The sequence below is a fragment of the Tachyglossus aculeatus genome, chromosome 10 (assembly GCF_015852505.1).
Source record: "Tachyglossus aculeatus isolate mTacAcu1 chromosome 10, mTacAcu1.pri, whole genome shotgun sequence".
NCBI classification, from domain to species: domain Eukaryota; kingdom Metazoa; phylum Chordata; class Mammalia; order Monotremata; family Tachyglossidae; genus Tachyglossus; species Tachyglossus aculeatus.
In genome coordinates, this window is record NC_052075.1 from 48,069,045 (window position 1) to 48,213,223 (window position 144,179).

A 144,179-nucleotide genomic window follows, 5' to 3' on the forward strand; every position below is an offset into this window, starting at 1 on the left:
AATAAATGCCATTATTATTATCGGGCTGGGACAAGACCTCGTGAAAGATCTTAGAGCTTGGCATCCCCACCCCATTCCATGTCCTCTGTGCCAATATCTGGATTGTAAAATGGCAAAAGTGACAGGCATTTGGAACTCTTGGTCACAATGGAGTCTGCATGGGTAGAAAGCAACATATTAGAGCAAGGACTGATAGTCAGAAGGGCCTGGATTCTAATCCCATCTCTGCTGTGTGACCTTGAGCAAGTCACATCACTTCTCCGTGCCTCAGGGACCTCCTCTGTAGAATGGGGATTGAGATCGTGAGCCCCATGTGGGACACAGACTTTGTCCAACCTGATTAGCTTGTATCTACCCCAGCACTCAGGACAGTGTCTGGCACATAGCAAGTGCTTAACAGATAATCATTAACAAAATAGCAGTCTGGAGAGTTATTTCTCTATGAGCTGAAGTTCTGGCACTAGTGATTGACAGGCAGTGCCCGGGGGTATGATGACTACATTCTCCCTCTCACCCCACTGCCGGCCTGTCTGCCTTGAGTGTCCGCATCCCCACTCCAGTGGAGTGATGAGGCAGGTTGAGGGAGAACAAAATAATAGTGGTATTTGTAAAGCGCTCACTGTGTGTCAAGCACTGTACTAAATTTTGGGTAAGATACAGGACAACCCAATTCCACACGGGGCTCACAGTCTTAATAGGAGGGAGAACAGGTAGGGAATCCCCATTTTTGCAGATAAGAGAACTGAGGCCGAGAGAAGCGAAATGACTTGCCCAAGGTCACATGGCAGGCAGGCAGCAGAACGGAGATTAGAAGCCAGGTCCTCTGACTCCAGGCCTGGGCTCTGTCCATTAGGCCATGCTGCTTCTCAGTAATAATAATGATAGCATTTATTAAGCACCTACTTTGTGCAAAGCACCGTTCTAAGTGCTGAAGTGGTTACAAGGTGATCAGGTTGTCCCACGGGGGGCTTACAGTCTTAATCCCCATTTTACAGATGAGGGAACTGAGGCCCAGAGAAGTAAAGTGACTTGCCCAAAGTCACATAGCTGACAAGTGGCAGAGCCGAGATTTGAACCCATGACCTCTGACTCCAAAGTCCGTTCTCCTTCCACTGAGCCATGCAGCAATAATAATAATGATACCAACTGTGGTATTTGTTAAGCATTTACTATGTGCCAAGCCCTGTACTAAGGGCTGGGATAGATACAAGACAAACAGATCGGTCATATTCCATGTGGCGCTCGTAGCCGAAGGAGGAAAAGAGAACAGTTAAATGCCCATTTTGCAGACGTTAAATGACTTGACCAAAGTCATACAGCGAGCATGCGCTTCCCACCCACCATCTCCATCTGTCAATGATAGAATTCCTTGGGTTCCTCGGGTAGGTTTGGAGACAGGACTAGAAGTGGCTGTCTGCCTGCTGTGGACAGGGAAAGTGTTTGTTCATTGTTATAGTGTACTCTCCCAAGCACTGAGTACAGAGCTCAGCACACAGGTGCTCAATAAATACCACTGACAGAGTGGGCCATTCTCCCTTTAGGGTGATGCTTAATGAGAGGCTGCCTCTGGGCAGTTCCAGACAATCAGTCAATTGTATTTATTGAGCACTTACTTTGTTCAGAGCACTGTACTGAGCATTTGGGAGAATACAATATAAAAGAGTTGGTAGTCATGTCCCCTGCCCACAAGGAGCTTACAGTCTAGAGGCAACAAAATGTCCTTGGTCTAGGGCAGGCAAGATCGTGGTATTCTGTCACCACCCCTCCTCCTGCCAGCTTCCAAAGCTTCATGGATCAACCATCTGCAGGCTTCAGTTGAGTCAGGAGTGAAGGTAACGCATGGAGGCACAAAGGATACTCAACAGCCACTTCGTGGCTTAAGGTGCTGCTTAATGATTCCCATCATCAGTGTGAGCCTGCACCTCTAAAACAGACTGCCAGTTGATAATAAAATACTAAAAGAAAATAAGGAAAGGAAATGGGTGTGAATAGTTGATTAGACTTTGGTGTGGCCTGGCAGAAATATCATGGGTTTGGGGGACTGGAGATCTGGATTCTCACCCTGGCTCTGCCACTGGCATACTGTGGGATAATGTGTGTTGTTATTAGTAGCAGGCATATAGGTCAGCTTGGGGGTATGTTTGGGGGTCTGAGAGTGAGCATCAAAGTGACTCCTTTGATTCAGCAAGATGGCTTGAGGGAAGACAATCTGTCAATCAGCGGTATTTATTGAGCACTTACTATTCAATCGTATTTATTGAGCACTTACTAGGTGCAGAGCATTGTACTATGTGCTTGGAAGAGTACAATACAGCAGAATTACCAGATACGTTCCTTGCCCATAATGAGTTTACAGTCTAGAATAGTGAGCCTGCAATCTAGTTTATAGTCAATGATATATATTGAGCATTTATTGTGTTCCGAGTACTGTGCTAAGCACTTGGGAGAATGCAATATAACAGAGTTGGTAGGCATGATCCGTGCCTTCAAGAAGCTTACAATCTAATGGAGATGCTAAAAGAATTCCTCCCCGACTGCAGAGAGTGTGTCAGGCCGGGAAAACGGGCATAGCTGAAACTCTTCTTCCTCCTTCTCCCAACATTTCCATTGAGAAACAGGGGAGTGGGTAGAGAGAATGGGGAGGAAGCTTCGCTTAAGTAAGCGTGCACCCCAGTAATAATGATGATATTTGTTTAGCACTTACTCCACGCCATAAGGACAGTTCTAAGTGCTAGGGCAGATACAGTATAGGCAGATTGGACACAAACCCTATCCTACCAAGGGCTCACAGTCTAAATCCCCAATTTACAGCTGTGGAAATGGAGGCAGGGAGAAGTGGAGTGACTTACCCAAGGTCACCCAGTAAGTAAGTGGCAGAGATGAATTAGAACCCAGGCCCTCTGATTCCCAGGTTTGTGCTCTTTCCACTCAACTTCGCCCCCTCATTCTTATCACTGATTTATCTCTGTGGCAGCTTTTTAACATATTGCAGGGGCTTCTTCTTTTTTTTTCAATTCCCCATTTGAACGATGGCTCCATATTTTAAATATTTTAGACTCGGCAGCAGTTAAATGTTTTCAGATGGTTTGTATAACACCACTGCTGCTGGGAGAAGAGCAGTGTGAAGCAGCTGGGGATCCAAACCCTAAAAACAAAAAAAAAGAGGAAAGCCTGCTCAGCTGGGCGACCGTTAAAAGCCTCCCTGGGAATCCGCCTGAAGTTTGAGGGGAAGAAAATCCTCCCAGATTTCTTAGAGGAGAAATATTCATCGCGATGGTGGCAAATTGCAAACACAAATCATCATCTCCGGGCAGGATTGCAGTGAAAGCGAAAGAACCGTATGTCAGGGAGGAAGATTTGTAGGAGCCCACAGACGAGAAGACCAAAACAAACTCACGGTGTTCGTCTATTGTTCAGGGTGTGAAAGAGCTTCATTTCTACCTCAGGATCCCTGCAAGGCAGGCAAGAGGACCTGCCCTTCTAGATTGTAAGCTCCTCATGGGCGGGGAACGTATCTACCAACTCTGTTATATTGCACTTTTCCCAAATGCTTAGTACAGGGCCCACCATAAGCCCTCAATAAATACGATTAGATGGATTGATAGAACAGAGTTGATATTTAGAGTCATAGGCCAAGTCCCATCGAATAGACATTCAGAAGCACGGACAACATGAATCAATCAGTAGTACCTATTGAGGGCCTATCGTATGAGAGCACTGCACTAAGCCCTGGGAGAATATAGTAGAGTTAGTGTGCACCATCCCTGCCCTCAAGGAGCTAGCAGTCTAGGAGACAACTCTTTGGAGTGACACACTGCCGTGTGTTTGAAGTCTTAAAATTCCAGAACACACTGCTTGGGGTGGGCAAGTGGGCCAAAATGGCAGCCCTTCTCTTCCCAACTGTGGCCTTCCATCATGCCCAAGGGTCTCCGCTTTCTGTCACGGGTATTCCGAGCCTCTCAGCGAAAGGGAAAACCAGCGTGCACTGGCAGCCATGCCTAGTGGGAAAGATCTTGAACCGAGCACGTGGCCCTCTTAATCTGCCTCGGTGAGAGAGAGAGAGAGAGAGAGTGCTGATTTGTGCATCTAATTACTGGAGTCTAATTAACGCTACACTGAAATCAACGTGCACAATCAAATATTCACCACGCTCCCAGGGATGAGGCCTGCTGTTAGCTGTGACCTTGCTTCCTTTGCTGGGGTCACAGCTTCCTGTGGGGAGCCCTAGGAGCCTTGTGGAGGGGCATGCCTTTGTTGTGGATGTGGGGGGCTGGATGGTGGGACAATGAAGGGTGGAGGGAATGGGAGAGAGGAAAAAGCACATTCATGCCTCGATGACAAGCCTTGGTGAGAATAGCTTTGACAGGCCAACTGCCCAAAAGGCTAAGTCATATGTCAATCAATTGTATTTATTGAGTGTTCACTGTGCGCAGAGCACTGTACTAAGCACTTGGGAGAGTTCAACGTATATCAAATGTACAATATAGATCAAAGTCATCGCTATTTTACAGATAAGGAAACTGAGACCCAGAGTGGCAAGCGACTCACCCAAGGCCACACAGCAGGCCGTAACTCAGGCTCCCAATTCCATGCTCTTTCCACACCACCTTGGCTGTCCCCACTCTCCCAAGACCGGTTCGCATTTTACCCTTCCAAGTACTTCATATAGGGCTCTTCCTTTACCTCCTAGAAGTTCATCTTTGTTCTCAGGCACAAGCATTTTATACCATGAGGGAACTTGGAGTGAAAGCAGGTGGTGAGAGGGGAAGGGAGAGTGAGAATGGGGCAGATTGGAAAGGAGTCAACCTTGGCTGAAGGGAGGGAGGGGAGAAGGAAGCGGGCACCTAACAATAATAATATTAATGATAGTGGATATTAATAGTGGTGTTTAAGCACTTACTAGGTGTCAGGCACTGTACTAAGCGCTGGGGGGGGATACAAGTAAATCGCGATGGACACAGTTCCTGTTCCACACAGGGCTCACAGTCTTTATCCTCATTTTACAAATGAGAGAATTGAGGCACAGATAAGTGAAGCGACTTGCCCAAGGTCACACAGCAGACAAACAGCGGAGCTGGAATTAGAACCCATGTCCTTCTGACTCCCAAGCTCACGCTGTATCCATTAGGCCATGCTGCTTCTCATAGACCATTCTGTTCTGTCTTCTTCCTGCACTGAGTTGACTGGATTTTCCCTGGGCAGCTCTACAATGGAAGAACTCTGTCCTTACAGTGGCCTTCCCTGAAGCAGATGAGTTAGTCGGACAACGGAAGAACAGGCCCACGGACATCTAAATGCACAAGGTTTCAGTGGAGGGTGAGAGGACAGAGCTTCTGACCACCAGTTGAATTTCCATTGATATAACAGATAACTGATTTAGAAGGCACACTGCAAACCAGCTAACACTTAGCTGGATCAATCAATCAATTAATGGTATTTATTGAGCACCTACTGTGTACTAAGCACTTGGAAGAGTACACTACAACAGAGTTAGATTGGATCCCTGCCCTCAAGGGGCTTACTGTCTAATGGGGGAGACAGACATTAAAATAAATTGCAGATTGGGGAAACTGCAGAATATGATAATAAAGATGGTGGTATTAAGCACTTGCCATGTGTCAAGCACTGTTCTAAGCACTGGGGTGGGAAGCAGCGTGGCTCAGTGGAAAGAGCATGGGCTTTGGAGTCAGAGATCATGGGTTCGAATCCTGGCTCCGCCAATTGTCAGCTGTGTGACTTTGGGCAAGTCACTTCTCTTTGCCTCAGTTCCCTCTTCTGTAAAATGGGGATTAAGACTGTGAACTCCCCGTGGGACAACCTTATCACCTTGTAACCTCCCCATCGCTTAGAACAGTGCTTTGCACATAGTAAGCGCTTAATAAATGCCATTATTATTATTATTATTATAGATACAAGGTAATCAGGTTGTCCCACATGGGGCTCACAGTCTTAATCCCCATTTTACAGATGAGGTAACTGAGGCATAGAGAAGTTAAGTGACTTGCCCAAAGTCACACACCTGATAAGTGGGTTCTAACCCACGACCTCTGACTCTCAAGCCCGTGCTATGGACTTATGTGCTGTGGGGTTGGGTACCCTAATAAGGATCCGGGTGTACCTGCCTTGTTCCAAAAGGAGGTACTCCTGTCTCTGGGTTATTCACTGTCTATTTTCAATAATAATTAATTACAGCATTTATTAAGCTCTTGCTCTAGGCCAGGAACTGCGTTAAGTGGTGAGGTAGAAACAATGTCAGTGTTATTTAGAGTGTAGGGCACTGAGTTAAGCACTTGGGATCCTCCAAGAAGCTTACTAAACATGATCCCTGGCCTCAAGGAGCCTAGCATCTAGAGGCACAGCAGACATGAAAAGAAATGAAAAGTAGGAGGAAGCAATAGAGAATAAAGATATAAACATATGAACAACAGAACCAGATGGATGCAATGAAAGTTGGAAATAGTTATAGAAGGGGGTGATCCTTAAAAGTGGGGAGAGGCTGACTTGATAGTCCCTCAACACAAAGGAAAACAGGGTTTCCCTACATTTCCACCTAGTAAACTGTCACCGAACACATTCGGTTGTCTCCTCTGCCCAAATATTTCAGTAGGAACAGATTGCAAGACTATCACAAGGTGAGAAGCAGTGTGGCTCAGTGGAAAGAGCCCGGGCTTGGGAGTCAGAGGTCATGGGTTCTTATTACTCTATTTATTTATTTATTTTACTTGTACATATCTATTCTATTTATTTTATTTTGTTAATATGTTTGGTTTTGTTCTCTGTCTCCCTTCTAGACTGTGAGCCCACTGTTGGGTAGGGACTGTCTCTATATGTTGCCAACTTGTACTTCCCAAGCGCTTAGTACAGTGCTCTGCACACAGCAAGCGCTCAATAAATACGATTGATTGATCCCGGCTCCACCACTTGTCAACTGTGTGACTTTGGGCAAGTCACTTCTCTGTGCCTGTTACCTCATCTGTAAAATGTGGATTAAGGCTGTGAGCCCCTCGAGGGGACAACCTGATCACCTTGTATCCTCCCCAGCGCTTAGAACAGTGCTTTGCACATAAGAGCTTAACAGATGCCATCATTATCATCATCATTACTATTATTACTATCACAAGGTTAGAATAGAAATCCCCACAAGTCAACTTACACTTTCGAGGAAGGCGGTGCCTGTGTTTGCTTTAAAAAAAATCCCAGCATCGATCCAGCCACAAAATGTCTGCATTCAGATTATTTTTCATTAGAAGCGCACGTTCCCCCAAAGCTCAATAAATACTTACCGGTCTAATGACTGTTAATTAAAGAGGAATGTACTCTCTGCAAGGAGAATTCACTAGCGTAAAAAAAAATGTATCTCCCTCTTTAATGCGTTTATCCTTATGCCAAGGAAACAAGTAGCCCATGATTTTTTCAGCCCAATCGCCCGTTTGAAAAGTAAACTGCATTTACTGCAATAATAGTTTTCCAGCAGGAGCGTAAGGAATCAGACGTCCGCAATCAACTAAGAACCGGGTCCTACCCGATGTTTTATTTCAGGGCTCGCGTGTTGGAAGCGTTGCCAAATTGGAGCTACAGGGAAGGTTACGGGGAGGGGCCCGTCTTGGGGGGATTGTCAGCGTTTAGAACAGTGCTTGGCACTTAGGAAGCGCTTGACAAATAGTATTATTATTATTCTGAGGTGAAAATGGTAGGTGAAGGCTTCTGATGGTGCGGAGTAAAAGGGGAGGATGGGGAGGAGGAGGAGGAGGAGGAGGAGCGGTCCTCCTGTTATTCAGGGATGACACCAAATCAGCAAGCAGGAAGGCTCTTACTGGCGTAGAGCCTTCAACGGCCACAAATCCTAGCATATTGAGAGAAAATTGGAAATGTTCTCTCCCAAAATCGCCTTCCCCGTTGTCGCTGATTAAGCGCGCGTGCATACACACATTTACACACACACACACACACACACACAAGCACACGAGTCACCGAGTGCACATCGCGTATACACACCCCCGCAGACACCCAGAGAGACGCACAGACACACACCCAGACACCCACATACACACCTTTACACATACACACAGTCACCCAGTGCACATCGCGCATACACACTCCCACATATACGGAGACACACACGCACCCAGACACACACACACCCACAGACACCCAGAGAGACGCACAGACATACCCAGACACACCCACCCACATACACACCTTTACACATACACATAGTCACCCAGTGCACATCGCGCATACACACTCCCACATATACGGGGACACACACGCACCCAGACACACACACGCCCACAGACACCCAGAGAGACTCTCAGACACACACCAGACACACACATACACACAGTCACCCAGTGCACATCGCGCATACACACTCCCACAGACACCCAGAGAGACGCACAGACACACACCCAGACACACACATAGACAGTCACCCAGTGCACATCGCGCATACACACTCCCACATATACGGAGACACACACGCACCCAGATACACACACCCCCACTGACACCCAGAGAGACGCACAGACACCCCACACACCCAGACACAAACACACACCCACACACACCCAGAGAGATGCATAGACAAACACACACACACATTTACACATACACAGCAGCGTGTATGCAGCGTGGCTCAGTGGAAAGAGCCCGGGCTTTGGAGTCAGAGGTCATGGGTTCTAATCCCGGCTCTGCCAATTGTCAACTGTGTGACTCTGGGCAAGTCACTTCACTTCTCTGGGCCTCAGTTACCACATCTGTAAAATGGGGATGAAGACTGTGAGCCCCCCGTGGGACAACCTGATCACGTTGTAACTTCCCCAGCGCTTAGAATAGTGCCTTGCACATAGTAAGCGCTTAATAAATGTCACCATTATTATTATTACACCTAGTCACTCAGTGCACATCATACATACACACTCCCACAAATGAGGAAACACACACCCCCACGGACATCCAGAGAGACGCACACAGACACACATGGAGTCCAGTGGCCCCGGGAAGGCCTGAGGGTGGGCGGTGGGCTGCATCCCTGTCCGGCGGACCCCCGGGTCACAGCAGGCCCGAAACCCACAATCCAGGGGTGGACGTCACCCTGCCCTTGGGGTCTCCTCCTGGGGGGATCCGGGGGGGACGGCTTAGCAAGGAGATTGGAGAGTCACCTGAGGAAAGAAGTCTCGTGTGTGTGTGTGTGTGTGTGTGTGTGTCTGTGTTTGTGTAAGAGAGAGTGTATGTGTTTAAGACAGAGGGAGAGAGTGTGCGTGTGTATCTGTATAAGGGAGAGGGAGGAAGTGTGTGTGTTATGTGTGTGTAATAATAATGATGGCATTTATTAAGCGCTTACTCTGTGCCAAGCACTGTTCTAAGCGCTGGGGAGGTTACAAGGTGATCAGGTTGTCCCACGGGGGGGCTCACAGTCTTCATCCCCATTTTACAGATGGGGGAACTGAGGCCCAGAGAAGTGAAGTGACTTGCCCAAAGTCACGCAGCTGACAATTGGCAGAGCCGGGACTTGAACCCCTGGCCTCTGACTCCAAAGCCCGGGCTCTTTCCACTGAACCACGCTGGGAGACTGTGAGAGAGAGGGAGAGGGTGTGCGTGTGTATATGTGTACAAGAGAGAGAGTGAGTGTGCGTGTGTGTATGTGTGCATGAAGACGATGATGAGAGAGAGTGTGTGTTTGAGAAGGAGGATGTGTAAGAGAGGGAGAGAGGGAGGGAGGGAGAGAGTGTGCGTGTGTATGTGTGTATGAGAGGGAGAGGGTGTAAGAGATGGAGAGAGTGTGCGTGTGTATATGTGTATGAGAGGGTGTGCGTGTGTATATGTTTATGAGAGAGAGTGTGTGTGTTAGAGGGAGAATGTGTAAGAGAGAGGGAGGGAGGGAGAGAGTGTGCGTGTGTATGTGTGTATGAGAGAGGAAGTGTGAGTGCGTATGTGTGTGTAAGAGAGAGGGAGAGAGAGTGAGAGAGGGAGAGAGAGCGAAAGAGAGAGGGAGTGAGTGTGCGTGTGTATATGTTTATGAGGGAGTGTGTATGTGTATATGTGTATGAGAGAGAATGAAAGTGTGCGTGTGTGTATGTGTGCATGATGATGATGAGAGAGTGTGTGTTTGAGAGAGAGAATGTGTAAGAGAGGGAGAGAGGGAGGGAGGGAGAGAGTGTGCGTGTGTATGAGAGAGAGGGAGTGTGTGTGTATGTATGTAAGAGAGAGGGAGAGAGAGTGTAAGAGAGAGGGAGAGAGTGTGCCTGTGTATATGTGTATGAGAGAGAGGGAGTGTGTATGTGTGTGTGTGTAAGAGAGGGAGAGAGAGTGTAAGTGGGAGAGAGTGTGCGTGTGTATATTTGTGTACGAGTGTGTGTGTGTGTGTGTGTGTGTGTGTGTGAGAGAGAGAGAGAGAGAGAGAGAGAGAGAGGGAGTGTGCTTGTGTATGTGTATAAGGGAGAGAGAGCGGGAGCACAAACCTGTCCGAGGACCAGACAACCTCCAGCCGCCGGCAGCCCCCTCCTCCCCCGTCCTCCCTCCTCCCCCTCCTCTGGCTCTCCCTCCCCTCCCCTCCCTTCTCCCTCCCCCGGGGTGAGGGGTGTCAGGGCCCCCACTCAGCTCCTCTTCTCCTTTTCCTCTCGGAAGATGACGGGCGGCAGGGAGCCGGGGGCTGGCTCGGCCCCCTGAGAGCCCCCCGAGCCGCCCCCCGAGCCGCCCCCCGCCCGGACCCTCCGCTGCCACCTGGATGGGAGGTAGGAGGCCGCTGGGTGGGCTGGGTGGGCCGGGGGCACCGAGGGGGGCTTCGGGGGGCGAGGACACTCCGGGCTCGGGAGGAGGGCCACCCCCGCACCGGGCCACGGGGGGCACCGGGGGGACCCCCGAGGGGCCGGGGGCCGCCGGGGCTCGGCGCGGGGCTCAACGCGGGGCGGCACGTCTCTGGAGACTGCGGTGGTTGGGCCGGGGGCCCGACCGGGGGGGGGGAAGGGGGGCCAAGGGAGCGGGGCCCCCCCTGAGGACCGGCGGACCCCGACGCCCCGCGCCCCCCGCCCCCCGCCGGAGCCAACCGCTACGGCCGCCCAGGGACCCCCCCTCCCCAACCCGACCCCTTGACCCGGCCAGCCTCTCCCCTCCTCTCTTCTCCTCTCTCCTCTCTTCCTCTCTCTTCTCCTCCTCTCTCCTCCTCTCTCCTCTTCTTCTCTCTCTTCTCTCCTCTCCTGTCTTCTCCCCTCTCCTCTCCCCGTCCCCGCCCCTCCTCTCTCCTCTCTTCTCTCCTCTCCTCTCATATCTTCTCCCCTCTCCTCTCTTCCTCTTTCCTGTCCTCTCTTCTCCCCTCTTCTCCCCTCTCTTCTCCTCTCTTCTCCCCTCTCTTCTCTCTTCCTCTCTCTTCTCTCTTCTCTCCTCTCCTTCTCTCCTCTCTCTTCTCCTCCTCTCTTCCTCTCTCCTCTCCTCCTCTCCCCTCCCCTCTCCTTCTCTCCCCTCTCCTCTCCTCCTCTCCCCTCTCCTCTCCTTCTCTCCCCTCTCCTCTCCTCTTCTCTCTTCTCCTCTCTCCCTCTCTCCTCTCTGTCTTCTCCCCTCTCCTCCTCTCTCTTCTCCCTTCTCCTCCTCTCTTCCTCTCTTCTCTCCTCCTCTCCCCTCTCCTCTCCTTCTCTCCCCTCTCCTCTCCTTCTCTCCCCTCTCCCCCCCTCCCCTCTCCTCTCTCCTCTTCTCTTTTCCTCTCTCCTCTCCTCTCTCCTCTGCTCCTCCCCTCCCGTCCCCTCCCCTGGGGCCGGGGGGCAGGGAGTTGGCGCGGGGTGCCCTCGCCCCCTGGCCGGGGTGCCCTCGCCCCCAGGGGCTACCGGGCCCCTAGCCAGTCCGCTCTCTGCCTCCTACCCGTTTCCCCAAACTCAGAACTGCCCCTCGTTGGATCCCTTGTGGCACCTGCTGTACCTTGGTCACACACACACACACACACGCGCACCTAGTAGTCCCCCCACCTTCTGGGCATGTCCCCGTTGGCAGGCGCGCCAGTTGCGGGGTGTGGGGAGACGAGGCACCCCCACCCCCCACCTCCGGGAGCGGCCAGGGTCCCCTTGGACCCTCTTTCATAGTAATAATAACAATGGTATTGGTTAAGCGCTTACTATGTGCCAAGCACTGTTCTAAGTGCTGGGGTAGATCCAAGGTAAGCAGGTTGTCCCACGTGGGACCCACAGTCTTCATCCCCGTTTTACAGATGAGGGAACGGAGGCCCAGAGAAGTGAAGCGACTTGTTCAAGGTCACACAGCAGACAAGTGGCGGAGGCGGGATTAGAACTCAGGTCCTCTGACTTCCAAGCCTGGGCTCCACCCACTGAGCCACGCTGGCCCGGGTCTCCCTGGGTTGGGCCGCTGGACTGGGGGTCCTGCCTTGCCGTGTAATAATAATAATAATGATGGCATTTGTTAAGCGCTTACTATGTGCAAAGCACTGTTCTGAGCGGTGGGGGGGGATACAAGGTGGTCAGGTTGTCCCACGTGGGGCTCACAGTCTTAGTCCCCATTTTACAGATGAGGTAACTGAGGCTCAGAGAAGTTAAGTGACTTGCCCAAGGTCACACAGCCGACATGTGGTGGAGCTGGGGTATGAACCCATGACCTCTGACTCCAAAGCCCGGGCTCTCTTTCCATTGAGCCACGCTGCTTCTCCGTGTGTGTGTGTGTGTGTGTGTGTGTGTGTGTGTGTGTGTGTGTGTCGGGGGGCTCTTTGCTTCTCCCAGGGGCGCCCCCAGACACTTTCCCCATCGGCACCCGCCCTCCAGGCCCGTATAGAGCGAGGGCTGCTTCTAGACTGTGAGCCCGCTGTTGGGTAGGGACCGTCTCTATATGTTGCCAACTTGGACTTCCCAAGCGCTTAGTACAGTGCTCTGCACCCAGTAAGCGCTCAATAAATACGAGTAAATGAATGAATGATATAGCACGAGAGACCCCCAGCACCTCTCCCACTCCCCACCATCCCGAACCCAGGCCAGGGGGGAGCAGGGCCGAACCTGTGCGAACCCCCAATGTCACACGGAGGAGTTTCGTGTGTCCCTGTCCCTGTCCGTGGTCTGCCAGGGCCTGGGAGAGAGAGAGAGAGAGAGAGAGAGAGAGAGAGAGAGAGTGTGTGTGTGTGTGTGTGTGTGTCTGTCTACGGCCACTTGTGTGTGCAAGACAGACAGACCTAACGGGAGAGAGAAACACTTTGTGCATATTTATTACTCTATTTATTTATTTATTTATCTTGTACATATCTATTCTATTTATTTTATTTTGTTAGTATGTTTGGTTTTGTTCTCTGTCTCCCCCTTCTAGACTGTGAGCCCACTGTTGGGTAGGGATCGTCTCTATATGTTGCCAGCTTGTACTTCTCAAGCGCTTAGTACAGTGCTCTGCACACAGTAAGCGCTCAATAAATACGATTGATTGATTGATTGATTACACACAGAGACAGAGACAGAGAGAGCCGCAAGTCGTGTCCCGGGCTTAATCAGGACGCTGGGGGAGATTCTGGGGAGGGGAGGGGGCTGTGTCCAAAGAGATGCCCACCATGGCCCGAACCTCCCCAAAATCGGGCCGGGCAGGGTGGGGAGGGTCTCAGTCGCCTCGGGTGGGGTGGCGATGTGGGGTCCACAGGATCAGCGTGGTTTAGTGGAAGGATCACAGGCTTGGGAGTCAGAGGTCATGGGTTCTACTCCCGCTCTGCTACTTGTCTGCTGTGTGACCTTGGGCAAGTCACTTAACTTCTCTGTGCTTCAGTTACCTCATCTGTAAAATGGGGATTAAGACTGAGCCCCACGTGGGACAATCGGATGACCTTGTATCTACCCCAGCGCTTAGAACAGTGCTTGGCACATTGTAAGCGCTTAACAAATACCACGGCGTCCGAGCCCGGGGCTGAGCGGGCGGTGTGGAGAAGAACCAACTGGTCACCTCCTCCTGACTGCTCGCTCAGGGGGACTTGGCATCCACTTAGGGTGCTCCAGGGACCCGGAGGGGAGTTGGGGACAGGGAGAGAGAGATAGATGGACAGACAGAGGGAGAGAGAGGGAGAAGCAGAGGGAAAGGAGGAAAGAAACAGGGAGGCAGAGAAAGGGAAAGAGGAGGGGGGTCAGAGAGGCAGAGGGGGAGAGACAGGGGCAGGGGTAGAGAGGGGAGAGGCAGGGAGAGACAGAGAGGGGCAGAGGCAGAGGAAGAGGGGGAAAGAAACAGGGAGAGAGACCGAGACAGGATAGAGGAGGTGAGTCAGAGAGGCACAGAGAGGGGGAGAGGCAGAGAGACACTGAGGGGGGAGAGATGGGGAGAGAGACAGATGGGGAGAGACAGAGTGAAAGAGAAAGAAGAGGAAGAGACAGGGAGAAAGAAGGGGGAAGAGATAGAGGGAGAGAGAAGGGGGAAGAGACAGAAGGAGAGAGAAGGGGTAGAGACAGAGGGAGAGAGAGAGAGACTGAGACTGTCTCTCATCTTCTTGGCCCTCTCTATTCTTTCTCGCCCTACCTGATAGGCGGCCTTTGGTTGGAGCCCGGCACGGTCTTTGTTTCCCCAGTTGCTTCACTTTTCTCACTTGACCTAGCTTGGGTCGAGTTTTGTCTTTGTTTTCCCTTGGCAGCTCCAGGGGACCCTTTCTCCTTCAGCCCCCTCATCCCCCATGTCCCTTTCCCCCTCGGGGTCCTGGTCTCATCAGGGCCCCAGACAAGATCCCAGGCAGGGTCCCAGGAGTCCCAGCGCCTGCTCCCAGGGCTGTGATGGAGAAGTCTCTGCTCACCGCACTGTGTTGTCGCTCGCTCTCCAACGGTGCAGCCAGGGCCTGCACCCCAGCTCCCTCCGGGGGAAACCCTTCTCCTAGGAGAGCCCAAGGTCCAGAACTGGATTTGCGATGTTGGGGGTTCCCTCCCTCCACCCTCTGCCTCCAGGTTGTGACCCTGAACTCGGAGCCCTGAGACTTGAGAGCTGAGCTCTCAACTTGGAACCTTGAACCCTTAACTCCAAGTCCTGACTCCTGAGTCTTGAGCCCTGACTTCTGAGCCCTCTGTGCGTGTTTAGGTGTGTGTTTGTGTGTGTGACATCTGCAGAGAAAAAATCCACGAGGCTTGCCCTCCCTCCACTCATTTCCTTGATTTGCACTCTTTTTCTCCTCTAGTCTCCGCACCTCTCCTTCCTATCCCTCTCACTCTCCTTCCCTGTCTTCCTTCTTCCTCCTCCTTTACTCACTCCCCCTCCTTTCCTTCTCTCCCTCTCTCTCCCCCTTTCGCCATTTCATCCCCTCTTTTCCTCTCCATCATCCTCCTCCTTTTCCTTCCCCCTTTCCTTCCCTCTCTTCCTTTATTTCCTCATCCTGTCCCTTCTCTCCTTCCTCCTTTCTCCTCTCCCTTCTCCTTCTTCCTCTTCCTATTCCTATGCTCTCTCTCTCTCTTTCCTCTCTTTCCCTCCTCTTTCCCTTTCCTCTTCCCCTCTTCCTTTGCCTTCACTCCCTCCCTCCTTGCTTTCCTCCCCATTTTGAAAGTTTTGAGCCACATCATCATCTTCATTGCTTCTGTTTCCATGGCGATATGGCCCCCCAAACAGGGGGAACCCTTTGCATTAAGCAGTTCCTTATTGAGCACCGAAACACCCCCCCACCCCCACCCCACTGACAGCCCTTTAAGGGGGCTCGGTGGCTTGCTTGTTTCCTAACCTGGTCTCACAGAGTTTGTCACCCTCTGGTGACAAACTCAGGGATGGGGACTCCCTCCCCAAAGACAGTAAACAATTCAAAGTTCCATTTGAAAGCCAAGCGAACATGGTGAGTAGGATACTAAAGGTGGGAAATGGAATTGAGGACCTAACTTCTCTTGGTTACACAGAATCTGAGGACTGGAAGGACTTTGAAAGGTCATTGAATAAGTAATAATCCTCTAGACCGTAAGCTTGTTGTGCGTGGGGACTGTGTCTAACCAACTCTGCAAAGGTTTAGTACGGTGCTCTGCACACAGTAATTGATTATTACATGTGATTGGTTGATAATAATGGTATTTGTTAGCACTTATATGTGCCATGCTTGAGGTTCATAAAATACAGTCAGATCAGACACAATCCCTGTCCCACAAGGAGAAGGGGAGAATAAATATTTAATCCTCATTTCCCAAATGAGGAAACTGAAGCTCAGAGAACTGAAGTGACTCATCCAAGGTCACAAAACAGGCAAGTGGAGGAACCAAGATTAGAACTCAGGGCTTCTGATTCCCAGACCCAGGCCCCTTTCCACTAGACCAAACAGCATCTCGTTCCCCTGTCTTCAGGCAGGGCCACACTGTCTCTCTCCTGGAAGCCTGCCACAATTGAATAGTTTTTGGGGGTTTTTTGTTTTTTTTTCTGTGGGTGACAGAGAGTTTTAATGTGCTTGGAAGAAAACTGCTCTTTCTTCTCCCCACCCGCAAGAGAGGGAGTTCCCTTCAAACCTAGAAGAATAATTCTCCTGAAGACATATTACTGCACTGTTCTTAATGGAAATCCTGCATTTTGTTTTGGTTACAACTGTTTAACATGTTTTTAGCATCTGCTAAAAGGGAAAAGTCATAGTTCTTGCAATCAATCAGCAAGTACCCTACCATCACTTCATCTGTCTCTGCTGGTTTAATCTTTATCGTCACTGTGTTAAGCACCAGGTTGGGGGAATAATAATAATAATAATAATAATAATAATAATAATAATAATAATAATGATGGCATTTGTTAAGTGCTTTGTGCCAAACACTGTTCTAAGTATTGGGGTAATAATAATAATAATTTTGGTATTTGTTAAGCGCTTACTATGTGCCATGCACTGTTCTAAGCACTGGGGGAGATACAAGGTGATCAGGATGTCCCACGTAGGGCTCACAGTCTTAATCCCCATTTTCCGGATGAGGGAACTGAGGCACAGAAAAGTTAAGTGACTTGCCCGAAGTCACACAGCTGACCAGCGGCAGAGCCGGGATTAGAACCCATGACCTCTGACTCCCAAGCCCGCGCTCTTTCCACTGAGCCATGCTGCTTCTCATTCAATCAATGATTGAGTAGCAATCAATCAGTGGTATTTATTGGGCATTTACTGTGTGCAGGGCACTGTAGTAAGTGCCTGGAAAAGTACAACACAACAAAATCAGTAGTTATGATCCCTGCCCACAAAGACCTTACAGTCTAGAGAGGGAGATAGACATTAAAATAAACTATGGATCTGTCCACAAGTGCTGTGGGGCTGAGGGTGGGGTGAATAGCAAGTGCTTTAAGAGTAATAATAATAATAATAATGGCATTTTACCAAGTGCTTACTATGTGCAAAGCAGTGTTCTAAGCTCTGGGGACGTTACAAGGTGATCAGGTTGTCCCACGGGGGCTCACAGTCTTAATCCCCATTTTACAGATGAGGTAACTGAGGCCCAGAGAAGTTAAGTGACTTGCCCAAAGTCACCCAGCTGACAAGTGGTGGAGCTGGGATTGGAACCCATGACCTCTGACTCCAAAGCCTGTGCTCTTTCCACTGAGTCACATTACTTCTCAGGTACAAGATCTATAAATCCAAATGCAAGGGTGGTGCAGAACGTAGTTGGAATGCGGGAAATGAGGGCTTAGTTGGGGAAGGCTTCTTGGAGGAGATGTGATTTGAACAAGGCTTCGAAGGCAGGGAGAATGATCATCTGTAGGATATGAAGTGGGATGGAGTTCCATGACAGAGGAAAGACGTGGATAAGGTGTCGGTGGTGAGATAGGTGAAATTACTAGTTTTCCATTCCTTCTCCCCTCCCTTCCCCGCCCACTTCCCTGGCTTTTTCCACCCTACTAGTCTCCAGGCACAGAAATTGGGCTCTCGTATCACTCTTACAGTCCTTAATCCCATGGAGGGGATTCCTCTAATCAAGCCGTGGGTCCTATCTTCTAAGCCCTCTTTTAAGGAAAAAGGCCCATGTAAACTCCTTGTGCGTACTGGGAAGTAGTAGGAATGTCAGATCTATTTCTTTGGAGGAGGGAGTCAGAGAACCTGGCTTCTAATCCCAGTTTTGCCATGTGACCTTGAGCAAGTCAGTTAACCTCCTCATCTGTTAAATGGGAATTTAATACCTTCTCTCCTTCCCCCATAAGCTTGTTTTGTGCAGGGATCATATCTACCAACTCTGCTGTATTTTACCTGCCAAAGCACTTGTTACTACGCTCTCTACACACGGCAACCACTCAGTAAATACCACCAATTGATTGGACTGTGATCCTCATTTATTTATGTATTTATATTAATGTCCATCTCCCTGCTAGACTGTAAGTTCACTGTGCGCAGAGGATTTGTCTGCTTATTGTTCTGTTATACACAGGGCTTGGCAGTGAAGCAGCGTGGCTCAGTGGAAACATCATGGGCTTGGGAGTCAGGGGTCATGGGTTCTAATCCTGGCTCCCCAACATGTCTGCTGTGTGACCTTGGGCAAGTCACTTAACTTCTCTGAGCCTCAGTTACCTCATCTGTAAAATGGTGATGAAGACTGTGAGCCCAACGTGGGACAACGTGATCACCTTGTATCCCCCCTAGCACTTAGAACAGTGCTTTGCACATAGTATGTGCTTAACAAATGCCATCATTATTATTATTATAAAATCTGACTGACTCACTGGCAAGGACTGTTCCATATCCATTTATGTTGTATTTTCCCCAGCACTTTACTTCAGTGCTTGGTAGATAGTAAATTCTTAACAAATACCCCTATTATTCAAGTTACGATTCTTAGGGTTGGGAGGTGTGTTGTATTATATTACCTTCTTTTCATCGTTTGACTCTGAGTAGAGGGAGAGTTGGCAGGGTTGGAGACAAGAGCTCGCTAAATGTTTGTGGAAGGCTTTGTTCTTCAAGTGGCCAGGATGGCAGTTTAAAATGTTTGTCCTTCAACCTCAAAGTGATCCCCCAAAGTCCTGTATAATGGGTAAGCCTTAAAAGAGATCTCTCCAAATCTCCCTTCCTCCCGCCCCCACTGTCCACCACTTGATCGCAGCAGAATGGCCGAGCAGGTAAAACACGGGCCTGGGAATCAGAGGGACCTGGGTTCTAATCCCAACTCCACCACTCGTCTGCTATGCGATGTTGGACAATTCACTTCGCTTCTCAGTTACCTCATCTGTAAAATGGGGCTCGAGTCTGCGAGCCCCACATGGGGGACAAGGACTGTATCCAACTAGATTTGTTTGTATCCACCCCAGCGCTTAGTACAGTGCCTGGCTCAGAGAAAGCACTTAACAAACATTATTATTATTATTATTATTATTATTATTATTATTATTAACAGCATCACTGAAGCCTCAGTCAGAAAGCATTAAAACGTTTGAAACCATCCCCTGAAATATTTACAGCAAGTCCAAATTCTCAGCTTCTAGGTTCCAAATTCAGGTAAATACTAGGTCTTTCTCACTTCCCTATGAAATCAGTCAGGGACGAGAGTTGGTGGTTTTAAGGCTCTTTCCCGGGTGCTTCAAGGCCTTGCAGCTGGTTTGGCTCAGAGAATGGATAGAGACATTCCCTCTATATCTAGAGCTGGCCTGCAAAGTACATTTCCTCTGGATGCTGAACTCCCTGTCCTGAGAGCCTTAAACCTCCCTGTTGATGCTGCATATCTGTCCAGCAGCCAGCCTCCTGTCATTCATTCATTTAATCGTATTTATTGAGCACCTACTGTGAGCAGAGCACAGTACTGAGTCCTTGGGAGCGTACAATATAACAATCAGCAGACACATTCCCTGGAGGCAACGAGCTTACAGTCTAGAAGGGAAGACAGGCATTAATATAAATAAATTACAGATAGGTATGTAAGTGCTGTGGGCCTGGGATGAGGGGATGAATAAAGAGAGAAAGTCACGGTGACTCAGAAGGGAAAGGGAGAAGACGAAAGGTGGGCTTAGTCAGGGAAGGCCTCTTGGAGGAGATGTGCCTTCAGTTAGGCTTTGAAGGGCGGGAATAATTGTCCATCAATCACCTTTACTGTCCTCAAACACAGGAGGGGTGAGGGTGGGGTCGTCTTATATTGTCTTCCAAACCCTTAATAAGGAGAAAGTCATCATTCTTGCAATCAGTCAGCAAGTACCTTACTGTCACTTCATCTGTCTCTGTTGGTTTAATCTTTATCGTCACTGTGATAAGCACCCGGTTGGGGGAATAATAGTAATAATAATGATGGCATTTGTTAAGTGCTTACTATGTGCCAAGCACTGTTCTAAGCGCTGGGGTAAGTACAAGGTAATCAAGGGGTGGGGCAAAAATGGGTGATTTACTTCTGTCGTATCATCCAAGTGCTTGGTACAGTGAATCACATTCAATAGGCGCTCAACAGATATCTGTCAATCACTGCCTGTGAATCACCTTTACTGTCCTCTGTCACAGGGAGGAGTGTCTTACACTGTTTTCTAAACCTTTAATAAGCAGAAGCAGCGTGGCTCAGTGGAAAGAGCACGGGCTTGGGAGTCAGAGGTCATGGGTTCTAATCCCGGCTCCACCACATGTCTGTTTTGTGACCTTGGGCAAGTCACTTCACTTCTCTGAGCCTCAGTTACCTCATCTGTAAAACGGGAATGAAGATTGCGAGCCCCAGATGGGACAACCTGATCACTTTGTATCCCCCAAGCACTTAGAACAGTGCTTCACACATAGGAAGTGCTTAACAAATGCCATCATTATTATTATAAGCTCCCTGTGGGGCAAACATGGGTGATTGGCTTCTGTCGTATTGCCCAAGTGTTTAGTACAGTGCATTGCATTCAATAGGCACTCAGTAGACACCGTTACAATTACCTTCTAAACTCCCACTTCTGCCCACTTCTTTCCACTATAGGAGATGCCCAGCTGCAGTTCGTTACACCTGGAAGCTGTGCAGGCAGAAAATATCAACAGCTCCAGCAGAGTTTGGGGAAATTCTCGGATGACCAGTCCCTAGTGTCGTCAGACAGTCTCTGCTCAATCTGCAGCTCATAGTCTAAAAGGGAGGGAGGACAGGTATTTGATCCTCATTTTACAGATGGGGAAGCTGAGGTCTACAGCAAAGTTAAGTGACTTGCCCAAGGCTTTTTTATGGTACTTGTTAAGCAGTAACTGTGAGATAGGCATTATACTAAGTGCTGGGAAAGAACCAAGCTGATCAAGTTGGACACAGTCCATAATCCATGTGGGGCTCACACTCTTAATCCCATTTTACAGATGAAGCCTAGAGAAGTGAAGCAACTTGCCCAAGGTCACACAGCAATTGAAGTGGCTTCATTTGTCTTATGGCCTGACATTCCTACCTGGTTTCCTGTTGCTGTTCCTGTTCTATTCCTCCTCACCAACCCTCTTAGCATCAATTGGTGTCATGAGGATACATACTGAATTCCTCATTTTGGGAGCCAGGTGATGTTTAGCAGAGTCAACCTTCAGAGTGAAGATGATTCTACCCATAATTTTTTTTACATCTACCTCCCCTGCTAGATTGCAAGGTCCTTGAGGGTAGGAATCCAGTCTACCTATTCTACTGTACTTTTCCAAGTGCTTAGTCTGTAGTCTAAAAGGACTCAGTTAAATACCACTGATTGATTGGTGTTGCCTGTCGTGGAAGATTTCCTGGGGCCCTTGGAAGAATGAGGAAGCTGAAGCCCAGAGAGGGTAAGCAACTGGGCCAAAGGCACCCAGTCAATCAGTGATTAAAAATCCATGACTTTTTAGAAACAGGATTCTAAACACTTGCATCTTGGGGAAAATAGCTGATGCTGCAAATAACAAGTGCCTGTCCTGAGGCAGGAGGAGATGCAAATTTGCCAGGGAGAAGAGAGATGAAGGTTGGTCTTGGGAGTCAACTACGCTGAGGTAGTAGTTGAGGCCACATATGCATGGAAAGTCTCTCCCGTGGTTTATTTTTACAAACTCACTGCAGGAAACTCCAGGCAAAGAGATCTAACTTCAGGGAAAATCTAGTGCTCTGTAGCTCTTCCCAGAATGGATGTTTCTTCTTCTTCTTTTTTCTCTCTTTCTCTTTCTCTCTCTCTCTCTCTCTCTCTCTCTCTGACTGTCCCTTTCACTCTATTTTTGTCTCTGAATGTCTCTGTCTGCCTTTGCTTCTCTCTGCCTGTTTCTCTGCTCTGTCTCGAAGACTGTCTCTGTCTCTTTCTTCAAAGAACCACCTAAACACAGTTTTGAACTGGAGGATGCTGTGAGCCCATTGTTGGGTAGGGACCATCTCTATTTGTTCCCAACTTGTACTTCCCAAGCGCTTAGTACAGTGCTCTGCACACAGTAAGCACTCAATAAATACAATTGAATGAATGAATGAATGAATGAATGCCTATCAGGCTATTTAGATGCCCTTTCCACTTTGACAGTCAGTTGAGCTGACCAGAATCTCAGGTAGACTTAGTGCATGGCGGGAGGAGGCGGGACAGGTGAAGGAGGGGCGGGGAGCCCTTCCCTAGCAGCAGCGTGTTGGTTAACCCTACTCTTCCTGTCTCTGAAAAAAATATATTCGTGATTAAAATTGTCATTCCCAATTCCTTACCCATTACCATTGTGGCCATATTTAGAAGAAATACCTTTCTGGCCCCATGAGGTTGAGGGTTATATTTGATGTCTCTGGAGTGGGTTCATGAAGAAAGAGAGGAGGTCTGTCGGCTTCTTTCTCTTTGATGTGACGCTTCTTCATATGCTATTAAAATACCACATGCCTTTTTTTTGTCCCAAGGATGGGCTGGGCCATGCTAGACTCAGGTTCTCTTGGGTCCCTTTTCTCTTTCTAAATCTCTGATGCTGCTTAATTGCTCCTGCTCGATAGGTAGGTGTCAGGGGATATATGTTCCCACTCTCTTTAGTTCCTTCATTTTAGTAATGATTGAATTTAGATCTCTTGGTTTCTATCTGGCAAGACGGCACTTCTTTACCATATTTATGGATGTCGGCTCTCTTCCAACCTTCTGCCCCCCACCCTGCCCTACTGGAGGGAAGCATTTTCAGAAATGCTGTATGATGTGGCAAAGATAATAACCGTGGTGTTTGTTAAGCACTTGCTTTCCATCAAGCACTGTGGTAGATAGAGAGTAATCGGGGCAGATGCAGTCCCTGTCCAACGTGGGGCTCACAGACTAAAGGGGAGTGGGGAGAACAAGTATTGAATTCCCATCTTGCAGATGAGGAAACTGAGGCCCAGAGAAATGAAATGACTTGCCCAAGGCCACACAACAGGCAAGCGGCAGAGCTGGGATGAAAACCCAAGTCTTCTGACTCATCATCAATGCTATTTACTGAGTGTGTATTATGTGCCGACTGTACTGACCATCTGGGAGAGTACAATACAAAAGACTTCCAGACCTGTGCTCTTTCCACTAGGCCGCATTGCCTTGAGGGAGGGGTAGCATCTTTCCAGCGTGGCTGGGCCCAGGGGTCGACAGTAAGGGGAGAAGTGGATGGTTCACAGGGTTACCAGCGATCAACTGGGAGGGGCTGAAATGGACGGTGGCCCAAGAAGCGGTCAGGAAAATGACTCGCCATCTCCAGACCGATCGCCTGCCAATCAATAGTAGCGACTGAGCAACTAAGGTGTGCAGAGCACTGTACTAGAGTTCAACTGAGTAAGAACACATTACTCTAGTAAAGTACAATTGAGGTACTTGTCCTCAAAGATTAACTAAGAGATACTTCCTGAAACATCACCCCAGGAAGAGGGAGAAAAAAGGGCCGAGCCTTCCAGTTTTTCTTTTCTCCAAAGTCCTGCTACCAACCTCCCTCCCTCCCAACCACTTCTGTCAATCGATGGTATTTCCCGAGCACTTCCTGTGTGTGGAGCACTGTACTAAGCTCTTGGGAGAGTTTGCTGACGTTCCCTACCCACAATGAGCTGCTACAGTGGTGATTTGTGAAACCAAGCGCTAAGTACAGTGCTCTGCACACAGTAAGCGCTCAATAAATATGATTGAATGAGTGAAACCCAGGTTTCCCTGCTTCTCTGCTTCTGAAAGAGACCAAGCCAAGGGGCCCAATGGGGCCACTTTCCCTGCTTTCCTTGCCGTGCTTGAGAGAGTCTGGAATGGGTAAGTTACAATCATCATTCCTATACTCTTATCCCTCAGGCGAATCAGGCTTTTAGTCAGCAGCAGAATGTGTGCATTATAATCATCTTCAGTTGAGATGAAACTCCCCAAGTTCTCTGCAAGATAACCTTCTGAGTTGGGGACCAAGAAGAGACAATCTGAGTTCCTTTAGAGGTTCAGTTATTAGGACACAGGGTTGCTAACTGAATCTGCTCTTCTGGGTGCTTCAATCTCCACCAGCAGCTGGAAATGGCAATTTCAAAAACTCCACTGACAAATGACAAGTTCAGCCACTTAATCGACCTCACCTCAGCTCTGTAATTTCAGAGGTACTCTGTTCCATCCCACCTAGGCAGCTTTTTATAATGAATCATCTGTATTCCTTTAGGGAGGCAGCATGGAGTAGTGGAGTTCATTCCTTCAGTTGTATTTATTGAGCACTTACTGTGTGCAGAGCACCATACTAAGCACTTAGGAGAGTCGTGGATCAGTGGCAAGAGCCTGGGCTTGGGAGTCAGAGGTCATGGGTGCTAATCCTGACTCCCCCACATGTCTGCTGTGTGACCTTGGTTAAGTCACTTAACTTCTTTGCGCCTCAGTTCTCTCATCTGTAAAATGAGGATGAAGACTGTGAGCCCCACATGGGACAACATGATCACCTTGTATCCCCCCCCCAGCGCTTAGAACAGTGTCATCATTATCTTCTATCTGTCATCAGTGGGCAGAGCACTGAACCAGGCCCTGGGGAGAATACGACAGAAGTAAAATCCCAAGGTCCCTGCACTCGAAGAGTTTCCAGTCTAATGGATTCCGTGAATCAGCTGACTTTCTGGTTGTGTTCCTCTTCTCTGAAGAAACTTTTTGGCTCCTGGAGTCCCCAACCCCTTCCCCCTTGGCTCCTTTGAAGGAACATCAGGCTTATCCCCTAGAGGGTGGGTGGTCTCTGGACCCTCCTGTAGGTGTGAGTGGTCTGGATATCCTAGCTGCAGGCTTGGAAGAGAAGGACCAAGGCTTAGCACTTTGCTAAGCACTGGGGCAGATTCAATCAGATCAGATACAGTTCCTGTCCCACAGTGGGTTCGTATTCCTTTAGTGTGACTTGGAAAGTTCCATTTCTCCCAGGAAGTTTTCAGATTTTAGGTGACATTACCTTTGAGAGCCAGAATTGGTGTCTAATCATCACCCTTTTTTTTGCCAAGTGCTTAGTACAGTGGTCTCCTCCACTTTCCTGGGCCCATGGCAAAACCACTTATCCAGTCTGTCTCACAGCCTGACTGCTGGAAATTGGGGATAATCACATTTACTTCCTTACTTCTCAGTCCTGCTTTGAGAGTGCAATCCTTTTTCTTTCCCTCTATGCCACTATGGGAGTTTAAGTTATCGTTATTCATCACTCCTTTCCATCAACCTCACCCAAATTTGCATTCAGACCAGATTCCTTTTTAATTAGGACTCAGACTTAAAAAAAGAGACAGGGAAGGTGGAATCCAAATGACTTTGGTACAGGACTTTACAGCATTTGATTTTAGACTTTTCCGTACTTCACTCATGTTCCTATCTTTATACTCGGTTGCTTCCCCTACATGTAATTTATTTTCCTGTTTGCTTGCTTTGCTGAGTACGGGGACCGTGTCTGCTTACTCTATTCAACTGTATTTATTGAGTACTTACTTTGTGCAGAGCACCTTACTAAATACTTGGGAGAGTACAATATAGCAGGATTAGTAGACATGTTCCCTGCCCACGACGAGCTCAAATAATATTTTTTTTATCAATTAATCAATCAGTGGTATTTATTGAGTGTGCACTGCAGGCCAAGCACTTAACTAAGCTCTTGGGAGCATACGATATGATAGAATTGGGAGACACGACCCCTGATCTTAAGGTATTCATCGAGAGTTTACTATGTGCAGAGAGCACTGTACGATGCACTTGGGAGAGAGCAATAATATAGAGCTGGTAGATTCCTGCTGTCAAGGAGCCTAAGATCTTGCATATTCACCCATGAGCTCAGTACAGTGTTCTGCACTCTGTAGAGTCTCAAAAATTCCCTCTAATTGATCGATTGGCAGCCGACTCTGCTACTTCTCAGCAGCCTTTTGGTTGTGTTTGGGTTAGTAAGAGGATGAGAACAATCTGCCTGTTATGTTGTTTGCTTCAAGTATCTGCTGGGTCTCTTGACTAGAAAGGGACTCATTGCCTTGTTGTCTGCTATTAAGGTTTACTCTGTCCCCTTCAGAGTTGCCTGAATTTCCCTATCCACCATCCCTTTGGCTCACCAGAAAACCTCCGACACAGGAACCAGGGGCTCACCATCCCCCGAACGGTATTTTCAAAGGAAGGTTGAAAAATTCCCGCTCCACCCAATCAAGAATGATTGAAAAGACACAAACAAGTAAATTGCACATTGTATTTACTCTCCGGAGGCTGGTGGAATATAAATTCAGTTGCAGGAGGGAGTGAAACTATACCGATTGGAACTATTTTTTTTTATTTTTAATTTTAATCCAAAGCCACCGCTTGCCCTTTGGCTTGAGCAATTCATGAGATCGTGAGGGACTTCTGTCAGCTAGCTTGCAGCCAAGTTGGCTCTGCCGCTGCCCCTGAGGGGAAATTGGGTTTAAAGCCTCGGAGAAATTAGGGACCTTTTTTGACTCGTCCTCCCTTTCCATGCCATCATCCAGGAGGAGGTAAGGATGTGGACCGCGAATGTATGTGAGATCGACAACCCACCTATCAGCTCCGTCCACGTGGGGTGGGGGGAGACATGGGGTGTTGGGGTGACGTGAGTCTGGGGGCTGTCTGGGGCATCACGCTGTGGGGTTGGGGGATCAGCGGTTCTTGGGCATCAGAAATGTTTGCTGAGAGGTGATAGAATGCTCTCAGGGCACTGTCACTCATCCCGGGAACGCGTTGTTCTCCGGCAGAATGTTGGAAAGGAGCTAGCAAAGTTATTTTGGGAGGCGGAGGGGCGGTGATCGAGAAGTAAAAGAAACAGCCGCTCCTCTCTTACGAGGCCTCTCGACTGGGGAGATGGGAGTGAACTTAGCAGGAGGCCGGAAGACGTTCGCGACGAGGAGGAACAGGGACAGTGGAGGTTTCGAACGCGCTGGCCACCCATTTCCAAGAGCGAGTGGTCAAAATTTGGATTCGCCCTCTGCGCAGCCAAGATGTTGATTTGTGCCCTGGTCCTGGCGGGGGCGGGGGTTGGGATCAATAACCTCACGGGGGTGGAATGTTGGCTCTTGGCTCCCTTTACAGGCAGGGGGTGAGACAGTCCAATGGAAATAGTGAAATCCTTCCAGGACTTTTCAAGAGGATGGGTAATGGAGCCAAAATACAGCCAGGATTTATCTAGCCCGTGGGTTTCAGGGAACTCAAAGCACTTCCCAGTCATTCTTTCCTCCTCCTCATTTCAGCCAGGGAGTTAACAAGGATCCAGGGCCACTTCGGGACCTGAATTCGGTTCTTGGGTTGTGACTTTTTTCCAAAGATGAATTAACTCGATGATTGTCCATCCATACCCCTTTCTCGATAAATGTCATTCTCTTCCCTAGTTCATTTGTGATCTGTTTTGTTTCTGAAATTCATAATTCTAATTCCCTGTTGTGTTCATGCACAGCGAGTGATTGAATTGCAGTCTTCATTGCCCACTCTATATAACTCCGTCCAACCTTTCACAAGGCATTTTTTAGTTTCTGGTCCATTACCTTGATTGCCAATTGTACCCAGAATCTTTTGCATACCAAGCAGTCTGCATTCGAGCCTTCTACTCAGGTTGTCTCTTTGTCTGGTTTCATACTAAACAGCCTGATCTTCAGCTGGTCTGCCCTCAGTTTCTGACAGATATGAGATCAGATATCTTTGGGATTGTTGTGGCAAGGCTGTAAATTTGTTGTAGACAGGGAACATATCTACCTACTCTGTTATATTGCACTCCCCCAAGCCCTTAGTACAGTGCTCTGCAAATAGTCAGTGTTCAATAAATATGATTGACTGATTGATGTCCAGCCTCCCTCCACTGCAACCCTGATGTGTATTTTCATGGCTCAGACACAACACCTGTGTGCAGAGGGACCTGGATGCAAAGGCTTTGAAGGAAGTGGGAAGGATTTAGGGGTCAGTGAAGCAGTGTGGCCTAGTGGAAAAAGCATGGACTTGAGAGTCAGAGGACCTGGGTTCTAATTCTGACTCTGCCACTTGCCTGCTGTGTGATCTTGGTCACGTTACTGAACTTCTCTGAACCTCAATTTCCTTGTCTGTAAAGTAGGGATTAAATAACAGGTCACCTCTTCCTCAGACTGCGAGTCCTATGTGAGACAGTGACTGTGTCCAATCTTCATATACTCTCATCAGCTGCAGTGCTTAGTACAGTGCTTGGCAAATAGTAAGTCTTAACAAATACCACACTTTTTTCTCCAAAAAAGTACTCTAGTTTCAGGACAGACTTCCACAAACTGGTTTGTGTGATGCTTTCTTTTGGCCAGATTGTCCCTGAATGAATTTCTGGTACTTTTTCCTGGGCAAGTCTGTACTTTTTGTTGTATTTTAATGGTATTTGGTAAGCGCTTACTATGTGCCAGGCAGTGTACTAAGCTGTGGAGTAGATAAAAGCTAAACTGGTTGGACACAAACCATGTCCCACATGGGGCTCACAATCTTAATCTTCATTTTACAGATGAGGTAACTGAGGCACAGAGAAATGAAGTGACTTTCCCAAGGTCACACAGCAGACAAATGGCAGAGCTGGAATTAGAAACTAGGTTCTTCTTGCTCCCGTGGGTAGAGACTATCAAGAACAATAAATCAATCAGTGGTTCTGAGCCCCCCTTTTAGACTGTGAGCCCACTGTTGGGTAGGGACTGTCTCTATATGTTGCCAACTTGTACTTCCCAAGCGCTTAGTACAGTGCTCTGCACACAGTAAGCGCTCAATAAATACGATTGATGATGATGATGATAAAGCACTAACTGTGTGTGCAGAACACTGTACTAAGCACTTGGGAGAGTACAATAGTACGAGAAAACAATTCCTGCCCTCAAGGAAGAGATCCCTGACATTTTCGATGGAAAAAAAACCCTTTTATAATATTTGTTAAGCACTTACTATGTACCAGGCACTGTACTAAGCCCTGGGGGAGATACAAGTTAATCAAGTTGGACACAGTCCATGTCCCACAATGGGCTCACGGCATTAATGCCCATTTTAGAGATGAGGGAACTGAGGCATAGAGAAGTGAAATGACTTGCCCAATGTCACACGGTAGACAAATGGCAGAGCTGGGATTAGAACCCAGGTCCTCCTGACTTCCAGTTCTGTAGTCTATCCACTAGGCCATTCTGCTTCTCATCTTTAACATAGATACCTGCTCTTTCTCTTTCTCTCTCCCTCTCTCTCTCTCTCTCTCTCTCTCTCTCTCTGTCTCTCTCTCTCTCTCTTTTTCTCTTAGATGGTAAGTCAGTTGAACCAGTGGGATTAGAACAATCCTGTAGCTACCCCAGGGCTTAACACATAGCATGCACTAAGGATGCCAAAGTGATGATTAAACTCATTTCTTCACCCTCCCCTCCCCACTTTGTCATTCTTTTCAATAATTTTTCTTTGTCTGTAGAGTTTTGCCACCTCTCCTTATCCTGGTTCTGTAAATACTGCCCACATCTCTCGATTCTCTGTAGAAATTAAAAAATAGCTCTCTTCTCAACATGGTAGTTCCTCTTTAGACTGTAAACCCCTTGTAGGTGGAAATTGTGACTGCCAACTCTAGCATACTGAACTCTCCCAAGTCATTAGTATAGTGTACTGCACACAGTCAAGACTCAATAAATACCATCTATTGATTGATGGGTTAATTATGAGAGAAAGAGAAGGCTTGTCAATACATTCATTCAATCGTATTTATTGAGCGCTAATTGTGTGCAGAGCACTGTACTAAGCGCTTGGGAAGTAGAAGTCGGCAGCATATAGAGACAGTCCCTGCCCAACAATGGGCTCACAGTCTAGAAGGGGGAGACAGAAAACAAAACATCAGTCAATTGATGTGGAAGGGAGTGGATTAAGAGGTAATAAGGGCTTAGTCAGGGAAGGCCTCTTGGAGGAGATGTGTCTTCAATAAGGCTTTGAAGGTGGGGAGAGCGATCGTCTGTCTGTTATGAAGAGGGAGGGTGGTCCAGGCCAGAGGCAGGGAATGGGTGAGCGGTCGGCGGTGAAATAGACAAGATCGAGGTACAGTGAGTAGGATGGTATTAGACGACCGAAGTATGTGGGCTGAGTGGTAGTTGGAGCACATATGGAGACGCAGTCTGAGTCAGGCTGAACAGTTTGGCCAAAGTTACACTCAGGGACTAAGAGTTGATCCAGAGGCTTTTGCTGTCTCCTTTTCTTCTTGACGCAGACACTGTTGTGTTCCCTTCAGTCCAGAAGAAGGAACATTCTTCATGCCAAAACTGTCAGGGCCCAGCTAGACTACATCATCTCACCTGATAAGGAGCCTGTGCCTTCTGGGACCCGCAGATGTTAGCCACCGTTGGATCCCAAACTTGAAGGATAGTCTAATCTGAAATGGAAAATTCTGTGATGTTCATGGTGATCATGGTAATTATCACGGATGCCGGCAGTGTAGTGTTTTCTTTTAACAGCCACCTCGGAGAGCAACCGATGGACTCCCATCATCAATCAGTCATGGTACTTATTGAGTGCATCTGTGTGCAGAGCACTGTTCTGAACGCTTGGGAGAGTACAATGCAACAGAGTTGACGGACACGTTCCCAGCACACAAGTAGCTTACAATCTAGAGATCATGACAGAGATGGCCGGTTGGGTCGGCTGGGTAATTTATTTGAATCTAATTATGGTATTTATTAAGAATACTTACTATGTTCCAGGCACTGTACACAGACAGACCTTAATAATGGTATTTATCAAGCGTTTACTATATGTCAAGCACTGTTCTAAGTGCTGGGGTAGATACAAGCTAATCAGGTTGGACACAGTCCTTATCCCACATGGGGCTCCCAATTTGAATCTCCGTTTTTCAGATGAGCGACCTCAGTCCTTTATAAATACTGGTGATCAATAGAAAAATGGTAGAGACCAACTGAAGTAGAGTTGTCTCATTTTGAGGATGACACTGCCAGCAGTGAAACCATGTCCAAGAGCTTCAGGGTCTGAGAGAGAAATCACTTGCACACTTTTACACTTGAACTTTTAACCGATGAAAGCAGCTAGGGACCTTTTCTCATCCTTCGACATTTATGTGAACGTGGCTCAGGCACCAGTGGTTCATAGAAGAGGTTGCCCTACCATCCGCAGGCCGTGCACTTAGTTGTTTTTTGCGGTAGTGGTGATGGTCGACACGGAGACATCCCCACTCGCTCATCCAGTGGTATCCATCGTGCAATGACTGGTAGGAAAATCAGGTGCCGTCTCTGGATTCAGAGTGGAATACCTTTGAGGCCTCAAAAGCAGCGGGCAAGGCTGTTCCTCACCCATTTACTCAGTCAGAGATGGTTGATTTTGTACTTTTTAGCTTAGTAAGCATTGGTGGGGGCCAAGGGAAGCTCTGTCCTCGGTGTCCTTGGAGAATTCAAGTGACTTGGTCAGCAGGGAGAGGGGAAAATGTTTAAGAGGTGGAGAGAAATCCTCAAGGAATAGGGGAAATGTTATCAAAAGGAGTCTACTAAGAGGAAAGCCAGGATCCAAAGGTTGTTTTGAAGAAGAAGACTTGAAAAGAGGCAGAATTTGTGGTGGGAATTGCCTCAAATGGTGTCCGCTAAACAGATAGAAAGGTCAAAGAGGGATGTAGAAGGAAATCAGACTAAGCAAGTTGCCCTGGATAAATCCATGATGGATTTTTTAAAGCCACAATATGTTGGAGAAAAAGTAGATGTGCAGAAAGAGTTACTTCTAGACTATACCCTTGAGAAATGCCCCATTGGATGAAACGTTTGACATTTTGGTGAATATTGCTTCCTTTAATATGTGCAGTTCAATTATCTTGATTGAATTTGAGACCTTTGGATAAAAGGCTTTCTTTATACTTTGTCAAGAAAATGAGGTGTCCCATTACACCGCAGGGAAGTGACAAGTTTTCGTTACTCAAGCCCGATGCGGTTAGAGCTTCAGTTTGTGCTTTTCATTAACAGTTTTATGCAGCCGAATGGATGGAATCCAGGAAAAAGCAGCAGATTTGATCAGAAGGAATATTAGGCTTCAATCATGGAAAATAGCTTCACCCGACTATAAACACGTCTGCATGGACCAGATGAATTTTCAATTCTTAGGTTTTGTGTGTGTGTGTTACTTGTTAAGTACTTACCATGTGTCAGGCACTGTACTGAGCGCTGGGGTAGATACAAAATAACCAGGTTGGACATAGTCCCTGTCCCACATTAGTCTCCCAGTCTAAGTAAGAAGGAGGAGGATTTAATCTCCATTTTACAGATGAGGTAACCGAGGCACAGAGAAGTTAAGTGACTTGCCCAAGAGCACATAGCAGACCAGGTTTTAACGTTTTGAAGTTTATCAAAAATGTGGAGAAGGGTAGGAGGAAACCAAACCTATAATTATTAATCTAAGTCCCTGCTCCAGCTAGAAAGAGAGAGTTGTAGACACCGACCCACTCCTCCGGCACCCCATCACAAGACTACTGCTGTATATCATCATCATCATCATCATCAATCGTATTTATTGAGCGCTTACTGTGTGCAGAGCACTGTCCTAAGCGCTTGGGAAGTACAAGTTGGCAACATATAGAGACAGTCCCTACCCAACAGTGGGCTCACAGTCTAAAAGGGGGGAGACAGAGAACAAACCCAAACATACTAACAAAATAAAATAAATAGAAATATAATATAATAAATATATGTATATATGTTTGTACATATTTATTACTCTATTTATTTATTTATTTATTTTACTTGTACCTATCTATTCTATTTATTTTATTTTGTTAGTATGTTTGGCTTTGATCTCTGTCTCCCCCTTCTAGACTGGGAGCCCACTGTTGGGTAGGGACTGTCTCTATATGTTGCCAGCTTGTACTTCCCAAGTGCTTAGTACAGTGCTCTGCACACAGTAAGCGCTCAATAAATACGATTGATTGATTGATTGATTGCTGCTGCTCACTGAGGGGTATGGTTTCACTGGACAGACGGGGCGGTGATCAGCTGGGAGACAAAACCGTTTCCTGTGTTCATTTGTGAGAATTTTTTTGTTGGGGTTCCATTTTTCTTTGTAAGACTATTTCACAGGCAAGTCACATTCCCCACTAAGGTGCTAAACTTGCTTGTTTATGAATGAGCGAGTGTAAAAAGATAGCAAGAAGGATGTGTGGTACGTGAAACAGACCAAATGCTTCGTACGTGCTCCGCGCACATTAAGCACTCAATAAATACGATTGACTGATTGATGGATAGACTGCATCCATGAGAATCTATAGGAAAATTTCAGTCTTCTGTTGTTTGCTCTCTTGGATTGAAAGGGGAGCCTTAAGCAGTAATAGTTAATAATCGCAGTGGTATTTGTTAAGCACTTACTTTACGTCAAGCACTGTTCTAAGTACAGGAGTAGCTTCAAGTTAATCAGGTTGGACATAAACCCTGAATCACATGGGACTCACAGGGTGAGTAATACCATTAATGAAAATAATTGTAATTGTGCTGTTAAGTGCTTATTTTGTGCCAAGCACTGTACTAAGTGCTGGGGTAGACTTAGGATAATTAGGTCCCACATGGGACTCAAATTCAGAGTAGGAGGGGGAACAGGGATTGAATTCCCATTTTTATTCGTTCATTCACTCATTCAATCGTATTTATTGAGTGCTTACTGTGTGCAGAGCACTGTACTAATCACTTGGGAAGTACAAATCGGCAACATATAGAGATGGTCCCTACCCAACAACGGGCTCAATCTTAATCTTAATCTTAATCCCCATTTTACAGATGAGGTAACTGAGGCCCAGAGACGTGAAGTGACTTGCCCAAAGTCACACAGCTGACAATTGGCAGAGCGGGGATTTGAACCATTGATCTCTGACTCCCAAGCCCGGTCTCTTTCCACTGAGCCACGCTGCATTTTGCAGGCAAGGGAACTGAGGCCCGGAGAAGTCAAGTGACTTGTCCAAGGTCATACAACAGACAAGTGGAGGACCAGGATTGGAACCCAGATCCTACTGACTCCTAGTCCTGTTCTCTTTCCACTGGGCCACTCTGCTTCCTAGGAGTAATGCAAAGTGGGTTGGGGGGAAGGAGGGAAAACTGGATCCAGTCTCCTTTCCTTGGGAGCGAGGGTGGGGTGAGCAACTGCCCCAGATCCCCGCAATGGGAGGTGCTAAATCATCCTTTCTTAGCTCCCCCCAGCAGACTCCCAAAAGCCGACGCTCCATGGGGAGCAACTCTGGAGGACACAGGGAAAGAGGGTGTTGACTTGTCAGCTGTGTGACCTGGGGCAAGCCACTTAACTTCTCTGTGCTTCAGTTATCTCATCTGTAAAATGGGGATGAAGACCGTGAGCCCCACGTGGGACAACCTGATCACCTTGTATCCCCCCAGTGCTTAGAACAGTGCTTTGCACATAGTAAGCACTTAACAAATGCTATTATTATTATTATTATTATTATTATTATTTTATTATTACCTGAAGCAGACACCGGGATGTCAGGGAGAACAGTAGACCTAGTGAAAAGAACACAGGCCTGGGAAGCTGAGGACCTGGGTTCTAATTTCAGCCCCTGCCATTTGCTAGCTGTGTGTCCTTGGGCATGCCATTTCACTTCTCTGTGCTTCAGTTTTCTCATCTGTAAAATGGGGATTCAATGCCTGTTTTCCTTCCTACTTAGATTGTGAACCCCTTGAGGGACAGGGACCATGTCCAACCTGATAATCTTGTATCTACCCCTGCACTTAGTACAGGGGTTGGAACATACTAGTGCTTTATTATTAGAGAAGCAGCGTGGCTCAGTGGAAAAGAGCACGGGCTTTGGAGTCAGAGTTCATGGGTTCAAATCCCGGCTCTGCCAATTGTCAGCTGTGTGACTTTGGGCAAGTCACTTAACTTCTCTGTGCCTCAATTCCCTCATCTGTAAAATGGGGATTAAGATTGTGAGCACCCCGTGGGACAACCCGATCACCTTGTACCCTCCCCAGTGCTTAGAACAGTGCTTTGCAAATAGCAAGCACTTAATAAATGCCATTATTATTATTAACAATATTCATAATTCTTCTAGACTGTGCTTAGAACAGTGCTTTGCAAATAGTAAGTGCTTAATAAATGCCATTATTATTAATAATAATATTCATAATTCTTCTAGACTATGAGCCCATTGTTGGGTAGGGACTGTCTCTATATGTTGCCGACTTGTACTTCTCAAGCGCTTAGTACACTTCCCAAGTGCTTATTATACTTCCCAAGCACTTAGTACAGTGCTCTGCACACAGTAAGCACTCAATAAATACGATTTAATGAATAATTAGATAAGCAGCATGACCTATTGGATAGAGCAAGGGCCTGGGAATTAAAAGTACCTGGGTTCTCATCTTGGCTCCGCCACTTGTCTCCAGTGTGACCTTGGGCAAGTCACTTGACTTCTCTGTGCCTCCGTTAGCTCATCTGTAAAATGGGGATTAAGACTGTGAGCCCCATGAGGGACAGGGACAGGGTCCAACTTGATTTTCTGGTATCTTCCCCCACACTCAGTTCAATGCCTGGCACATAAGTAAGCATTCATTCATTCATTCAATCGTATTTATCGAGCGCTTACTGTGTGCAGAGCACTGTACTAAGCGCTTGGGAAGTACAAGTTGGCAACATGTAGAGACGGTCCCTACGCAACAGTGGGCTCACAGTCTATTAGGGGGAGACAGACACCTAACAAGTACCACTATTATTATTATCATTATCATTATGTTGCCAACTTGTACTTCCCAAGCGCTTAGTACAGTGCTCTGCGCACAGTAAGCGCTCAATAAATACGATTGATTGATTGATTGATTATCACCGTTACAATCGGAGAGTGAGTGGGAGTGAGAGCAAGACCCCGGGACTCTGAGAGGAAGGCTAAATAAGTAGCAGTAACTGTAATCGACACCCAAAATTCCTCACTGAGGCTGAGGCGGGAGTAAGGCCCTGGTAACCATGGTAACGGGAAAGTCCGGGCTACTTGACTGGGATTTTCCTGCCCCCTGGTGGCGGGATTGAAACCGGCCCGCAAAATGGGAAGGGGGAGAGCAACATGATGAGTGGCAGAGATTCATTTGTTTACCCGTTCACCTAGAAATAGAAATATTCCCCCTCAATCATCCCCACCCTTTCCCAATCCATCTCCCTCTCTCCCCCCTCCACCTTTCAGAAAGGAAAATTACTCAGCCGAGACCAAAAAAGGGCAAGTTTGCCATCAATAGCCTCCCAAACTGGAGCTCGCGGCTGGATCATTTTTCTTAATTAAATACGGTTTGTCTTTTAGGCAGCGCTCTGTTTTTTCGAGGGTACCGTAGGTGTAGTTTACAGTATAATGAAAGGGTCTTGGGTTTTGCCATTGTACTGAGCCATTTTAACCGGTTTTAATGGCACCCAGGAAAAGTGCCACAGAGTAGGGGGTTTTGTCTCTCTGAACATTGAGGGGTGGCAGAGGGAGGTCTCACACTTTCACCCCTTGTATCTTCTCTCCTACTACAAGGCAGGGTGATGCAGAAGGGAGTGGGAGATGAGGAATAGTGGGGCTTAGTTTGGGAAGGCCTCTTGGAGGAGATGGGTCTTCAATAAGGCTTTGAATAATAATAATAATAATAATAATGGCATTTGTTAAGCGCTTACTATGTGCAAGGCACTGTTCTAAGCGCTGGGGGGGATACAAGGTGATCAGGTTGTCCCGCGTGGGGCTCACAGTCATCATCCCCATTTTACAGATGAGGGAACTGAGGCTCCGAGAAGTTAAGTGACTTGCCCAAGGTCACACAGCAGGCACCTTGGCGGAGTCGGGATTCGAACCCATGACTTCTATCTCCAAAGCCCAGGCTCTTTCCACTGAGTCATGCTGCTTCTCTGGGAGAGTGGTTGTCTGTAGGATTAGAGGAGGGAGTGCGTTCCGGGCCAGAGACAGGACGTGTGTTAGGCATTGGCAGCTATAATCACATTGTAATCACAGTAATAATCACAGTAATAATAACAATAATTGTGGCATTCTTTGATAATAATAATGATGACATTTATTAAGTGCTTACTATGTGCAAAGCACTGTTCTAAGCGCTGGGGAGGTTACAAGGTGATCAGGTTGTCTCACTGGGGGCTCACATTCTTAATCCCTATTTTACAGATGAGACAACTGAGGCCCAGAGAAGTTAAGTGACTTGACTAAAGTCACACAGCTGACAGTTGGCGGAGCTGGGATTTGAACCCATGACCTTCGACTCCAAAGCCTGTGCTCTTTCCACTGAGCCACGCTGCTTCTCATTTACTTTGATCATTTACTATGTGCCAAGCACTGTCCTGTGTGCTGCGACAGATTCAAAAAATCAGGCTAGACACTGTCCCTGTCCCACATGGGCCTCAGGGTCTGAGTCGGAGGGAGAACAGATATCGAATCCCCATTTTACAGATGAGGGAACTGAGGTACAGACAAGTGAAAGGACTTGCCCAAGTTCACATGATGTGCATCTAGCTTTACTTCCATTTATTCTGATGACACCTGTCCACATGTTTGGTTTTGTTCTCTGTCTCCCCCTTCTAGACTGTGAGCCTGTTGTTGGGTAGGGATCGTCTCTATGTGTTGCCAACTTGTACTTCCCAAGTGCTTAGTACAGTGCTCTGCACACAATAAGCACTCAATAAATACGACTGAATGAATGAATGAATGAAAGCAGGTGGCAGAGCCAGAGGTGCGATCGGTAGATAGCTCCCATGAGCAGAGTGACTCACTAGAAGGATCCAGAAGATGAGAAGCATTGCTTTTGTGGAGGTGAGTTCAAGGAGTGGAAACACTTCATTGGATGATGGTGAGTGGCCCAGTGGACTGAGCCTGTGAGTCAGAAGGACCTGAGTTCTAATCCTGGCTCCGCCACTTCACTGCTGTGTGACCTTGGGCAAGTCACTTGACTTCTCTTGGCCTCAGTCCCTCATCCGTAAAATGGGGATTAAGACTGTGAGCCCTACATGGGACAGAAACTCCTCACCCTGGGCTTCAAGGCTGTCCATCACCTCACCTCCTCCTACCTCACCTCCCTTCTCTCCTTCTACAGCCCACCCCGCACCCTCCACTCCTCCGCCGCTAATCTCCTCACCGTACCTCATTCTCGCCTGTCCCTCCATCGACCCCCGGCCCACGTCCTCCCCCGGTCCTGGAATGCCCTCCCTCTGCCCATCCGCCAAGCTAGCTCTCTTCCTCCCTTCAAGGCCCTACTGAGAGCTCACCTCCTCCAGGAGGCCTTCCCAGACTGAGCCCCTTCCTTCCTCTCCCCCTCGTCCCCCTCTCCATCCCCCCATCTTACCTCCTTCCCTTCCCCACAGCACCTGTATATATGTATATATGTTTGTACATATTTATTACTCTATTTATTTATTTATTTATTTATTTTACTTGTACATATCTATTCTATTTATTTTATTTTGTTAGTATGTTTGGTTTCGTCTCCCCCTTTTAGACTGTGAGCCCACTGTTGGGTAGGGACTGTCTCTATATGTTGCCAATTTGTACTTCCCAAGCGCTTAGTACAGTGCTCTGCACACAGTAAGCGCTCAATAAATACGATTGATGATGATGATGATGAGAGGGACTGTGTCCAACCCGATTATCTTGTATCTACCCCAGGGCTTAGTATAGAGCCTGACAAGTAACAAATACCACAGTTATTATTATTATTATTGTGAAAGAAGGGTAGCCCCTTCCCTCCTCATCTCCCCTTAACTTTGACATTTATTGTTCTACACTTTGCCCTGCCAAGATTCATCACTTCTCCCCCACCCCCTGCGACCCCGCAGCCTGGTTATGGTATTTTGGGAATGGATTTTTGATAAACTCTTGTCTGCAGCCTACTGCTCTAGATCTGGATGGGAGCCTAGGATGGTGATTTGTTCAAAGTAGCACAGTAGATACTGTTGAGGCTTATGAAACCCTGCCGTCTCTTCGTCTCTTCGCCTGCTCTGGGGGCTGGCCAGACTCCCTGAGGGGTTTTATCCAGCAGGGATTTTTAAGTTCTCTTTCAGCCGGGTGACCCTATTGAAAGGAGAGGGGAGACTTTGTGGCTGCTGCAGTCAATTTGTTCCAGGACAGCATCCCATGAGGAAAGATGACCGTTGAGTTCTGAACGGTCCCTGGCCTTTTTTGATGGAAAACATGGAATTGTGGAGGAAAGAGAGAGAGGAAATGGTTCTTTTGGAAAGATGTGGCCAATCACTCAGCGATATTTATTGAGTGCTCACTGTGCAGAGAGCACTGTACTAAGCCCCTGGGAGAGTATATCTATCCCAGAAGCAGCGTGGCTCAGTGGAAAGAGCCCGGGCTTTGGAGTCAGAGGTCATGGGTTCAAATCCCGACTCTGCCACTTGTCAGCTATGTGACTTTGGGCAAGTCACTTCACTTCTCTGGGCCTCAGTTCCCTCATCTGTAAAATGGGGATGAAGACTGTGAGCCCCCCGTGGGACGACCTGATCACCTTGTAACCTCCCCAGTGTTTAGAACAGTGCTTTGCACATAGTAAGCACTTAATAAATGCCATTATTATTATTATTATTATTATTATTATTATTATCCCAGTGCTTAGAACCATGCCAGGCACTTAGTAAGTGCTTAACAAATCACCACAATTATTATTAATTATTATTATTATTATTAATATACAATAGAGTTGGTAGATATGTTCCCTGCCTACAAGAGCTTACAGCCTACAGGTGGAGATGGATGTTAAAGGCAATTACAGATAGGGGAAATAGTAGATAGTAAGATGAGTGTAAGCGGTGAGAAGCAGCATGGCTCAGTGGAAAGAGCCCGGGCTTTGGAGTCAGGGTTCATGGTTTCAACTCCCAGCTCTGCCCATTGTCAGCTGTGTGACTTTGGGCAAGTCACTTCACTTCTCTGGGCCTCAGTTACCTTATCTGTAAAATGGGGATTGAGACTGTGATCCCCCCGTGGGACAACCTGATCACCTTGTAACCACCCCAGTGCTTAGAACAGTGCTTTGCACATAGTAAGCGCTTAATAAATGCCATTATTATTATTATGGGGCTGGGGTGAATTTCAAAGTGATCGTTGATTTCCTCAAAATGAGTTCTAATAGTGCTCGCAGGCATCTGAGTGTTACTGTTTTGCATGCTTATTACCAAAGAGGAAGGGGGCAGCTTTTTTTTCCTATAATTTCCCTTGTTTTGGAACATACTCCAGAACCATTTCCCCAAACCCGACCCCTACTCCCCAGCTCCCTGCAATCCCGGACACGACCTCCAATCCATGACGCCTGATGGTGGGAGCTGAGATAATAAAAATAATAAAAATTCCACCCATAAAGGGAAGTTCTAAATCAAATAGGTACTAAGACTGTCAGAGCCAGCCAATTAATCGATCGATATTTGTATTTTTTTGAGTACTTGCTGTGAACGTCCAGGACAAAGTCATAGTAAAAACAAAGAACCCACTAAGAAATTTAATCCCCATTTCTCCAACCTGTCTTCCCTGGTTAACTCCCAACAGCCAAATGACACCAACTCATCAGCCCCCTCCTTCTAGACTGTAAGCTTCCCCTCTAGACTGTAAACTCATTGTGGGCAGGGAATATGTCTGTTTACTGTTATATTGTTTTCTTCCTGTGAGCCCCACGTGGGACAGCCTGATCACCCTGTATCCTCCCCAGTGCTTAGAACAGTGTTTTGCACATAGTAAGTGCTTAACAAATGCCATCGTTATTATTATTATTATTATTCTAAGCTCTTTGTACAGTCCTCCCCACACAGTAAGTTCTCAATAGTGTTGAGTGAATGAATGGATATATTATGTATATATATATATTATATATATACATATGGGTATTAAGTATATATGTATACATGTTTATTCCCTCCCCCAGCATTCATGTATTTCAGTATTTTTAGTCAATTGTTAAGCTACTTTATTTATTTTTAAATATTTTTGTGCCTGTCTCTCCCATTAGAGTATAAACTGTAATAATAATAATAATTGTGGGGTTTATTAAGTGCTTCCTATGTGTCAATCACTGAACTCTGTGCTCAGGCAGAAAAAGATAATCAGAACGGACACAGTTTGTGCTTCACATAAAACTCACAAGAACGAGAACAGATTACTGAATCCCCATTTTACGGGGATCTGAGGCACAGAGAAGTCAAGTGAGTTGGCCAAGGTCACACAGCAGGGAAATGGCAGTGCCAGGATTAAAATCCGAGTCTTCTGGTTCCCAGGTCTGGGCTCTGTCCACGATTCTTCTGTACTTTCCCAAGAGCTTAGAGTGCCTTGCACTCAGCACTAACGCTACTCCTAATTTTGCATCATAACACATTATTCAAACACCTCTTAACAGGAATTTGGTTGTTTTTAAAGTAGGATTGTAAATCTCACTTATTAGGTGTCTGAACAGCTATACATTCTTACATTTGAAATAGCTAGTTCCAGGAAAATATCTCCAACTTACAGTGAGATCCGCCTGAGGGCTTGAAAACACTTAATGCAAGATGATGTACAGCTTTAGAAACAGATATCACTGATGAATCAGAGCCTGAAACTTTGTCTTAAAGAAAGATATCAGGGTGCTCAATTTATTTACGTGTGGGCACTGGTTGTGGTAATTTTGTTTTCAGCCCTACAAAATATTGAATTTTATTTTATCCTGCTATCCTGCCCTTATTTTCTGAAAATATGAGTTCCTTCTTTCAGACTGCTGACTCTTAGGAGACTGTTCTTAGGTGAAACCTTACAAAATTTATCTTTGTTATTGATGGCTTCTATTTTCAACTTCTTTTTTCCCCTCTTTCTTATGAAGTGGGAATAAAAGAAGGGATATTTTCCTGGGTCAGGGTTCAGGTTGCTGCTGTCTGTAGCTCCATCTCCAACATTAATGCAGCACTTAGTCCATTTTCATATTTATTTGTAATTGCAGTTTGCATAACGTGAAGGCATTAGCACTTCTAAATTTCCGTATGACCGAGCCTTACAAATAGGCGCTAAATTAATTTTACACGGTACATTTTCTTCTTAAAAGTGGAAAAAAAATTAGATTAAGCAGTGATAAGAAAAATAATCATGAAATATATTTCGATTTCTCCTAAATTTCCAGTTTGCTTGTGTCTTCCCCAGAAAAGGAAGGAGGGGAAATGATTTTCTTACGGCTTCAAAATTCCCAATGGTGTAAGCAGTGATAAGAAAAATAATCTTGTGATATATTTCAAATTCTCCTAAATTTCCAGTTGTTGTTTTTTTTCTCCTGAAAAAGAAGGAGGGAAAATGGGTTTTCTTGCGGCTTCAGAATTTCCATCTATCTTTCTTGATAGATGGTCAGGCTAATGATTCGAGTTCAAGTAAAATTCTTGCCTGAGTGGCAAGATCTGTTTCCCTCTCCCTGCCGATTCTTTCATTGCACTTAGTGCCCTGGTGGTCCAGGAATTCCTCCATGCAGCCCTCCAGCCTAGAGTAGTCAATCAGTGATATTTATTGAGCACTTACTATGTGCAGAACCCTGCACTAAGCTGCAAGCTTCGTGGCTTAGTGGAAAGAGCACGGGCTTGGGAGCCAGAGGTTGTGAGTTCTAATCCCGGCTCCACCACTTGTCACCTAGGCAAGTCATTTCATTCCTCATTCAATCATATTTATTGAGCACCTACTGTGTGCAGAGCACTGTACTAAGCACTTGGGAAGTACAAGTTGGCAACATATAGAGACGGTCCCTACCCAACAGTGGGCTCACAGTCTAGAAGTGGGAGATAGACATCAAAACAAAACATATTAACAAAATAAAATAAATAGAATAGTAAATATGTACAAGTAAAATAAATAGAGTAATAAATATGTACAAGCATATATACAGGAGCTGTGGGGAGGGGAAGGAGGTAAGGCGGAGGTTGGGGGGGGACTTCTCTGTGCCTTAATTACCACATTTGAAAAATGAGGATTAAGACTGTGAGCCCCACATGGGACAAACAGATTACCTGTATCTCCCCCAGTGCTTAAAACAGTGCTTGGCACGTAGTAAGTGCTTAACAAATACCATTATTAGTTTTATTTTTAAGCTCTTGGGAGAGTACAACATATCCATCAATCAATGGTATTTACTGAGCGCTTAATGAAAGCAGAGCACTGTATGAAATACTTTGGAGAGTACAGTCAAACAGAGTTGGTAGACACGATCCCGGCTCTCAAGGAGCTTAATGACATAGGAGAGTACAGTCAAATAGAGTTGGTAGACACGATCCCGGCTTTCAAGGAGCTTAATAATTGTGGTATTTGTTTAGCTCTAACTATGTGCAAAGCGCTGTACTAAGAGTTGGGGTTGATACCAGGTAATCAAGTCCCACATGGGGCTCAGAGTCTAAGCAGGAGGGAGAACAGGTATTAAACCTCCTTATTGCAGAAGAGGGAACTGAGGCACACAGAATAGACACTGAAATACGTCAGAGAGAGGAGAAGTAGCAAAGTTTAAGGATATGGACCTCATGTGATTGTGACCTGCCTGGGGATTATTCGTCTTTTGCCATGGGAGATTCCACAGAGCAGTTAAGGCAAACGGAGTTAACTTGTTTACTGTTAGTGATGAGGAAGAAACCAAAAGAACTCAAGTTGTCCAACACCTACAGATGGCTAAGTTGCTGCACAGAGGTTGTGTGGCCTAATGGAAAGCGCATGGGCCTGGGAATCTGAAGGACCTGGGTTCTAATCCTGGCTCTGCTACTTATCTACTATGTGACTTTGGGCAAGTCACTTCCTTCTCTGAGCCTGTTACCTCATCTGTAAAGGATGAAGGCTTTGAGCCCTGTGTGAGACAGGAATAATGTCTACCCTGTCTCTACTCTTGTAGCTGCTCCGGAGCTTGACACATCATATTTACTTAACAAATACCAATTCTGTTATATTTTACTCTCCCAAGTGCTTAGTACAGTACTCTGCACATAGTAAGTGCTCAATAAATATGATTGATTGATCTTATTCTTGGTTAGTCAAGCAGTAGCCCCCTCCAGGAATCATTCCACCCTTGGATGGGCTGAAAAATATGTCTTCCACTCAGTCCTCTGGGAAAGACTCTAGATATAATAATCATAATCATAATAATAATAATAATGGCATTTATTAAACACTTACTATGTGCAAAGCACTGTTCTAAGCCCTGGAGTGGTTAGAAGGAGATCAGGTTGTCCCACATGGGGCTCACAGTCTTAATCCCCATTTTACAGATGAGGTAACTGAGGCCCAGAGAAGTGAAATGACTTGCCAAAGTCACACAGCTGACAATGGGCAGAGGCAGAATTTGAACCCATGACCTCTGACTCCAAAGCCCGGGCTCTTTCCACTGAGCCATGCTGCTGCTCATCAGCATAGATATGGCACTCAATCAATCAATCAATCAATCAATCAATCGTATTTATTGAGCGCTTACTATGTGCAGAGCACTGTACTAAGCGCTTGGGAAGTACAAATTGGCATCACATAGAGACAGTCCCTACCCTACAGTGGGCTCACAGTCTAAAAGGGGGAGACAGAGAACAGAACCAAACATACCAACAAAATAAAATAAGTAGGATAGAAATGTACAAGTAAAATAAATAAATAAATAAATAGAGTAATAAATATGTACAACCATAAATAAATATGTACAACCATAAATAACACTGTACAATCACTGAGTGTTATTTATTGAGCACTTACTGTGCAGAGCACTGTACTAAGCTCTTGGGAAAGTCAATATAACAGAGTAAGCAAGACAGCAGCAAAACCAAGTGGACTCCAGAGCAGAGTTTGTTTTCGTGCATAGATTTCCAGTAAATGCTCCAGAGAACTAATGCAGAAAATTGTCTGATTGAGAAGAACAGAAGTGTTTAGTTTTATTAGTGTCCTATTTCCTTTAGTTTCTCAGGAGGCATCAGGGGCCCTTTTAAATAAATAAAGCCAAATAAACACAAGAGTCTAGAGAGACAATTTTATCTACATGGTTTAGCAGTAGAAAACATTTAAAAAATGGCAGGTGTCTTTTATTACATTTAATTGTAATTCATTAGCACATTAAATCCCTTGGTGTGCTGCAATCTTATCTGTTCTTTTTACTTGGAAGAGAAGCACTGGTTACTCTGTTCATCTGATGAACATCCTGGGGTAATTAGAATAATAATGGTTGTATTTGTTAAGTGCTTAATATGTGCCAAACAATGTACTGAGGACTAGGGGAGAAATAAGGTAACAAGTTCAGACAGAGTCCCTGGCCCACCTGAGGCTCACAGCCTGAGGAGGAGAGAGGATAGTGCTCAGTGCTTAGAACAGTGCTCAGTGCTTAAAACAGTGCTTTGCACATAGTAAGCACTTAATAAATGCCATTCAAAAAATAGGTATTGAATCCCAGTTTTGCAGATCAGGAACCTGAGGCACAGAGAAGTGAAATGACATACCTAAGGTCACACAAAAGGCAGAGTTAGGATTAGAACCTGGGTCGTTTGTTCATTCAATCATTTTTAATGAGAAGTAACTATGTTCAGAGCTCTGTACCAAGTGCTTGAGAGGATACAATATAACAATAAACAGACACCTTCCTTGTCCACAGCGAGCTCCATCTGACTCCCTTTTCTTGGCATAAGAAGTAGAGTAAACTGAAGGGGATTAGAGCCAAGGATGACCTTAGGATGCCCTTGAGAGAGAATTAACTGAGGAGTCAGGGTCTGATGTGGATGCAGCTACCCAGAAGGACTTTTCCCTAGAACACCCTGGCAGAATTAGGGAATCAATCAATCAATCATATTTATTGAGCGCTTACTGTGTGCAGAGCACCTTCTTCCAACAGTGGGCATCCATCTTGATACAGCCCCAACTCATTTTGGAGGAAATGGTTGCGTGCCTGCGCACAGTGTCAGATGCCGGGTGAGGTTTATTTTGTTTTTTGTTTAACACAGTATATGTTAAGCTATGTGTCAGGTTCTAAGCGCAGGGATAGATACAAGCTAAACAGGTTGGAAACACTCCCTGTCCCCCTGTTCTTCATTGGGCTCACAGTCTTAATTCCCATTTTACAAATGAGGTAACTGAGGCACAGAGAAGCGAAGTGACTTGCCCAAGGCCACTCAGCAGACAGGTGGCAGAGCCGGGATTAGAACCCAGGTCCTTCTGATTCCCAAGCCCGTGCTCTCTCCACTGTGTCATGACTAGGAGGTGGGCTGAAGATGGGAGGCTATAAAGGGTGAGTTCCTTAGCATGATAGAATATCTGCACTACAAGTCCCATCATGTTTTAGGACCTGAATTGGGCAGACGCTGAGCAGGCTTCAACCTGAAAATGATAAAATAATAATAATAATAATAATAGTAATAATGATAATAATAACGATAATGATGATAATAATAATAATTGTGGTATATGTTAAGCACTTACTATGTGTCAGGCACTGAGCATGGGCTTTGGAGTCAGAGGTCATGGGTTCAAATCCCAGCTCCACCGCTTGTCAGCTATGTGACTTTGGGCAAATCACTTCACTTCTCTGGGCCTCAGTTACCTCATCTTTAAAATAGGGATTAAGACTGTGAGCCCCACATGGGACAACCTGATCACCTTGTATCCTCCCCAGTGCTTAGAACTGTGCTTTGCACATAGTAAGCGCTTAATAAATACCAAAATTATTATTATTATTATTATTACTAGGTGCTGGGGTGGATACAAGCAAATTGGGTTGGACACAGTCCCTGATCCACATGGGGCTCACAATCTCATGAAGGGCCCTGGGCCAAGTGGGAATTCCAATTTTACTGGGATAGTCCCAGGGTTGGGATAGGACTATTTGTTTTCTAAAATCATCTGGAACAAACTCTAAAAAGCTGGGTCTGTCCTGGTTGAAATGGGGAAGAACTGTCATCACAAGGCAGGCTGAAGCCATTGAATCCATTAGCACTATGCTCTCTCTGGATACCTTTGATAGGAAAGATAAAGTTTATTATTATTATTAATGACAGTAATAATAATTATTTTGGTGTCTGTTAAACCCTTACTAGGTGCCTGGGCACCAAACTAAGTGCTGGGGTAGGTACAACATAATCAGGCTGGACACAGTCCCTGTCCCTCGTGGGGGTCACAATCTTAATCCCCATTTTACAGGTGAAGTAACCGGGACACAGAGAAGTTAAGTGACTTGCCCGAAGTCACACAGCAGGCAAGTAGCAGAGCAGAGATTAGAATTCAGGTCCTTCTGACTCCAAGGGCCATGCTCTATCCACTAGGCTATGCTACTTCTTCTCAGCCAATGGGCCAAAAAATCAAACAAAGGAAACAGGAAGTTGGATGAATCTTGGGTAGAGCTTTCCATGCACTAAACTTCACTTACCAATCAATCAGTTAATCATATTTATTAAGCACTTTCCATGTTTAGAACACTGTACTGAGTGCTTGGGAAAGTACAATGTAATAGAATTGGTAGACGTGATCCCTGCCCACAGAGGGCTTAACATCTAAAGGAGGACACAGAACGTAACTCTCTGGTGTCGTCTGGAAAGAAGATGGAAGACAGGAGCTACATCAGCTAAACCGAGTGTGAGCCGAGGATCGGTCTACCCTTTGGGGGTGAAGAGGAGCCACGGGAGACTTGGAAAGTTCATGGTTCAACCCCATGGATCTCCAGGTGGGTCAAGGTTAGAGATACACCAACCTGGAGGACTCCATGCTGTTGAGCTGATCACGAGCAACAAACACACGAGTCCACACTCTCTTGGGCGGCAACATCTGACATTTAACTCAAACCATCTCTCCGTGAGAAGACACCCTCTGTCTCTGACCATCACTGCCACCAAGATACCTCGGGAAGGCAATGGATTAAGTTAGAGCTAGGGGTGATTTTAGTATTTTGAGTAAGGGGAAGGGTTAGGGAGGGGGAAATGGTAGACCTAGGGTCATTATTACAAAGAATAAACATAAGCACTGCTGTTACCGAATCAAAACAGTGCCGTGTAGCGTTTTCAGTAAGCAAGGATGTGATAATTGCTCTGTCGGGCATCCATGCTCATGATTTTAGACTTGTCATCTAACATTCCTAATTTTCTTCCTAATAACTGAATGTGAATATCATCCATAAATTTGTCCAAAGGCTTCTTGAATGTATTACGATTTTCTGCCTGCACAAATTCCAGTTGTAGAAAATTTCAAATGCTCTCCGCCTGCGGTGGGAAGATATTTTTCTCATGTTCGTTTAGAACCAACCACCCTCAAGTTCCCTTGGGAGGCCTCTGGTCCCGGTGGGGTGAGACTTGGTCTTTGCCAATCGTCAGCTGTGTGACTTTGGGCAAGTCACTTAACTTCTCTGTGCCTCAGTTACCTCATCTGTAAAATGGGGATTAAGACTGTGAGTTCTCGTGGGACAACCTGATCAGCTTGTAACCTCCCCAGCGCTTAGAACAGTGCTTTACACAGAGTAAGCACTTAATAAATGCCATTATTATTATTATTATTATTATTATTTGCCCTGTTCACACCGTTTGTGATTTCAATCATGCCTCTTCTCTGCCTTTGTGCAGGATGAAAAATCCTTGTTTTCTCAACCCCCCAACCCTGGGCCGGACTGGCTCAGAAATTGTTACTGGGAATTTCTGGTATAAATTCCTAGATGGGTGGGAGGTTTAAGGCCTGAAGGAGCCTCTCCTTTCCACCTTCCTGGTCCCAAGCTCCAGGCTATAAGAAGTGGCTTTAACTAGGTTGTTCTCCCACTGGCCTGCATGTTTAAGCCGATTGGATTTTCCCAGTACCCCAGTGGGTCAAACTGGTCCGGAATCCATCCTGCTACAGAAGGGCCTTCTTTCCCTTGTTCATTCCGGTAAGGGTTGGGGATATAGGTGGATGATTGTCTTGGCTACACTTGGGATGTTAATGAATTGCTGTCCATTTGACTGGCTATGTCGATGCTTAATAGCTGTTTGATTTTTGGTGATATGTTGTAGCGTCGAAGAATTATAATAAAAGAATGAGAAAATGATGAAAAGCCAGAACCATAGCCATGTGACATCTATCTATGTATTTTAATTATTTATTGGATATGGTCTTTTGATAATAGAAAAGTCACTGAAATAGAATAACTGTTAACAATATCTTTATTCATCTAGTGCCGTGCTCAAAAGTGCTGGAAGGTACTTATTGTAGTCCTTATTTTTAATCAGAATGTATTAATTCGTCCAGGATTCAGCTAACCACCTTCCTAAACTGCTGCTGATAGGGCTTACTACCTTCTTTATACTGATGGGGAAACTGTGATACATAGAACATTGTCAGTACGAGTAGTAGAAGTGGCATACTCTTGTGAAAGGGGCATGGGTCGGTGGACGGGGGGGGGTAAGAGGGCTTGGGTTCTAATCTCGGGTCTGCCACTTGCTTGCTGTGCGACCTGACAAGTCACTCAACTTCTCTGTGCCTCAGTTTCCTCACACTTCTCCCTCCTATTTAGACTGTGAGCTCTGTGTGGGACAGGGATTGTGTCCATCCTGATTATCTTGTATCTATTGCTGCACTTAGCACAGTGTTTGCCATCTATTAAGCACCTACTAGTGCACAAGAACTTAATGAATTCCGCAGTTATTTTTATTAAGTAAAAGTTCCCAAAGTTGAGGCAAGATATGGAAGTCCATCAAGAAATAGAAATTGAAAAGTCTTTAGATAAATGCATAATGTATATTATGTTTATAGGTCAGACTGCAAAGAAACCAATTGTAGGTCTGAGACTTGGTGGATAAATCACGGTCCGAGAGTCAGAAGACCTGGGTTTTAATTCTGCCTGAGGTGTGACCTTGGGCAAGTCTCTTAATGTCTCTGTGCCTCAGTTTCCTCAACTGAAAAATGGTGATTCATTACCTGTTCTCCCTCCTATTTAGACTGTGAGCCCCATTTGGGACAGGGACTGCTTCCAACCTGATTAATTTGAATCCAGCCCATAGCTTAGAATGGTGCTTGACACGTAGTAAGCTCTTAACAAATACCATTAAAAAAATTGGGAAATACATCAAAAGAAGGCACACTGTAGCTCCCAGCTCAGCCCTCTGAGGCAACCGCAGAGACTCTTGAGTAGTTTCCAGGCTGGGAGGGAAGCCAGGGCTTCTTGATGGGGAAATGGAATCTGAGCTGAGTGGATAGCTGGGATATTCTATGTGGGGAGGGATCACTTCTATCACCTCTATTATAGTACTCTCCCTACCACCTAGTATGGTGCTTCGCACGCAATAAGTGTTCAATAAATACCACTGTTTGAACGACTGACTGATTTGGGAAGTCTTAACCTTTGCTGAGGCTGGAGCCCATGGTCTGCTGGTGATTCCTTTCACCAGGCTGCAGAAGGAGGTCATGACCTATCTGAGGACCCACATCAAGAGAAGCAGGGTGGTCTAGTGGATAGAACATGGGCTTGGGTGTCAGAAAGACCTAGGTTCTAATCCCAGCTCGACTACTTATCTTCTGTGTGACCTTGAGCAAGTCATTTCACTTCTCTGTGCCTAGCTACCTCATCTGTAAAATGGGGATTGAGACTGTGAGTCCATGAAGGATGTGGACTATATGACTATGTCCAAGTAGATTAGCTTGGGTCTATCCAGAGCTTAGCACGTAGCAAGCACTTAACAAATGTGTTTAGCAGAGTCAGAAGTCCTGAAGTTCCAGTCCAGTGCTCTCAACTGCAGAGCCTTCCATTGGCCTTCTGAGCAAAGTGACCTCATCAAGACCGCACACATTTCATTTCTACTTGCATGAGCTGGGAGAAGAATAAGCATAGTAAACAATGATTCTTGTATCAATCAATCATATTTATTAAGCACTTACTGTGTGCAGAGCACTGTACTAAGCGCTTGGGAAGTACAAGTTGGCAACATATAGAGACAGTCCCTACCCAATAGTGGGCTCACAGTCTAGAAGGGGGAGACAGAGAACAAAACCATACGTATTAACAAAATAAAATAAATAGAATAGATATGTACAAGATAAATAAATAGAGTAATAAATATGTACAAACATATATACATATATACAGGTGCTGTGGGGAAGGGAAGGAGGTAAGGCCGGGGGGATTGTATCTGTTAAGTGCTTACCAAGTGCTGAGTGCACTGTACTGAACATTGGGGTAGATACACAATATCTTGCATTTTGGACGCAGTCAACAGAGCATTGGTTCTAATGCCTTCCTGGGGGGCAGGGGTGTCTATAAAAGTGTATTTTTTAAAACTACAAAGTAAAGGCCCACACTGGGGAGATGGGGGCTGCTATTGTCAACCTGCTTTATGGTCTTGCTGTCCACCCAGCCCAGAAGATTTGGGGTTCTTGTTTTGGGAGAGAGAAGTAGAGTAGAAAATGAGGGAGAGAGAGTGGGACAAATGAAAAAAGATAACGTATTCATTTGCAGAATTGGATGATGATTTAAATATGGTCGGATGGCCCGTGACAAGCCGCTTTCAAGTGATGGATTTTCCAATTGCTTCTTGGTGTTTTTTACAGCTTCTCTGAAAGAAAGACAAAGGCAAGGAGGGGTGGAAAAGGGGTGAAATCTTTGCAGGAAAAAATGATTCCGCAAGATAAATAGCTCGTCTACTTTATGCGGTATTGATTTTGAGGTGGGCGTTTGCCATTACTGGGAATTACCAGGACTTTTGATCTTTACTTTCCTAGGTATCTTTGGATGACTCATGGTCGGGCAGACATTCATTTGATTTCCCTTATTTCCCTAAATAATGAATCCGTAGGAGTTGGAAATTGAGGCAGTTGATAACTCTTGAGGCTGGGATATTTGATTCTCGAACACCCGGTGACCGGATAGGTCTTCCAGAGATGTCGTGTTAGCCTGGGGCGGAATTAACCTCGTTTTGAAAAAAAAATTGCAGAGATTCCTCATTTCTTATGGCCCTACTGGAATCTGCCTTGTTAACCAGTTAATGAGAGGGGAGAGTTAATGACAGGGGGGATTTTCAGCAGTCTCTTGGCATCCATCCAGAATTGGTCTGATTTGGTTGCGATAATTGTGCAGAGGTGGAGTTGTGTTAGGTGTTTTAGGCTCTGGTGTCTGCCCATCAACCTTTTGATACTTGATACTTGCCCCAACCCCACAGCACTTATTTACATGTCTTTAAATTCTGTATTATAAATTACCTATTTATTCACAGCTAGTTATGGGCAGGGAACATATCTGCTAATTCTCTTATATTGTACTCTCCCAAGCTCTTAGTATAGTGCTGTGCACATAGTAAGTGCTTGTCAAATATGATTGATTGATTGGTGTCCCCAGTAATCACAGCCTTCCCACGTCAGACCCCCGGTTAAGTACATACTTTGGCATTAGCATTCTTTTTCTAGTCTTCATTTATGTGCTCCCATGCTCCTAGTACTGAGCGCTGCAGTACAGTAATGGTAATGATAACAATAATAATATGTAATCATCATATTTGTTAAGTGCTTATTCTTTGCAAAGCACTGTACTAAGCACTGGGATAGATACAATATCATTAGGTCAGACACAATCCCTGTCCCACATGGGGCTCACAGTGTAAAGGAGAGGGAGAATGCACTGAATCCCCACTTTACAGATGAGGAAACTGAGAAGATAAGTGACTTGTCCAAGGTCACATAGACGGCTTGCGGCAAAGCTGGGATCAGAACCCAGATCTTCCCAGGTTGTGGGTTCTAATCCCGGCTCTGCCACTTATCGGAAGTGTGACTTTGGGCAAATCACCTGAATTCTCTGTGCCTCAATCGCCTCATCTGTAAAATGGGGATTAAGACTGTGTGCCTCACATGGGACAACCTGATTATCTTGTATCTACCCCAGTGCTTAGAACAGTGCTTGGTACATAGTAACCACTTAACAAATACCATTATTATTATTATTATTATGATTCTCTTTCTTGTTCTCTTTCCTCTGGGCCGCACTACTTCTCGGTACCAATGCTTAGAGCAAAGTAGGTACTCAATAATGCTGCTGCTGATGATCTCACTCTTCCAGAACACATACTAGCCATTCAGTTGCATCCTCTTGGCAACAAGCCAGTGTTCATCTCTCAAGAAGGAAGAATCCAAGGGAACAGTTGCAGCTCTTTATTGAGGTGGGGTAATGGAAAAATCAGGGGACTAGGAGTCAGGATGGAAGCAGGGATAATAATTATAATAATAACAATAAGAATACTAGTTTTTAAATGCTTCCTATATGCCAAGCACTGTACTTACTGTGGTGGTCAATAAAAGATAAACTAGGTCCACATGAGGCTTACGGTCTAAGTAGGAGGAAAAACAGTACTGAATTCCCATTTTTGCAGATGAGGGGACTGAGGCACAGAGTAGTTAAGGGAAGCCCCCATTTTTATGTCCTGTCCCTGCAATGCTAAACCACTTTTGTATTTTTACCAAGAAAACTCAATGGATCCACTACCAGAACAATTGCAGATGGAGATGGGGCGTTCTGGGGAGAGATGTATCCTTGGAGTAGCTATGGGTCGGAGGTGACTCGACAGCATAAGACAAGATGGGAATCAACTGCCCTGCCCTAAGTCAAAGCAAGCCCCAGACCAAGCCCCCATATTCCTGTGCTGTCCTGTTCATCCCTGTCCCCTCCCGACTCTCTTGCTCCAAGCTAGCTCTCTTTCTCCCTTCAAAGCCCTACGGAGAGCTCACCTCCTCCAAGAGGCCTTCCCAGACTGAGCCCCCTTTTTCCTCTCCTCCTCCCCATCCCCCCGCCCTCCCTCCTTCCCCTCCCCACAGCACCTGTATATATGTTTGTACAGACTTATTACTCTATTTATTTTACTTGTACATATTTACTATTCTATTTATTTTGTTCATGATGTGCATTTAGCTTTAATTCTATTTGTCCTGACGACTTGACACCTGTCCACAAGTTTTGTTTTGTTGTCTGTCTCCCCCTTCTAGACTGTGAGCCTGTTGTTGGGTAGGGACCGTCTCTATATGTTGCCAACTTGTACTTCCCAAACACTTAGTACAGTGCTCTGCACACAGTAAGCACTCAATAAATATGAATGAATGAATGAATGAATAGTGCCACATCCCAGTGTTGTCACCCCTAAGTTGGCATTTGAGTGGCAAGAACACAACCTAGAAAAGCAACACGAAGCAGATCAAAGCAGCAGATTTCACTGAACTCCCCTGTTGGATGATGTGCGACAAGAGACTACTGAGAAAGAAGGCAGGTGGTGAGTGCTAATCAGATAGAAAATGTCAAGACCCGAGACGCAACCAATTCCCTTTTTCAACAGTCCTTAGTCTTGGCAGCGGATTCAGTCCTGGAAGAAGGATGTGGGGTTGGTTTTTCCAAGCTAAGCCATTCTGACCCTGGGAAGAAGTAAATTGAAAAGGAGGGTGATCGTGAACTGATAATAATTGTCATATTTCGAAAGTGCTTCCTCTGCCCTAGGTACTGTAACAATAATGATGATGAGAACAGTAATAAAATTAATTGCAGAATTTAGTAAGTGCTTGCTCTGTCCCAGGTACTGTAATAATAATGAATAATAATAATTGTGGAATCTAGTAAGTGCTTGCTCTGCCCCAGTCACTGTAATAATAATAATAGTAATGATAATTATAACAAAATGTGGCATTCATTATTTACTATAGGCCAAGCACTGTACTAAGTGATACAGTGGATTATCAAAACGGTCACAGTTCCTGTCCTACATAGGGCTCGCAGTCAAAAAGGGTGAGAGAGCAGATATTTAATCCCTATTTTACGTCTGGTAAAGTATCTCTTTTCTGTAGATTCTAAGTTCCCTGAGAGCTGGGATTGTATTTGCCAACTTTATCCTATTCTCCCAAGTGCTTAGTACAGTGCTCGGCACACAGTAAACACTCAAGGAATACCGCTGATGATTGATTGATTATGACTGTAAACTCACTGTAGGTAGGGAACGTGTCTTCCAACTCTGTTGTATTTTCCTACATGCTTAGTACAGTGCTCTGCACACAGTAAGCACTCAATAAATACCATGGATTGATTGATAGTGGGGTGGCTGTGGGGATCTGGAGTAGGCCAGAACTAGCCACTAGACTGAGTCTTTGGACTACATAATACACTAGGCAAACTTGGCAAACACCATCCAATCAACTGAACTTAATGCTACAAATCTTTGGAAATGATTATAGTCTGTCCGTCTGCCCCGTTAAATTGTAAGCTCCCAGAGGGCAGTGATCATGCGGCTTTTTTTTTTAAATAGAATTTTTTATGTGCTTAAAGTGTGAAAAGCACCATTCTAAAGTGATGGGGTAGATACAAATTTATCAAGGTAGACAGTATCCCTGTCCCACATGGGGCTCACAGTCTACTTAGTAGGGGGTAAGATTTAATCTCCATTTTACAGTTGAGGAAACTGAGGCTCAGAGAGTGAATTGACTTGCCCAAGGTGACACAGCCAGCAATTAGCAGAGCTGGGACTAGAAGCCAGGTCTTCTAACTCCCAGACAAATGCTCTCTCCATTAGGCCACGCTGAGCCCATTGTTGGGTAGGGACTGTCTCTATCTGTTGCCGAATTGTATTTTCCAAGTGCTTAGTACAGTGCTCTGCACACAGTAAGTGCTCAATAAATATGATTGAATGAATGAATGAATGCTTCCCGTGAGTTTTTTTTTCTTTTGTGCTCTCCCAAGCCATTCTGTCCAATGTCTTGCATTTCGTAGATGCTCAAAAAATAATATTAGTGAAATTGACTTGCCTTTGGGAGTGCTCAGTACTATGCTCTGTACATAGAGAAGCAGTGTGGCTTGGTGGAAAGAGCATGGGCTTGGGGGTCAGAGGTTGTGGGTTCTAATCCCACTCCGCCACTAGTCAGCTGTGTGACTTTGGGCAAGTCACTTAATTTTTCTGTGCCTCAGTTACCTCAACTGTAAAATGGGGACTAAGACTGTGAGCCCCATGTGGGACAACCTAATTGCCTTGTATCTACCCCAGCACTTAGAACAGTGATTGGCACATAGTAAGCGCTTAACAAATACCAACATTGTTATTATTGTTATAGTTAACAATTAATTCTAGTGCTACTACTATTACTGTTTATTTTATTTCATTTTAGTGTGCAACGTTGGGTGTAGAGCACTATACTAAATGCTGGGAAAGAATACGCAGGTGGGAATTAGACTTGATCTTTCTCCCAATCTAAAAGTATCATTGATTGATGGGGGTCTAAAGCTGTGAGGATATGTTTCGTCATTCTTCTCCAGTTGGTTGAGGTATTTATTATGTGATTAGTATGTGCCAAGCACTGTTCTGAGCACTGGGATAGATACTGAATAATCAGATTGGAAGCAGTCCATCTCCCACATGCATTTTCCAGTCCAAGATGGAGGGAGAGCTGATATTTTATGTTGATTCAACAGAGGAGGAAACTGAGGCCAGTAAGGTTAAGTGTGAGCCCACTGTTGGGTAGGGACTGTCTCTATGTGTTGCCGACTTGTACTTCCCAAGCGCTTAGTACAGTGCTCTGCACATAGTAAGCGCTCAATAAATACGATTGATTGATTGATTGATTAAGTGACTCGCTCAAGGTCACCCAACAAGTCAACTCCCAGTTCCATTCCCCTAGAGAGAGAGAGAATCTAGCCCATAACAAAAGCACAGAGTTTCTCCTCCTTCTCCCATCAGCCCTCTGGAAGTCTCCAGGAAATTCCAGCCTCCTTTCCAGGATGCTCTTTTTTTTCCCAGGAACTAATCATGTCCCAAATCCAAGGACTGCCTTATTGATATCATTTAGTCTGTAGAAAAGCAGCATGATTCATTGGAAAGAGCATGGACTTTGGAGTCAGAGGTCATGGGTTCAAACCCTGGCTCCTCCAATTGTCAGCTGTGTGACTTTGGGCAAGTCACTTAACTTCTCTGGGCCTCAGTTACCTCATCTGTAAAATGGTGATTAAGACTGTGAGCCCCCCGTGGGACGATCTGATCACTTTGTAACCTCTCCAGCGCTTAGAACAGTGATTTGCACGTAGTAAGCACATAATAAATGCATCATTGTTATTATTATCATTATTACTTAACCCATATATTTCTGGGGAATGCAGTTTTCATTGACTGAATCATCTGGATTATTGTCTACTTCCTTTTAATTGAGGAGAGGGTTCGGTGAATGCTTAATAGATTCTGAGTGATTAATAATAAACCCTTGATTTACGAGCAGACCTCCTCCTGCGGATTCAGCACTTTGCTGAAGGATGTGGAAAGTCCACCGAGACACTCTATAAACTCGGGGACGGGTAGATGGTCCGTTCTCACTCGCCCCATAAATCTCACGCTGACGTCAGTAGAAAGGTGATGGGGGAAATATTCACTAGAGTGATACAGGGAAGAGCTGGCTTCTCCTAAAATGTAACCCCCAGGAGTTTACCTAAACTAGACTGAAGCATCAGGAGACTGGGGGTGCCTGCCTTTGAAGATGCTTGTTTCCCTCAGTTGTGAAGTGAAGGTTTTAGAGCGGCTTCGCCCGAATCACACAGCCGTTATTCTGAATGCTGCTTCACCTGGAAAGAGCATAAGTATGCTAAGACTGTGAGCCCACTGTTGGGTAGGGACTGTCTCTATATGTTGCCAACTTGTACTTCCCAAGCGCATAGTACAGTGCTCTGCACACAGTAAGCACTCAATAAATATGATTGATTGATTGATTGATTGAGTCCTCCCATCTGGGTCCAGGCCTTTAGAGGATGGAGGTGATTGTCCGGATGATTCGGGTAGACCCCTGTGATTGCTTGAATTGTCCAGCTTTGGGGATCTACTATATACAGCAGGGACAGTCGGGTGGAATCAAGAGAAGCAGCGTGGCTCAGTGGAAAGAGCCCGGGCTTGGGAGCCAGAGGTCATGGGTTCTAATCCCGGCTAATCCACTTGTCAGCTGTTTGACTTTGGGCAAGTCACTTAACTTCTCTGGGCCTCAGTTACCTCATCTGTAAAATGGGGATTAAGATTGTGAGCCCCACATGGGACAACCTGATTACCTTGTATCCTCCCTAGTGCTTAAAAAAAGTGCTTTGCACATAGTAAGCACTTAACAAATACCAAAATCATTATTATTATTATTACTAGACGCTGTAAAGTGGGGATTAAAACTGTGAGCCCCACGTGGGACAACCTGATCACCTTGTATCCCCCCAGTGCTTAGAACAGTGCTTTGCACATAGTAAGTGCTTAACAAATGCTATTATTATTAGTAGTAGTAGTAAAGGAACACTATATGTTGCTTATTAGCATTAATGCTGTTAGAAATAGTAATAAATGAAGGAGGTGGTAAAAATGGGACAAATGAGAGAAGCAGCATGGCCTAGTGGGTAGAACCCGGTCTGTGCATCAGAAGGACCTGCATTCTAATCCCAGATCTGTCACTTGTCTACCCTATGACTGCAGGCAAGTCGCCTACTGCTCTGTGCCTCAGTTAGCTGTGAAATGGGTATTAAGACCATGAGCCCCATGTAGGATAGGGACTCTTTCCAATCTGATCAACGTATATCTGCCCCAGTGCTTAGTACAATACCTGGTACACAGTGATTGCTTAACAAATATAATGTATTATTTATTAATAAAAATTCCAAACCACTAATGCTTTTTATGACCCAATCCATGTCTAAATAACACCAAGATTATTTCCCTGAGGGATAGGATGGAATTCTTAAGTCATAGGATAACCAGAGTGAACTCCATTGTTTTCTCCCACCTGCTTAGTCCAGAGCCCTGCCCGCAATAGGTACTCAATAAATAATATTGTTTTATTGGTTATGGCCAGTCTGTAATGCTTTGCAGTGCTAGTTCAACAATGGCCCATTTCCTGTGCTGTCACAAGTTTGTCTAGAACATAATCAAGAAATCAGTCAATCAATAATATTAACTGAGCATCCAGTGTGTGCAGAGTATTGTACTAAGTGCTTGGAAGAGTATAAAACAACAGAGTTGGTAGTCCAAATAGTATTTATTAAGTCCTTCTTGTGTGCAGAACACTTTAGTAAGTGCATTTTTAATAGTATTTATTAAGCACTTACTATACACCAGACACTGTACTATCACTGGCAAGGTTGGACACGGTCCCTGTCCCACATGGGGCTCACAGTCTTAATCCCCATTTTACAGATAAGATAACAAAGGCCCAGAGAAGTAAAGTGACTTGCTCAAGGTCGCACAGCAGACAAGGGGAAGAGCCGGGATTAGAACACACGTCCTCTGACTGCCCGTGCCTTTTCCACTGGGCTGCTGCTTGGAAAGAATATACAGGTGAGAATTAGACAGAATCCCTGTCCTTCAGGGGCTCACGAGCCCTGACTTCAATGAGCTTAGAGTCCAGAGGGGGAGACAGACATTAAGATATATTTCATAGAGGGGAAGAAACAGAGCATAATGCCATGGATTTAAGTGCTACGGGTGAATATCAAAATGCTTAATCGATCAGTCAATCGGGGGTATTTATTAAGCATTTACTGTGTGCAGACCAATGTACAAAGTGCTGGGGAAAGTACAGTTGATAGGCACATTCCCTCCCTAGAAGGGGCAGTACAAATTTCCGCCATAAAGCAAGGCCTTTCAAGAGGACAGCTGAGGGGAGAGCTCCTTCAATTCCTTTTTCTAAGATGTCATCTCAGCTGCCGGTGTCTCAGCCCTGGTGAGATTATCCCCGCCTGCCCCACCGAACGATCCACAGAAGAGCAGGAGCGAATTGTACGTTTCAAATTGAGACACTCTGAAAGGGAGCAGGTGGCCCACTTAGAAATGAAGTGTAATCATCGTCGGAAAAGCAGTGTCAGAGAAGAGGAATTTTCTGTCTTAGGGTAGGCTTCTAAGGCATGTCTGAGTCAAGTCTTTGGTTTACCCACCCAATTGAGCTATGACTTTCGCAAGCCCCACTGGAGCCCCAGTCTGCTTTCATTCCTCTCACGTCAACTGAATTGTCACCTTGGTGCTCATTTCAGAGTCTCGGCTTTGTGGGGGATGGGAGGGGGAAGACAGATTTTGTTTAGCTTAGAATAGGCCTATTCAGAGCCTCTCTTTCTAATAGAAAGTTGGGCGACCGTGTCCGCCCTTGGAAATCGGAACTGGCCCTAGGCAAATCGAATGAATGCAGTTTTCCTTGTTGTCTACTGATGTGTCTTCACGCCTCTTTCCATTCCTTCTGCCTCGTTTTTATCCTTCCCTATATCCGTACCTCCAACTGGACCTCTTGATAGTGCTATGAATCAATTATTAGTGTGTACTGAATGCCTACCGTCTGCAGAACACTGTAATAAGCACTTAGAAGAGTACAACAGAGTTAGAGGACAGAATTCACTCCCCCAAGGAGATTTTCAGTAGAGTTTCTGCTACATTTCTTCTTTGTATTCCAGCACTCTCCCCCTCTTCTTTGCCTCTCTTCATTGTTCAAATCAAAGCATCATTCCTGCTTTTCCCTTTCTTTTTCTTATTTCCTACTCCTCCACTCTTCCATTCCTTGTTCCTTCAGTCATCCAACCTACGCTCTTCCCATAAGCCTCCCTCCCCACATCCCATTGGCCCCTGCCCCAATTCTTCCTCATTATGTTGATCCGGATTATAAACCGGCAAGACGAGACAATTGAGGCAGATGGGGATTTAGCACAGAATCAGAAACTTAGTAGGTAAGACGGGATCTCAAATGAACACCTTATCCTTGTTCCTATTCTTCAAGAATCCAGGAAAGAGATTCTTCCTTGTCACTCCTCATCAAACAGAAACTCCTTACCATCAGCTTTAAAGCACTTGATCTCCTTTCCCCATTCTACCTTACCTCCCTGATTTCCTAGACAACCTAGCCCACGTACTTTTCTCCTCCAATGCCAACTTACTTTACTTAGATCTCATCTATCTCTCTGCTGACTTCTAGCCCATATCCCTCTGGTCTGGCCTGGAATGCCCTCCCTCTTCTTATTCTATAAACTCTCCCCACCTTCAAAGTTTTATTGAAGACACATCTCCTCCAAGAGGCCCCCCGTCAAGTAAATCCTCACTTCCTCTTCTCCCTCTGCATAACTCTTGCATTTGGATTTGCACTCTTTATTCACCCCTCCCTCTGTCCCACAGCATTTATGTCCATATCCGTAATTTATTGATTTATATTAATGTCTGTCTCCTTCTCTAGACTGTAAGCCCGTTGAGAGCAGGGAACGTACCTACCAACTCTGATATAATGTACTCTCCCGATTGTTTAGTACGGTACTACACAGTCCATGAGCCATATGGGACTCAAAGTCTTAATCCCTATTTGAAGCCTAGAGAATTAAAGGGGCTTGCTCAAGATCACATAGCAGACAAGTGGTGGAGTGGGATTAGAGCTGTACATATGTATATATGTGTATGCATATATATAAAATATATATGTATGTATGTATGTATATGTATATATACAGGTGGAGCTGTATATATGTATATATGTTTGTACACATTTATTACTCTATTTATTTTATTTGTACATATTTATTCTATTTATTTTATTTTGTTAATATGTTTGGCTTTATTCCCTGTCACCCCTTCTAGACTGTGAGCCCACTGTTGGGTAGGGACCATCTCTATATGTTGCCAACTTGTACTTCCCAAGTGCTTAGTACAGTGCTCTGCACACAGTAAGCGCTCAATAAATATGATTGAATGAATGAATGAATGAATTAGAACCCAGGTCCTTCTGACTCCTTCTGGCTGTGCCCTAACCACAAGGCCACACTGCTTCTCTTCTTTTTACGGTAATAACGGTCCTGTCTGCCATGATCAGTCGACTTCTCGGTGACCCAGGGCTGGAAAGAGGGAGGCTGCCAGTGAGGAGGAGGAGGATGTCCCCGGGAGCAGGGATTGAAATCAAACCATGTCCCTCAGGACTTAAAGTTCAACAACTGTATGCTGAGGGTTGAGCCCTTCTTCTCCATTGCGCATTTGGGGGTGCAATCTTTTGGGATTCAACAAAAGAGCAATCAATCAATCAGTCATATTTCCCGAGTGATTACTAATTGCAGTGCACTGTTCTAAGCACCTGGGAGAGTACAGCGTAACACAGTTCACTGCCCACAGTGAGTTTACAGTCTAGAGGGAGAGACGGCCATTAATAGAAATAAGCGAATTATCAATATGTACATAAGTGCTGTGCTGTGGGCTGAGGCAGGGATGAATAAAGGGCGCAAATCCAAGTGCAAAGGCGACATAGAAGGGAGCAGGAGAAGAGGAAATGAGGGCTTAGCTGGGGAAGGCCTCTTGGAGGAGATGTGCTTTGAATAAGATTTTGACGAATTATAGCTACAATTCTATTTATTCTGATGGTTTTGACACCTGTCTACATGTTTTGTTTTGTTGTCTGTCTGCCCCTTTTAGACTGTGAGCCTGTTGTTGGGTAGGGACTGTCTCTATCTGTTGCCGACTTCTACTTCCCAAGCGCTTAGTACAGTGCTCTGCATTCGTTCATTCATACAATCATATTTATTGAGCACTTACTGTGTGCAGAACACTGTACTAAGCATTGGGAAGTACAAGTTGGCAACATATAGAGATGGTCCCTACCGAACCACGGGCTCCCAGTCTAGAAGGGGGAGACAGACAACAAAACAAAACATGTGGACAGGTGTCAAGTCATCAGAACAAATAGAATTAAAGAATTAAAGCTAAATGCTGTGCTCAATAAATACGACTGAATGGATGAATGAAGGTGGGGAGAGTGATCATCTGTTGGATGTGAAGAGGGAGGATATTCCAGGCCAGAGGCAGGACCTGGGTGAGGGGTTGGTGGAGAGATAAATGATTGAGGTACAGTGAGAAGGTTAGCATGCGTTGTACTAAGAAATCAGGGAGGTGTATGGTAGGAGGATGCAAGATAACTGAGTGCTTTAAAACCGACGGTAAGGAGTTTCTGTCTGAAAAAAAAAAGCACTGTGACTGGAGTTGGAGTAATAACAATAATAATAGGGATTGTGGCATTTGTTAAGTGCTTATTATTTGCCAAGCACTGTTTTAAGCCCTGGGGTAGATACAAGTTAATCAGGTTGGACAGAGTCCCTGTCCCATATAATAAATAAATAATAATGGCATTTATTAAGCGCTTACTATGTGCAAAGCACTGTTCTAAGTGCTGGGGAGGTTACTAAGTGATCAGGTCATTCAATGGGGGGCTCACAGTCTTGATCCCCATTTTACAGATGAGGTCACTGAGGCCCAGAGAAGTTAAATGACTTGCCCAAAGTCACACAGCTGACAATTGGCGGAGCTGGGATTTGAACCCATGAACTTTGTCTCCACAGCTCTTGCTCTTTCCATTGAACCACGGGGCTTCTCTAGCCCATATGGGGCTCACAGGCTTAATCCCCATTTCACAGGTCACTGAGGCACGGAGGAAGTGAAACGACTTGCCCAAGGTCACAGAGAAGACATGTGGCACAGCCGGGGTTAGTACCCTCATCCTCTAATTCCTAGGCCCGTGCCCTTTCCACTGGGCCACGCTGCTTGGATAGTCAGGTCAGATACAACCCCTATCCTCCACTCGGCTCCCCGTCTAAGGCCAAGGAAGAATAATGGCCTGTCTGGGAGAGACGTGTCTCGTTTAGCCCTGTGATATTTGCTCAAGATGAAATATGAAGGGACAGAGAAACCGGGTGGCTCCCTGTCAGAACGACGGACTCTCTCCAGCTGGAGAAGCAGCGGGCGTCAATGGCCCCGGATGGATTGCCGGTGGTACAGCTTGTACCAATCCATCACACTGCTGGGGCTGCCTGGTACACAGAGGAGGTGGTGGGAGAGGCGAGGGACAGAGCATTGGCTACACAGTCTGTGCTGTAATGAACGCCCCTGCTCCTCAACCCCAGACTGTTGGGGCCTATCACGTCATCATTTCTCCTGCCCCCGAGTCCTAGCTCTCGAATGCCTGGTTGAATGGACAGGGGGTGTGCAGGCGAAATGAGAAGAAATGGGTTCACTTGGGCAGGTAGTAGTGGTAATCTGCCCTGCTCCTAGCAACACGTGAATTGGGAAGCAGCGTGGAAAGAACACAGACCTGGGGGTCAGAGGATCTGGGTTCTAATACCGGCTCCGCCACGTGTTCACTGTGTGACTTTGGGCAAGTTGCTTCGCTTCTCTGTGCCTCAGTTCTCTCATGTGTAAAATGGGGATTGAGATTGTGAGCTCAATATGGAACAGGGATGGTATCCACCCTGATTAGTTACTTCCTGCTCCCTCTCCCTTCTGTGTGGCCTATGTACTATGATCTGTATCCTTTATTCACCCCCACGCTAGGCTGCACAGCACTTATACATAATTTATTTTCATGTCTGTTTCCCTCTCTAGATTGAAAGTTCCTTGTGGGCAGGGAATGAGTCTGTTTATTGTTGTATTGAACTCTCCCAAGCATTTAGTACAGCATTCAGCACACGATACACGTTCAATAAATACCGCTGATTGACTCATTGGGGGAATTTGAACTTTCTATTATAAAAAGAGAAATAGCAGAATCTCCAATTCTTCTAGAGTAATAATAAAAATATTATTTGTTAAACACTTACTATGTGCCAGGCACTGTTCTACTTGCTGGGCACTGTTCTAAGCTCCGGATTTCTGGCTCTTATATGCCCAGGAGTAACTTTTTGGAGGGAATGAGGCATTAATGTGAGACATCAGAAAAAACTTCCAGCATCCTTAATATTTCCAAATCACTGTGAAATATTTTTCCTTCAGAAATGGCCCAGTCTGTCCCTGTTTTACCCGATTGAAGTCATCTGTCATCATTAGAGCTGGGTTTGGCCGAACAGGTGAAAACTTGCCTCATCAACTGATGTCTCTTTGCTTTTATCTGGTATTGGCATTTCAGAGGGCTTTGTTAAACTCAATGTCAAGGTCAACGGGGTGGCAGGAGAAGAGAGGCAGAGACAGATTATGTCATGGGTTAACAGTCAGCAGCCCAAAATCCAAATTGCTTGGTCCCCGTCTCAGGGGAAGGGCTCAAGGATTTGGAGCCTGAAGAAGGAACGGTTTGTGTAAAAGTAGGGACTTGGCCCTGAGTCTCCTTCTCATCCTTTCTGTCCTCATGGGTCTTAGGTCATGTTCCACCATTAGTGAAGGAAACGAGCCACTTACTGGATTTGCCGTACTTCCTGCAAACTCTTCTATTGCAGCTGTCAGATGCACAGAAACATAATTGATGAAATTCTATTTATAAGAAGAGATAAACTTAGAAAACCAGGACATGCTGGCCCACCACACACATTCAGTGAATTCCTTGTGATGGTCTCACCCCATCTAAATCATAATATTTATCATTTAACTTGCAGGTTGTAGTTTCTCAACCTTTTCGGCCATTCACTGGTTAGTTGATGTTCAGTCACCTTGAAGGAGGGAGCGGTCATGGCCTAGTGGAAAGAACAAGGTCCTGGGAGCCAGAGGGCTAGGGTTTGAATTCCAACTCTGCCATTCGCTTGCTGTGTGACCTTGGGCAAGTTCCTTCGCTTCTCTGGGCTTCCATTCCTCAGCTTTAAAATGGGGATTTAAATATCTCTTCTCCCACTTACTTAGACTGCAAACAACTATGTAGGAAGGAGAGCGTATCTAATGTGATTATTCACATCTACCACAGTGCTTGGTGCCCAGTTAATGATTAACAAATATGACCATTATTAGGTTCTTCCTGCACTATTTCTTTCCCCCATCCGCGATTTTAGTGTTTATCTCTCCACTATACTGCAGTCACCTTGAGGGTATCTTGTCTATTGACTCTACTGTACTCTTTCAATACTTAGCCAGTTATAATAATAATGATGATGGCATTTATTAAGCACTTACTATGTGCAAAGCACTGTTCTAAGCACTGAGGAGGTTACAAGATGATCAGGATGTCCCACAGGGGGCTCACAGTCTTAATCCTCATTTTACAGATGAGGTAACTGAGGCACAGAGAAGTTAAGTGACTTGCCCATAGCTGACAATTGGCGGAGTCAGGATTTGCCCAGTGCTTAGAACACTGCTTTGCACATAGTAAGCGCTTAATAAATGCCATCATCATCATCATCATCATCATCATTTGAACATATGACCTCTGACTCCAAAGCTCGTGCTCTTTCCACTGAGCCACGGTACACAACAAATACAGACAGTTCAGATTGATTCCAGTACAGATACAGCATGGCTCAGTGGTTAGAGCACAGGCCTAGGGGTCAGAAGGATCTGGGTTTTAATCCCAGCTCCACTACATGTCTGCTGTGTGACCTTGGGCAAGACACTCCACTTCTCTTGACCTCATCAGTTCCCTCATCTGTAAAATGGGAGATTAAGAGTGTGAGCCCCAAATGGGACAGGGACAGTCTTCAACCCAATTATCTTGAATCTACCCCAGTGACGATTTTGACACCTGTCTACATGCTTTGTTTTGTTGTCTGGCTCTCCCTTCTAGACTGTGAGCCCGTTGTTGGCTGGGACCGTCTCTATATGTTGCCGACTTGTACTTCCCAAGCACTTAGTCCAGTGCTCTGCACACAGTAAGCGCTCGATAAATACGATTGAATGAATGAATGAATGAACAGTGCTTGGCACATAGTAAGCGCTTAGCAAGTACCATAAAATTCCCATCCCTCACCCAGAGAAAAATCCTGCTTTTGAGATGCTAACAGTCTGAAAATAAGATAGATTCCCCAAAGACAGTTCTCTGTGTACCGGAAAGAAGTAGGAATTCTTGTCATCATTATCATCATCGAAAATGTGATCACCAAACACTATTTATTCAGTGCCTCATACCTATATCACTTGGGAGAGTACAATAGAGTTAGACGACATGATCCCTGCCTTCAAGAAACTTACAATCTATTGGGAATCCCAAACCTAGAGAAAGATCAGCCTCTGCAATCAGAAAGCATCCCATTGTAAGGGAGATTTTTGTGGTGTGATTGAAGACTGTTTCCCTCACTTCTGCTCTATCTGAAATGGTGCTGAGTTGCACAAAACGCTAACCAAAATGCCTGTTGGGGTTTCACTGATGCCCATCCCAAACCTGGGCCTAGGACACAGGGTTCCTGGCAGGGTGATGCCTGTGACGCCCCTCATCAATCAATCAATAATATTGATGGAGCAATGAGGGCAGAAGTTGTGATCCCTGCTCTCAAAGAGAGCACAATCCTCCTTTATTGAAGTCTTCCAACCACTACACACAGAGTTCTGATCAGAGACTATAAGCTCACTGTGGGCAGGGAATGTGTCTACCAATTCTGCTCTCTCAAGCGCTTAGTACAGTGCACTGCACAGAATGAGCGCTCAAAAAAACCCATTGATTGATAGATATGAATGAATGATTAATCACCATCAAGAATCCACATGAACCGTGAGCCCCATGTGGGAAAGGGACACTGTCTGACATTCATTTATTCATTCATTCAATCGTATTTATTGAGTGCTTACTCTGTGCAGACCACTGTGCTAAGCGCTTGGGAAGTACAAGTCGGCAACATATAGAGACGGTCGCTACCCAACAACAGGCTCACAGTCTAGAATGGGGAGACAGATAACGAAACAAAACAAGTGGACAGGTGTCAAGACGTCAGAACAAATAGAATTAAAGCTAAATGCACATCATTAACAAAATAAATAGAATAGTAAATATGTACAAGTAAAATAAATAGAGTAATAAATCTGTACAAACATATATACAGGTGCTGTGGGGAGGGGAAGGAGGTAGGGCGGGGGGGATGGGGAGGAGGAGAGGAAAAAGGAGGCTCAGTCTAGGAAGGCCTCTTGGAGGAGGTGAGCTCTCAGTAGGGCTCTGAAGGGAGGAAGAGAGCTAGCTTGGCGGATGTGTGGAGGGAGGGCATTCCAGGCCAGGGGGAGGACATGGGCTGGGGTTCGACGGCGGGACAGGCGAGAACGAGGTACAGTGACATGATTATGCTGTATCTACCTCAGCGCTTAGGACAGTGCTTGGCACACAGTCAGCGCTTAGCCAATCCCACTATTATTATTATTATTAGATATCTCCATCATTTGCCAACTAACCCAGAGAGGAGCAGGTTGGAGTTGAGGATGCTCATACCAGTATAGGTAAAGTCATGAGCAATCCACACATCTTCTCAAGTCTCAGAACCGACCTCAGCCTTTTTCTGAGTTCAGAAGATATCTTGGAGACTGGCCAAGTTTGCCAACTTGATTCGTTCCTGCCTGGTTCCTGCAGCTGAGCCAGAAGTGGAGGGGATAATAAGGTGTGAGGTTGAAGCGGTCACTATTAACACTCCAACGGCTTGCTTCCACACCAGCATCAGTTATTTCCCTACCCCGGGGCTGGTCTGGCTGCTCCATCCTGGACCACATTCCAGCTTGTTTGATCCCTGGGCTGTTTTCATCATTTAACAAAGAAGCACAACAAGAGCCGGGCGGGCAGCGGAGGGGGCGGCATTTGCGCTAAGGGCTCCCGGCTGAGGGGTGATTTGGAGTCGGTGTGGACGTTTGACGTTTTATTGACCAAAACCTTCTGCTTGCCTCAGCCTTGGCTCTTGAAAAGAACATCTGGTTCTGTCAAAGCGGGCTGGCTGCTGAATTGCAGAGCAAGGGAGCCTTGGGGAGGCAGTGTGTTGAAGCAGCGTGGCTCAGTGGAAAGAGCCTGGGCTTTGGAGTCAGACATCACGGGTTCAAATTCCGGCTCGGCCAATTAGCTGTGTGACTTTGGGTAAGTCACTTAACTTCTCTGTACCTCAGTTACCTCATCTGTAAAATTGGGATTAAGACTGTGAGCCCCCTGTGGGACAACCTGATCACCTTGTAACCTCCCCAGTGCTTAGAACAGTGCTTTGCGCATAGTAAGTGCTTAATAAATGCCATCATTATTAGTAGAAAGAACACAGAATCGGGAGGGAAGGATCTGAGTTCCTACCCCAGCTCTGCCACTATCCTGCTGTGCGACCTTGAGCAAGTCACTTAACCTCTCTGGGCCACATTTCCTCATCTGTAAAATTGGTATAAAAATGGATTGCAGATCTATCATGGGCAGGTAGGGACTGTGTTCAATTTCATAGCCTTGTATTTTTCCTAGTGCTTAGTCCATAGTAAGTGCCTAAAAATACTATAATCACTATTATTCTTCACATGGAATAACAATAATAACGATAATACTACTAATAGTACTTGTTAAGCACATACTATGTTCATTCACTAATTAACTTATTCAGTCCTATTTATTGTAGCGCCGCTACAAGTGGCAGAGCTGGAATTAGAACCCAGGTCCTTTCACACCCATGTCTGTGCTCTTTCCACTAAGCCACGATGCTTCTCACGTAATAGTAATAATACTAACGATGATAATAACTATGGCACTTGTTAATATTGGTGCTTGTTAAATGCTTACTCTGTGCCAAACACTGTTCTCAGTGCTGGGGTAGATAACAGTTAATCAGATTGGACACAGTCCCTGTCGCACGTGAGGCTCACGTGCATACATTGATCCGAAAGAACAGTGCTTGGCACATAGTAAGCGCTTAACAAATACCATCATCATCATCATCATCAACAACCCTTGAGGTGGGGCCATGCAGGACCCCTGTAGATGACGGAAGGACCGATGAGGACTCAGGAGCAAGGCTACTGCCCTCTTAGCCATTTCCTCTCTGTACCTCCAAAGATCTAGTGACCACGGCTAAAATTCCCCCATCCTGTTGGCTCTTCTCACCAGGGAAATGCAGATGCTTCTACCACTTTCTAGGGCCATACGTCCTTCTAGTTCATCCAGCCTGGATGAAAAAAAGGGCTCATTCACGCGTGTTTTCGGCAGGATAGATGCAGGGGACACAGGCCTGGCCCGAATCTGCGGCTCGCGTTCCTACAGCAGCTGTTCATGCCTGGAGAGCCAATGAACGGCAGCCAAAGGCAATTCATCTCCTTTAGAGGTGTGTTGTCCATCATCCTGTACCCAGGCATTCGGGTTGGACGTTCAAGAGGCTGTCCGCAAAATTAAAAGCAGCATGGCTCAGTGGATAGAGCACCCACTGATTCCAAGAAGGACCGCTCATTTGATCTCTCAATGTCTCCATTTCCCCATCTGTATAATGGGGCTAATGGTACCTTCCCAAGGTTGCAGTGAAGATAAATGAGCTGAGAGATGTGAGTCCATTTTGAGCTCTGGGGAGGAATTGTACGTTAAAAATCCAAGGCACTATTATTAATGGGGCAGTGAGCACAGGAGAATCTCACTGGCCTTAACTCACGTGGGTGAAAGCCTTTAAGATTCTCCTGAGAATGGTTCTAGGTCAATGCCAGTGCTGTTCTTCTTGTAGCTACTTCTCACTCTACATAATAATCTCATCTCTCCTAGTGGCATTCTCCAGGAAAATTAAACGGCTCAGTCTCTTTGGCCACTGCTGGCCTGAAGCCATGACTCCCCCCTTTCTCCCACTCAGATCTATTAGCTCCACTCTCATGCCAACTTGGAGAGGAAACCAGCCAACTTAGCCTGGTGTTGCATTTTGGCATTTGCCTCATTCCTCCTACCGCTTCTCCAATCAGGTATTTTTTTTAATGGTGTTTATTAAGGGCTTACTCTGTGACAAAAACTGTTCTAAGTGCAGGGGTAGATACAAGTTAATGCGGTCACACACAGTACCTGCACTGCACAGGGCTCACAGTTTAATTAGGAAGGAGAACAGGTATCCTCATTTCATGGTTGAGGAAACTGAGACACAGAGAAGTTAAGTGACTTGTCCAAGGTCACACATCACACAATCGGCAGAGCTGGGATTAGAACCCAGATCCTTCTAACTCCCAGGCCCGTGCTTTCTCCACTAAGCCGTGCTGCTTTGCGTCCGTGTCTCTTACCTGACTGCCACCATATTCTGAGGTGGTTTTTGTGGAGTGGCTTCAGTCTGTGTATTTCAGCTTTGCCTCAGATCCACTCACTCCATACTAAACCCTTGCCAACAGCATTTGCTCTTGTGCATTTTCCAGCTATAAAGAGGCCTCTCATTCCTGGTTGTTTCCTTAAGTTTCCAGGATCTTGAAGGTCCATGAGAGGAATTTTTGAGATCCTGTAGACTATTGCCACAAGCCTACAAAGGGCTTCTCTCAAACCACTCAACAAAGATAAGGGTCCCCTGGTCTTGGTTGAGAAGCAGCTTGTCCCAGTGATTAGGCAAGGTCCTGGGAACCAGAAGAACATGATTCTGGGCTCTCCCATGTGCTTCGTACACTGCTCTGCATGCAGTAAATGCTCAGTAAATACTATTGATTTATTAATTGATTGGTAAACTGAAGCAAGTACATGCTGCCATAAATTATCCTGTCTCTACTGTTTCTCCTCATCCTCCTTTTCCTCTTTCTCCCCCTCCTCCTCCTCCTTTTCCTTCTCCTCCTCATCCTCCTCTTCTTCCTTTTTCTCTTTTTTCCTCCTCCCCTTCTCCTCCTCTTCCTTCTCCTTCTTCTCCTTTTTCTTTCCTTTCCTCCTCTCCTTCTCTCCTCTTCCTTCTCCTCCTCCTCCTCCTTTTTCTCTTTCTTGTCCTCCTCCTCTTCCTTCTCCTACTCCTTTTTCTCTTTTTTCTCCTCCTCCTTCTCTTCCTCCTCTTCCTTCTCCTTCTCCTCCTTTTCTCTTTCTTTTCCTTCTCCTCTTCCTTTTCCTTCTCCTCCTTTTTCTATTTTTTCTCCAATTCCTTCTCTTCCTCCTCTTCCTTCTCCTCTTCCTTTTCTTCCTCCTTTTCCTCTTTCTTTTCCTCCTTTTTTCCTTTTTCTCCTTTTTCTTTCTTTTCCTCCTCCTCTTCTCCCCCTCCTTCCCCTCCCCATTTTCCTCCCCTCTTCCCATTCTCCTCCTCCTCCTATTTTTCCTTTTTCTTTCCCTCCCCATCCTACTCCTTCCACTCTCCCCCACCCTTCCTCCTCCTGCTTTTCTTCCTCCTAATCCTTTACCTCCTTCTTCTCGTTCATAGCAATGATTGAGCACCCTCTGTGAACAGGACAGAATACTGGGTAATGGGAAGCACACAGTACAAGAAAAATACAAGATTCCTGCCCTCAGGGTGCTTCTGCTCTAATGGAGGAGAGTCATGGATCCAAATAACACTAGGTAGGAGTATGAGCATAGATACAAATGATAAAAACCAAAGTAGGCAACTTATTTACCCTCTCCTTGGGACTCATGTATACATCTGCTCAGTGTACTTACTTGACCATTTTTGTTGTAAATAATTTTTTATCTGTGTCTCCCCCATTGGAATGGAAGCTTCTTGTGGGCAGAGAATCTGTCACATCCGTATTCTCTTCTTCTCTAACATCTAGTACAGTGCACCAAATAAAATGGGCACTCAATAAATCCTACTGCTGTTATGGCTACGTTATCATCTCACTTTCTCCTGTGGTGAAATCTAGAGCACAATTTGACCATTCTCACTTGAAACCCTTTGAGCAGGCCTGGTGTGATTTTGCTGCCCATGTAGTTTTGCAATCCCTTTGTAAACCCTTTGAGGCCAAGTAACATGTATTCCACCAGAATTCCCCCTTAAGCCCTTATTAGAATTCTGTTTTTCTTAAGGAAGCCTTCTTGATCTCTCTCTGCCAGTGTGGGCAGGGAAAGTGTCTACCAACTCTGTTATTTGGTACTTGCCCAACTGCTTAGTACAGTGCTCTGCACACAATAAGAACTCAATAACTATGCTTTATTGAATCCAGTTCTGATTTTTAGGATTATCCTCCAAACCTCTTTTGAAGGCAAAGAACTGACACTCTCCGGGCTTCTGCCCTAGTGGCTATTAATCAATCAATCAGTAGTAATTATTGAACCCTTAGTCTATACAAAGCACTGTACTAAGCAATTGGGAGAGTACAACAGAGAAAATAGACATAATCCCTGCCTTCAGATATTTTACAATCTAGCTGGGGAGAGAGCCACTAAAATAAATTACAGGGAGGAAGAAATTATAATAGAGTATGTTATGTGTCAGTGGGGTGTGTGTGAGAACTCAAATGCATAGATGGCATGATAGGGAGGGGAAATGGAATGGGGAGATCAGAGATTAGTGAGGGAAGGTCTCCTGAAGGAAATACCATTTTAGTAAGGCTTTGAAGATGGGGAGACTGGTAGTTTGTCTAATGTGAAATGCAAGGGAATTCCAGGCAGGAGGGAGGACATGAGTAAAACATCGCTAACGAGGATCAGTGGACCGGGATATAACGGGCATAACCTCTTCCCATCTGCTTTCCACTGGTGTAAAAGTTGCTGGTCTCTAAGAGGAAGAGGAGCAAATACAGAGAATACAGCCGCTGCAGAGAGAGAGAGGGAGTAAGCTTTATGTAGAGAGCATGTGCTTAATAAAGAAGCTGTAGTTTCCTCAAAGATTGTATTATATAGAGACAGGGCTTCACTCAGACGCTGTACCTTATTCAGAGGTTGTGATCTGTAGAGAAGCTGTATTTTATACAGAAGCTGCACTTTGTACTGAATTTGCAGTTTAGGCAGGGAATGTCTCCACTAATTCTCTCCAAGCATTTAGTACAGTGCTCTGCAGAAGTAAGTGCTTAATAAATACTATTGTTTGATTTATATAGAGGATATGTTTTATGGCAATGCAGCTCTTTAATCCAAATATGTTTGTTATACAGAAGTTGAGGAACAGCGTGGTCTAGTGGATACAGCAAGGTCCTGGAAGACAGAAGGACCTGGGTTCTAATCCCGTGTCTGCTGCATGACCCTGATCAAGTCATTTAACTTCACTGTGCCTCGGTTACCTGTTCTGCAAAATAGGGTTTAAGACTGTGAACCCCATGGGGGGCATGAACTGTCCAGTCAGCAAATGACTGACTGTAGAGTAGCATTCATCCGGATAGTACAATTGAGAGGTGATCAGCTCCTGACAAGGACAGCGACATCAGCTGATGTCTTTATGTACCGTCTTTTAGTTTTCAATCCCTCAATCAGTCAGTGTTATTTATTGCGTGCTTACCGTGTGCCAAGCACTGTACTAAGTTCTTGGGAGACTATAATACCGGTTTTTTTTTATTTTTTATGGTATTTTATGGTACTTTATGGTATTTGATGCAGCGTGGCTCAGTGGAAAGAGCCCGGGCTCTGGAGTCAGAGATTATGGGTTCAAATCCCCGCTCTGCCACTTGTCAGCTGTGTGACTTTGGGCAGTCACTTCACTTCTCTGGGTCTCAGTTCCCTCATCTGTAAAAGGGGGATTAAGACTGTGAGCCCCACGTGGGACAACCTGATCACCTTGTAACCTCCTCGGTGCTTAGAACAGTGCTTTGCACATAGTAAGCACTTAATGAATGCCATCATTATGTTATTATTATCTGGGACACATCATAAGTGGGTTCCTTTTATCTTTTACAGTTCCATTCTGCCTCACACTCCCAACCCCCCACCCCCCTACCCCCACAACAGTTCACTTGTACGTGGGGAGACAAGGCAATTTAAAGCCCTGATCCAGTTTTATGTTGTCTAACAAGACGGCACAGAGGTTGTCTTCAAACCCACACAGCTCTCGCTGGGGCCTCTCGGAACAGAAACTGAGAATTTTCATGAGTCACTAGGGTGTCTTGGGGATGCAGATCAGGACCCCACTGTGGAGCAAGGATTGATCCCAGAAAACTCATTTCAATTGGTTTATCCACCCCCATTCCCCAGGGGCTAATACCCCGATGGGCCGGGGCTGCACTTTGAAGGACGACAAAACTGATAAAGCTGTCCTGTGCCTCTGAAGTGTGAGCACAGGGATTCAGCCAACTGGGTGTTCAGTCCCAGCAAATGACCCGGAACTCCATAAAAACATCAATCATTCTATTGCTAAAGAGGCTCATGGCCTATGGAAGAATGCTGGGAAATTCCTCCTCATTCATCTCTGGTGTGTGTGAGTGTGTGTGTGTGTGTTCTAAGCACTGGGGAGGTTACAAGGTGATCAGGTTGTCCCACGTGGGGCTCACAGTCTTAATCCCCATTTTCCAGATGAGGTAACTGAGGCCCAGAGAAGTGAAGTGACTTGCCCAAAGTCACACAGCTGACAGTTGGTGGAGCCGGGATTTGAACCCATGACTTCTGACTCAAAAGCCCGGGCTCTTTCCACTGAGCCACGCTGCTTCTCCTGATCTAAGCAAGTCCAAACCTTGGATAGAACCACAGTGAGAGGATGCCCTATGGTCATCCTGGGCACAAGAGTGTCTCTTCCCACTGCTACAAAGGGATGGGTGGTGTCCTTGCCATGGTAGGATGGTACAATGGGCACGACTTCTGTTATCATCACCTCATTCTCCCTACTGGACACAGTGTCGACGGAGGGCATTGAGCAACCCAGCATGGCAGAGGGGTGCGTGGCCCATTCTTCTCACTGGGCTCCAGGTCCCACAGTTAACAGATCAGTCCATCAGTAGCATTGCTGAGTGCTTACTGTGTGCAATGCATTGTACTAAGCACTTGGGAGAATACAAGAGAATATGCAGACCCAATCCCTGCTCTCATGGAATTTACAGTCTAGTGGGAAAATAAAATCCCCACCTGGCTGGAGAGGCTACTGCTAGTCCAGTCCACAAGCCCAACTCATTTATTCAATCATATTTATTGAGCACTTACTCTGTGCAGAGCACTGTACAAGCACTTGGGAAGTACAAGTCGGCAACATATAGAGACGGTTCCTACCCGACAACGGGCTCACAGTCTCGTAGGGGGAGACGGACAACAAAACAAAATGAGTGGACAGGTGTCATGATGTCAGAACAAATAGAATTAAAGCTAAATGCACATCATTAACAAAATAAATGGAATAGTAAATATGTACAAGTAAAATAAATAGAGTAATAAATCTGCACAAACATATATACGGGTGCTGTGGGGAGGGGAAGGAGGTAGGGCGGGGGGGATGGGGAGGAGGAGAGGAAAAAGGGGGCCCAGTCTGGGAAGGCCTCTTGGAGGAGGTGAGCTCGCAGTAGGGCTTTGAGGAGACAGTGGGGGATGATGGGAGCCCAATTCATGCAGACCCCAACGCACTCAGCAATGCCGCTGAACGCAAACCGTACCCGCATGAAGCCCCGCCACCCCCATCCCGCAAATTCCCCTGGACTGCAGCATCGGAGAGACTGAGAGAGCCAGACGCATCAATTTCCAGGGAAACCCCGGCGATTGTGGTGACGCACATTGTGTGTCTTAAGCCTGCCACTGCTTGGTCCTCCCAACCCAGGGAGCACGGGGGCGAATGCAGATTTGATTTGTATCCCCCCACATAAGATGAATGGGAGACATTAGGGGAATGACACTGGGAGCCGAATGTTATAAAAGAGTGGCTCGCCAGGGAGGCGGGCGGGCTGGCCGGCTTCATGAAATGTTATTACCGTGGCCGAAGTGCCCCCCTCCCCAACTCCCGGTTCTGAGGTATTTATAACCTGCTTGACCGATTACCATTCTTTTCTCTCCATGCTGGATGAGGAGAGGTGGAGCAGAGAGGAGGACGGGAAGGAAAAGGAATCAAAAGGATGAGTTTCTGCTGTTCTCTAATAGTGTAAGAGGAGAGCAAATTGGGATTAGGGATGGGATGATGCTATCCAAATGGTTTAATTTATTCATCTGGCTCCTTCCTCCTCATCCCAATTTTAAACCACCAAACCACCACCTGAGGGCAGGTGAGGTTGATCCCTGGGGCTGTGTTAGCTATGGAACTCCTATTTTCCTCCTGGAATTGGCCCATCCAGAACCTTCCGAGCACCTATTTCTTCCCATCCTGCCACCTCCTATCTGTATTTATTGAAGGCTTACTGTGTGCAGAGCACTGTACTAAGCGCTTGGAAAGTACAGTTCATCAACCAAGAGAGATAATCCCTACCCAGCAACAGGTTCACAGTCTAGAAGGGGGTAGACAATAAAACAAAACAAGTAGACAGGCATGTTTTGTTTTGTTCTCAGTCTCCCCCTTCTAGACCGTGAGCCCACTGTTGGGTAGGGACCGTCTCTATATGTTGCCAACTTGTACTTCCCAAGCGCTTAGTACAGTGCTCTGCACACAGTCAGCATTCAATAAATATGATTGATTGATTGATTGCCTCCTGCACCTCCAGAGTTCATGACTCCATCTTTCCTTTTCAATCTAGAGTCCCTCTAGAATGTAAGCTCGCTGTGGACGGGGAATGGGTCTACCAACTGTTGTACTCTCTCTAGAGTGCTCTGCACACAGGAAGTGCTCAATAAATACCATTGATTGTTGATTGATTTCCTCAAGTGCTCTCTCCGGAGCACTGTTCGGCGCAGTATTTGGGTGGAGCTGGAGTGGGCTAACCTGGAAGCTACTCTCAAGAAATTCAAGGTCGTCAATAGACACTGGGGGCTGGGGGTGGAGGAGGGCTGGATATACCCTTATTGGTCTGAAAAGCCAGTCAGGTCTTCGCACCCGTGAAATATTGGTATCAGAGAAACTAGCTGTGGTTTCCAGTCAACCAACCAATCAAATTTATTGAGCATTTTCTGTGTACAGAGCATACAGAGCACCTGTATATATGTAGATATGTTTGTGTGTATTTATTACTCTATTTTATCTGTACATATTTATTCTATTTATTTTATTTTGTTAATATGCTTTGTTTTGTTCTCCGTCTCCCCCTTCTAGACTGGGAGCCCACTGTTGGGTAGGGACCATCTCTGTATGTTGCCAACTTGGACTTCCCAAGCACTTAGTACAGCGCTCTGCACACAGTAAGTGCTCAGTAAATATGATTGAATGAATGAAATAAGGGTGGAGTTGAGGGGTAAGAATCATCTAAGGCAAAAGCATTCAGGTACCTATATTTTCCACCTCTGCTATATTCTGAGACATGGTACAGACAAGGGGAAATTTCCAAAGAAGACAACACAAATGCTTGCAGTGTGGGAAAATACATCTATAATGAAGAAAAGTAGTGTGGCTCAGTGGAAAGAGCCCGGGCTTTGGAATCAGGGGTCATGGGTTCAAATCCTAGCTCTGCCAATTCTCAGCTGTGTGACTTTGGGCAAGTCACTTAACTTCTCTGTGCCTCAGTTACCTCATCTGTAAAACGGGGATTAAGACTGTGAGCCCCTCATGGGACAACCTGAACACCTTGTAACCTCCCAGCACTTAGAACAGTGCTTTGCACATAATAAGCACTTAATAAATGCCATCGTTATTATTATTATTAAAAGTCCAAGAAGCAGGGAGGGTTGAAGTGACAGAAGAGAAGGGAGAGCTTGTGGGAGAATGGAAGGAACTTCATAATCAATCAATCAATCAATCGTATTTATTGAGCGCTTACTGTGTGCAGAGCACTGTACTAAGCGCTTGGGAAGTACAAGTTGGCAACATATAGAGACGGTCCCTACCCAACTGTACTAATTAGTCCATCAGTGGCATTTATTATGTGCTTGCCATATTATTAAGTAATAATAATGATGATAATAATGGTATTTATTAAGCACTTTCTATGTGATTGGACACAGTTCCTGACCCGCATAGGGTTCACAGTCCTAATCCCCATCTTACAGATGAGGTAACTGAAGCACAGAGAAGTGAAGTGACTTGCCCAGGGTCACACAGCAGACAAGTGGCAGAGCCGGAATTAGAACCCATATCCTTCTGACTCCCAAGCCGGTGCTCTTTCCACTAGGCAGTGATGCTTCTTGGAAAGAGTACAGTAAAGTGGAAAAACATGATCCCTGCCCTCAAGGAACTTACTATTTACCCTGGTGGAGGTTTTAATGCTTGGAGACAGGGGGGCGGGATGAAATAAATGACCTCTTGAGATGTCAGTGAACTTTCCCAAGGTGTCTGTGACTAAGGCTCATCACTGCCTTTGGAAGACTCAGTGTTTATCTTAGCAGAAGGCTAGGAGCGTCTCAGAGAGCCGGCAGCAGGCGACCAGCAGGGAGGAGACGGTAAATGGGACCCCCAAAAGTCTTCCATTCTTGAAAATACTTTTTCAGCAGCTCAGAAGATTTGTGTCTCAAGAGCTCTTTATCCACGACCCTTGAGGAGAACTCTACCCAATCAATTGCAAGATAAAATGAAATACAATTCCTTCTTGCTTCATGTCGCAGAGAGAACACACTGCTTTATTTCACAAACGTCCTCGAGAAGGTGTCCCCAAACCTGTGCTAATTTTGAACATAACTCATCTCTCCTCATGCTCTGTAGCCGTGCCTTGTTCCATCTGACCAGGTTGATGACAAAGCTTATTATTTTACAGATCTTGTTTCGGAATCCATGGCCCGTGGCCCTACCTTATTTATTCCCTCCCTTCTGTTACTGACATGATAGTCTTCTTTTGGCTGGAAGCTCTGCATTTTCATTCCAAGTCTCCATACCCTCTGGCATTTACGTCAGGTCTAATTTCCAAAGTGAGGAAAGCATGCGGTTGAGCTCTCCACCAGGGAAGAGCCTGGAGCTGAGTGAATCACGCTGGATATTCCCTGCCTGGTGATTAATGATAATCGTAACTCACCATGCTGGGTAGGAGTGGGTAGGAAAGAGTGGTGTCCCTTTCCTTCCTCATTTAAATAAGTGAAGCAGCATGACCTAATGAGAAGAGCACAGGCCTGGGAAGTCAGGGGACTTGGGCTCTAATCCCGGCTCTACCATTTGTCTGCTGTGTGACCTTGGGCAAGTCGCTCAACTTCTCTGTGCCTCAGTTTTCTTATGTGTAAAATGGGAGTGGAAACCCTATTCTCTCCTAATTAGACTGTGAGCCCCATATGAGATAGGGACTGTGTCCAACCTAGTTTTCTTGTGACTACCCCAGTGTGGCTCAGTGGATAGAGCACGGGCTTTGGAGTCAGAAGTCAGGGGTTCAAATCACAGCTCCACCACTTGTCAGCTGTGTGACTTTGGGCAACTCACTTCACTTCTCTGGGCCTCAGTTACCTCATCTGTAAAATGGGGATTAAGACTGTGAGCCCCCAGTGGGACAACCTGATCACCTTGTAACCTCCCCAGTGCTTAGAACAGTGCTTTACACGTAGTCAGCGCTTAATAAATACCATTATTATTATTACTTAGTACCATGCATGGAACAAAGTAAGAGCTTAACAAGAACCGTGAAAACAGACAACACAAAGAAACAAACAAAATGCATAAGCACAGAGGACTGGGTTATCTGCCAGTGAAGCACAGTTCCTATTGTGCTAATAGTAATAACTGTAGTATTCGTTAGGCACTTACTATGTGCCAAGTACTGCATTTAGGGCTGGTGTAGATACCAGAAAATAAAGTCAGCCCATCAATGTCCCTAATGAAGCTCACAGTCTAAATTGGAAGGAGGACAGGTACTGAATCATCATTTTATGGGGAACAGGCCTAGAAAAGTGAAGTGACTTGCCGAAGGTCCCACAGGAAGCAAGTGGCAGAGTCAGGATTAGAACTCAGGTCCGCCATGCACTTTCCACTAGGCCATACTGTTTTTAGCAAGTATCAGGCCTGAGAGTTGAAAATTGGAAGGATGACAAATCCCCTGGGAATTCTGATCAATCACTAGTGAAACACTATTCATTGTGCAGCTACTCTTTGCAGAGCACTTAGCACTTGGGAACATACAGTAGAGTTGGTAGATATGACCCCTGCCCTCATGAAGCTTCCAATCTAGGTCGGTAGACAGTCACAAAAATAAATTTCACATAGGGGGAAGTAATAGAATAAGAAGATTGGGACATAAATGCTATGGGGTAGGTGTGGGGGGTGGAGGAACAAAATATCTAAGTGTTTAGGTGATGCTGCAGTGCTGATAGACTGGGTTTGTTCAAAATGCAACTTCACTAGGAGAAACAGGAGAGCATTACCATGACCATTACCATCTGGGGATTTAAAGCTAAACTTCCAATCGGCTGGAGTCTCACTTTGAGTTTTCAGAATTGAGCAGAATGTGTCCTCTCTGTAGTAGATATGAAATAATCAGAATGGACACCATCCCTGTTCAACATGAGGCTCACAGTACGTGAGTGGGGAGAGCAGGTATCATCCCCCGTTTTACAAATGAAGAAACTGAGGCTCAGAGAGATTAAGCGACTTGCTCAAGTTCACACAGTGGTAGAGATGGGATTAGAACCCAGGTCTCCTGAATCCCCATCCCGTGCTCTTTCCCCTAGGACACGGTTTTTCTAACCTAAATCCAAATGCCATCCAATGTCAGTGTCTTTCCTTTCTCTCCCAGGCTAGTCAACTGGGACACCTAGCCTTATTATTATTATTATGGTATTTGTTAAGCACTTACTATGTGCCAGGCACTGACTTAAGCGCTGGGGTAGATACAATCAAGTCAGATTGGATACAGTGCCTGTCCCATATGGGGCTCCCAGTCTCAATTCCCATTTTACAGATGAGGGAACTGAGGCACAGAGAAGTAAAGTGATTTGCCTGAGGTCACATAGCGGACAAGTGGTGGAGCAGGATTAGAACCCATGATTTTCTGACTCAGGCCCGTGCTCTATCGACTATTCCTTGCTGCAGATTATCTGGCTCATGAGGCATCCCTGGGCAGAGAGAGTCTCTCAAGGTTCAGGCCCGGAAGTGCGGGCATAATAAAGTTAATGCTTCTTCCAACTTTCAAGGAGAGACCAGCTGGCATTCTCCATTAAGTCATCAACAAAAAGCCTGAGGCAAACAAAAGCCCGGAATCATTTTATTTGCTTTGTAAAGCTGAGGCTGTCTGCGGGAGGCACAAAGCTAAGAGGGAGGGAAAGGGAGGGTGGGTTTGGGCAGGTGCTATTTTCTTTTCTTGGGGCCTAGAGCCTGGCAACACCCTTATTTATGGTATTTGTTAAGTGCTTAGTATGTGTCAAACACCATTCAAAGTGCTGGAGCAGATACAGGTTAATTAGGTCAGACACCACCCCTGTCCCATCTGGGGCTCACAGTCTAAGTAAGGGGAAGAACAGGCGTTTCTATTTTATGGTTGAGGAAATCAAGGCCCAGAGAAGTTAAGTGGTTTACTGAAGATCACACTTAACACAATTGGCAGAACTGGGATTAGAACCCAGGTCCTCTGACTCAAAGGCCAGTGATCTCTCCACTGAGCCATGCTGCTTCCCAACTGAGTGGCCCCATCCTTCAGCTTCAAGGACTGTGCATCTAGCTTTATTTCTATTTATTCTGATGACTTGACACCTGTCCATATGATTTGTTTTGTTGCCCGTCTCCCCCTTCTAGACTGTGAGCCCATTGAGGGGTAGGGACCGTCTCTATATGTTGCCGACTTGTACTTCCCAAACGTTTAGTCCAGTGCTCTACACACAGTGAGCGCTCCATAAATACGATTGAATGAAGGAATGATTGAACAAGGGTCCAGTTCCGAGGCTCTTGGATTTCCAGAAAGGTCCTGGCTCCAAGATCAGAAGCAGCTGCAGCAGCCTCCTGCTCTCTTCTCCCTCTTTCATCCCCTCAGGTGGCTGAGGAATATCCCCCTTAAATCTGTAATGTTCCCCTCCCAGCCCCACAGCACTTATGTCCATATTGGTAATTTATTTATTTATATTAACATCTGTCTCCCCGTCTAGACTGTAATCTCCTTGTGGGTAGGGAATGTGTCTATTTATTATTCTATTGTACTTCCCAAGCACTTAGTGCAGTGCTCTGCGCACAGTAAGTGCTCAGTAAATACTATTGACTGACTGACTGAGTGACCACCCATAGTGGAATCAAATTCAATCGACTGCAATCCCGAGCCCCAGTTGTCAGGCATCGCCTAGGGTGGAGGGCATGGGATGCCCAGGGTGGCATCACAGGCCAGGAGAGAGTTTAGTACATTGTCCTGCTCACAGTAAGTGCTCAATAAATATGCCCGATTGATTGATTGTGGGAGGGAGGTTGAACTCACTGGCAGCAATGGGGTGCCTGGCTCTGGTTGAGCTGCCACAGTCATTGTGCATTTAGCTTTAATTCTAATTATGCTGACGACTTGACACCCGTCCACATGTTTTGTTTTGTTGTCTGTCTCCCCCTTCTAGACTGTGAGCCCGTTGTAGGTTAGGGACCGTCTCTATATGTCGCCGACTTGTACTTCCCAAGAGCCTAGTACAGTGTTCTGCATTCAATAAGCACTCAATAAATCTGGTTGAATGAATGAATTTTTTCAAGGAACTGATTAAATTGGGGTAGGCCTGGTGCATTCAGCTTTTTTTTTTCCTTCCATAAATTGTCCAATCATACATATCTATTCTATTTATTTTATTTTGTTAATATGTTTGGCTTTGTTCTCTGTCTCCCCCTTCTAGACTGTGAGCCCACTCTTGGGTAGGGACTGTCTCTATATGTTGCCAACTTGTACTTCCCAAGCGCTTAGTACAGTGCTCTGCACACAGTAAGTGCTCAATAAATATGATTGATTGATTGATTGAATAATTCCAGAGTGGATCTTCATTTCTCTCCTTTTATCCCTCTGTCCCTCCCCTCCTCCATCCCTTCCTCTTCTCCTTTGTTCTCCCCTCTCATCCCCTCTTTTCCTTCCACTACTTCTTCCTCTCTCCTCACTTCCTTCCCTCATTTTATCTCTCTCCTCAACTCCCTCCCTCCATTTACCCCTTTCTCTCTCTCTTCCTCCTCCTTTTCTTCCTCCCCCTCCTTCTTTCTTACTTTCATTCAATTGTATTTATTGAGTGCTTATTGAGTGCAGAGCACTGTACTTTCGTTTTCCCTTCCCTCCTCCCCACCCTCTTTCTTCTTTCCTTTCTCCTCTTCTCCTTTCTTTTTCTTCTCTCCTTATCTTCTCCACTTTCTCTTTTCCCCTTCCTCCCTCCATCCCTGACTCCATCTCTCCATCCTTCCCTTCCTCCCTCCCTCTTTCCCTCCCTCTTTCCCTCCCTCTGCCGTCCTACTGTTGCTTTGGTTCTGATGGCTGACAATCATTCAATCGATGGTATTTATTGAGCATTTACTAGTACAGCTCTTGGGAGAGTACAATACAACAGAGGTAACATATATGCTCCCTGCCCACTAGGAGCTTACAGTCTAGACAAATGCACAGCCAAATGTACAGTAGGCTCTCCCCCAAGGCCAGGTCCCTGGGCGATGGGGAGGTCTGGGGTGGAATCAGGCCCAGAGCTCAGTTACTATGGAGATACATCTTGGCTCAGGGTCAGCCCCAATCCTAAGGGCTACCAGAAGCCAAAGTGGATCTAGGGTCAGTTGTAAGGTTCAAATCAGAACTAACCTAGCGGGGTCCCTAAATGGCCAGATTAACCCTGAACCTCGGCTCCAACACCCAGCTTTATACCTTGCAAATTGGTCACTTCCATCTCACCACCACCTTTCAGAAGGACAGTGGGATGGCCATCTTAGAGAGGGACCACATGACAGCCATCTTGGAGAGGGACCATACAGCTCCCTGAGGAGATTAATTCATTCGTTCAGTAGTGTTTATTGAGCACTTACTGTGTGCCGAGCACTGTACTAAGCGCTTGGGAAGTACAAGTCGGCAACATATAGAGACGGTCCCTACCCAACAACAGGCTCACAGTCTAGAAATGGATGGCTGTTCTTACTTAGCATCCGAGGCCAGTCCAGAGGGTAGTTTTGAGTCTCGATGTAAGGTGTCTTCAGCTCTGCAGCTGGATGCAAACATTCCTCGACTGGCACAGTTTTAGGAGGCAGCCACTCAGATTAAAACTTTGGCTAATTAAATAACTCCCTTTACAAGTAAAGATGCAAGGCAGGAGAAAAAGGAAATAAAATTGTACACAAATTAATCATCATTCTGGCTTATCTAGACTTTCTGAGTTGAATGACTCAGTACTGCTTTTGTTTTGTTTCAGTGAATGCCAAGTAGCACGCATAGAGAATACTGTGAAGGAACATAGGACTGAGATTTATGAAACTGGAAATCAAGAGGCCTAGGTTCTAGTTCTGACTCATCCACTGGTCTTTTAGGTAGACTTGGGACAGTCACTTGTCCTCTCGATTTCTCTGTTTCCTCATCTGCAAATTGGACGTAAAATGCTTGCTGTCGCTCATCCTTGGACTGTGAACACCACAAAGTCAGGGATTGCATCTGATCTATCTTGTATCCATCTGATTATCTTCTATTTAATTGGGACAGAGCTTCAGCAGTATTACTCAATGAATATCATGATAAATAAACTGAGTAGAAAAACTCCCAGAATATAAATTTGCAGATATCCATACATACACGCAAATCTTTTGAACGTATTCAGGAATAGGTATACAAGAAAGCAGCATGGCCTAGTGGTAGGAACACAGGCTTGGGAGTCAGAGGACCTGGGTTCTAGTACCGGCCACTATTCGTCCGCCGTGTGATCCTGGGAAAGTCACTTCACTACTTCGTGCCTCAATTACCTCATCTGTAAAATGTGGATTAAGACTGTGAGCCTTGTGGGACATGGATTGGGCCCAACTTGATTATCTTGTATCTACCCCAGTGCTTAGTATAGTGCATGGCACATTGTTAGCACTTAACAAATGCCATTTAAAAAAGGTATATATAAAATTCCCTTTAGAAAAATAAAGGAGAGGCACTTATCTGAGCATCTAATATTACAGTCTGGAGAAATATGGGAAGACTCTACTTAATAAGTTTCTGTAAGTAATAGAGAAAAGTCCACAAGGAAATAAGAGTCCTGCAGTTCGTGTTCCTCCTCTGGGCCTCAATTTCCTTATCTGTAAAATTGGAATTCAATACCTGCTTTTCCACTTACTTAGACTGTTAGCCCTTTGTGGGAAAAGGATTGTGTCCAACTTGATTATCCTCTATTGACCCCGGAGTTTAGTACAGTACTTGGCATGTAGTGTTCAACAAATACCACTAGGATCATTATTATTATTAATTTTACTATTACGCAGTCACACAGCAAGAAGAGAGTGCCTTTCTGGAAATTATTCCTTTCTTTAAATATTTCCCTTTCAGACACTCTTTGAAGCAGCAGCACCTCAATGCACACGCACCTGCGTTCTGTTCGCTCCATTCAGATATGCGTTGTGTGTCCCAGGATTTCAATATTCTTCATTGCTCTGAGATGGAACCAGACTTCAGGAAAACTGGGGGAAGCGCACATCACCCGGATCTAACAACTTCTCTCAATATACTATGCCTCACCTGGAATGTCGGGAAGGGTAGACAGGACGTCATCCTGTTGCCATCTCATGAATCCTCTCTTGGGAAGTAGCTTGGCCTAGTGGATAGAGCACAGACTTGGGAGTCAGAAGCCCTGGGTTCTAATCCTTACTCTAACACTTGCTGTGTGACTGTGTGACTTTGGGCATGTCACTGCACTTCTCTGTGCCTCAGTTTCGTCATTGGCAAAATGTGGAGTGAATACCTGTTCTCCCTCCTACTTTGTGAGCCCCAAGTGGGACCTGATGATCTTTTATCTACCCCAGGGCTTAATGCAGTGCTTGGCATTTAGTAGGTGCTTAACAAATACCATTATTATTATTGTTATTATTAATTTCCATGATGGAAATGAAGCCAACTTCTCTTTTCAGCCTAATTTTAAGAGGAGAATCAGATTGAAAGGTCCCAAGGGTCTAGCCTCTTTGAGCTCCTTCTTCTGACTTGTATTCTAACTATACAGAAGACTCTTGAAGGAGGTTTTCCTAGAGGGTATCCCTGCCATTTGGTAATTGTGGTTGAACAGATGTAGTTTATGCCATGTTAACTGAGCTTTCACTCGTTATGGCATATGGCTTTGAAATACATCATTGACTGCTCCCAACTTCCAAGAACCTAGAAAAACTGGTTTTTGAGGTGTTTTTGAAAGACCTGCTCTTTAGTAAGCTTTCTTCTGCCATCCTTTATGTCTCCCAAGTAGATTTCTGTTTCCTGGGTGTTTAGTGCTCTCCAAATAATTTGGTTTCCCCCTTTTAGACTGTGAGCCCACTGTTGGGTAGGGACTGTCTCTATATGTTTCCAATTTGTACTTCCCAAGCGCTTAGTACAGTGCTCTGCACATAGTAAGCGCTCAATAAATACGATTGATGACGATGATGATGATTACAGTGAGAGTTTCAGCTGGCTCTAGAAGCCTGTAATGGCTGCTTAGCTTTCAGATCTCCATCTTGAGTCCCATGGGCCCCAGATGGGCTCCCACTGGCACTTCACTGAGCCACCTTCCAAAATGGTGGTCCCTGAACTCTGCACCTTCTAAACATGGTGGTTTCATACAACATCTCCTATAGGACCATGGTAGGCCTGTGCCAGGGTCTTTTCCCAAGGATGAAAAAGAATACCAGGCAGTGGATCAGCATGGAAGGGTTGGCTGAGGACCATAGCGGCCCTTGATGCTACTTGGATCTGTGTCCTTTGGGCATTTAATATTCACTCCACCCTCAACCCCACAGTACCTAAGTACTCATATCTTTAAATTATACATTAAAAATAATTTATTCATTCATTCTATCATAGTTATTGAGCGCTTACTGTGTGCAGAGTATTGTACTAAGCGCTTATTAACCTTCGTGTCTGTCTCCCCCTCTAGACCATAAACTTGTTGTGGGAAGGGAACATGTCTGCCAACTCCGCCCTCCCAAGTGCTTAGTACAGTGCTGTAAACATTGTAAGCGCTCAATAATACCATGGAAGGTGTTGATGTGACTCTATAATACCAAACAGCAAATCACATGTGTTGCACCAGAATCTCAGCATAACATGATAGCTGGGATAACATCAAAAACATCTTGTGGAAGTAGGCCAGCAGCAGCAAGGCCTAGTGGATAGAGCACGGGCCTCAGTGTCAAAAGGACCTGCCTTCTAATCCCATCTCTGTCACTTGTCACACTTGCTGTGTGACCTTGGACAAGTCACTTGACTTCTCTGAGCCTCAGTTATCTCATCTGTAAAATGGGGATTAAGACCGTGAGCTGCAAAAATAAAAATAAATAATGGCATTTGTTAAGTGCTTACTATGTGCAGAGCACTGTTCGAAGCGCTGGAAGGGGCGGAGACTGTGTCCAACCTGATTAGCTTGTATCTACCCCAGAGTTTAGAACAGTGCTTGACACATAATAAGCGCTAAACAAATACCACAATTATTATTGCTAATTTAGAGTGTTTCGGGGGGAGATATCCTGTCTCCCATCTCTCACTTGTTCCAGAGCCATTGTATCCCTCTTCCCAATCCTTATTAACATAGATTCCACCTCCAAGCCAATGGACTCAGTGGCAGGACAGTGGTCAAGGGACACTCGATGGCTGAAGTACAAAATTTCCAGATCTAAAGAGTCCTGCACCCCCATATCCAAACCGTACAGAGGACAGACTGGCTGAAGACTGGACTGTCCAGTAAAACACTGGACAACCATTTAACCCTGCAGATAATGGAGGATGTTGGAGGGGAACAACAAAGGAAATGGAGAAAACAGACCTTTTGATAAGAAGGAAAAACGAAAGGGCTGGCCAGAAAACACACCGATTTAAGTGGGGCAAAATTTCATCCTAGTTATCCTGCCTCATTTTCTTAATAATGGGCATTAGTTTTATTGTTCGTTCTCCTCTGCTGGTTCTGTGATTTACACAATGAGACCTCTCAAGACAACACTTCCTCAGTGATTGCCGTTTGTGCTGCTTGATATGCTCACACTCCAAAGACGTGTGCACATGCTTAACTCACTACATATATGCATGTATGCATAAATATGCAAAGTGCGCAAAGAACGTTCACCCAGTGAAGCATTACGCTAAGTGGGAAGGTTATTGTATATCATGGAACTAAGAGGGGAGACTTGCACCCAAAATTAATCCATAACAATGCATGAGAATATTAAGAAAGAAATCAGATCAGCCCTCCTGGACATGCTCGTCAGGGTCTGAAGCAATGTCATTATTAAGTTGGACTCACATAGTTCTTGTGCAGAAATCCTGGAGGGGAGGTAGAGGAAAGAGGATGTACACATACACAAACACACACACACACATACATAGACACCATCACACGATCTCTATTCTTGCGTATTGAAGTCCCTTTCACAGAAAACAGCAAAAAAAAAAATGCTCGTAAACTATGACCTTACTCTTTTTTAAGCCTCTCTCTGCTTCTCCCAGAGTGTTCCTCCATTCTCTCCCCCAGCCCCTGTTCTGACCTTCTCTCCACACAGCCGACAGGCCTTGGGGTTGTTTAGAGAAGAGTTTTCTCCAAAAATAAAGCTGTCATTTCTAGTGACAAAAACCGTCTGGGTTCGAACATCAGTGGTGTGTGCTTCATGGATCTCTTTTCTGTTGGTTCAAGCTTTGTGGGGAGCCAGAGTGCAATTCTCGCTGATGTTTCAAAAATGGGGAGAGAAACCCCCCAAACAGAAAGACTGATTAAGAGAAGAAGTAGTGGAGCTACAGAGCCCCTTATAAGTGGTTTTAAAAATCAAGGGAACAAAACCTTCCTAGTGATTGGGGTTGACGCGGCACACAACCTGGTGAAACCATTTCAGGCTATTTCATCACACCTTTTGAGTTTGATTAAAGTTTTAGGGAACACTCTATCCGGTAATTCTCAAGCCAGACACATTTTAAGGGGCAATATATCAGAGTGGGTCTGATTCACTTAAATTAGCACATTGAAATGTTTTCTGGTAGAGCTACTTACAGCCCACAGAGACATATCAAGCTGGGGTATTGGGTTTATTTTATTCTTGTGAGATGTCTCGAGGATCGTTTTTATGATTAGAACAACCTATGCTGTGTATAGAAACCGGAACCTGAACGAATAAATAGTCAGCCACTCTCAAGATTTAAAGCCTACTAAAGCTAAGTGGGATAATATATCCTTATGAATAGACATCTTTTTGATGAACAGTGTTTTCCCATTAATCATGTAGAAATCTCCCTTTGTTGTATGCGTGCAACAATTTAACTAAGTGTGAGATCGTGGAGCAGGGCCCAGGAACTCACAGGAAAAACTAGTAAAGAACGATCAGGGCTATGAAAAGCTCTGCCAGATGTTGAGCCATGCTAGGGACATGGAAGGTTGGAATTCATCGATCCATCTACCCATCCATCCACCCATTTTTTTATTGGTATTTGTTAAATGCTTGCTGTGTGCCAGACACTCTACGAAGCACTGAGGTAGGTACAGGATAATCAGGCTGGACGCAGTCCCTGTCCCATAGGGCTCACAACTTTAATCCCCATTCTATGGTTGAGGTAACTGAATCACACAGAAGTTATCACACGGAAGTTACATAACTTACCCAAAGTCACACAGCAAACAAGCAGCAGGGCCAGGATTAAAACCCACTTCCTCTGACCCCCAGGCTCGTGTTCTTTCCACTAGACAACGCTGCTGCTCACTCCCCAAATCTCTTTACAGAGGTAGGATAATGAGGAGAGTGTAGACTTGTGCTTTGGGGTAGAAGATTCCACAGAAAAGGTAGAAACTGCAAAATGTCCAATGCTCACTGAGGGACTGAGTGAAATGCGAATTCCAAATGGTGTAAGATGGCAGGTTGTTGACGCAAGAATGGATAGGGCAAGTGTGGACTTTCTTCTGGTTTTAGATTGGAAAAGTTTAGTTGTCAGCTAGTCTCCAACTGCACTGGATGCCTTCTATCCCTGTACTTTTATTTTAAGTGTCCAGCTTCACTCTGTCTCGATTTCTAGTATCGAATTTTGTGACTTGGAATCGGTGTCTGTGTTTACAGGGACCTAGGAAGGGAAGGCAATAGATCTAAAGCCAGAGGGGGATCAGGGGACCCCCCTGGGGAAACACTCAGTACCGGCAGATTTCCACAGACTATTGCATATGACAGCAGCGTATCATGCTGTGTTCCCAACATCATGCAAGTGACGTCACCTGTGCCTCAGTGCCAGGTAAATTCAAGAAGGAACTGCTCCCTTTTGCATTTAACCCTGTTTCCAGATGGATGGATTTTGGTTGAGATGTTCCAGAACAGGACTAGGGAAAGGACTCAATCTAGTTCTGGTAGATGGTCATTTAATCAATCAATCAATCATATTTATTGAGCACTTACTATGTACTTGGGAAAGTACAACAGAATTAGCGGATGTGTTCCCACCCCAAAACAAGCTTACAGTCAATTCCACCCAAATTCCATTCCTTTGATTTAGAAATCTCCCCCACCTTGCAATTCCTGTGACTTTATATCACTTGCCTGTTGCCATGTAATAGCAATGTTGATATTCATTAAGCATTTACTATGTGTCAGGCACTGTACTAAGCACTGAGGTAAATACAAGAAAATTAGATTGGATTCAGTCCCTGTTCCACACAGGACTCTCAGACCAAGAGGAGGGAGAATCCAAATTTAATTCCTATTTTACAGGTGAGGATACTGAGATGCAAAGTGACTTTCTCAAAGTCACACAGCAGGTAAGTGGAGAAGCCATGATTAGAAACCAGGTCTTCTGACTCCTAGTCCTGTGCTATCAACATCCCTCCAATTTCAGTATTTTACATGATACTACTGTACATGAAAATAATAACTTTGATAATGAAAGCCTCCTTTTCCCTTACCTATGATGATGTATTAACATACGTATCAAAATTGAATGTGGTTATTTTGCAAAAATCCGAAGCATCTAGAGTCTAAAATTTTAATTCACTTTTGAAAAAAACCCAAATGCCTTGATCTGACAATTACCTGGTTAACACTTCTTTCTTGGGAGAATATGGTGTTGCTATGGACTGGGGAATCTTGACCTTTCAAGGTGAAAAAGCATCAGCCAGACTGATTTTGGCAAAACCTAGTGAGACCATAAAAGCATTTTGCATCCCAATAATTCCTTTCCTGTAGAGATACCACAGATACAAACTCATAAAATCTTTAGTATTTCAAAGCTAGAATGATGTGCATCTAAAAGCTTGTCTCTACTTTAAATAAATATTTGGGACATGTGAAGTATGGGGTTCTTTTTATCTTTCCATTTTTTAGCCAGCTTTTCCCTTCCTGGATTGATACTGTCCCGGAAACTATCTCACAGATGCTAGACCCGGAATGCAATGGGTTCGTCCAATTTAGATGGACTCAGCTTTACCTTCGGGTTCCCCATGGACCAAGCCACGATGCTCAGAGCTCTTTCTGTCTCTAGCCAAGAAGGTTAAGACGCCAGAAACTTATGGTCTGCCCGCAGAGAGTGGCATCAGACAAGCCGTGAGAACACCCCATGTGACTTTGTGAGCCAGAAGTCATAGACATATCGATCAATCAGTGGTATACACTATGTGCAGAGCACTGTACTAAGCGCTTGGGAGACTACAATACAATAGAGTCCGCAGACACGTTTCCTGCCCACAACGAGCTTACACGTGCAGCGTTGGCCTGGTGGATAGAGCACAGGCTTGGGAGTCCGAGGTCATGGGTTCTAATCCCGGCTCTTCCACATGTCTGCCTGTGTGAGCTTGGGCAAGTCACTTCACTTCTCTATACCTCAGTTACCTCATCTGTAAAATGGGGATTAAGACTGTGAGCCCTATGTGGGACAGGGACTGTGACCAATCTGATGACTTTGTATCTACCCGAGCACTTAGAACAGTCCTTGGCACATAGTGAGCACTTAGCAAATACCACAATTAGTAGTATCATTATTATTATTATGGGACCCAAATGCAACAGGGGACTATGTGTGATATTATTTACTCTTTTTTATGATATCTGTTAAGTGCTTACTGTGTTTTCAGCACTTTTCTAAGCACTGGGGTACAAGTTAATCAGGTGGGACACAGTCCCTATCCCATATGGGGCTATCACAGTCTAAGTAGGTGGGAGAACATGAGTAGGGACCGTCTCTACATGTTGCTGACTTGTACTTCCCCAGCGCTTAGTACAGTGCTCTGCACACAGTAAGCACTCAAGAAATACGATTGAATGAATGAATGAATGAATAAACAGGGATTGAATCACCATTTTGCAGTTGAAAAAATTGAAGCAGAGAAGAGAAGCAGCGTGGCTCAGTGGCAAGAGCCCGGGCTTTGGAGTCAGAGGTCATGGGTTCAAATCGCAGATTCGCCACTTGTCAGCTGTGTGACTTTGGGCAAGTCACTTCACTTCTTTGGGCCTCAGTTACCTCACCTGTAAAATGGGGACTAAGACTGTGAGCCCCACGTGGGACAACCGGATCACCTTGTAACCTTCTCAGCGCTTACAACAGTGCTTTGCACATAGTAAGCGCTTAGTAAATGCCATTATTATTATTAAGCCCAGGGAAATCACTTAATTTATCTGTGCCTCAGCTACATCATCTGTAAAATGGGAATTAATGTTGCGGGCTAGGTGGCATTTAGAAGCAGCATGGCGTAGTGAATAGAGGATGGGCCTGGGGGTCAGAAAGTCATGGGTTCTAATTCTGGCTCCAACACTTGTCTGCTGTGTGACCTTGGGCAAGTCAGCTTGCTTCTCTGTGCCTCAGTTATCGCATCTGTAAAATGGGGATTGAGACTGTGAACCTCATATGGGGACAGGGACTACTGTGTCCAACTTAATGATGACATTTATTAAGCGCTTACTATGTGCAAAGCACTGTTCTAAGAGCTGGGGAGGTTAGAAGGAGATCACTTGATAACGAGGTTGCAACTTGATAAACTTGTATCTACCCCTGCGCTTAGTACAGCACCTGGAACATAGTAAGCACTTAATAAGCACTTAACAACTCACCTCCTCCAGGAGGCCTTCCCAGACTGAGCCCCTTCCTTCCTCTCCCCCTCCGCCCCTCCCCATCCTCCCCATCTTACCTACTTCCCCTCCCCAGAGCACCTGTATATATGTATATATGTTTGTACGTGTTTATTACTCTATTTATTTATTTATTTTATTTGTACATGTTTATTCTATTTATTTTATTTTGTTAATATGTTTTGTTTTGTTCTCTGTCTCCCCCTTCTAGACTGTGAGCCCACTGTTGGGTAGGGACTGTCTCTATATGTTGCCAACTTGTACTTCCCAAGCACGTAGTACAGTGCTCTGCACACAGTAAGCGCTCAATAAATACGATTGAATGAATGAGTGAAAGTACCATAATTACCATTCTATGAACTGTGTCAACCTGATTAGCTTGTATCTACCCCAATGCCTAGTACGGTGCACGGCACATAGTAAGCCCGTAATAAATACCATTAAAAAAAAGTTAGGTGACTTGCCCAAACCCACACAGCAGGCAGGTAGCAGAACTGGGATTGGAACTCGGGTCCTGTGGCTCCCAAGCCTTTGCTTTATCCACTAGGCCACACTCCTCCCCCTATTTTGCTTGGCATGTACTAAGTGCTTAACAGATGTCAGGATTATTATTAAAGTGCGATTCCCCCAGTAAGAGCAGTTACTTTGCATCCCCATTACCGGCTTCAAAGAGTAGAGTACAGAGATTTCAGTGGGGCCCACAGCACTGGAATTAGCTTCCCTCCTCAGCCTCAATTGAAACTGTTATTACGAGCCTGCTGTTTTTATTAAAAGCATTGATTATTTCACAACTCACCCTCTGGCTCTTAAATGCCATTACTGCAAACCTGGCAGTGCCTCTCTCGGCTCTCCTAGCCTCCACGATCAGAATCAAAGGTGAAGTCATTCCCACAGCTCCGTGGATTTCCTGCAGAAGCAGGAGAGCCCAGGCATCCATCCCCCAAGGCCAAACCTCTGCTACGACAACCGGAAAAACACACAGACCTGACGTTCCTTTGCTAATATATGGCTCCTTGCTTGGGTGCGAAAGCTAATTATTAGGGAGTCAATAGGTAAATATGGAATCAGGCTGAAAGAATTAGCTCATGTTCCTAGTATTGGGAGAACAATGGAGACACACATTGCAATTTCCATCAAATTTCCAGCCGTGCAGGGATGAAGAGCTGCCTGCAAGACGTGCAGTCTAGTGGATAGAGCACAGGCCTGTTGAGTCAGAAGGATGGGGATTCTAATCCCAGCTCTGCCACCTGTCTGCTGTGTGACCTTGGCCAAGTCACTTCACTTCTCTGGGCCCCAGTTTCCTTAACTGTAAAATGAGGGTAAAATACCTGTTCTCCCTCTCAGACTGTGAGACCCATGTGGGATAGGGTCAGAGTCTGATCTGATGACAGGTATCTATCACAGCACTTGCCACCTAGTAACCACTTTAAATTATGATAACAATTATTATTAAAAACAGTAAAATTTGAGAGCGGTCGACACGGCCCAAGCAAGATTGCCACTCTGATGGGTTCCAAACCCAGAGACAAGAATGATCTTTGGTCCATTTATTCAGCCCCGCTGATGGTTTTGGGTTTTCCCTTGTGCTTCACTTTCTTATCCGAAAAGTTTGAGGAGATACAGTTGTTTGACTGAGGGACCCTATCCTGATCTGCCTTCCTTTAGGAAGTGGGAAATTCAGGAGGATACTTTGGAAAAATGGACAGAGCTATTGTTTAAAAGTTTGGAATATCTTTTCTGCCCCGCCATCCTGTTTTTCACTGGTTCTTCGAGTCTTGGGCAAACTGAGATTTACCATTCCCTGGGATGATTTTGCTGTTACCTTCCTTGTTTCTACCCTACAATCCTGCTTGTAATTGGCGGAGAGGTTAGGCAAAGGTCACCTATTCCTCATTTCCTCTTCTCCCACTCCCTTCTAAGTCTCCCTTACATTTTGATTTGCATCATTTATTCACACCTCCTTCAGCCCCACAGCACTTTTGTACATATGTGTAATTTATTTATTTATATTAATATCTCTTTACCCCACTAGACTGGAAGTTCAATGAGGGCAGGGAACACGTCTACAAACTCTGTTGTACTCTACCAAACGCTTAGTAGATTGCTCTGCACATAGTAAGTGCTGAATAAATAATTGATTGATTGATGGATTGATACTAGATCTCTTTCCCAATGTTTACCTTAGAGAAGAAATGTTACAACAGGGTTCTCATGGGAAAATCTCTAGGTTGCCGGTTCAGATCATCCTGACAGACATTGAATCTTGGGTCATATGGAGCTAATCTCTTATAAAAATAAAATAAAAAATAAATGATGGCATTTGTTAAGCCCTTACTATGTGCAAAGCACTGTTCTAAGTGCTGGGAAGGATTCAAGGTGATCAGGTTGTCCCACATGGGACTCACAGTCTTAATCCCCATTTTACAGATAGATGAGGTAACTGAGGCACAGAGAATTGACTTGCCTAAAGTCACACAGCTGACAGTTGGCAGAGCCGGGATTTGAATCCATGATTCCCAAGCCCGTGCTCTTTCCACTGAGCCACGCTGCTTCTCTGATAGATTCCCCAAATGATACATCCCAACCCCATTAGATACTATCCCTTTCCCGTTGAGCTATTCAATCCACATATTTCCAGGAAACACATTCCATAGGATCCTAGTTCATTTACACTCAACTATTCCAAGTATTTTTTTTTTTTTGTAAGAGCTGTTGAATGCCAAGTAGCCAAGCTGAAGCTTTTTACATCAACATATATGTGTTTGTTCTGACTTCAGCATAAGGAATTCAGATTGGGTCTGGATAAAAGCACTAAGATCTTTACAGGAGATTCAAGCACCCAGAAGAACAAATCAATCCACAGTATCTATTGAGCACTTACTGTGTGCAGAGTCCTGTTCTAAGCACTTGGGAGAGTACAGTGAAACAGAGTGGGTAGACACATTACCTACCCACAGTGAGTTTACAGTCTAGAGGACATATTTTAAACCTGGCAATACACTTTCTCATATAAAAATTCAAGATCAAATCGTAGGAGCTAGAAACTGAAACTAGGACGATATTTTTTTTTTTTTTTTACCAGCTTTCCCTGCAGTTTTGGTGATGTTGTCTTTGGGGGATTTTTGTGGATTTTTTTTCTTTTTTTCTGCCAAACAGTTCCTCTCTGGTTTGTTATTTCAATTCTGTCAAGGAGGTTGGTTATCTTAATAACACAAAATAAATAGCAACGCAGGTCTAATCTTTAGCTCACCAAGCTCAGAGTGTTGTTTGAAAGCCACAAAACAGCAGAAGAGCTGGAAGCAAGTAGCTCACATTCTCAAACCTAGTGTCAGATGCCTGGTGTGTATTATCAGCAGATAGAAAACTTCAGAGGTAGCATTAATAGATGGCTTTCCTTGGAATTGATTTGTTCTCATGCCCAGGGTTGGCATAACAAAGTTAGCTCGTTATGGGCAGGGAATGTGTCTGCTAATTCTGCTGTTTTGTACTTTCCCAAGTGCTTAGTACAGTGCTCTGCACATAGTAAGTGCTCAATAAATAACATTGATTGATTGATTAATTGGGTCGTTATGTCCGGGATGTCAGTCATTCATTCAATCAATTGCATTTATTGAGCGTTTACTGTGTGCAGAGCACTGTACTAAGTGCTTGGGAAGTACAAGTTGGCAACATATAGAGACGGTACCTACCCAACAACGGGCTCACAGTCTAGAAGGGGGAGATAGACAACAAAACAAATCATATGGACAGGTGTCATCAGAATAAATAGAAATAAAACTAGATGCACGTCATTAACAAAATAAATAGGTTGACAACGGGCCTCGGACTATGAGGACTGATGGTTATTGGAATGGGCTTTCACAGGATGAAGATGGGTTCTTCGCAGAACATTTTTGATAAGACAGAAGAGGGGCCTTTCACTCTAGTTTGGCATTAGTACACTTTAGCCCAAAGGTAAGGGACTAGATTACATTACTTCTGAGCTCAGGCTGCTATGATTTTTTGCTTTTCTTCATTTTCACTATGTCTATCCAACACCCATCCCTACTGGAAATCTCTATAGATAAAGAAATTTTCAGATAACATCTAAACACTGGAATTGCCCATTCAGGAAGCCAACCACCATTCACAGGGAGGGGGAATATCTCCTATCCAAGTCTGAATAATTGTTGAAAACTGGCCCAGTAATCTCACCCCTGAATCTATCCAGAAACTGAGGCATAAGCCCTTCAAAGGCAATGCACTGTTTCTTTTTCCTACATCTTTGTCGTTTTTTTTTCCCCAAAAAATGTTCCACTGTTGTGCTCATTCAGGTAAGATGGCACCTGCAGCTCTTCTCTATTTGTGATCCCACAGACAAGTATGTGAGTTGTAGGGTGGGACTTCCACGCTAGCCCCACCCATTATGTAGCTTCCTTAAGGTATTGAGGGGGAGGGGAGGACTTTCCCCATTCTTCACTGCCTCATTTTCCTCCCTCTCCCTTTCTGTTTATGAAAAACCACTCCCTAAAATGAGAGGAAACTGATCCAGTGTAGTGCAAAGACTGGCTTGCAGAGATTGAAGATTCTCAGGTGTGTTTGTGCTAAAGAAAGTCAGGTCAACAACAGGTTCCCTCTGGGTAAACGGTGTGCTCTTCATTCTAGAAAAACTTCTCAGTGGGGACTCAGTGGATGTTCGAATTTGGGCTCCTTAAAGCTGTGTTGAATGGACTCTCCCTAGTTTCAACCAATGACTATCCATGGGCATTTCATGTTGTGTCTTCCTACTCCCTTGTTGGCCCCTGTATCCCAGCTACAGCACAGCTGGTAGAGAAAAGAGTGAAATTGTCACTGTGCCAGCCACTAGCACTATAATCAACTCCTCCGAGCAGGTTTTTGGTCATGAAGTCTCAAAAATGAGGCTCATCCATTATTGCCAACTAGAAACTCCATCATCATCATCGTCATCATCATCATCATCATTCAAAAACTTTAACACTCGGATTTTTTCCATTCTGGAACTTTTTTTTTTATTCATGTCAATAGCAATCCCCTCGCCCCCCGTCCGCCATGCTTCTAACAGTGGTTTCTTTTAAATTTGCCCAAAGGCTAAAATTTGCCTCAGTAAAAATATTTTTCTCTGCAAGAAAGTCTTAGTTTGTGGGATATTTTTGTTGTTGTTGTTTCCCTTATCCTGGTCAATGTGGGCTACTATATATGAGCTATTTATATGCACTAAGGTTTAGGTGTGGAAACCAAAATCATCTGGGGAGGGGCAAAGAAGGGCAGGGTTTTTCACAGTGGTCCTATGGTCTCCAACCTTTAGATTAGGTTTAGATGTAGTTAATAGTGCTTCGATTAAGGAATTTTATGGCCGCTCAAAACCAAATGATTGAAATAATAATAATAATAATGGCATTTATTAAGCGCTTACTATGTGCAAAGCACTGTTCTAAGTGCTGGAGAGGTTACAAGGTGATCAGGTTGTCCCACGGGGGGCTCACAGTCTTAACCCCCATTTTACAGATGAGGGAACTGAGGCACAGAGAAGTTAAGTGACTTGCCCAATGCTGACAATTGGAGGAGGCGGGATTTGAACCCATGACCTCTGACTCCAAAGCCCGTGCTCTTACTACTGAGCCAAGCTGCTTCTCAATTGAAAGAGAAGCATTGTGGTCTAAGTGGAAAGAGCACAAGGCTGGGAATCAGAGGACCTGCCTTCTAATCCTAGCTCCATCATATCTGCTGTGTGACCTTGGGCAAGTCACTTCACTTCTCTGTGCCTCAGTACTCTCATCTGTAAAATGGGGAGTAAGACTGTGAGCCCCATGTGAGGCATGGACTATGTCCAACCTGATTAGCTTGTATCTACTCCAGCACTTAGTACAGTGACTGGCATATAGTAAGCTCTTCACAAATACCATAAAAAAGTATAGCCAAGAAGGTCATGCAAGAAGACCAATAGAGCACTATGGGAAGGAAAAAAGAGGTGAATCATTCACTGGGGCAGATGCCAATGAGGAAGTGGGTCCAAACTTTATCAGAATCAATTCATCACTCATCAATCAATCAGTCGTATTTATTGAGCACTTACTGTGTGCAGAGCACTTACTAAGCGCTTGGGAAGTACAAGTTGGCAACATATAGAGACGGTCCCTACCCAACAGTGGGCTCACAGTCTCCTCAAATGGCACCAAGACTGCAAGCTCACTGAGGGTAGGAAACTTGTCTAACTACTCTGTTATATTTTCTATTGCACTCCCCCAAACTCCGCAATGCTGAATAAATATGATTGATTGATTATTGATTGAGGGGGTGAGGGCGATGGATTTTTTATTTCCTCCCTTTTTCCATCACTATGCGCAGCTTTGTTAGAGGCTGGGATCAGCTATAAGATTACAATTACCCAATAGTCTTGGGGAATTATTGTCTTTTCCAGAAATAGGCAAAGGGGAGATTCTGATGGGGCTCTGGCCTCACGTTTGTCCCTGTTTAGTTGATTAGATAAACATTTAATTAATGGGAGGCTGGCAGGGGAATGCTACTAGGAATTAAACCCGTTGAAGCTTTTGGGAGATTATCCAGAGCTAGCACACACAGGCATGATGCCAACTGGAAACATCAGGCGTGTCCTGGGCATGATACAGCCATGAAAACAAAGCCAAACGCCTAGGATCTAATAGAAATCAGGCAGCAGGCCTAACGAGAAGAGTCATATACCCTCTTTTCTATTCATTTCTGATGGGACAGTAGATTTTTCTACATGAGACATCTTGGCATTTGATTTTCAGCCATCGTACCCGAGCTCTGGCAGGAGTTGTGAGATTTAGTATGGAGATGTTTCTGAGTCTCTTACAATTGCACTCTCTGAAGATCTTAGTACTTAATGCTTTGCACCCAGTAAGAGCTCAATCGATAGTAAAATGGCCTAGTGTCAAGAACACAGGACTGGGAGGCATTTGATACTGATTCTGATCCTGGCTCCACTATCTGCTGGCTGTTGTGGTCTTTCACAAGTCAGCTAACTTCTCTATGATTCGGTTTTTCATCTGTAAAATGGGGATTAAATATATTTTCTCCCTCCCTCTTAACAGCAAGAGCCCCAGGTGGGACAAGGACTGTGCCCCATCTGATTATAGCATTTGTATCCTAGAGCTTAGTAAAGTCCTTGACACACAGTACATGCGTAACAAATAGGACAGTATTATTATTATGATTATCATTAGTATTATTGTTGTTGTTGTTATTGTCGCTGTGAGAACAGCAGTGTTCGGTCAGGAACTTCCAACCACGGGGCCAGAGCCAACTTTGATATCTGGACAATCTGGATTCACCCCAGTGTGTTCAAAGCAGCGCATTAACCAATTTGGAGCAATTAAACCATAGCTGACTTGGTTTTTTTTTTTTACTATAATACAAATCCCCAAGCCCTCAAGACAGAAATGAGACATTGACACTGATTCGAGTACAGCTGCCTAATCATGTACAACTCCGCTGTTCTCCAAGGGTAAATTTCATTTCCTTTGTCCTTATTTTTTTTTCCAAATTATAGTCACTGAATGGAAACAGGCTGCTTTTGTGAAGGTCTGATTATCCGCCAGACAGGTTTGGCTCAGCCCCTCTCTTGAAAACTGTTTCCCATTTCCATCTTAAAAGAAAATATTCCTCTTCTTCCTCCTCCTTCTTCTTGTTCTCCCTTTCTTCTTCCTCCACTGCAGTCACTATTGGCAGGTTGCAAGGGTTTACGCCACACTCTTTACCTTTTCACTCCAGACATCATTCATTCATTCATTCATTCGTATTTATTGAGCGCTTACTGTGTGCAGAGCACTGTACTAAGTGCTCGGGAAGGAGAAGTTGGCAACATATAGAGATGGTCCCTACCCAACAACGGGCTCACAGTCTAGAAGACATCAAAGGCTGGAGGGATAATCATCCTGACCAACTCTATGGCCTAGCGGAAAGAGTTCTGGGGCCTGGGACTCAGAGGACCCAAGTTCTACTCCTGGCTCTGCCTCTTATCTGCAATGTGATCTTGGGCGAGTCACTCAACTTCTCTGTGCCTCCGTTTCCTCATCTGTAAAATGGGGATTGAGTCCTACTCTCTCCTACCTAGACTGTGAGGTCCATATGGGAAAGGGACTATATCCAACCTGATTATCTTGTATCTTCCCATTAATTCATTCAGTCAGTCATATTTATTGAGCGCTTACTGTGTACAAAGCTCTGTACTCAGTACTTGAGAGAGTACATTATAACCATAAACAAGCACATTCCCTGCCCACAATGAGCTTACAGTCTGGAGGGGGAAGCAGACAGGAATATAAATAAATAAATTACAGATATGTACATGAGTGCTGTGGAGCTGGGAAGGGGGATGATTAGAGGGAGCAAATCAGGGCAACGTAGAAGGGAGTGGGAGAAGAGGAAAGGAGAGCTTAGTCAGGGAAGGCCTCATGGAGATGTGCCTTCAATAAGGCTTTGAAGTGGGGGAGGGTAATTGTCTAACTCTATACTAAAAGTTCACTGTGGGCAGGGAACACTTTTGTTATATTGTACTCTCCCAAGCATTGCACAGGGCTCTGCACAAAGTAAGCACTCAATAAATATGATTAACTGCTTAGAACATTGTTTGGCACATAGTAAGCACTTAACAAATGACATAATCATTATTTCACTTGGATGGATAGAAGTATTAATTGGGCACAGTGAGATCTCTCCCATCAAGCACCCTCCCTTTGATCTATTGCTCTTCCAGTTGAGATCATTACCACCTCCATTCCAGACTCTTTCGTAGTAAGTGGATTCTGTTCTGCTGCTGGCTCATCAACTAACTAGCCCTGTGATTTTGCTTCCCAAGGCTCATGGTCTCCCTAGCATTCTGTGTTATGATTTTCAGAATGTATTGTGTCCTGGTTGTTGGTTGCAAGCTCAAAACCCCAATATCACAGGGAGAGATATACAACAATTAACCACCGAAAGGCAATTCTGGCACTCTAATTAGCTGGTTTTGCTTTATGAATTGTTTTCAAAGACCATTTCATTACACTTGCTTGATTCATGCCTTTATATCCTGTAGAGAATGTATTTGTCCAGGAGCCAAACCTGACTCTGAATACATTGAGGTTTTTTACCTAGATCACTCTCACTCTTGTTCCTTGGATCAAACCTGGGAATGCTGTGCATTTCCCTGGAACTGAACTCGGGCAGTTCAGTAAAATGGTAGAAAAGGGAGTTCAGGATGGATAAGGCAGATGGGTATGAGACTTGACCAATTCGGGTATATCTCTAGGAATAAATTCAGTTTGATATGGTTTCAGGAATGGAAAATCCCTGTTTTTTCCTTGTAAATCCTGCATCCCTGGCAGCCCCTTTTCTTATAAAGGTCTGTTTTTATGAAGTGTCCATGGACTTCAGAGAGAGACTATGGGGCCTAGTGGAAAGACCAAGAGATTAGGAGTCCGGAGACCCCAGTTCTAATCCTACCTCTGCCACTGGTGTCTGTGTGACCTTGGACAAGTCACTTATTCTCTCTTGTTCTCAGTTTCCTCATCGGTACAATGGAGAGTAAATACCTGCTCTGTGCCATCTTAGACTGTGAGCCCTGTGTGATAGAGGGACTGAGATTTGATGATCTTGTATTTCCAGACTTCTTCCAGCTCCTTGTGGGCAGAGATCATGTCTACCAACTCTGTTGTATTGTACTCGTCCAAGCATTTAGTACATTGCTCTGCTCACAGTAAGCACTCAAGAAATACCACTGATTGACTGGATAAGAGAGGTGCTGGCATCAGTGATAAATGCCTGCCCCAAAGAACGGTGGAGGCAGAGGTGAAAGAGGATGTGGCAAGATTGAGAGAGAATGGCAACAAATCCTTCTTCCCTATTACTTTTTTCCAGCACCTTCTTTCAGTCAATCCATCTAGAGTATTCACTAAGCACCTTGTTCATGCGAGAAACTGTACTAAGCATTTGGGAGGGTACAATAGAATTAGTAGGCGAGATCTCCTAGTACTAAAAGATTTACAATCTAGTGGGGCAGACTGCCATAAAAAATATTAACGAACAGAATAACGAAAATGAATAACTGAATGTACAGTTGATTAGATAAATACACAGAGGTGCTCAGGATGGGTATATTTGCATAAACACTAGAGAAGCGGTGTGGCCTAGTGGAAAGAGCAGGGGCTTGGGAGTCAAAGGACCTGGGTTCTACTCCCGGTTCTGCCACTTTCCCACTGTGTGACCTTGGGCAAGTCACTTAACTTCCCTGGACCTCAGTTTCCTCATCTGCAAAATGGAGATTACATACCTTGTTCTGTATCTTACTTAGACTTGGAAATCCATTTGGGACAGAGACTGTATCTGACCTAATTATCTTGCAAGTATCCCAGGGCTTAGAACCATGTTTGGATCTTAGCACTTAACGATTATCATAATTCTTCTAGACTGTGAGCCCACTGCTGGGTAGGGACTGTCTCTATATGTTGCCAACTTGTACTTCCCAAGCGCTTAGAACAGTGCTCTGCACACAGTAAGAGCTCAATAAATACGATTGAATGAATGAATGAATGAATAATTTGTTAAGACTGATGCTTTTATAGTACTGTTGGGAATTAATCAAGTAAAGGAACACCAACCCCTTTTCTACTGGCTTCTACCTCTCTGCAATGATACATTCTTGCTCTGCCGATCCTTATCATTTTTGTCCTTTCAGGTCCTGGAGAAACCAAGAAATGGTGAGTTTGTTCTGGAGAGAGGTTATTCTGGCTATGAAATTGGGATTTTACTTGCATAATGACTTTTGGTTCCTATCCGAATGGCAGAAAATTGTCAATCTCCAAGGGCGTGTGGAGCAGAATCACTTTGCAATACTTAATACCAAAGAGTATGGCATTTGTTCTCCCCTCTGTCACACATTAAAAGGTTAAAAGATTACCAAAAGATGAAAAAAGACTCAACACATTCAAAGCCTAATGGGAAATAGACCAATCCTCAACTTTCGCAATCACTGTTGGAACCAGTGGAACCAGTTGCCGCTGTATTCCAGCTGGAAGGGGCATGGCGTAGTGGATAGAGCATGGGCCTGGGAATAAGAAAGTCTTGGTTTCTAGCCCTGATTCCGCCATTTGTCTGCTGTGTGACCTTGGGCAAGTCAGTTCACTTCTCTGTGCCTCAGTTACCTCATCTGGAAAATGGGGATAGAGACTGTGAGCCCCACTTGGGACAGGGACTATGTCCAACCCAAGTTGCTTGTATCCACTCCAGGGCTTAGTACAGTGCCTGGCACATAGTAAGCACTTAACAAATACCATTATTATTATTATAAGCCAATGCCTAGGGACCTGGGTTCTAAACATCTTCAGGCAGAGAGCCTTGTGAGAGATAGAACATCTCTACACTGCAAGCTCATTGTGAGCAGGGAATGTGTTTGTTTATTGTTATATTGTACTCTCCCAAGTGCTTAGTACAGTGAGTGCTCTGCACACAGTAAGTGCTCAATACATACGACTGACTGACAGACTCTTATGCCTCTCCTGTCTACCCCCTCTGATTGGCTAGTGAGAGATTTGATTAGTAAAGAAGCTAGTCTAAAAGCTGCAGGAGTGAATTCATGTTCTCTTTTCCTGATGCAGTGGGGAGTGGCAGAACGTGGTGACAGGGAGGAGGCCCAAGAGGAAGTCCCGGTGAGCGTAGGTTGATGCCTATGCCCATTTTGGGGACTGCCTGAATTTTGGTGGGCCGACCGATTTTAAACAGTTGTTTTCAAGCTTGTCCTTTGACGTACCTTTTGACACTGGCAAAGTGCTTTACAATTGTTCACATCGAATATTACCCACAATGAGCAACTTTCAAAACTGAAGGCCAGAATGTTAAGTGATTTAGCAAAGGTCACCCTGTTAAGGAAGGGAGAATTGTACCAGTGGCCTCAAAATTCCACCAGACACTGCTTTTAGAAAAGAACAGACAACCAGAAGCTACAGACAAACATTGGTGGATCAACTTTTAAATCCTGAGGTGACTCATACAGATAATTCAGTAATGGTTTCAAAATAAAATCTTTCATTCTTTGAAGTGTTCCTCTGCCACTGTTACTTTGTCATCCAGGAATCCATTCAGCCTGAATGGGATATCTCCATCATCACCATCCATAATCATCATCATCATCATTATCATCATCGGTGGTATTTACTGAGTGCTTACTGTGTGCAGAGCACTGCACTAAGTGCTTGGGAGAGTACCAAACAACAGAGCTGGTGGACACAGTCCCTGCCCACAAAGAGCTTACAGTCTAGGAGGGGAGACAGACATTAATATAAATAAATCATTTATTTATTATTGCATCCACAGCTGCAAAGTAAGATGTCTTAGCTGAGGAATTAATTGCTTCGGGTGAAGTCTGGAGATCAAGAATGGGTATATTTGAGAGATAAAATAAAACACTTTCTTCCAGGGTAAAAAAACAATTTCTGGAAAGTCTGTGAATCACACAAAAATGGTGAAATTCTCCCCTTAGTCAGCCATACCCCTGGTTTTCTTTCAAACTCTACTTAAAACACTTCCTGAGAAGCAGCGTGGCCCAGTGGAAAGAGCCCGGGCTTGGGTGCTGGAGGTCATGGGTTCAAATCCAGCTCCGCCAACTGTCAGCTGTGTGACTTTGGGCAAGTCACTTAACTTCTCTGTGCCTCAGTTACCTCATCTGTAAAATGGGGATTAAGACTGTGAGCCCCCCGTGGGACAACCTGATCACCCTTATATCCCCCTCCCCCAGCACTTAGAACAGTGCTTCACACATAGTAAGCACTTAACAAATGCCATCATTATTATTATTATAAATCACCTCCAGATTACTTCACCTAACTGAAGTCACTCTGGTGAAGACTGAGCACTCATGTACCGTCTATAAATCAAGTGCAACTCTCTTCTGTTGTTGAGCAGCTATCTAGCTTGTATGTTCTATATGATGTTTTGTTTTGTTTTGTTGTCTGTCTCCCCCTTCTAGACTGTGAGCCCATTGTTGGGTAGGGACCATCTCTATACGTTGCCTACTTGTCCTTCCCAAGTGCTTAGTACAGTGCTCTGCACACAGTAAGCGCTCAATAAATACGATTGAATGAATGAATGTCCAAAGCTCTTTAGTTGATTTGCAATTTTGCTCCCCCTCCCCTTTAAGATCGCTCACCCCTTTAATTCAGGCAGCATGTCTTGGTTTTCTTTTATGTGTGCCAAGGTACCTTGAACACTGTTGCAATAGAAAAGCCATAGTAGACTACGTAGTAGACACTGCTGCCAACAGTGACATTATATTTGTGGGTGTGAGTGTCACTGAGAGAGAATTCCTCGCCCACCATGCCCATGAAAAAACAGAAATTAACTTTTTCTGATCGCTCGCCATTTGGGGTGAACATGGCCCCACAGTTTGTGGGGGTAAGGTCTGTCCTGCCACCAGCAGGAAGATTTGGGTGTTTTTGCAATAGTGGTGATGGTCGGCATGGGGCCATCCATACTCTCTCACCTTTAGTTCAATGCCCCAGCGCTTAGTAATAATAATAATAATAATGGTATTTGTTAAGTGCTTACTATGTGCAAAGCACTGTTCTAAGCGCTGGGGGTTACAAGGTGATCAGGTTGTCCCATGTGGGATTCGCAATCTTAATCCCCATTTTACAGGTGAGGTAACTGTGGCCCAGAGAAGTTAAGTGACTTGCCCAAAGTCACACAGCTGACAATTGGCAGAGCCGGGATTTGAACCCATGACCTCTGACTCCAAAGCCCGGGCTCTTTCCACTGAGCCACGCTGCTTGCCAGAGCTTAGTATAGTGTCCTTGTGCTTAATACAGTGCCTGGCACATATGAAGACCTTAACAAATAACATTATTATCATCATCCCCCAGGACCCAGAGGAACCCAGTGAGAGAGTGCTGGTCAGGAGAATGGGAGCTGTCTCTGGGAATAGACTGAAATATCTCTGAGGCCTTTACAGCAGCAGACACAGCTGTGCCCTCATCCATTTCACAGGTCACCTCTGGGCGAGATATTTCAGCAGTTACTAGCACTCTAAATATTGTTGACTAACTCATTTCTAAATGAAGCACTTGGACTTATGCCCCATGAAGTGCCAGTGGTTTTCGGCAATAGACTGTAACAAGTCAAAGGAGGAAACGATTCTCTTATGATGTTTAAATGGTTAGGTAAACTTTCTGTGTGAATGAAAATATCAGACCCTGAGACATGATTTATTTTTAACCAGGCACCTTCGAGTCTCGTACACAGCCAAGATTCCAACAATTACACATACTCGCTGTTGGATTAATTAAAATGCCCAGAGGAAGTTTAATTGCAACTCTAAGTTATTCCCCAAAGGAAATTTCAATAAGCAGAATATTTTAGATTAAACATGGACATGTGATTAGTCAAAGGCAATCTGCGGTGATTAAGTGAAAATAGCTCATCAGACTGTCTAGTCTCTGGACCTATCTATTCAACTTGCTTTCACCAGATGGGAAAGTCTGTGGATCAAAGCCAATTAGAAGTAGCTGCCACGAAGATAGTTGGATTTGCTTTTTTTTTTTTCCTATAGTATTTGTTAAGTGCTTACTGGGTGACAAGCACTGTACCTAAGCGCTGGAAAGGATAATCAGGTTGGAAACAGTCCCTGTCCCACATGGGGTTCAAAGTCTTAATCCCCATTTTACAGATGAATTAAGTGAGGCACAAAAAGTTAAATGATTTGCTCAAGGTCACAAAGCAGAAAAGTGGTGGAGCCGGGGTTAGAACCTACGTCCTCGGACTCTCAGGCCTGTGCTCTTTCCACTAAGCCACAGTACTTCCCCACTGGTTGGGGCTCTAAATGATGTTCAGGCTCCTTTCCCAGCTTGAAATATCAGGAACAGTGCCATTTTCTACAACCATGGTTTCTGCTATGCCAACGGCCTCTTTCACACATCAAATCCTGCCTTCTGTGGCTAACCCTTAGAAAACCCTGAAAGGGAGATGTAACAGAGAGAATGTCCAGTTTATCTGTTTCTTTAATCCATTATTTTGTAACACCAGATGAAAACACTTGTCTGTGTAATCCAATCTTCGTTAGACTACATTGCTATATTATTGCTTATTAGCTGTTCATCTCTAGATATCGGTGGCCACTCTATTAAGATTTGTTCCCTCATTTTCCTGACATTGGGATTGGGCTGTTTCGATGGTAACGATGACCCCACTTTTCTTTCTTTTGGAATGTTTTGATCTACTAGTTTTCACAATAAATCTGAGAGATGTGGGTCTTTATGTGCAGAGAGATAAAGGCACAGATCAATTGTAGACTAAAGCCTCCTTGAGGGTAGAATCAGTCAGTCTATTGTATTTATTGAGCACTTATTCTTTGTAGAGAACTGTACTAAGTTCTTGGGAGAGTTTTGTTATATTGTATTCTCCCAAACACTTAGTATGGTGCTCCACTCATAATAAGTGCTCAATAAATTCAATTGAATGAATGAATGAATGAACAATATAACAGACTCATTCCCTGCCCACAATGAGCTTAAAGTCTAGAGGAGCTTAGAGTCTAGAGGAGAAAGGTCCTGTCCTCCACCTCTTTTGTTCTTTCCCAAGCATCTAGAACAGTGCTATGCACATAGTAGAAGTCTCAAAACCTCACCAATTAATAGATTCCAATTCCAGATGAAAAATCAGCCCTCCCGAACTCTTCCAGCCCTAAAGTTCTCAAAAGCTTTTCCCACACGGACCCATATTACATTGAGAGTTCCTTGGAAGCTGAAGGAGAAAAGGATATTGCTCTGAATTAACCAATCAGTCAATTGATGGCATTCATTAAGTGCTTACCATGTGCAGAGCGCCGTATGAAGAGCTTGGGAGAGTATGGCACAATAGAACTAGTGGACACATTCTCTGCCCACAACAAGCTGCCAATGTTACCTTAATTCTTACTGGCCCACAGGTGAAAATGTCCAGGCCTTGCTTGATTTCCTGGTTCCCCAGATTACGAGCCAGGGCCAATTGGCTTGGTTGAGCACCAGATAGACTAGTTCACCCTCTATCCTAAGATCCAAGTACAGTAGATTTGTCCACGGCTGTAACTCCAAAATGCGCCGTGGCTTACTTTGGTTCAGTTGCTCTTTTGGCCAAAGAATTGTCCAATGCTTCTCCGATGTCACTCTTTGGGAGAAGGGAGAGGAAGAGATGCAGGGAAAGAGGACCGCTCTCTGGGTGAAAATCAAAGTGTATTTTATATGGAGTTCTTTTTCTTTTTCCTACAGGACTAAATGGTTAATTGGCCACGTAGCGACCGAGCCCAGAACCCAAAATGAATAATTCAACGTCCTTGAACTCCACCGATGATGGGCTGGTTCTGGGGAGCCCCTATAAAACCGTGGAAGTGGTGTTCATCGTTCTGGTCGCCGGATCCCTGAGCCTGGTCACCATCATCGGGAACATCCTGGTCATGGTCTCCATCAAAGTCAACCGGCACCTCCAGACGGTCAACAACTACTTCCTGTTCAGCTTGGCCTGCGCGGACCTCATCATCGGCGTCTTCTCCATGAACCTGTACACGCTGTACACTGTGATCGGTTACTGGCCCCTGGGGGCCGTAGTGTGTGACCTGTGGTTGGCCTTGGACTACGTGGCCAGTAACGCTTCCGTCATGAACCTGCTCATCATCAGCTTCGACCGGTACTTCTGCGTCACCAAGCCGCTGACCTATCCAGTCCGGCGCACGACCAAGATGGCAGGCATGATGATCGCGGCGGCCTGGGTGCTTTCCTTCATCCTGTGGGCCCCCGCCATCTTGTTCTGGCAGTTCATCGTCGGGGTGCGGACTGTCAAAGAAGGAGAGTGCTACATCCAGTTCTTTTCCAACGCCGCCGTGACCTTCGGCACGGCCATAGCCGCCTTCTACCTGCCCGTCATCATCATGACGGTCCTGTACTGGCACATATCCCGGGCCAGCAAGAGCAGGATCAAAAAGGACAAGAAAGAGCCGGTGGCCAATCAGGATCCGGTCTCTCCCAGCCTGGTCCAGGGGAGGATAGTGAAGCCCAGCAACAATAACCTGCCCACCGGAGATGACAGGCTGGACCATGGCAAAGTGCAGAACGGCAAGGCCACTGGGGAGGCCAGCCTGGAAGATTGCATCCCGGGGGAAGAGAAAGAGAGCTCCAATGACTCCACCTCGGTCAGCGTTGTCGCTTCCAACATGAGGGAGGAAGAAGTCGGCAGAGAGACCGGACAGGGGGCCGCCTCCCAGGGACGCTCCAAAGCGGACAACTCCCAGTTCAAGGGCATCCGCATAGTGACCAAGACTGAGAAGGGCGACTGCTGTGCCCCCATCCACGTTTCGGCGGAGGTCGCGGGGGCCCAGGGCCAGAACGGGAACGACAGGCAGAACGTAGTGGCCCGCAAGATTGTCAAGATGACCAAGCAGCCGGCCAAGAAGAAACCGCCCCCTTCCAGAGAAAAGAAAGTGACGAGGACTATCCTGGCCATTCTCTTGGCCTTCATCATGACCTGGACCCCGTACAATGTCATGGTGCTCATCAATACCTTCTGCGCCACCTGCATCCCCAACACGGTCTGGACGATAGGCTACTGGCTCTGTTATATCAACAGCACCATCAACCCCGCTTGCTATGCCCTGTGTAACGCCACCTTCAAGAAGACCTTCAAACACCTCCTTTTGTGTCACTACAAGAACATAGGAGCCACGAGGTAAAGGGTGACAAGGGAAAGAGCTTGGAAAAAACAAAAAGGGGGAGGGACAGGGAAGGGGTGGAGGAGAAGGGAAGGACAGATTCCCAGTTTTAAAAACTCTGCCACAGCACTTTACGCTCTTCATACGGAACGGGCGGTCCCAACGTCCGATGGAGAAATTCACTGGGGGCCGGCTCTCTCTGCCATCGCTGGAGGACTCCCCTTTAACTTCCTTTTCGGTCTGGGATCGGACCGGGACTGAGAAGATTGTTGGGAGGATAGGAGCCGGTGGTCGGCTTGGACTTGACGTACTGATCATACTACTGTGAGGAAGGGCTTTCTGACTCTCCAGTTGTGTCCGTTCCTGTACAATAACAATACCCCCACCTCTCCCCAGTTTGGGTTTTTTTTTTTTTGGTTTATTACTAAGCGTTCGTCTGAAAAACATATATGTACACATACCAACCTGTTTGGAAATCTGTTTGATGAGTAGATAAGAAAATAAGTCAGGGAGACAAAGGGGCTGAGAGAGAGTCTGCTAAGCTTGAGGATAACTGGGTTACTTTGGTCAGGATCTGGCTTGGAGAAAGCGAATGTAACAAGAGGCCGTGTTTGCTCCCATTCACCTCTTTCCCATCGCCCAAAGGAGACCCACAGAAAAAGCACCAGAAAAAGCTGGTATAAAACCCCAAGCATTGGGAGAATCTCCTGGCTTCTTTGGTGTCTGGCTGGCCAAGCTTGGACAGAGAAGATGGAGAACTAACTCTGCCCTTTGAGCCGACTTGGGTCCATGTAAGCCAAAGCTTTTGAGGACTTGGTTCATTTAAAGCACCTTTTATCTCCTCGGCCTTTCCTGCCCCTATACCTCGATGCGACTCAGCAACCTGCCCTGGGTACGATGATGAGGACACAGAGTCACCTGTGCATTTAGGGCCTTCATCAAATTAGTTGTCGGAGAGTTTGGCTAGAAGAAACCAATGGAGACCGCGTGGATTTATATCACAGTTATGAGCAATGGGCCAAGGGGACCGAAGGGAGAGAGGTGATGCGGGCCTGAATGGGTTTGAGCATGTGTCTGACTGTTACATCTGAAATCTTAGCAGAAAGAGGTACGGTCACGTATTCAGATCCAGTCAGCAGAGGGACACGGCTATTTCTCGCCTTGGACGGTCCAGCTAAGCGTGCTCACCATCGAAGTTCAGTACAGTTGGGCCTCTAAATCAGAGGTAACCTCCTCCTCCTCTCTCCCACCTCCCAGATCGGTCGAGCAGGTGGCCAATCATGGTTCATATGATGACCAGCAGTGGAGCATCTAGGGCTGGAGCATTGGAAGTTGACACCTCAGGTGCTCTTTCGTGGGATTGCGGCCCCCTATGTTGGTGGAGCCTAAAGATTACTTACAACAGTCATTCTGCTCATCAGACATGGAAACTGGGAGATGGAGCAGGGGCCTCCACTGTGCTGGGCAAACATATGCTAACTAATCTGTGTCCCTTTCTGCCATATTTCTGCAATGCCAACTCCAGGGCCATCCCACCGCCATGAGTGTCACTCTAAGGCAGGAGGCCAACTGTTTAATCTCTGGATTATCATAGTCACCTCAAATGTTTCCTGGCTCTGGCCCCAGACAACAGATTTCCAAGCCTTTCCTCTTCTCCAGGCCCTGGTGCCCTGTTGCTTTTGTGATAGTCTGTAGCGGGGCAGCAACGAGAAAGGAGAGAGGAGTTTAAGGAGGTCCACTAAGAGAGCAGATTCCAAATGCCAATCGAACGTTGCCAATTCTGTCTCCATCGGATCTGCTTCAGGATCCTCCTGGCTAAAAAATGACGAGTCCTTCTGTAATAATGTCTGTTATGGCCTAAAAGAAAACAGGACCAACTCAGTACAGTCTCACAGATGAATGTAAGTGGATTTGTCAGCTTCTCTGAGCTTCCACAGCCACACAGGTTGCTGCCATGAACTGTATTATCCAAAGAGCGGCATTATAGAGTCCTTCCTTTTAAGATGGTTCCATTTTAATCCAAATGTATGGAAGCATTGTGCGGACTGACATTCACCCAGGAGAAAGCCAGTGACGTCCTAGGTTCTTATTTGTGGTTCAAACACGTGATACAGTTATAGCTGGGTAAAGTACCAAGATACATAGTCTTCCAAGCCAGATTTCAAAACGATGGCCTTTTGCATTCTCAAGATACTCACCTAGGAAGCTTAATCTTTCTTCCTTCCTCCATATCAAATTAGGGTGCGTCTCATTGAAGGTAACACTATCCCCCATTTCATGTCCAGAAGTGAAACTCCAAATTCGGTATCCGACAGGATGAGGAAATGGTCAGATGTGACATAGGGAGGTGACCATCTGACTTTTCATTTTATTGTGGTGTAGTTACCCTGCTGGGGATGCAAAGCAAGGTCTCTATTTAGATCTAGCATCATTCCCATGGACACTATTCATGATGTTATAAATTCTCGTTCTGTCGTTCTGATTATAAGTTGTCAAGGAAATGAATGCTCACCAGAGGTCTGCCACAGTCTTGGTAGCTCAGTGAGACTTGAACTTACATGATACTCTATTGGTTGGGTGAAAGAGGGATTCTAGAGCTTCTGTGATACTTTACTAGTGAGGAGAGAATCTAGAGCCTCTGTGATAGTCTACTAAGTTGAAAGAGAGGGAAATCTAGAACTTCTGTGATACTCTACTAGTTGGGGGAGAGTGAGTCTAGAGCTTCTGTGATACTCTACTGAGGAGAAATGAGTATGGGAAGGTGAAAAACTAAGTTCAGTAAGAACTGTTCCTCTTCTGGTAGACTAAATAATCTCCATCCCAAAAGGATGGTGAGAACCCAAATTCCAGAACATGTTTTTATCCAAAAAAGTGACTTCTCCTAAAGCCTCTGCCAACTCTTGCCTCCCAATGAATAAGTTACATTCCTAAAGGGCTTTTTAGGGTTCACTGCTCTAAGGAGCATATTTCACCTTTCTCTCTTGACCTTCACCCAGTCCCCATTTTTAAGAGTTAGGCTACAGTATTCCATATCCGTCTGGATTTTGGAATAAATCTTTTAACATAAAATGGCATTTTACTACAGCCCTGAAACTTTGTCTGTTTTAGTTTTGGTATTTGCTAAGTGCTTCTTACGTACCAAGAGCTGGAGTAAATAGAAGATAATTGGATTGAATAGTCTCAGTCCCAGTCGAGACTTATAGTCTCAGGGGCAGGGAAAACAGATATCTTTATCTCCACTTTACAGTTGAGGAAACTGAGGCCCTGGCAGGGTTAAGTGACTTGCCCAAGGACCTCTAGCAGGCAAGGGCTGAAATGGAATTTGAACTCAGGTCTCCTGAGTCCTGGATCCCTGGTCTTTCCACTCGGTCATGGCTGTTCCTTGCTTCTCTGTCCATAGCACGAGCTGGAACCCAGAGAAAGCATTTCAGCACTTAGTACAATGCTCTGCATACAGTAAGCACTTAATAAATACAATTGAATCAATTTCAGAAAGATTGGAGGTTCGGGATTAGCAGAGCTCATAGTGTCCCCATTTGTTTGGTCATCCCTAGTTTTTATTAGTTTATTAATCTCCTTTTCCACAATCTCAACACTGAAGACTAGAGAAGTTCCCAGTGTTGGTTGAATGGTGCAGTGTATTTTCAGCATGTGTATACAATCCCAGGCCTCTTAACTGTGCTTGTCTCAACAGGGTGCACGATGCAGCATGGATCGTGTGTGCATTGGCTGTTATATTACTGGAATGAGCTGTGTGCATACAGTACACGCACTCTACATGAAGTAACGGACGTGTACAGTGTGTATCCCTATCAGTGTATGCATCGATAAACTGTACACCCGATCTATGTAATATGGCATATATTGCATAAGAAGATGTGTCGATCTGCTTTCCGAATAGCAGAGGTAGATGTTTGTGCTCCCATTTATTCACGAGATATAGTATTTTTTTTAACAGAGAAGAATCAAGCAAATAAGGCCAAAACCATACCTATATGAAACTGTTTTATAATCTCAAATAGCATGGCACTGATTTTCATTATCTCTTAGAAAAAAAAGAATAAATCTACTGCTGATCTAGACTGATGTGACAATAGCATTTTGTGCTTGTGTGTCCCCTCCTACTCCACGGTAACATTCGTTCCGGCTAAACTGTCCATCTAACGGCACCGATCTTCACCGATCTTGCGCTTGTGGCTTGTTGGTGGGGAATCCAGTCCAGTCTTCAAGTTCCTCGCTACCCTCCTCGGCTTTGGGGGTCACAGAGCGTGAAGAGGAAAGTGATTTGGCGAAGACTGTTCAAAGGATAATGGCAGAGGAGATGAAAAGGAAAATGTTTTGCAGGGGGTCCTTCTGCAAACAGGGTTCAAAGGCCAGGGATACCACTCCAGGGTTCAGCTGGAGGCCGCTGGGTCGCGTGATTCAACATCAATCAATATGAGCCCTCACTGCTCGGGCTAGGTCCCAGAGCAGAGCACTACGTCCCGCTTACCCCTTCCCCAAGGGTTGAAGATCACACCGTTGTGTTCCTCTCTTTCCTATCGTTCTGCCGAGAACTGGCAAGGCCGCTTCAGAGTAGCTGTTGGCGCAGCTGGGACATCAGGACGATGGAACATCAGCAGCTTCCGGGGCAATGGGACTATGACTTCCCTGCTTCCCATCCCGGAAGGAGTCTGCTTCCTGACAGATTCTGTTCCCTCCTGGCTCCCCGAGCTGTAAGTCAAACGAAGGGTGAACATTTCTACACCAGATGATGGACTTGGTCGCTGGGGATCAGCTGTGGCTTTGGAGTCTAAAAAACACACTGGACATTGTATGGATTTCTGAATCACACTTTTCTCCATCACCTTACACAGACACACAACACACATGCACACACACACATGCTCACTTTTGTATCCATTACTGACCATCAAAAATATATCAACTAATATTCTTCAACATTCTTGAGGTAAAAACCAGGCATCCCCCCAACTCCCTGTGACTTTTCAAGAAAGGTTTGGAGAGGCCGATTTTAGTGTCTGGTCTCTGACAGGATTTCAGGTTTTAGGTGCTCTGACCTTAAGTTGGGTGATGATTGTCTGTCAGCAGACTGTTTGCTGTGCTCCTTGCTGGTTCTAAAAAGGGCCCCTGTCCAACCCTAACACTTTGAACAGTGTTCTGCTCAGAGTAGGTGCTCATTAGGTACAGATAAATACAGGTGAGGAGGATGACAAAGTTCCTGCAGTTTCTGCCAGAGTCTCCCTTGCTACAAGGAAGGGGCACTGGCAGAATCCAGTTTCACAGGTAATGATTTTGGTCTTTAGTACAAATACACACAGGCATGAACCAGAAGCAGAGTAGCCTAGTGGAGTCAGAGGCTCTGGGTTCTCATCTCATCTCTGCCACTTGTCTTCTGGGTGACCTTGGGCAAGTCACTTAACTTCTCTGCCTGTTACCTCATCTGTAAAATGTGGATTAAGACTGTGAGCCCCACATGGGGTTTGGATTTTGCCCATCCCTCTCTTTGTATCTACCCCTGTACTTTGTACAATGTGTGGCACATTGCAAGCACTTAACAAATGCCATTAAGAGTAGCACTAACAACAACAGCAAAAAAGTTGGGTCTTTATAATCCTTAGATGCCACATAGAGATGAACTTCCCAAACTATGGCCTCCCTCAACCCCAAACCTGAGATCTTGGATTGAGGCTGCTAACTCCCAAGCCTATAATTATGGTCACCATCATCAAGATTTAATCAGTGCTTCCTTGGTGCAGAGCTCTGTGCTAGATGCTCAGGGACCTATGATAAAAGTTGAAGACAGTCCCTGCCTTCAAGGAGCTTCCAATTAAGCAGCAGGATTTATCATCCTCCCAAGTACTTATTACAGTGCTCTGCACACAGTAAGCGCTTAGTAAATACCACTGATTGATGCATCATCACTAGAGAAACCCAGAATCCATTACATGAAATGTGAACCAAACAGACGCTCCCTGGGCAATAACTACCCTACAGTGAAAATAATTCCTGTGAGGAAGAAAGGACAGGGATTGATTATCACGGCTGACAGCTCAAATCACGATCTTAAACATTTTCCATCCCTGGGAAGCAGTTTGACATCATTGCTTCTGCAGCAGAAATTTTAAATGCAGGAAGTTACTAAATAAATTTGAAGAGGGAGATGAAGACCCTTCAGCCTGTTAAAAGAAGTCTCAAACACCTTCTTTATACTTGTGGGAGACTGTAAGCTCATTGTGGGCAGGGAATGTGTCTGTTATATTGTTATGTTGTACTTTCCCAAGTACTTAGTAGAGTGCTATATGCACAGTAATCACTCAATAATTATGATTGAGTGATTGTTTGATATGTCTTTATGTGTCCTGGATTTGGGCAGTTATCAATCAATCAAGGGTATTTCTATGTGTGTATACAAATATTGAAGCACGTGAATAAATATACATTGAGGATTCTCCCCACTTCTGACCTGTTTGTCTTAATCAATCAGTCAATCCTAGGGATGAGAGAATGTCTGGACTCATGGTTTATTTGGCACTTGATTTGTTTGATTTGGGTATAGCATTGCATGCCTTTCAGGAATGGAATAGCTAATTAGGAGAGTCTTCTTTTATTAAAAAAAATCAACAAAGCTTCCCTTAGGGGATTGATAAAGTCCAATTTCCTCCTTCAGTCCCAGTTGTAGTTCACCATGCATGAAGCTCTCGGGATTTAAGTATAACTCTCCAAAATGCCGTATTCTTACCCTGACTCTCTCCTGACTGCCATCTGTTCTCTGAGTACTAACTGTTTGTTGTTCCTTCAAATGCTAGTTTGGCTGTTTGAAGCCCACCAAACCACGTTATACATAGAAAAGGTAGGTGAATATAGATCTGTCTCCTTCATTCTCTTCAGTCTATACATACTATTTCCTAGACTGGGAGCCAGCTGTGGGCAGGGATTGTCTCTACTGGTTGCTGAATTGTACTTTCCAAATACTTAGTACAGTGCTCTGCACACGGTAAGCGCTCAGTAATTATGATTGAATTGAGTGACGGTTGGGTGCCCAGCCCTGGACTGAGCGTTTATCCAAATGAGACAGGGACAATGATTAAAAAGAAGGATTAACTGGACCAGGACAGATGACAGTTACACATACGTGTTCTGTAAACATCATTTGAGGAATAACCTTTATAGTCTACATACCCACATCTACTAGTCTATGACTTTCACTAAAATAGTTTCCCTGTAAGATATTTCAATCTCTACATAGCACTTGGACTTCTGGCCAGACACGGACCAGACAGATAGCACCATCTTATTGTTATCATAATTATTATTATTATGTTTGTTAAAGACTCACTATGTGTCAAGCACTGTTCGGAACAATGGGATAGATACACATTAATCGGGTCGGATGCCATTCCTGTCCCACGTGGGACTCACTGTCTAAGTAGAAGGGAGAACAGATAGTGAATCCTCATTTTATAGATGAGGATACTGAAATACAAAGAAGTAAAGTGATTTGCCCAAAGTCACACAGTAGGCAAGTGGCAGAGACAGGATTAGAACTCAGATCCTCTGATTCCCAGGCCCATGCTGTTCATTCATTCATTTATTCATTCAATCGTATTTATTGAGCACTTACTGTGTGCAGAGCACTGTACTAAGTGCTTGGGAAGTACAAGTCGGCAACATATTGATACGGTCCCTACCCAATAATGGGCTCACAGTCTAGAAGGCTACACTTCTCCTCAGTGGCACATGTACACATCATCTCAAACGTATATGGATGTTCAGAACTCTGTAGAGGATTTCAAATGGTGACTTTCCTATCGTTTTGTTCACCATCCATTTAATGCTTTTTCCCTTTCTTTATCTTCATTTTCTCCACCATTATTATTATGCCACCATTCCACTGTGATCTGTCTTAGACACTTGGAAACTTTTTCTAGCAGTTCCTTTCTCTCTTTCCACCATACCAATGGTTACCAAGGAGAGGTCTGTCCAACAGTCATTTCCCTACTCCCCATTTTTAGAAGCATTCAGGGGTATCCCCACCTCCAGCAGGGCTGCACCTGAGGGATCCAAGACAAGTAGATGGGTTTCCTCTTCATGGGTGGACAAGGAGATGGAGCGGGAGATGCTGCCCACTGTGTTAGAGACCCAGGAATGATGACTAACATCCCTTAATGGCCTTGGAATTACCCAAGGTCTCTTTTGCTACTTCCAAAGGAGCCCCCCTGACATTGCACTTATAGTTGCCTGTGCCATTTGAATAGCACACATCCATCAGAAGTCTATTTAAATGATACACTTCACACCAAATGAAAAATCCCTCTGGGTAGTCTGTTCAACCAAAATGGTAGCAATATCACTCTGGGGGGTGGAAATGTACCTGAAGGGCATGGGGATCAGCTTTCTGGAGTTTAATAGGTGTCTGCCCATCTCAGGGCCTCCTCGCCTACGCCTCTCCTTCCGATGAGAAAACTAAGACACTTTCTTGACATTTTCTTGCCCAAAGTACCCACTTTTATGCCAGCCCTGTGACATGACCAGTTTCTCCTCCCTCACTGATAAAAGAGAATAACTCTCCACGTGATCAGGGACATCCTAAGTGGGATGAACACAACCATGCCATAAACCCTACCATTGTCATCACTTGTCCACACTGGTCAGTCCCTTGAGAATCAAAAGAAGGACAAGGCAGACAACACAAATGGAAGTCCCCAATGGATATCGGGAGCCAATCCTCTAGGTTAGTGGGAAAGCAAGATGCTTGAGTAAGAAAGTTGCTTCTTGGACTGAACCAGTCTCTGGGCAACTGGAAGGTCCTTATACCACAGATCCAAGACCCAAGCCCTTTTAATGAGCAATAATGCCCCAAAGAGAGCCAAGAAGGCTGAAGCTTCCTATACTTCTTGCTTGACCTATTTGGTTCAGGAAACACCAGGTAAAAAATACCAGAAAAAAAGCTGGTTTGCCTCTGAAGAAGAGTATGGTGGTCAATTTCAGAAAAGGGCAGCACTCCAGAGCTAAGTCTAGGGCTTGAGTCGCAGCATGTTTCCAATCGTTCCATCCAAACCATTGGATTATCGTCATAGTCCCGAAGAAAATGAGTCATGATAGACAAAGTTCTGGGACTCGAGTTCTATGGAGAGAGACAACCCTCATCCAGTTTTCCAAACGGTCAGTCATTCTGAAGCAAATTGAAGTTCTGGATAATCCTCCATCATTAGCCCAAGTTGGTTCAAGGACTTTGGTCGAGGAGGTGGCTGCGTCACCTCGATGTTGACACCCAAAAGAGGTTTCCTCTCCTCAACTAGGTAACAAAAGTTCCCCAGACCTCTAAAGAATACATCACTGCACATCAAAGTCCTCAATTACTGGTACCATTTCAACCAGCTCATTGGTGAGTTATAAGCTTGAGCTCAATGTGTACATACTTGAAAACTAGTGGTTTCAACATGACTGAAAGCTTACCTTGGCTATGTACAGAAATAATACATTATGCAGAATATGAATCAATTAAGATTATCCTGTAAATAACAATCCATCAGCGGTATTTATCGAGCACTTACTGTGTGCAGAGCAGTGTATTAAGCGTTTGGGAGAATACAATACAACAGAGTTGGTAGACATGTTTTCTACCCACAATGATATCCGATTAGTCTTCACACTGCCTTCATGGTGAGGGACTCTTGATCCTTCTGAGATTTTGAACTTGGTTTTATTTTTATTTAAGGACAATAAAACCTGTCATTCATCTGAAAAAGTAGTATTGTTGCCTTGAAAGAAAAAAAACCTACTGTAATAAAGAGAGTGCATTGATGTCTGCATTGGTGAGATTATTTAATCGGACTGAATCTGTGGAGACTGACAATCTTGCTGATGGCAGACTTTTGATCTCCTTTGAATAAGATAAGATGGTAGGGTACATAAAGCTAATTCATGTGTTATACATAATGTTGTCACTATAGATGTAAATGAATGAACTCACCCTGTAGACTGCATTCATAAGGAGAAAGCAATGGATGTTCTTGGAAATGAATCATATCAATTCATTCAATCATATTTATTGAACGCTTACTGTGTGCAGAGCACTGTACTAAGTGCTTGGAAAGTACAATTCAGCAATAAAGAGACACAATCCCTGTCCACACCAGGCTTACAGTCTAGAGGTGGGGAGGCGGACATCAAAGCAAGTAAACACGCATCAATATAAATAAGTAGAATAATATATATAGATACAGATCAATGGTATTTATTGAGAGTTTACTTTGTGCAGCACTTGGAAGAGTACAATAAAGTTGGAAGACACGTTTCCTGTCTGCAACGAGCTTACAGTCTAGAGGGGGAGACAGACACAAAATCAAGTGAATAATTGATAATATATAGTTTGTAAATATGCCCCGACTGGGGAAACGCCACCTGATTCTGGGGACTGGTGGGAGTGACTGAGTTTTTAGTATTCAACCATCCAGCCTACAGGTTATCAAGTGCACAATTTATCAGTGGGATGGAGGGTGATATGTAAAGAGAAGCTTTAGCCTTGAGGTCTCGATTAAATACAGTGAAGCAGTGATGCCAATGACCAAGCTAAGTGGAGGACTGACGAAGTTAGGAGTCAAAAAACTGGCAATAATCCAAAGGTAATGCAAACTCTCATGTCACCCCTGTCTGGCTTCTGCCAAGCTGCATTCCGAATCGAAGCCCTGCATTAAGCAGCAATGGTAATAAAAATGATTTTGTACGTTACAAGTCTGTGCATTTGTTCCATATAGCATCCCAGTGGAGTGAAGTCAGGGGGTGTTAGGAATAAGCAAGGAGGTGAAATCGGGTGAGCGAGCCAATGGGTAATGGGAAGCTTGATGCCAAAAAGTCATTTGGAATTTAGATCTTAATTTGTTACGCACTCGTATTTAAGTACGTAATGTGTGCTAAGCCCTGTACTAAACACTGGGGTAGCTAATTAGGTCAGACACAGTGGGAAACAGCATGCCCTAGTAATAATAATAATAATAATAATGATGGCATTTGTTAAGCGCTTACTATGTGCAAAGCACTGTTCTAAGCGCTGGGGGTATACAAGGTGATCAGGTTGTCCCATGTGGGGCTCACAGTCTTAATTCCTATTTTATAGTTGACAGAACTGAGGCTCAGAGAAGTTAAGTGACTTGCCCAAGGTCACACAGCAGGCATGTGGCGGAGCCGGGATTTGAACCCATGACCTCTGACTCCAAAGTCTGGGTTCTTTCCACTGAGCCACGCTGCTTCCCCAATAATAATAATGATGGAATTTATTAAGTGCTTACCATGTGCAAAGCACTGTTCTAAGCGCTGGTGGGGGTTACCATGTGATCAGGTTGTCCTATGGAGTGCTCATAGTCTTAATCCCCATTTTACAGATGAGAGAACTGAGGCACAGAGAAGTTAAGTAACTTGCCCAAAGTCACACAGCTGACAAGTGGTGGAGCCGGGATTTGAACCCATAACCTCTGACTCCAAAGCCCGGGCTCTTTCCACTGAGTCATGCTGCTTGCACCTCTATCTAGTATCCACCTCTATCTAGTAAGTAGATAGAGGACGGGTCTGTGAGCCAGAGGACCTGAATTCTAATCCCAGCTTGCCTGTTGTGTAACCATGGACAGGTCACTTTAATTCTCAGTTTCCTCAACTGCAAAATGGGGATTCAATACCTGTTCTCCCTTCTACCTAAACTGGGAGTCCCATATGGGACAGGGACTACATCTGACCTGATTATCTTGGTGGAGAGGGCCCATCCCTCCAGAGGCCTAAGGATAGGAGTGGGGGTACAAAACCTTGTGTCTCAGTTTCTCCCGAGGAGAGATAGAGAGTAGCCCAAACCCTTGCAAGCCTTTGTAAATGTCTTGATCCATGCTACATATAATAATAATAATAATAATAATAATGTTGGTATTTGTTAAGCACTTACTATGTGCCAAGCACTGTTCTAAGCGCTGGGGAGGTTACAAGGTGATCAGGTTGTCCCATGGGGGGCTCACAGTCTTAATCCCCATTTGACAGATGAGGGAACTGAGGCCCAGAGAAGTGAAGTGACTTGCCCAAAGTCACCCAGCTGACAAGTGGCAGAGCCGGGACTTGACAGGCCTCTGTGAGCCCGCTGTTGAGTAGGGACTGTCTCTATATGTTGCCAACTTGTACTTCCCAAGCGCTTAATACAGTGCTCTGCACATAGTAAGTGCTCAATAAATATGATTGAATGAATGAATGAAATGGAGAGGTGGGCTCTCTCCCCTCATGGCACAAGAACAAACTTCCCGAGTTCAAGGGTTACAGTGGAAACCCCCCTAAAATCTGAGGGATTGATTTTCATCTCAACTCAAACCATGGGACCCATCTTTCAGGAATGACTGTAGGACTTTGGGGGAAAAAGACCAGAAGACCTTAGAGATCCTGGCTAACCTTGAGATTGCCCATAACCAGACAGCTGACTGGATCCAAAATGGACAAGAAATGTGGCATTCTGAATAAACAGTTTAGAAGCAGAAAGGTACGCTATCAGCAGGGTGGTTCCCCAAAACCCTCTCGAATACCAGAAGAGGAAATACCCACTATGATAATAATAAGAACGATAATAATAATATTTATTTAGTGCTTATTACGGGCCAGGCACTGTACTAAATGCTGGGGTAGATAATAATAATAATAATAATAATAATAATAATAATAATAATAATAATGGCATTTGTTAAGTGCTTACTATGTGCAAAACACTGTTCTAAGTGCTGGGGAGGATACAAGGTGATCAGGTTGTCCCAAGTGGGGCTCACAGATACAGATAATCAGATTCCACATGGGGCTCACAGATGAAGTAGGAGGGAGCAGAGGCTTGAATCTCCATTTTGTAGATGATGGAACTAAAGCACAGAGTAGTTAGGTGACTTGTCCAAAGTCACACAATATGGTGCCTTGGCATAAAGTAAGCACTTAACAAACACCATAAATTTTTTTAAAAAGTGGTGAAACAGGGATTAGAACCCATGTCCTAATCTCCTAATCTCCTCACCGTACCTCGTTCTCGCCTGTCCCGCCATCGACCCCCAGCCCACGTCATCCCCCGGGCCTGGAATGCCCTCCCTCTGCCCATCCGCCAAGCTAGCTCCCTTCCTCCCTTCAAGGACCTTCTGAGAGCTCACCTCCTCCAGGAGGCCTTCCCAGACTGAGCCCCCTCCTTCCTCTCCCCCTCCTCCCCCTCTCCATCCCCCATCTTACCTCCTTCCCTTCCCCATAGCACCTGTATATATGTACATATGTTTGTACATATTTATTACTCTATTTATTTGTTTATTTTACCTGTACATATCTATTCTATTTATTTTATTTTGTTAATATGTTTGGTTTTGTTCTCTGTCTCCCCCTTCCAGACTGTGAGCCCACTGTTGGGTAGGAACTGTCTCTATATGTTGCCAACTTGTACTTCCCAAGCGCTTAGTACAGTGCTCTGCACACAGTAAGCGCTCAATAAATACGATTGATGATGATGATGATGATGATGTCCTTTGAGTCTCAGGCCCTTGCTTCTGCCACTAGGCCACAATGCTACGCCAGGGAGGCAGGGGAGTCATCCTAGAGAGCTTTTCCCGGGGGGGCCCTTGGATCCCTCCTCCTGCTCCTAAGTCTCTGTGGTTACCCGCACAGCTCAGCTTGAGGTCTAGAGCAGGCAGAATCCGGGCTGCAGAACCCAGTGGACTAGGGAAGCTCGGAGCATAAAAATCTCAGACATATCAGCAACTGGTGCTCAGCCTGGAGATGGTCCAGCTGAAACCCAGGCTGTCCAGTATAAAACCAACCCCCTGGCCACACAAAACCTTCCCTCTCTCTTTGGCCACCAACTCTCCACAGCCAGCGCCTCAGGAGCAAGGTTAGAAGGAGAGGCAGCCTGCCGTCGACTGGATGCCTACACCTGAATTAACTCAGAAACAGTCTCCTCCTCATTATCCCTGTCAAGGTCGTTATCCCATAAATCACCTTTACAACTTCAGCCAATTAGAAACCATCCACTGTGGGGAAGTGCGGGAACTTACAGTGCTGACGGCATGAGACGATCGCCTTTAGTGAGCCCCAGGAATGTATGATTCACGACTGCCTGTGAGTTGGGAGTTATTGATGGTTTCTGATAAGCGTCCATGAGAAGTGTCTTCTGGTTTTCATCAAGCTTCTGCTGCTTTTTTTTTCTCAGTGGTATTTGTTAAGGGCTTACTATGTGTCAGGTGTTGGAGTAGATATAAGCTAATCGGGTTGGACACAGTCCATGTCCCAAATGGGGATCACAGTATTAGTGCCCGTTCTACAGATGAGGAAGCTGAAGCACAGAGACATAAATTGACTTACCCAAGGTCACACAGCAGACAGGTGGCAGAGCCGGAATTAGAACCTAGGTCCTTCTGATTCCCAGACCCATGTTCTAGCCACTAGACCGTACTCGTATCTCAGGGAAAGTCCAGTCACATCACTGACGATTCCTGTCAGCACGAGTAATAGTTTCCAGGATGGAACCCCTGATTCCTAAACTGGTCTCGTGATTTGCCTGAAGGGAACGGGAAGAGGTGTCACTCCTCATCTGTAAAATAAGGGGTCAACACCTATTCTCCTACCCCTTTGACTGTGAGCACACTGTGGGACCACGGGACCAAACGATTATCTTTTATCTGCTCTAGCCCTTAGGACAAAGCTTGGCACACAGCGCTTAACAAATACCATGATTTATTCTGTTCACAGAGGCCAAAAGCAACACGCTGAAATGTAAAATATCTTATGTGCAAAGAAAATGCTTTCCTCAGGACTTTAACAGACAAAAATATTTGCTTCCAAAAGAAATCTGAAAATTTTGTTTTCATTCCTTGGCAGGAAAATATTTTCCCTTGAGTTGTCAAGGCAGCTAAATCGCTTTGAAAGTGTAATCCCTGATTTACTGATGGTGCCGGGTGTTGGAAAACTGGCAAGAGCATCTGAATGAGAATTTGGGGTGCTCCAGTGAGGAGGCTTCCAAAGCCCTTCCTTTGATCAAAGCACCCCTCTAAAGGAACAATCAATCAATCCGATCAGTGGTATTTATTGAGTGCTTAGTGTGTATACAGTAATTTACTGAGCACTTGGGAGAATACAGTGAAACACCAAACACTAAGGTTCAGTTCATTCATTCATTCATTCATTCAATCGTATTTATTGAGCGCTTGTTGTGTGCAGAGCACTGTACTAATTGCTTGGGAAGTACAAATCGGTAACGTATAGAGGCAGTCCCTACCCAACAATGGGCTCACAGTCTAGAAGGGGGAGACAGACAACAAAACAAAACAAGTAGACAGGTGTCAACACCATCAGAATAAACAGAACTGTAGCTCTATGCACAACATTAATAAAATTAATAGAGTAATTTATAAATAAAATACATTTTATTATTTAAATTAATAAAATTAATAAATATAAATAAATAAATAAAGTAATTTAACAGAGAAGCAGTGTGGCTTATTGGAAAGAGCACAGGCTTTGGAGTCAGAGGTCATGGGTTCAAATCCAGGCTCCACCAATTGTCAGCTGTGTGACATTGGGCAAGTCACTTAACTTCTTTGTTAAAATGGGGATTAAGACTGTGAGTCCCCCATAAGACAACCTGATCACCTTGTAACCTCCCCAGTGCTTAGAACAGTGCTTTGCACATAGTAAGCATTTAATAAATGCCATTATTATTATTATTATAAATATGTACAAATAAAATAAATGGAGCAACAAATATGTACAAATATATACAAGTGCTTTGGAGAGGTGAAGGGGGTAGGGCAGAGGGATGGGGGTGATGGGGAGGGGAGGAGAAGGAGAGGAAAAAGGGGGGGCTTAGTCTGGGAAGGCCTCCTGTAGGAGGTGAGCTCTCAGTAGGGCTTTGAAGGGAGGAAGAGAGCTAGTTAGGCAGATGTGTGAAGGGAGGGCATTCCGGGCCAGAGGTAGGATGAGGGCTAGAGTTCGATGGTGGGACAGGTGAAAACAAGGCACAGTGAGGAGGTTAGTGGCAGAGGAGCAGAGGGTGCGGACTGGGCTGGAGATGGAGAGAAGGAAGGTGAAGTAGGAGGGGGCAAGGTGATGGAAAGCCTTGAGGCCAAGAGTGAGGAGTTTTTGCTTGATTCAAAGGTTGACAGGCAGCCACTGGAGATTTTCGAGGAGGGGAAGGGAGGGATTATGAGGAAAGGAGGGGAGGGATTTTTGAGAGTGTTTCTGTGCAAAGATAATCCGGGCAGCAGAGTGAAGTATAGACCGAAGCAGGGAGAGACAGGAGGATGGGAGATCAGAAAGGAGGCTGATGCAGTAATCCAGTCAGGATAGGATGAGAGATTGAACCAGCAAGGTAGTGGTTTGGATGGAGAGGAAAGGGCATATTTGGCGATGTCGTGGAGGTGAGACTGGCAGGTTTTGGTGATGGATTGGATGTGTGGGATGAATGAGAGAGCAGAGTCAAGGATGACACCGAGGTTGTGGGCTTGTGAGACTGGAAGGATCTAAGTGCTGTCTACAATGATGGGAAAGTCAGGGAGAGGACAGGGCTTGGGAGGGAAGATAAGGAGCTCAGTCTTGGACATGTTGAGTTTTAGATGGTGGGCAGACATTCAGATGGAGATGTCCTGAAAACAGGAGGAGATTCTAGCCTGAAGGGAGGAAGAGAGAACTGGGGTGGATATGTAGATTTGGGTATCATCAGCATGGAGATGATAGTTGAAGCCGTGGGAACAAAAGAGTTCACAAAGGGAGTGAGTATAGATGGAGAACAGAAGTGGACGAAGAACTGACCCTTGAGGAGCCCCTACAGAAAGGGGAAGGGAGGGGGAGGAGGAGCCCGTGAAGGAGACTGGGAATGAATGGCCAGAGAGCTAAGAGGAGAACCAGGAGAGGATGGAGTCTGTGTAGCCAAGATTGAATAACTTGTTGTGGAGATGGGGGTGGTCCACAGTGTCGAAGGCAGCTGAGAGATCAAGGAGGCTGTCTAGTGGAAAGGACTCAAAAAGAGATATCAAGAGATAACAGTGGCCTGCTCTGTGACCTTGGACAAGTCATTTCACCTCTCTGGGCCTCAGTTTCCTCCTCTGTCAAATAACAATAATAATGATGGCATTTATTAGGCGCTTACTATGTGCAAAGCACTGTTCTAAGTGCTAGGGAGGTTACAAGATGATCAGGTTGTCCCACTGGGGGCTCACAGTCTTCATCCTCATTTTATAGATAAGGGAACTTAGGCACAGAGAAGTGAAGTGACTTGCCCAAAGTCACACAGCTGACAATTGGCAGAGCAGGGAATTGAACCCATGACCTCTGACTCCAAAGCCCGTGCTCTTTCCACTGAGCCACGCTGCTTCTCATGGGGATTCAATACCTATTGTTCCTCCTAATTAGATTGCAAGTCCCATATGGGACAGGGACTCAGTCTGAGCCGATTAATGTGTATCTACTGCAGTGCTTAAAACAGCGCTAGTCAGAGCTTAATAAACAGTGCCTGATAAATGCAGTTGTTATTCTTACTATCACAGGGTTGGTGATAGATTCCAGTGAGGCTGATGGCCTTTCTAAGAGGTCCAGAGGAATTTGGAGACCTCAGGGTTCTGGCTGCTCCTTTTTCCAACCAAGGTTGGGCAATCCAGATGCCCTGGGAGCGTTGTCGGAGAATTAGACCAATAATAATCCAGAGACTGGGCAAGGAATGCAGCGATGGAGCCAGGGTGGTTGGGGCTAAGTGAGCACCCTGTCTGTTTCTCCAACACACAGGTCCTGGTGGGCAAGTTTGAACGGCTCCACGCATTCTCACCCCCACGCCGGCCGGACTGAGATAGAAGTTCTGATTCATTTCCTCAATCACAGAGTTCGTTGAGGGCAGGGAACATGTCTACGAACTCTCTTATATTGTACTCTCCCAGGCATTTGGTACATACAGTGCTCCACACACTGTTAGCACTCAATAAATGCATTTTTTAATGGTATTTGTTAAATGCTTACTATGCTCCAGGCACTGAACAAAACACTGGGGTAGATACACACATCAGATTGGAAACAGTCCCTGTCATAGTCTTAATCCCAGTTTTCCAGATGAGGTAACTGAGGCCCAGAAAAGTTTAGTGACTTCCCAAGGTCACCCAGCAGACAAGTGGAAGAGCCAGAACTAGAACATCTAGAGTATGAGCTCACTGTGGGCAGGGGATATCACTGTTTATTGTTGTATTGTATTTTCCCAAGCGCTTGGTACAGTGCTCGGCACACAGTAAGTGCTCAATAAATACGATGGACTGAACAATTGAATGAATGAACTCAGGTCCTTCTGGCTCCCAGGGAGCTGCTATTTGGCAAGAGGGGAGAGGTGTAGGGAAGCAGTATTGCCTAGTGGATAGAGCACAGGCCTGGGGGTTAAAAAGCCATGAGTTCTAATCCTGGCTCCTCCACTTGTCTGCTGTGTGACCTTGAGAAGTCACTTCACTTCTCTGTGCCTCAGTTACCTCATCAGGAAAGTGGTGATTGAGACTGTGAGCCCTGCGTGGCACAGGGCCTATGTCCAACCTGATTTACTTGTATCCAACCCATTGCTTAGTACAGTGACTGGCACACAGTTAAGTGTTTAACAAATACAAAAAAGAAAAAAGAGAAACCATGGGTGTATATCACCCATCTGGTTTCATCCAGTGCTTTTCAGTTAATGGACACAGCACAATAATAATAATAATGATGGTATTTGTTAAGCGCTTACTATGTGCCAAGCACTGTTCTAAACACAAGAGTTCCCAAAAGCCTGGACTTGGAATGCAGTAGTCCTAAAGCAAATAATTATAAAATCATATCAATCACTTGTATTGTTTTTGTGGTATTTGTTCAGCACTTACTGGGTGAAAGGCACTCTTCTAAGCAGCATGGCCTAGTGGATAGCACAAGGACCTGGGGGTAGGAAGGACCTGGGTTCTAAATTCGGCTCCATCACTTGTCTGCTGCTTGGGGAAGTCACTTCTCTGTGCCTCAGTTACCCCATTTATTAAATGGAGATTAAGGCAGTGAACCCCGTGTGGTACATGGACTGTGTCCAACCTGATTAGCTTGTGTCTGTCCCAGCACTTAGTACAGTACGTGGCACCTAGTAAGCGCTTAAGAAATAGCAAGAAGATGAAGGGGTTCAGGGGTCCCCTTCCAGAGATTAGCCCTAGAGTCATGCGAGACAGATGACTTTACCAAAATGATGCATGGGACTTCATCATATCCTGCCCCATGTCCGGCGTGATACGAGTGATGTCCTTGTACCTCCAGCTTCCAGTGGTCACCCTAGATGGGTAAACTGAAGGATGGATCCCAGACCAGGATCCCCAAAATCCAGCCAAATGCTACTGTCTGGTCAAGGGATTGGCACTCGATAAGAAAGTTTCTCTGTGCCAACTCCATGCCTACCAAGCAGGCAAAAATAATTCCCTGACCAACATACATCAGACGGTCATTGGGAAAATCAATGTTTATAAAATTCTGAAGCCTCCAGGGGAGAATAGGCACCAAACAAGAGCCAGGGTTGCCCAGAAAACAGCAACAGGGGCAATAATAATAATAATAATGGCATTTATTGAGCGCTTACTATGTGCAAAGCACTGTTCTAAGCACTAGGGAGGTTACAAGATGATCAGGTTGTCCCACGGGGGGGCTCACAGTCTTAATCCCCATTTTACAGATGAGGTAACTGACGCCCAGAGAAGTTAAGTGACTTGACCAAAGTCACACAGCTGACAATTGAACCCATGACCTCTGACTCCAAAGCCCAGGCTCTTTCCACTGAGCCATGCTACTTCTCTAATATTTCCGTAGCTCAGATGACACATGCAGGATTCCAGCTACCTGAGCAAAAACACAGCTTCTGTCGCAGATCATTTCTTGCTCAATAAGTCTCGGGAGCTGGGATTGTTCTTGCCCACGGCTTCCTCATCACCCTAGTTGTTGTCAGGAGCAAGTGAGGCAGACACGGCCCGGGAAATGATGCCAAAGGTTTTTCAAAGTTTTTCTCTTGGAGCAAAACTTGGCAGCTGTCATTTTATTTTTAGGGAGCGCTATCAGGGGGATGGAGCAGGGGGAAATGTTCTTTTTGTTCCCAGTAACGGCGGCGGGGAGGTGGGGGGAAGTTAGCAGAGTTACATCATCCTAATAGAGACAACATCCTGGAGAAATGACGTGCTGGGAGATTTTCAAACATGAAATCTGACTCAGTCACAGCCCGTAGAGCAAAATTTAATTGACTTAAGTCTGCCAACTTGGAGAAAAAACATGCTTTCCAACTCCATAGATTTCTAGAATTGCAAGCCCAGTGATCCTGCTAACAGCCAGAGGGGATGCAACACCCCACAACCCCAAACCACTTGTGTCTCCATCCTTCTACTCCGTTGCTTACCCTATCTGTTAATTCACTTTAATGTCCATCTGCCCAACTCTATCGAAACCTCCTTGAGGGCAGGGATCTGTTGTACTCTCCCAAATGCTGAGGACAGAGTTCTGCACACATTATGTGCTCGATAAATATCACTGATCGACTGACTGATTGAAGGAGACGCATGCAGTGATGACATAAATAATGCTTTGAGGAAGCTCACCAAGTTCATCTGAATATCAAGCTTTTCCCCAGGGGAACCTTTGTTCCCTCCCCTCTCTGCTCCTAAACCCATTTTCCTTGGAGACTATGTTTTCCATTCCCAAGACTGTATGAACTTGGGAACCACTTCCGAACCATGGAACTCGATAGCAGGAGCGATGGCAGAGTGATGCTGGGAGTTTAAAATAAAAATACCAACATAAAGGCATCTGTGGCCACATTCGGCCTCATGTCCATTCATCCATTTATTCATTCAGTTGTATTTACTGAGTGCTTGCCGTATGCAGAGCACTGTACTAAGCCCTTGGGAATATAAAATACAACAATAAACAGATGCATTCCCTACGCACAATGAGCTTACAGTCCAGAGGATACAATTTATGGCACAGTCCAACTGTAAATTCAAGTGCAAAGGCGATGCAGAAGGTAAAACAGGACTTGAGCTGGAAAACCCACAGTATTTAGCCAACCAGAATCCCTCCAGGAGCTGGTAGCACCATGTGTCTCCTCAAACCTTTCTCTAAAGCACTACCATAATACTACCATAGTAATAAGAATAATGGTGGAATTTGTTAAGCACTGCTGTGTGACCTTGGGCCAGTCACTTATCTTCTCTGGGCCTCATTTACCTCATCTGTGAAATGGGGATTAAGTCTGCAAACCCCATAAGGACAAAGACTGTGCCCAACCTGATTAATTTGTATATACCCCCGTGCTTAGAACAGTGCTTGGTACCTAGAAAGCGCTTAACAAGTATCAAAATTATTATCATTATTACATGCCAAGTACTGTACTAAGCATGGGATAGATACAACACACTCAGATCTTTCACAGTCCCAGCCCTGTAAGGAGATCAGCGATCGAAGGGGGTGGAAGAATGAGGACTGGATCCCCATTTTACAGATGAGGATACTGAGATGCAGAGAAATTTGAATCCCCAAGGTCTCACTGGCCCCGTTCAGATTTTGTTCCCAAGAAGAATTTTCTAATGGAAAAATCTGCCAAAATATGCTTCCCTCCGGGTAATCCCAAGCCCAGTCTGCTCTCTGGTCTGGCACGGAAGAACGGGTGTGCCAAGTCGCCAGTCTGAACAGCTTTCCAGTAGGCTTTTTATTTGTACAGTTTCTCAGTGTGTGTGTAAAGGCTCGGGGGAAGCCTGAAAACAAAATGTCTTTCTCCATAATGCGTTCTTTTCTTTCTGGCAAACATCCCCCTTCTCCCTGGCCTTCCAGTTGAGAGCAAGCCAAACTTTCCATGTCTGGCCCCGGATTATTCTTGTGTAGGCAACTAGCCCCCCTGCTGGGGCGAGGACATTTTTCCATCAGGGAGTTTGTGGTAAATTTATTTCTTGAGTCCCAGAAGTAGTTGAGAGATTCCCCTATCGGTGTGGATTTCTTGACGTAATGATGGCTTGGAGGCAGGGTGATGGACTCAATGACTTGAGAAGCAGCGTGGCCTATTGGATAGAGCACAGACCTGAGAGTCAGAAGGACCTGTGTTCTAATCCCAGCTCCGCCATTTCTCTGCCGTGGACCTTGGGCAAGTCGCTTCACCTCTTTGGGCCTCAGTTACCTCATCTGTAAAATGGGGATTAAGATCGTGAACACCAAGTGGAACAGGGACTGAATCCAACCTGATTAGTTTGTATCTACCCCAGTGCTTGACACAGAGTAAGACCTTTATAAATGCCATAAAAAAAGATCCCTGGAGTCATACCTCCCAGGCCTACATTTCTGGGATCCAGTATTCCCCCCATCCTCACAGGTGGATACAGAGGTAGGCCCTCCTGAGGCTCTCCAATCAGTTTCTGATGACAAAGTGCTGGGTTGGTCGTTGGGGTGGATGTTTGGGAAGTTGAAGAGGCAATCAAGGTGATGTGATTTTAGAAGAGCTTTGAAGATGGGGGGAATTTGGCAATTGTGCCAGTTGTTTGCCAGTTGTGAAGAGGATGGGTCTTCTAGGTGGAAGAGAGGGGGAGCGCAAGAAGTCAGTGGTGGGAGAGATGATCTCAAGCCACAGTGAGGAAGTTGGTTTGAGAAGAGAGAACCATGCAAGATGAGGTAAAGTGTAAGAGGAGCCTGTGAAAGTAGGGGGAAGAGAACTGAATGAGTGTCTAAAAATTAAAATAAAGCTTCTCTGTGCCTCAGTTACCTCATCAGTAAAATGGAGATAAGAGTGATCCTTGTGTGGGACAGGGACTGTGTCTGACCTGATTACCTTGTATCTACCCTGGCATTTAGTTCAATATTTGGTACGTTATAATCACTTAAATACCATTATGATTAGAAGTGGTGTGGCCTAATGGAAAGAGCAAGGGACTGGGTATTAGAGGATTTGGGTTCTAATCCCAGCTCTGCCACTTGCCTGCTGGGTGACCCTGGGCAAGTGATTTAACTTCTCTGTGTTTTAGTTCCCTCATCTGCAAAGTGGGGATTCGATACCTGTTTCCCATCCTACTCAGATTGTGAGCCCCATGTGGAACTTGGTCATCTTATATCTACCCCAGCACTTAATACACCACTTGGCAAATAGTAAATGCTTAACAAATCAATCAATCCATCAAGCAATCAATCAACAAGTATCACACATTGTTATTTGGGGTCTTGGAAAGTAAATGCATGGCCTAGTGGTTACAGCTAGGCTACCAGTGGCTATCAAGCCTATCTGGGAATCAGAAGGTCCTGCGTTCCTGGATCCTGGGTCCCGGTTCTGCCACTTGTCTGCTGTGTGACCTGGGGCAAATCATTTAACTTCTCTGTACCTCAGTTACCTCATCTGTCAAAAGGGGATTAAGACTGAAAGCCCCATGTGGGACATGGACTGTGTCCAAACTGATTATCTTGTATCTACCCGAGCTCTTACAGAAGTGCCTGGCACATAGTAAGAGCTTAGCAAATACGATAATTAGTACTATTGGCTTCCTCTGCATGGGTGTACGGGAAAAATAGGGAGCAAGAAACACTGCAAAAGAAAGAAGTGGCAGGGTGCTGGAGAGCCAGCATGACAGTTTGATGGGTTTCCATGGAAACAGCTAGTCATGAATGCACGGGTGCTCTCGGGCCCGTCCTTCCAGGTGCCTGTTCCCGGAGGTCTGGAGGAGGGAAATCTCATTTCCATGGCAGTGACGGATTAGCTGAGCCAGCGCTTTTCCAAAGTGATGGACTGGCAAAAAACAGATTAGCCCCGTCCGGAATGAAAATGTCAATAGGCTCTCTCTCTGGCCGGTTCACTGAATGACCCATTTACCCCCTCGAGGAGGGCCAGCTGTAGTTTCTGCTGTCCCACCATTTCACTCAAGATAGCAGGGTCCCATGCAGAGAAGCAATTTTCTGGAAAAATTTCATATTGCTGGAAATTGGGTAGGGGGGAGCCGGGGAGGGGAAGAAAATTGAAAATGGGAGGGCAGTGGCCCCAGAGAGAGTTAGTCAGGCATTTTAGATGTTACTAAAACAAGACAAGACTGGAAGAAGGAAGACCAAAAAAGTCATGAAATATTCATAGATGAACCGGAGGATAAAAAAACAGAGAAGAAATCACAGCGGATGCCTCCTAGATGAGCAAGATGCCAGAGATCAGAAGACACGAAAGAGGGCTCAGTTGGAATTCCCTTCTCAAGTAGCTGGTTTGCAGAATAGCAGGACATTGCTCATCCCTTCGCTAGGCCTGGAACCCTGATTAAACCTTTATCTCCTCATCCTATTTCCCCCCTACTGCCGCTTCAGTGCTTCCTTGTCACCTAAATTCTTGGCTATTCTTTCCTACCCGGCAGCTCTTATATACATATCTTTATTCTTTATTACTTCTTTCTTTCTGTCATTTATTTTACTGTCAGTTACCCCAGTAGACTGTAAGCCCCTTGTAAGTGGGGATCATGCCTATTATCTGTATTGTACTCTCCCAAGTGATTTCTACTGTGCGCTGCCCAGAGAAATTGCTCAATAAATATGATTGATTGATTGATTATCATCTAGCTCATTGTAATCGATTCGAAGAAGTGATCATCGGTCAACCAATGGCATTTATTGAGCGCTTACTGTGTGCAGAGCACTGTACTAAGCACTTGGGGGACTACAAGAGTTGGTAGACACATTCCTTGCCCACAAGGAGCTTTTGGTCTAGAGGAGGAGACAGGTATTAAAATGAGTTATGGTTCTGGATATAAGAGCTGTGGATGGAGGGTGCAGTGAATAAAGAGTAGAAATACAAGTGAAAAACTTGGGTGATGTCTACTGGATTCAGGCTCCGGGAGGTAATAATAATAATAATAATAATAATAATAATAACAATAATGATGGTATTTGTTAAGTGCTTAATATGTGCAAAGCACTGTTCTAAGTGCTGGGGGATGCAAGGTAGCACTGCTTTTATACTTTTATGTAGTATGAGAAAGAAAATGCTCCCAAGCACTTAATACAGTGCTCTGCACCAAGGAAGCATTCAATAAACATCATTGGTTGGATTGGAAACTTCTTTAGCTCCAGGGAAGGAAATATGGAAATTTTTCTCCAAAGAAATAGGATTTCCAGAGAAAACATCATTTGAAAAAATGAGGTTCCCTGAAACTAGATGTCGCCCTATAAGGAGGAATGTATTGAGACAATCACATAGAGTCAATGATCCCAAATGGAAAGAGCACAGAATTTGGGAATGGAAAGAGCATGAAAGTTGAAAGTAAGGAGACCTGTTTCGTAAACCCTGCTCTGCTGCCATCCTTCTGGTTGACCTTCGACAAGTCACTTAGCTTCTCTGGGCCTCAATTTCCTCTTCTGGAAGTTGGAGATGAGATACCTGCTCTCCTCTATCTCTTAGACTGAGAAACCCTTTAGGGGACAGGAAATCCGTCTGATCTGTTGATCTACTCCAGCTCTTAGGATAGTGCTCAGCTCTTAGTAAGAGCTTAATAAACACTGCTTTGCACATAATAAGCACTCAATAAATACGATTGATTGATCAATCAAGTAATTGATTGATCAATTACTTGATTGACCAAGTAACTCAGCCAGGAAACAATTTCAAAACAATCAGTAAAATCCTCCAACTTCTCCTGTTCTCTTCCACACTGATAAGAAAGTCCAGAGGAAGACCATTTCCATCACATTGGTGTATTTGCAACCGAAAAACATGCCAAGAGTAGATCTATAACTCGGCGCGAAACAGGATGTTACTTCTCAGGGCCCAAGGGCCGAGTCCCAGGTTTTGTCAAGGTAATGGTCGCCAGCTGGGCTGTCATAGACTCTCACCCATAAAGCTTCGCAATCGCTGCAAATAACCTGGGAGGAAATCAATAAATGAACCAGGTAGTTAAGAAAAAAGCAGACCTCCTAGCCTGAATCTGGTAAAGAACATCTTTTTAGTCATCCAGCCGCTAATAGGTTCAGATAGCTTGCTGGTTCATTACCGAGAATGAAGTCAGTGAACGGTTGGTTTCTCCCACATAGGGCCCCAGAGGGATGGACTCCTCCGTTTCCCATCGAGACCTTTACAACGCCTGAGAGCATTGACTTTTGTGAATCAGAGGGAAGGCCAAAACGTTAAGCAGCGTGGTTTAGTGAATAAAGGATAGGCTTGGGAGTCCTAAGGTCTTCTCTTGTCTTATGCTGTCAAGACGTCTCTGACCCATGATGACACCATGGATACATCTCTCCCAGAACACCCCACTTCCATCTGCAACTGTTCTGGTAGTGTATCCATAGAGTTTTCTTGGTAAAAATATGGAAGTGGATTATCATTGCCTCCTTCCAAGCAGTAAACTTCAGTCTCCGCTCTCGACTCTCTCCCGTGCTGCTGCACAAGGGAGTTTTGACTTGTGGCAGATTTCCTTCCTCTCACTAGTCGCTGCCCAAGCTAGGAATGGAATGGATATGCCTCTGCTTGACTCTCCCTCCCATAGTTGAGACTGGTAGAGTCCTGGAAACTCTCCAGGTGAGACCCTGAGAAGGGGAGTCAGAAGGACCTGGATTCTAATCCCGGCTCCATCTCATGTCTGCTGTGTGACCTTGGGCAAGTGACTTCACTTCTCTGGGCCTCAGTTACCCCATCTGTAAAATGGGGAGAAGACTGTGAATCCCTTGTGGGACAGGGACTGTGTCCAACCCGATTAACCTGTATCTACCCCAGCACTTAAAACAGTGCTTGGAACATTGTAAGCATCGAACAAGTACCATAACTACTATTATTAATATTTTCTTTTCCTGAAACTGACTCCTGTTTTAGTGACACAAAGGGGAGCTCTAATGAAAAGTCATGGCAACTGAGCTGAGATCTTTCTTTCCTACTTGAATGGAGTTGTTAGAATTGTGGTAAAGTGGCAACTGACAGTTCCAATCCACTCTGACTCATGTTAGGAAATGGATTAATGGATTAACCTGGCTGATTCAGGGAGCAGCTCTCTCTGCCAAGGGTCTGGCATGGAATTAGCTAATTATGGGTGACTTCTGTCCGGAATAGAGATTATCAGGCCTTACCTTAAGTACAACTGCAGTTCTAAGAAATGTTTGTCTCCCACTCTAGATTGTCAGCTCCTTGAGGATAGGGATCATGTCTATCAACCCTATTGCACCGTACTCTCCCAAGCACTTAGTATAGTGCCCTGCACATGATGAGTGCTCAATAAATACCAGTGATTTATTGATTCCAATGCCTCTCAAAGACAGCTGGGTTGAGGAGGAGTTTCTAGATCGGGCAAATAATTAGAGCACTGGACTCCAATTCAGGAGACCAGGTCACGATTTCTGGTTTGGTGACTGATGCACATCTCTGTTCAATTATTGGTTTCTGATCTATTTATGCCCTTGCATATATTTCCTTGCATTTAGTTGATCTTTCTATCTGTAATTTATTTTATTGTCTGTCTCCCCCACTGGATTGCAAGCTTCTTGTGGACGTGTTCACCAGCTTTATTGAACTATACCAAATGCTTTTGATAGTGTTCTTCACACAGTAGGCACTTAATAAATACCATTGATTGATTTATTGATTGATTGGTTAGAAAGAGAGCATCTACACCAATGGTTATCATAGTCCATTTGTATAAAAACAAGAATAATACTTGTTAAGCACTTTGTGCCAAACAGTGTAAGAAGCCTCGAGATAGAAACAAGGAAATAAGGTCAGGCACAGGCTTAGTACATAGTACTAGAAATTAATAATCTAAAGAGAGGAGGCAAGTGGAGTGGGAAAAGAGACATATAGTGAGATTCAGAGACTGAGACATGGAGAGATAGAAGAACAAGGATACAGGGTGTTCAGAGAAAGAGTAAGAGTAAGAAAGAAACTGGGCTGGCATCAAAGCATCACTGTAGCTCATTGAGGACAGGGAATGCATCTGTTATATTGTTATATTGTACTCTTCCTACTAATTTAAAATATGAGTATTCTTATCATTATTATGTCATCATAATCTTCATCATCATCATATCCAGCACTGTTTCCCCCAAACCACATCCTCTTTGAACCAACTGGTGACTGCATAGGTCAGAGCAAAACTACAGAATGTGGAGGTGCTGAAGGGGAACATGACATTGGAATAATCAGGAAAACAACAGAAGTAAATTTTTGGAGACATCTTGGACTTTCCAGGAGCAGATAAAACTTGGAATTGGCCTGCCTATACTCTTTTCCTTCTGCTTATGTTTTCAGATCTCACTTTTTTATTACTAGAGAAATGTTCTTATTTTGACATTTTTATAGCTTCTTTTTGCCCTTCACCCCGTCATGTATTCCATGGTCTATTAGCTCATAATTTAAAGGCACATTTCCTTGCAGGTGTGCACTTAGCAGAGGTCATTTGGAAAAGACTGGCATCTTGGTGGCAGATGAGAACTGAAATGAAATGTTAATAGTGAGAGTCATGATCCATTATTCCTTGGACAAGAATTAGAGAAAAGCAGCCTGTTTATTGAGTTGCAGATCACCAACAAAAAGCTACCAGCGTATATGAGAAATGTTCTCGCCCATTAAATCTCTCCTCCTTTCTCTGGTCCTCCCCCAACCCCCTGCAACTCTCCCACACATAACACATACAACGTGCTCATATAATCGTCATCATGTCTATGAAGAGTTTGGTCTGGAAAACAGATTGTAATTGAGACAGGGGACCAACAACCAAACTGAGTGTTATTGGCTCCAAAAGTCTCCCTCTGCATAATTCTCTGTACCTTTGCCCATAATGATAAAAGGCATTTACCCCGAGACTGTGAGCTGGAAACTCTCTCCTAAGAAACTGTTCTCCAAGCAGTCCTGGGGCCAAAACAAAAATAAATGATGGGCTTTTTTCCATTTCTGATTTCTCAGTGGAGGATTTGACCGTCACACAGAAGGCAAAGGCGAATTTGAAATCCCCTGCTCTGTCAAAGGAAGACAGAGGAAATGGTTGTAGCTTCCCAAAGGAAGACTGAAGGGATTAAAGGAAGAAGAGGAACTTTGTGTCACTCCCAAATCTTTATTATTATTATTATTATTAATAATAATAGTAGTAATAATTGTGGTATTTGGTAAGTGCTTGTTATGCACCAAGCTGGGATACATACAATACAATCAGGTATGACAAGCACTGCGCTAAACCTTTGGGAGAGCATAAAAGAGTTTGAGTTATGATAAATCAATCAATCAAGGGTATTTCCTGAGTGCTTACTGTGTGCAGAGAACTGGTACTAAGCACCTGGGTGAGTACAATACAATCAAGTTGGTAGACACATTTCCTGTCACGAGCTTACAGTCTAGTCTAAGGGACAGACCTTTAATCAAATGACCAATACAATAATGTATGGAGTGAGATTCCGCTCCCTGGGAGGAGGGATCTGGAACAGCTGACCTTTGGAATCACTTCTGGATCAAAGACTCTAAGCTCTACAGCACTGCTGTCCATATCCTTATTCTCTGTGCCTTCCCCTATTTGTAATTTAGTTTAATATCTGTCTCTCCCTCAGGACTGTAAGCTCCTGGAGGGCAGAGATCATGTCTCCCAGTTCTGTTGTGTTGTTCTCAGCAGGGCATTTGGTTTGGTGCTCGGCACCCAGTAAGAGCTCAATAAATAATAAAAGAACTCAATAAATACCATCGATTGATTGATAAGTATCTTCACCACCACTTCAGTAGCAAAGTTTCCTAAAGCAAGCATCCCCTGCATCTTAATAATAATAATAATGGTTTTTGTGAAGCACTTACTATGTGCCAAGCACTGTTCTAAGCGCTGGGGTAGATACAAGGCTATCAGGTTGTCCCAGGTGGGGCTCACAGTCTTAATTCCCATTTTACAGATGAGGTAATTGAGGCCCAGAGAAGTTAAGTGACTTGCCCAAAGTTACACGTCTGACAAGTGGCAGAATTGGGATTAGAACCCAAGCCCAGGCTCTTTCCACTAAGCCACGCTGCTTCTCCCAAGGTAGAGACATTGTTCCTCATGGGGCTCAGTCAAGTAGGAGGGAGAAGAGCTATTGATTACAGATGAGGAAAATGAGGCACAGAGAAGTTACCTGATTGGCCCAAGTTCACACACAGCAAGCAAGAAGAGGCAGAGCTGGGATTTGAACCCAGTTCTCTGGCTTTCAGACTCATGCTCTTTCCACTAAGCCCCCCTGCTTCCCTACTACAATCAGCCATTGTTATTTGCGTGCTTACTGTGCGCAGTGTACTATATTCATTCATTCAATCATATTTATTGAGCACTTACACCTGCTTGGGAGAGTAAAATGCAATAATGATGGTTAAATATGATTCCTAGCTTCAAGGAGCTCAAAGTCTAATGGAGGAGCTTCCAGTCTAATACATGGTAATATACAAGAACATAGTCTCACTCTTCTTCAGCCTGTTAACCCACAGTGTTTTGCTGGTTCTTATAATTATCTGGATGTCTTCTTGGGTGTGGGCTTCCAAAGTCATCAATGTAACAGAGAACTTATCCTTAACTTCAGAAGATTACAAACAAAGCCTGGTCCAACAGGGCTGGTGCACTAAGTAGCCCCTAAGAATGTACAAATTATCAGGAGGCAGACTATTTCTGTCTGAACCCGCCACTATTCAGCCAGGAAGGGGCCGGTGTCTAAAAGAGTGACACAGAGGAGGGCTGTCCCAAATTGGTTCGGAGAATTCACACCTCGAAATCAGACTGAGTCATGCTATGTTTGGATCTGGAATGCAAACAAAGAACCCAACCCCCTATATATCTCTATTATGTTTTAGTTTGTCTTAGAGTCACTTCACACCTCCTTCCACTCAGCCTCTTTCCTCAGAAGCAATCTTCTGCCTTGGCCCTGCTCCTCGCCCTTGATCTCCTGCTCCAAACAATCAATCTATTGATCGCTTACTGTGAGCAGAGAAGTGTACTAAACACTTGGGAGAGTAGAATAAAGGAGGTGGTAGACATATTCCATATCTGTGAGCTCCAGAGTGACTCCTAAAAGACTTGGTGGGAATATCTTAATAATTGAGACTTCACTTTCTTATTTGCTCTTCTTGTGTCTCTTCCTTACTCACTTACAAATTGTGCCCCGCTCTTCTCCCCTGAGAACCACCACCACAAACAACACCACACAAACACTGTGTCTCAAATAAGGCATCAAGGTGGATCTGATGGAAGCAGACACTATCCCTTTGGAAATTTGGCTGGGCCACAGCCCTGGAGAACAAAGCACAGAGGAATTATTCCTTCTAAACCCCACAACTTCATCTTTTCCGAAGAGCGGACTGTTTTATGGAGGAGGAAACTGAGTAATAAAACCCAAAGACAAAGGCATTATCTGTGTAAGCAAGGGAGAGAGAGGGAGAGAGAAATCAATAGAGAGGAGGCAGGTGGAGTGGGTGAGAGACATACAGTGGGATTCAGACGTTGAGACATGGAGAGATAGAAGGACAAGGTCACAAGGTGTTCAGAGAAAGAGTTAGAGGTGTAAGAAAGCAACTGGGCTGCCGTCATAACATGATATCACTAGCTCATTGAGGGCAAGGAATGTGCCTGTTTTATTGTTATATTGTACTCTTCCCAAACGCTTAGTACTATGTGCAGAGCACACAGTAAGTGCTCAGTAAATTCGATTGACTGTTACATAATAATAATAATAATAATAATAATAATAATAATAATAATAGTATTTGTTAAACACTTACTATGTGTGAAGCACTGTTCTAAGTGCTGGGGCAAGGTGATCAGGTTGTCCCACGTGGGGCTCACAGTCTTAATCCCCAGTTTACAGATGAGAGAAATGAGGCCCAGAGAAGTTAAATGACTTGCCCAAAGTCACACAGCTGACAAGCGGCGGAACTGGGATTAGAACCCGCGACTTCTGACTCCCAAGCCCAAGCTCTTTCCACTGAGCCACGCTGCTTCTCTAACATCTCACTAGAAGGCCAGGGACTGGCACTAAATTGTCCATTTCCTATTTCTGGGTTTTTTAATGATATCTGTTAAGTCCTTACTATGTGCCAGGCACTAGACTAAGTGCAGGGGTACATACAAACTAATCAGGTTGGGTACAGTCACTGTTCCACATGGGACTCACAGTCCTATTCCCGATTTTACAGATGAGGGAACTGAAGAACAGAGATGTCCACATAGCGGACAAGGGGCGGATCCAGTATTAGAACTCAGGTCCTACTGACTCCTGGGCCTGTGCTCTGTCCACTAGGCAATGCTGCTTCTCAGTCGTTTCCCCTTTCCCTTCAGCTTTTATGTGGTGAATTTAGGTTTCTGGAAAAGCTTAATAATGTCGGAGGCCCAGAGACTCAGAGACTCGGAGGCCTAGGGACCCAGGAAAAGTGTTTAGCACATAGTAAACGCTTAACAAATACCATTATTAGGGACTAGGGACCATTGCTCCAGATCTCCTCTCCCCGATACCATCCTCTAAGTGGGCACCTCAATTCTGAGCCGGGGGGACCTGGGAGTTGTGGGGAGGAGGGGTGTAAGAAAGAGAGAGACAGGCAGCTCTCAGGATGTGCTATTTAATCCCGAGAGTGTTCTAGGGAGTTGGAGAAGAATGCAAATAGGTTTGGCTAGAGACATTCCTAATCAGTCTTGGGACTCAGATATGGAAATTAAAGCTGGTGGGAAGAGCCAAAAGCCCTGTTTGCAGTGATGTGACATGCCATCTTTGCTCTGAGAGAGGAGCAGGTCACAAAGCCCAGTGAGAACAGCGTGAGATTGGGAGTCAGGAGACAAGGGGTTTTTTTTGTTTTGTTTTTTGTTTATGGTATTTGTTAAGCACTTTCTATGTGCCAGGCAATGTATTAAGCGCTGGGGTAGATGCAAGCTAAT

At 45.1% G+C, this 144,179-nt stretch overlaps 1 protein-coding gene and 1 non-coding gene across 3 annotated transcripts; one reads left to right on the forward strand and one right to left on the reverse strand.

The window, feature by feature from the left end:
- Positions 1 to 10,693: 10,693 nt before the first annotated feature.
- On the forward strand, positions 10,694 to 116,707 carry CHRM2 (cholinergic receptor muscarinic 2). 2 transcript variants are annotated; one of them, XM_038753211.1, is made up of 2 exons: positions 10,694 to 10,733; positions 109,895 to 116,707. In XM_038753211.1, exon 2 carries the CDS (start codon positions 109,942 to 109,944, stop codon positions 111,346 to 111,348), a length of 1,407 nt encoding a protein of 468 aa, XP_038609139.1. In that variant the 5' UTR covers positions 10,694 to 10,733; positions 109,895 to 109,941; the 3' UTR covers positions 111,349 to 116,707. The 2 variants fall into 2 exon arrangements, with proteins under 2 accessions (XP_038609139.1, XP_038609140.1); XM_038753212.1 differs by lacking the exon at positions 10,694 to 10,733 and adding an exon at positions 47,725 to 47,795.
- Positions 116,708 to 137,731: 21,024 nt separating this feature from the next.
- LOC119933891 lies at positions 137,732 to 137,869 on the reverse strand. Its single transcript, XR_005452759.1, has one exon. It is a non-coding gene; the product is annotated as a small nucleolar RNA SNORA7 (small nucleolar RNA).
- Positions 137,870 to 144,179: the final 6,310 nt, after the last annotated feature.

Bases quoted from the DNA above. Each gene is read 5' to 3' on its own strand.
- CHRM2 (XM_038753211.1), top strand. From the start codon at position 109,942: ATGAATAATTCAACGTCCTTGAACTCCACCGATGATGGGCTGGTTCTG.